The sequence below is a fragment of the Bos mutus genome, chromosome 15 (genome assembly GCF_027580195.1).
Source record: "Bos mutus isolate GX-2022 chromosome 15, NWIPB_WYAK_1.1, whole genome shotgun sequence".
Classification (NCBI taxonomy): Eukaryota; Metazoa; Chordata; class Mammalia; order Artiodactyla; family Bovidae; genus Bos; species Bos mutus.
In genome coordinates this window covers 38,961,432-39,079,456 of record NC_091631.1, presented here as the reverse complement: position 1 = coordinate 39,079,456, position 118,025 = coordinate 38,961,432, and the positions used below count along the sequence as shown (strand labels likewise).

The 118,025-nt window shown below is 36.7% G+C and overlaps 1 protein-coding gene across 3 annotated transcripts; it reads right to left on the bottom strand.

Annotated features, from left to right (window-relative positions):
* Nucleotides 1-4,493: 4,493 nt before the first annotated feature.
* USP47 (ubiquitin specific peptidase 47) lies at nt 4,494-108,371 on the bottom strand. Of its 3 annotated transcripts, none has more exons than XM_005887185.3 (29): nt 108,110-108,371; nt 78,374-78,433; nt 72,639-72,842; nt 68,814-68,927; nt 66,678-66,816; nt 61,832-61,928; nt 59,640-59,785; nt 59,025-59,104; nt 56,493-56,642; nt 34,394-34,489; nt 34,160-34,312; nt 31,563-31,730; nt 29,692-29,823; nt 29,183-29,259; nt 28,582-28,637; nt 26,052-26,164; nt 25,276-25,380; nt 24,252-24,459; nt 22,652-22,767; nt 20,308-20,427; nt 17,836-18,613; nt 12,366-12,541; nt 11,963-12,043; nt 10,314-10,429; nt 9,841-9,959; nt 7,857-7,987; nt 6,098-6,145; nt 5,878-6,008; nt 4,494-5,046 (listed from the first exon to the last, which is right to left on the bottom strand). In XM_005887185.3, exons 1-29 carry the CDS (start codon nt 108,146-108,148, stop codon nt 4,872-4,874), a joined length of 4,128 nt encoding a protein of 1,375 aa, XP_005887247.1. In that variant the 5' UTR covers nt 108,149-108,371; the 3' UTR covers nt 4,494-4,871. The 3 variants fall into 3 exon arrangements, with proteins under 3 accessions (XP_005887247.1, XP_070240030.1, XP_005887248.1); XM_070383929.1 differs by having other exon boundaries at nt 31,563-31,727; XM_005887186.3 differs by lacking the exon at nt 78,374-78,433 and having other exon boundaries at nt 108,110-108,370.
* Between the last annotated feature and the right edge of the window lie 9,654 nt (nt 108,372-118,025).

The following is a 118,025-nucleotide window of genomic DNA, read 5'->3' as shown; positions in this document are numbered from 1 at the left end:
GACTGAGGAGGAGTATAATGGAACAAAAATGATTGCTGCTGATTCTTCCCAGCTTCCTCTTCGTACTGTTTTCCTGCTCCCTCTTTTTACTCCTCCAAGTCATTTCCAGCCTCCCTACCCTGTTTCTTTGGGCTTTTGACACACTCAGGACAAAGGGATGTAAGGCAGAAGGATGAGAGCTGAAGAGAGAAACAAGGTGGTCTGCTGTGGGGGAAGAGTGGGATACAGGGCAGGAAGTACTCCTGGGATCTGTGCATCCCCACCAGAGTCAAGAAAGTTGACTAGATTAGTGATTATGTTTTGATAGCCAGACTGGGTTTCTAAAGGCAGAGAGCCGAGAGCCATGGAGCTAGGCATCTCCTCATAGGGCTTGCTGAGAGGTGTGGCTGCAGCAGCAGCAGCTCAATTGCCCCACCTAAGTTGACAAAAGAGCTGGTAAGAAATCCCCTTTTGGAAGATCACAGTGTTTGGAAAATAGGTTATTTCTCTCTCTGACTTCCTATGAGGCAGAGGCAATAAAACTAACAGGCATGCAACTAGAAATAATCGTAATAAGTCAGAAAGACAAATACCATATCACTTAGATGTGGGATCTAAAATATGACGTAAATGAACCTATCTATGAAACAGAATCATGGACACAGAGAACAGACTGGTGATTGCCAAGGAGGGGAGTAGGGCAGGGATTGGGAATTTGGGATTAGCAGATGCTAAGTGGCATATATAGAATGGATAAACAACAAATCCTACTGTAGAGCACAACGAACGATTCAGTATCCTGTGATAAACCATAGTGGAATGCACGTGTGTGTGACAGTGACCTCACCACCACCAACAGGAGGCTGCTCTTTGCCCTCTTCCTTACCTTTTCCACCATCCACAGAGCTAGTGCAGAGCGAGCCAGTGGGGAGCGGAAGTGCTGACCACTGCCTCCTTCCCTTGCTAAGCAGACAGCATCACATCCAGCAGGCAGTGTGTGTGTGTTGAGGGGTGGAGACTTTTGAATCAAATGACTGAAAAACTTCAACATCAGATTGAATAATGCAAAGTGACTTAAAAGTTAAAGAACTGTGAGAGTCCTCTTCCAGGGTGAAACTGTATTCAATAAAACACAGCTGGCACAGTTACTGGAAAAACAGAACCACTCTACTATTCGTATCTCAACAAGGTGATACTTCAGTTGGTTACTTCAGCATTATAAAAGGCTGAACGTGGAGCATGCCCTCTATACTGGTGGAAGGGATAGGCTGTGAACAGAGGAAGCAGAGACAGAGCATGGTCCTCACCATAAGGCAAGGTTCTGGGGTCCACTAATGATCCCCCGACATGGTAAATTCTCAGGCCCTGACCAGTTAAAGACCAGTGAGGGAAGTAGGTGGTCGTACTATCACGGGGGATGGGCAGAACACCCCTCCCCAGCACTCTTTTGCCCTCCTAACTTGGCCCCTAGTCTTTTCTAAACAGTTAAACCTGATTTAAGGCACTCATGAATTTGTCAAGTATTGTTTCTGAAAGTAAAGTTTCGAAAATTAACACTGTATCTAACCAAATGCCCATTGCACCCCCTTCCCCACAAAGGACGCTGAAGGAGCATCTTCTGATGTCCTGTACCTCAAGCCTATGTGACTACAAACTTTATTTGGCTGGTGAACTCTTTTGGAAACCTGATTTTAAAAAAAGCATTTACTACACCCCTAGAAAACTATACATGCACACAATTTTGCTTTCGATTTAAGGATTTTTGGCCCTAGAAGGCTTTTGACTGCTAGTGACCAAAATATTGTTTTGCAAAAATTAGAAATTGTTTAGATGGAATACATTTAGCAAAAAAAAAAAAAAAATACTAATTCAGATTATCTTCTATTACATACTGTCTAGACTATATTTGCAAGTCACAAGTGCAAGAGTTGGTTATTTTTTATGCTAAACAAAGGGACAAAATTCAGAAGAACAGCAGCCAATTGAAAAGGAAAAACTAGCAGATGAACCAGAATAAAAGATTTTATTGTATTCTATACATTCACAGGTCACTTCCAGATTTAGCAGTAACACTGCAGTGCTGATACTGTGCACTCTTCAGCTCGGACCATGCTGGAAATCTGTAGCTGTCTTTCAGCCTAGATACCATTCCTAACAGTGCAGCCCGGCAACCAACAGCTAATTGTGGCAGAATTCACTCCCATTTTCTCAAAAAGTTAAAGGATCAATCGTTTCCATTCCAAAAGAGATTACCAAACACTGTGTAGTATAGAGTTCCTTCCCTCACTCTTTTTTATCTTGTTATGGACTGCTATCCCTTAGTTTGAGAAGCAGACATTTATCTAGCAAACCTCTGTACAGACCAGCTAAATAACCAAGGCAGAGTCGTGAAAACAGCTCTTGTTTCTCTGGCCAGAATTCACCCCTGACCTTCAGCCCCTGCCACAGATATGAAAGTACCTGGTTCTCACTGAGTGTTCCTGGCTGACACAAACTCATGTGCCCCACAGTAAGACCGCTTCAAAACTTTGGCGTACGCCATGGGGGGCAGGGTCACACTTTATTGTATGTGGCCTGCCACAGCCTCAGAAGATTCAGCAGATGAGTGATCACTAGGTTCCATTGTCCCTTGGCTTAGAGGTGCTTACTTGATTCTCTGAGGCAGGCTGACACATGAATCTCTTCACCGCAAATACTGCTTCCATTGCCACAAATCAGTTTGAAATCACCTTTTCTACTGAGATTTTTAAAGTGCACTGAAGAGCAAAAAGCTTTTTCTCTTCTATAATGAAATACACATTTTCTTTACTCTTGGTGTTTGTAATATGCCTGCAATTAGAAGCAGCAAACACGAAACAAACAAAACACGGGTAGAAGGCACAGGACGAGGAGCAGTATGCAAAGTTTACTATTTACTCTCACAGGAACACCAAACCAAACAAGACCCCAAACCCATTTTGTTAACAAATCGGTCTCCTCTGTTCCACAATCAGTCCTTGAAAGCAGAAACCACATTTACTAACCCCTGTATCCCAGGTAAGCAGGCCTGTACCAGAACCAAGTAGCCATCAGGTTACACCAGAAAATCTAAGTGGTCCGAAAGACAACTTGTTACAAATGCTTAATGTTTTTCCTCTGAAAATACCGTCAAGTCTACTAATGCAAATCCAGAATAGTACTGCCATTCAATTTAGCAGAATGCTACATAGTCTATATAGAATAAAAATTAGCCACAAAAATACCTTAGAAAAGATTTTTTTCTCCCCCTTGTGGAGACTTTTAAGATATTATGGAATTCTCAATCATTATATTCAAACTGCAACCAACCTTTGTTAACACTATTTTTTAATTCTTTCTTAAAAGGGAAAAAAGGGTAAATTTTTGATTTTGAAATATTGACAGGATCCTCCAAAGTTAAATATTAACATCTTTTCATCTCTCTTACGAGAACTTTACTGTAAACATACATTATCACAGAATTAACTATTCAATGTTACAAAATGTTATATTGAAAGAAAACAGATCTCTTCTGAACCCGGATTCTTCATCCACAAAAGTTTAATGACTAAAATAACACCACAGAATGAACAAATGTTTTATTGGCATGTTCATTGTTGTAAACAGCATCTGGCATGAAAAAGTTTTACCAAAACCTTTTTATTGATTTTTATAAATTAGATGGCATTTTCAAAATTGACGTAGAATTGTGTTCACTAAATAGCTGTATTTAGCAAACTTGTGGATTCTAACAGACTCTGCAATGAAATCATGGTGACTGTATTAGCCTGTGCCATGACCTGACTTCCTAGCAAGTTTATTCAACACGATGTTAAGACGTTTCCCCAAAGTTAAACTACATGTAACTACGTGTCAACTCCAAAAATTAAACTGGGACTTACAAGGTTTTAGAAGATTCAAACTTGAAGTAAAACTTCAAAAATAAATGTATAAAAGGAAAAAAACTGAAGCCACTGAACAGAAAAACCTCATTAACAAGGGCAAATACCATCGTATGGGACCCAGTGCTGAGGAAGCTCACTGAGGGCTACGTTTACATAGACTGCTATACCTCTCCATGTACACAAATGTACATCATGAGTGATATGTAAAAGGAATAACCATGGGAAATAGTTGAACTGCAATTATGGTAACTCAACAGGATCGATTTTATTTACATGCTGAATGAACGAGTGAAACGAATTCTCTACATCCATAACTTATGTACAATCAGTTATAATTACAACATTGCAGCAATTTGAGCTGCCACCTGCTGGGAGCGGTCTAGGGAAATGTTTTGATGTTCTAGAATAATGTTCTTAATACTTTGCCAAAAATGAAAAAAATAAAAACACAACTTCACGATTCTTTACTGGGTTATGGCTGGTTCTAAGATTTTCTTTCTTCAGCTCCTGTTTTTGCTGCTTTCCAAGAGTCAACACACGCTGCATTTACTTCTGAATTGTCAATGAGGTAATGTGTGTATCAGTGAAATAAACAGAAAATTCATTCATTCATGGCCTTTGCACAGCTTTTATTATTAAGCTATGAGCATTCTGTTTGAGGCTGGTTTTACTAGCGGCTATGTGCACATCTGTCCGCAAGAAAAGAAGTTTACTCATTCCCCTTCCCACTTTTCTAGTAGCAGGTCTCGCTTTCTGTTTTTGCACATCCCTTTTCACTTTACAGTACATGTGACTATAGTGCACAACATGATTCCAAGTCACACAGCGGCCCACTGGGCACTGAGCTTCTGATTGGTGAAGGGCCGTCCAATCAGTGCTGGTGTCGCTGGGTTACCCCCTAACCATGTCCGGCCATCCCGGCACTACACAGTAGCAGTGAACCGTCTAATTAAAACCAAAATCCCCCAGGGAAATGCTACACTAGCAGAGTCAGTCTTGAGTTAGATCTTTATTTGGTGCTCCATCCAGATAAATTTTTAGTGCTTTCTCTTTCCGAGGTGAGTATGTTACACGATGTCCTGTTTTCTGGAGTCGACTGCTTTCTTTTTTCATCAGTTCATTTCTCTGCTCGTCTGTCAACTCCATTAATTCTTCTCTTCTATCCCTACATTTAAAATATTAATGACACATTAGACCAGTACAGCCATCTGCCTCTTTTAATTTATGTTTAAAAGCTATAATGCTCCTCAATGAGAAAATTAAATCTGATTGTCACCACTTAAGTTATATAACTTATCCTAAGATGTCCTAGATTTCTAATGTGTTTATTATGTTAACACAGCACGCACTTCTAAAAACGGCATAGAATAATTTCCATGTTACTACTAGTATAATAATGGCTATCATTTATTGAACATCTATTTATAATAGCCATTAGGCCAGTTTTTTTAAATGCAGTATTTCAAATTCTCATAAAATCCTGCAAGGCTGACATTACTGATGCCATTTTACAGATGAGGACCTAGGTAAATAAATAACAAAGCTAAATTTGAATACATACCTGCCAGGCTCCAATGACTACTCTTTTTCCTCTCTCTATATAGAATGACAGATCCGGTAGCCACTAGCCATGTGTGTCTATTGAAGTATGTATGATCCAAATTGAGATGGGTGGCATATGTAATAAACACATAATATTTCTAAGACTACAAGGAAAATTATGCAAAATATCTTAGAAGTGATTTTTATATTGTTTACATGTCATAATGATATTTTGGATATAGTGGGTTAGAAATACTTATTAAAATAATGTTACCTTTCTACATTTTAAAATGTGGCTAACTAGAAATTGTAAAATGCAATATACGGCTTGTATTGTATTTCTACTGGTCAGGGCTATTCTATATCGTAACAATCATAAAGCTATTTATGAAAAATAAGATGTACAACAAAAATGTGGTATCTCTAGAAATAACCAAAACATTGTGAATGTTACCTATAAAATATGACTGCACCATCATCACAGATATAAAGAGGCCAGACATTCAGGGTAGAAACTTTGGGATTCCAGTCCAAATCCTGATGAATATCCAGGACAGAAATATCACAGGGAAAAGTTCCTCTACCCTAAGGAAAAAAGAATGAATGAATGAATGTCACCGTTGGCCATGTTTACTTAGCGTTAGTACCAGATTTAAACACTCTCAGGGTCTTACCTTGGCAAACTCAATATCTTCTACAGGAATTCCACTGATTTCATAAAGCTGTAAGAGGAAACATTTCACGTGAGCTCACCTAAAAACTAAGTTTGCTGAAACAATTTTCCTTTCACCTTGTGAACACAGAAATAGTTTTGATTTTTTCCAAAGAAGTAACATGTTTGATTTTCCAAAGAAGTAACATGTAAAATTTTTTGAAAGCAGGAAGCAGAACTGTCTCCCCAGTCCACCTGCAAGTACCATGTCTCAAAATATCTATTTAGTATTAATATATTCCTTCCAGACCTTTTCCTATGCATATATAAACTATATACAAGTTTATAAAATACATAAAGCTGTATCTATGAAATATATCTATATGATAACTTTATATAACCTATAAAAAACAGGATACAGAGTAACCTCATTCTCTTCACTAGTTGAAAAATATACCATTTTATTTCCAATTGATGGACACTGAGCATGTTTTTAGGTTTTCCCAGTTACAATTCTATATAATATGTATACTCTGTATATATTTCCTTGCGTATCTCTACAAATTTCTTTTTACTGAATTCTTAGATGTGCAACTGCATGTGTGAAATGTTTATAAACAATGCCAAGCTGAACCCTGAAAAACTTATGTCAATTTAATCACTTATCGAAGGTCTATGATATTGCCTGGTTTACCCAAACCATGACGACTCTAGGTCCCCAGCCTCCAGGATCTAATGCCTCATGATCTGAGGTAGAGCTGATGTAGTAATACTAAAGTGAATAACAAACGTAATGTGCTTGAATTATTCCCAAGCCACCCTCCTTCCCCACCCTGCCTGGTTCAAAGAAAAATCACCTTTCATGAAAATGGTCCCTGGTGCCAAAAAGGGTGGGGACTGTTGCTTTAGATATTTTTATTTTCTAAATCTTCATCGTTATTTAGGAGGTAAAAAAATGCTATTATTGTCTTCTATTTTTAATTTTTTTTTTTTGCTGCTGTTATTGTTTTAACTTGTATTTCTTGTTCTATGAATTGCCTATTCATGTTCTTTGCTTATTTTAAAATTAGACTGTCCAGTTTATTAATTTGTATCTCCTTTTAAATTTGGATATGTCTCACGTATGTTTCATATGTTTTCCCCTTTCTTTTAGTTTTGTTTATGCGTTGCTTTAAAAAAAATTTTTGAGGGGTGGTGTGCAGAAGATTTAACTTTTATATTGCCTATCTTTCCTTTTCTGGCTTTTGGTATTATACTCACAAATACTTTTCCCTCTATGGGATTATAAACTTATTTTCAATATATTCATCTAGAACATTTATCATTTTACTATATTTTAAAATATAAATACATTTAGAATTTTTTGGTGTGAAATATGGAAATACATTTTTTCCCAAAATGCCAACTGTCCTAGTACCTTTCTCCAGGGATCCTTAGGATTCTCACCTTTGCTAACCCTAACCTTCAGCTGGATTCTCTATTTAATTATACTTCATCTGGTTTTTTAAATATATATAGCAATTTACTCTAGTAATTCTAATCCTAACCACTCAGGGCAAACTTGATCCAAGTTATAGAAAGCGGGGCTCACTTCTGGACGGCCAGAAGTCAACATAATTTTTCAAAGCATCAGCAGCCCTGAGAAACAATGGCCATTTGGCACAGGTGCGACTGAAACAGAAAGGCTGCCTCATCAGTGTCTGGCACTCACTTCGTAGGGTCTCTCTTATGCAACACAGAGAAAAAGGTATGTTAGTTCATTTTGTTTAAAATGAGTTTACCTTATCTCGCAACTCATCAACACTACTGCTTTCCAACACAACCTCCTGGAAGGGATCCAACTTCATCTCTGAAGGCCTCCACCGTCTTGACAAAACTGCAAGTTGTGACATGGATTTCATCTTCTCCACCCCTAAGAATATGCAAGAGTAGGCCATCATTCTATTTACTCTCAAGATTCGTAATATGCCTTATATTGCCTCGAAAACAAAAAGATTTCCTTCAAGCATTGTTCTTAAAAAGTAGGCATAAAGAAACTAGTTATCCCAAGGAGTTTTTCAGAATAAAATACTCTCTCTTTCCCCTTCCAGTCTCAGAAGATAATTCGTAACCCCACAAGCTCTCCTTCCACCAGGACTCCTAATTTCACTCTCTCGTGAGTCTTGTTGGACACTGCTCTCCCAACTACTCTCATCTTTGGACCTCTAATCTTTGCCTTCTGTTGGCTCCCACCATCCCACAATCTAAAATCATCATCAAACAGCCTTCATTTTATCTTCTTTTTTCATTCAATCTATCATTAATCCTTCTCTTTTACTCCCAAACTTGCTGATTCTTCAAAACCCAGCTCAACCGTCACCTTTCTCTTTGATATACAGAAGAGCCAATTGCACTGATGTGTTTCTTAGCACATATCATTTTAGAACGACAGGTGTGTAGTTCTGGTGTTCCCATACACTGTGCATCTCGAGGGCAACCTTTATTCATTGTTGCAGCACCATGCATCAGAATGTCTGGCACTTTACAGGCCAATGTTTCTTAGATTTAATCACATGACTTAAATCTTACTCAAGTACTTTGATGCTAAAATATATACTGAAATGATACTGATGCACGGATCCACCATTCAGTGACATATTCTGGATAATTCATCTCCGCCAATATATATTCTTTCCTAACAAGGGTGACGTCTATGTCCTTCATCTCTTCTTGGCCTACCCAGACACAGGATTACTCTGTAAGGCCCCAGATACTCAGAGAAGGAATAACTGATAACACACATTGCTCTTCTAGGTCACTGTTACTCAGTTATATGGGTTGAACTGTGTCCCCCATCAAAACATGTTGGACTCCTGAACTTCAGTATCTCAGACTGTGACCTTATTTGGAATTTACAATAGTAATCAAGCTAACATGAGGTCAGTTAAGGTAGGTACTAATCCGATATGACTAGTGTCCTTGTGATACAGGAAACTGGGACACGGACAGGAGCACCTGCACGGCGCACACCGTGTGACGTGAAGGCAGAGGCCAGGACAGTGTCGGGCATCTCTCTACAAGCGGGGACATGGGGCTGCCAACAAACTACCCCCGGGAGAGGCGTGCAGCAGACGCCCCCTCAACGCCAGCAGAAGGGACCAGGACATTGTCAGGCATCTCTCTACAAGCCGGGACACGGGGCTGCCAAGAAACCACCCCGGGAGGGAGGCGTGCAGCAGACGCCCCTCACCGCCAGCAGAAGGGACCAGCCCTGACAGCATCCTGATCTCAGGTGGCCAGCCTCCAAAACTGTGAGAAGGTATATTTCTGTTGTTTAAGCCACCCAGTCTGTGGTACATTGTGATAGCCTAGAAAACTAATACTGTTCTCAAAATTTCTGAAAAATTAATAGCACATCCTCAAAGTAAATAAGCCAAAATGAGAAAAGATACTAAAAAACAAACATGGTTAAGAAATTTTTACTTCAGTAAAAAGTACTAAAAATGCAACTCTGAAACTGCAACTTCCCTGAAAAGAGGGACTGAAAAACAAACACAGCTAAGAAATTTTTACTTTCAGTAAAAAGTACTAAAAATACAACTTTGAAATTGCAACTTCCCTGAAAGGAGGAATTCATATTCTTAAAATTAGAGAAAAGAAGAAATATTTAAAAGGCAAATGGGGCCCAGAGAAAAGATAGAAGCAGCTCATTATTTGAGAAAAGCTACAGGCTTCTATTATTTCTAGAGAACTTCTGATATTTCTCCACAAAAATAATGAAAATACCATCAAGAACTTCAAGGAAAACCTCCCAGTTGCTGGAAATATTAATATCTTCTTCATAAATATGATAATCCAAAAAGACAGTGCCAGGATTCTTCCATGTTTTTTTCCTTAGACGAAACCTACAAATGTGATAAGATATTTTAAACTACTATATACTCTGAAATTAACTTAAAAAAAGTAACATGAATCTGACATCAAGGAAAAAATGAAATGTTCAAATACAAAAGTCAAGTGGTTATTCATTAAAATTTTGGGAAAATACAATGAAATGATCTCAAGACATCAAACTGAGTGTCCTGCAAAGGAAGCTCATACTAATTCCTAAATAATTTTGCTTAGTTCTATCATATTAATCTACAGTACAAAATTCTGAACAGTACAGGAATTTAAAATTCTTCATTTTAGAAGATCATGCCAATCCACATCAACTGACCACACTGTCTAACGGCGACGACACTGTAATTTCACTTTACCTGTCAATACTGAGCTCTAAACCACACTGCTCCCTGAGCTGAGGAATTAACTCCTCTTTTGATTGCCGTACAGTCATTCCTTTAGCAAAAACAGCGTCTAGCAGAAACTTGCATGGCTAGGAATGTAAAGATAAACAATTACACCCTGGATTACACATTAAAATGAGGATCAATAAAACATTTTATTTGTACTTTACAGTGTGACAATTACTGGACTGGGTTTAGGAGTCTGTCTTCCTATATTTAAATCTTGGCTCCATTACTTACTAACTCTGTTATCTTGAGCAAGTTTACTGAACATTTCTGTATCTCAGTTGTCTCATCTGTAAATTGGGGACAGTGTCTTCCTCAGAATCATTGTGAAGATTAGATATGATAATACATTCATATTTCTCTTCTTATAATACAATGATCATCACCTTTATAGAGTAAAATGAGGGAAATGAATGCTAATTTTTCAAATACATCTATTAATTGTCTCAAAAGATACAGAATCCACAAACCCCAAACTCAAAGAAAGATAAGTCAAAATGAGTGTAATGAATCACACATAAGAGATATAACTGATGCCTAATAAAATATTTGTTGAACAAATGAAAGCATTTTATGAAAACATTACCCGCTTATTTGCTGTTTTTCACATCTGTCTAGGTCTTCATTGAGATGTTATAAATGTCTTAAAAATAGTGTCTTTGTCTTATTCTTCTGGGTATTTACCACCATTTTAAATATCACAGGAATATTTTATTACTCCCCTAGAACATAGTCTGTTTAGATTCTTAATCCACCGTTTAAAAGCAATATGAACTTGGGCATGTTATTTAATTTCTCTGCGCCTATGTTTCTTAACCTATATAGTGGGAATAACAGTACTTTTATAATAGAGTTAACTGATGAGGATTAAAGGAGTTAATATTTGTAAGTACTCAGAGAACAAAGAGGCACTAAATATAATGCTAGTTAAAAAATACTCTCTGAACTAAAAAAGTATATACTCTACAGGTCAGCTGCCATCCTTCTGTATCATTATACAATCATTCCCAGAAAATAAGCACGAACAAATCCACTTTTAAAAAGCAGAAAATGTATGCCATTCCAGCATTTGTATCAACACTTTAGATCAGAGGGATGACAAAAATGGTCTGAGGGCCACGATCTGGTGCCTGTTTTTCTGAGTGACGTGTTACTGGAAGGAAGTCACTGCTGTTGGCTTATGTATGGCCTCTGTCTGTTTCTGTGCTATAATGGCAGCACAGAGTAGCTGCAACAGAGACAGTATGGCCTGCACAACTGAAACATTCCCTAAGAAGAAATATTCCTTCTGTGTGTTGTGCTGTGCTTAGCTGCTCAGTCATGTCCGACTCTTTGCAACCCCTTAGACTGCAACCTGCCAGGTTCCTCTGTTCATGGGGATTTTCCAGGCAAAAACACTGGAGTGGGTTGCCATGCCCTCCTCCAGGGGATCTTCCCAACCCAGGGATCGAACTCAGGTCTCCTGCATTGCAGGTGGATTCTTTACCGTTTGAGCCACCAGGAAAGCCCTTTCCTTCTTTAGAGAGATAAAAAGAAATGTCTAGTAATAAAATCTGTACACTGCATGTTTTTAATACCCAAAGTGACCTTACATTGCTTGTAAGCATGTTACTTACCTCTTGTTCATTGACTAGAAGCTGGTACACTTTAACTCTGTATTCTCCTTTTTTAAGTGCTCTTCCCAGTCTAATTGTAATCTACAAATTAAACACACTTTTTAAAAGATGTGCTGTCTCAGCAGAATAAACTACCCATTCTCACCCCAACTATTTAGGATTCTCCCCCCATTTCTCTAGATTCTGGGCTGTTTGAGAACAGGTATATCTTTTACTTCTGATTCCCCAATGCCTAGAATAGTAACTGACACACAGTTAACATTTAACAAATGTTTGTTAGATGAATGGAGAAAACAATAACAAAAAAACCCAATAATCACATAATCCTTTTAGGGTCTATCTATTTCATCTTACTTGGAAGTAGTGTAACAGACTCTAATTATGCAGAATTATTTTTATCAACCTTATTGTCATCTGAAAACGATGAAAGTGTCTCATTCAGCCGGACGCTCTCAAACTCTTGATTGCTGGCGTACACGCGAAAGACCTTGAAGTGAGAGGACAGAACTCCAACAAAGGGCTCTAAATGTTGTTTGAAAGTGGCCAGAGTAATTCTTTTGTCAACATGCACCATCAACCCTAAGCACACAAATACACAGACACACGTAAAAAAAGAAACAAAAATGTAAAAGAAACCTCTTAAGAGTGTAAATAGAGCAGATTATAGACTGCTAACTACACTGTGAGCAGGAAAAAGCAGCCCTTTTCAGTCACCTGCCTTTTAGCTGCTGCACTGCACTGAATGCACATGGACACTGAGCACACGCTATGTATAACCTGACGGCTTTAAACATTCTGAGATACTTAAGTGTGAGATATTTGCTTATTCATTGTGGTCACTAATTTAAAAATCAAACTTCCAGGAATGTTTTTCAAATACATATATTTCTAGTTCTGTGCAGGCTCTGGCTGCATCTCACCCCTGCCTCTTCTGCTTCCTTACTAGATGTCAAGACACAGAGCAAGTCACCAGCCTCCGTACCTGCGTTTTGTCATTTGAAAAATGGAGATAATAACAGTACCTATCTCATCGTATCTTACTGTCAATTCAGTGAGGTTAATAAGTTAATCATGCTTTTAGAATCGTTTCATAATAGTAATAACCTCAGAATCTAATTTTTTAGATTTACTAAAAATTTAGTAAATCTAGTTCTGGGATTTCTACTAAAAATGTCAAGACTAGCATACAAAGATGTCTGTCTTATTATGTAGTTGGTTGGACTGTAACAGAAATACCTACATGGATCAGAAGCTCCAACCTCGTCTAAGCTTCAATTTAAGCTCTCTTTGCATTATAATATGGACTTCCCTGGTGACTCAGATGGTAAAGCATCTGCCTAGAATGCGAAGACCCAGGTTCAATCCCTGCGTTGGGAAGATCTCCTGGAGAAGGAAATGGCAACCCACTCCAGTACTCTTGTCTGGAAAATGCCATGGACAGAGGAGCCTGGTAGGCTACAGTCCATGGGGTCGCAGAGAGTCAGACACGACTGAGTAACTTCACTTTCACTTTCTTTTGCATTATAATAGGATTATCTTTGATGTGCTTTATTTTTTTATAATGCTTATTATTTTAATCTGTCCTTTTATTTTATAAGCCATTCATGATGATACTTTTGGAATATACTCATGACTTCTGGAATATATTTCTTACTCTGATCTTTATATTCTATTAGAGAGCAAAAACATCACTAGTTATCTCTTTCTCTTAATAATAAGACAGTGCCGAATGCAGAAGCTGCCACAGAGTCTCAGGCTCATGGTTTCTCTGCAGCCCTAAGGCTCTCTGTAGGGCAGACCACAAGTTTTCTGTGAAATTTACATGAAAGGTGAAGAATGAAACCTTTATATACTCTTGGTTTCCATTTTCAAGTCATCCCAACTAGGATTGATGAATTTTTCTGAATGGATTTTTCAAATAATGTCTATTTACTATTTTCCCGTTATAAAATACTGATTCACTAGAGAAAATGTGACAAGTATGAATTAGCAGAAAACATACAGTGATGAACTTTATTTACTGTATATGCCTTTTGAGGCAGTATAGCTTTTACTTTGTTTAAAACATCTATTTTTAAGCTTTAAGGAATGTCCCTACATATTAACAATCTAGCTTTTGGCAAACAAACCTCTATTTATTAACCAGAGAGGGGTTAAATTTCTTGAGTGAAGGGTGCAATGAAAAAATTTCTTGATTAGAAATGAGCAGCCTATGGCTGCATTTCAGTTTTGCCACTTTGGTCTGATAAATGGCTATAGGTACTTATCCAATCTCTGAGCCTTAGTTTTCTCATGGGATTATTACCCAGTCTCATTGACTGTTGTTCAACAAATGTAGTACATTCTAAGGCACTACTCAAATAAAAGCTATCACTGCCGTTTTGGTTTCTCTTGTAACTCCTAGTAATGCTGTATCACAGGAAGACATGAATGTTCATTGGTTACTGATACAGTCCAATATGGTGATTAGAACCAAGTGTTCTGGAGTTAGATGGCCTGGCTGGAATGAAGTTCTTGTTCCCCTTCACATATTAGATTTGTGACTTCGACTAACTTCTCTGAACTTCAGTGATCTCTATTATAAAACAAAGATAACAATCTTTATATATCATAATGTGTTTTTGGGTCAATACATGCAAAATGCTTAACACAGCACTGACAAAGTGTTAGCTTAATTGACGAGTTATAATTATTTAGTGGTTTTACAGAACACCATCATATCGATTTTCCTATCTATGCCTTCATACAGAAGAGTTCAGTCTCTTCACAGCTGCAAGTTTAAAGTGCCCTCAAAAGCTTTCCTTTTTCATTCTTCTATGTATTTCTTGAAAGAGGTGGTAACCAAAATGGTACAAAGAAGTTTCAGTGCAAATACATGACCATTTTTATTACTCTGGTCTTCCTATTTATAACCTACTGCCTGCAGATTACAACTAGGTCACACTGGGAGAGTATTTTCAAAGAGGTCTATAAGTACTCCCTGAAATGATTTCTGGATTATAACTAATTGCTTCAAGACCATCATTTTAAGTGTTATTTGGTTACCACCTAAATGAACTGCCTATACAGTGCAGGGCACATGACTCTTCAGGTATCAAATTCTCTGTTCACCCATTCTACCTTGCCATTTCATCGTTCTGAAGAACCTGTATTGTTACTTGTCACCCACATTTCCCAAGCACCTACTTTCAGATCCCTGTGGAACTGTGATGAAGCAGTCATAGTACAGATTCCTGAAACACTTCGCTGGCCATCATCCCCATTCCATTTCCCCTAAGCCAGTTTGTTAAACATGAAAAGACACTTTGCAGGGTTTTCACCTTTTCTTCTCAAACAACCTTCTGTATAGCTTCTGAACACTTAAATAATTCATAGAAGATTATTTCTCTTCATCATATGTTTTACTATTTCCATGAATGCTAGTAAATTAGCCCACAATGTATTTCTAAAAAGGTTAAAATGGTTAGCAGGCTCCTTTTGTAAAGATTCCATTAACCGTTTTAAGATGGAAATGAGACCCTTCAAACTATAATTCTAAATATCCCCACTGAATCTTTCCTACAGTTGAATGCAGTCAAATTTCTAGTATATCATTCAAAAACAAACTCCTTGAAAGATATTTCTAACCTTTTTCCAAAGAGATGCTATGCTATGCATGCTAAGTCGCTTCAGTCGTGTCCGACTCTGTGCGACCCTATGGACAGCAGCCCCCAGGCTTCTCTGTCCACAGGGTTCTCTAGGCAAGAATACTGGATTGGGTTGCCATTTCCTTCTCCAAAAGAAAAGGATGAGCAGTATCTTATTAAAGATGGTATTCTTATACAAATCAAGTTCCCAAATGTGTTTCATACCAGTGTCCTGAATATTGGGGGAATAAAAGAAAGACCTCACATCTAGATGAAAACAAATGATCTGGAATTGTTTGCTAATATGTTACCAAACAGAAACTAGTTACCTCATTAGAATGATTCTCTAACAAGAGAACCAAAGGCAGAGAAAATATGCTAACATTGAAAAGAATCCTGAATTTAGGTTATATGTGAGGATGAGTGGCTTGAATGAGGTTGCTTAATTTGGGATTAGATATTGTGAAATTTATCTGACATCTGTAGACATAGGCTGGATTATAAACTGTATATCTTGCTGTGAAGCTATTTTTAATTTCTACAATGCTCTTGAAGGGTTGAGAATGATAAGAAAGCAGTGTAGGTACGAGCTATCTTTCCTTTACTATGATGTGAGAAAACAAACAGCGGTTAGCAGTGAGAAGGTGGAGAAATGAGTACCAGGCTTGCAACTGGAATACTTGAATCTGATCCCAGCAGTGTGACCTACTAACTGTGTGACCTCAGGAAAATTAACTTGTAGGAACCAGTTTCTTCATCTGTGAGATATGTTTAACAATATCAATTTCACACAGCTGCTGAGGACTAAATAACATAATAATGAGAGCTGTAAGAAAAAAAAAAAAGCCCATGAAAATTAAAATTTAAGTATTACTATGATAGAGTTTCTCTGTCTCCATTTTAATCTACCAATACACATTTTCCCACTTGAGTTTCTTTAAGATATAGGTATGGATGTCAAATAATTATGCTGTTTTTGAACCTACTTAAAAACACAAACTTATGTATTTTTACTACTGATTTCATAATTTCTATTACTTCCTTTTAAAAGATCCAATTTTCAGAGTATAAGCATCATAGCATTTAACTAATATAGTGGTTTTTTGTGCACCTTCTCTTCATGAGATGAAGCCTAATGCTGCACTTTAATCATCCCTACTTCTAACAAATACATAGGGCCTGGTTACAGCTTATATTCAGGAAATAATAGTTGTGGAGGCATACAAACGGAGAGATGAAGAGTGGGGCTCGCTTACAAACTAATAGGAGCAAGTACATTCATTCTAGAGCTTTAACCTTTAGTAATGGTCCCACTAGTTACTAGCCATATATGTATTTTTGGGAAAGTCATTCACCCTCTGTGAGTTTCAGCTTTCTCATCAGAGGATATCAATGTCTATTTTATTAATCTCAGAGAAGCTTCAAGTGAGAACAAACAAGGAAAAGTAAAATATAAAAACATAAGGGGTAATACTAATATTTGCCTTTCAGACTAATGCAAAATATTTAGGTTTTCAGCTATTTCCCTTTTATACTTGAAGAAATATTTTGTATCTTGCACCTGTTTGTCCTGCTAATTCTCCGGCTGGTTTTAGTTTGATATTTTATGAATTCTTTTATTAAGTCTCATACAATGTTATGTTTTGTTGTTGTTTGTCCAAGTGCCCAAATCACTTCCATTCTGAGGTTATACAATTCAGAATTTCTAGTTTACAACTTGCCTGAGGTTTCCTTCAAAGAGATGTGGGGGAAAAGGTCCCTTTTCTTTCTCTGACTTTCCCAGTTATGTACTTTTTAGGGGGTGTAGGAATGGTGCACCTTGGAGTAGGTGATGGAAGAAAGGGAAGGAATGCACACATTAAAATTTTTTCTAGGCACTGAATATAAAAGTTTCTAGAGTGCCTGGCCTTTTTTTGTATATTATTTGCTATTTAAACTATTTCTTTTCCTTTTTAAAATTTTGAACTGTTATTATACTTCTTTCCTTTAAAAATATTCTTAGTTTCTTTCTTTTTAACACCAGAGTCTGGACATCATTCCATCACAGGTCTAAGAACACTGCTCACTACAACTGTATCCAAAATGAAAGCAAAGAAGAGAGGATAATCTTATAATCCAGGATGCTACAGGTAATCTTAAGACAAAGCATCTCTCTTAGCTGATTCTTCTCAACTAAAAATTTAAATGAACTGATAAAAAAGACCTGAGGCTGTTTCAAGAAGCAGCCTTTTTCTTTCAAGTACATACATTTATGTCCTTCCCCAGAACCTTCATCTGCAGCATAGGGCTCTGCTTTGAAATACATGTACTGTATTTCTCCCCTACTCTTGCCACTCTCATCATATTCACTGTCCGTTCCAGAGTCTTCTTCTGCTGTATCCCATGTCTCCTTTTTCCCTTCGTTCGCTTTAGTTCTTCTACTACTCGTGATGCTGTGAGAGTCAAGTCCATTAGCCAAAGGGATCTGGGCATTATCTGCATTGCACAAAGTATCACTGCTATGACTCGAGCTAAGAATATCACTGTCCACCGAACTTGTACTCCTATCATTATTCACATCTGAATCTGATCGCTCTTCAGACTGAAAATTTTCAGGATCAGAAGTCTGCATATGCTGTTCAAGTTCTCTATTATCCACTGAGGCTGAGGAGCCCCTCTCATTGAGAGGTGATTCAATGTTTTCAAAGTCACTTGTCTCAGTACTCTTGCTGCTGTCCCCATTATCTCCCTCCTGCTGCTGCTGCAGTGACAAGCTTTTGAGTTTTTCAGTGCTTTCTTCTAGAATAGCTTCCACAGACTTTAGGCTCCCTGCAGGTCCTTTGACTCTTTCACAGTCATCACCCACGTTCCCAGAGTCACCCCCAGCTTTCTGGTATGCTGTCCTTTTGGAAAAAGATCCTGGAGATTGTTCAGGTAGCAAAACAAATAATCTGATTGTATTTGCATGCCGATCCAGGAGTTTCCATAAATGAGAGTCTGTAAAGGCCATCTGGTAATCCAGAGTCTCAGAGCTTTCAACAAACACCTAAACAGTAAGTTAAAGAGTTACATTACACCATTAATTTTGGGGACAATCTCATTCAATGTAAGAATAATACCACATCAGTATAAGACAGTGCACAATAGATTATAAAATGTGAGATGATAATGTTTCTAAAGGACATATATATTGTTTTTGGAGACTAAAATAAACTTTATGTTCATATCTCCTTGTAACTGGCCATAAACTGTGCTAAGACAGATGGGGCACACGTGTGTGTGTGCCTGCCAAATCTCTTGCTTACTGGAATATTCATAAAAACATCTTGGCAATGCAACACCAAAATCCAAGTTCTATAAAAAAATTTATGGACAAATGACTTGATTCTATAGCAAATAAACTGCAAGGAAACAAACATGAAGGGAAAGCTTTAGACTAAAATAAACTTGAGATATTACGGACTTTATTCAGATTCTGATTTGAGCAACTTTCACTGAAAAAAAATTTTTAAGATAATCAGGGAAATTTGAATACTGACTAGATATTGGTTAATATTAAGGCATTTCTGTTAATTTTAGGTGTAATAATGTAATTGTGGTTATGTTTTTAAAAGAGTTCTCATCTTTTAGAAATATACACTCATATTGCTTATAGATGAAATGATATGATGCTGGGGATGTTTCTAAAATAATCTAGGGGAAGTAGTTAGTTACATATAGATGAATCAAGACTTAATAATTATAGAAGCTGGGTGATAAGTACATAAGGGTTCATTACACTATTTTCTGTATTTCTGCATATATTTGAAATTTTCTATAATAAAATTTTAAAAAGTGAAATGCATATATATGTATCTGGCAATTATGAATAGCATTTTGATTTTTGTATAAATGTTATTCAATAAATGTTATAAATGAGGGCTATAAGCTAACCATTTAAGGAAAAAAATTAAGTGAGATCCTTCCCACTCCTTACCCTAAAACAGTATTAGGGTAGATTAGAGATTTTAATGTTATATACAAATACCACACACAAGTACTGCAAGAAACTAGAGGTGAATAAAAATTACTCATCAAAATTAATAAAACAGTATAAAAAAAGGGCTAAATGTATAAAAGATTAATCTTTCCTAAGATGAAAGAGACTGGAAATGGTGATAAATAAAAGATGGTAATCGAGGAAACTTTGCTACAGTTTATCCAGAGTAAACCAATAACATAGGAATAAACACATGAAAAATGATATGATGGAAACATAATGATACCAAGAGATGCAACAAAAAGACCAACATGAACTTTCTTTTTCCTTCTAGAGATAAATGAGTAGGCAAAGGGAATAACATGGAATGAACCCAAGAAAAGAATTTTTTGTATACTAGGCATGCTTCAGACTCACCATGAAGTACCGCTTTAGGGGAGGAGCTCAAGAATGAACAAAATTCAGAGGACATAATCACTGTGACCAGAAGTAGTCATCAAGGTTCCACCAGAGAGGCAGGACTAATCAGGGACTTGAAAAATAAATGTAGGGAGATGGGGGAAAACACTACATGTGGGGGTGGCACATGAACAAGGCAGAAAGGAGAACCACCAAGATTCACTTAGAAGACAAAGAAGTATGATCTGACCTGACTATAAAGATAGGTAGTTACTGGAAGGATGTGAGAATTTAAAAGGTAAATTTCAGACAAATGGTGACTAGCAGTATAGAAAATAGTAATGGAAAAATAAAAGACATACCTTATTACTTCTAAAAAACCCTTCGTTTTTCAGGGTTTTACTGGGCACAGTGAGAAGGCGCAAGTCATTGTAGCAGCGCTCCAGCACTACTCTCATTGTCTCAGCAGGTAAATGGACGGCCTGAAATGAAAGTGATTTAATTAAAAGCACTTTCTCAAAATAATTATGCTTGACTTGGAAATATAGGAAAATAAGACACTGTTGAGTTCTTAAAAACAGCAGAAAGAAAATTAAGAGAAAAATAATCTTACTAGAGATTTACAAATTAAAAAAAAAAAACATTAGTCCTATCCACTAACTAGCCTGTAAATTAGGAGAACAGAGTATCACTTATAAATGTATGCTCTGAAACTATTTTAAAAGTAACAATTACTCACTAAAAGTTCTATTTCTCCCAAACTCATGAAGTAAATGAGGTGATCTGATTCCAAAGAAATTGAGTAACTGACTGTGAGAACTGATGTCAAACCACTTAACTTCCTGACTTTTGATCAGGTCTTCTGTATTGTGTTAATACTTCTACTAAATCAATTTTTTTTCTGTGTAAAATGAGATTAAATTAGTAGGTAAAATTTAAAGTTATTCTAAAATTTCATGTCCTTAATTTTTGGTGTCACTTAAGAGATTTCTCATGAAATGAACAAATAAAAATAATTTACATTTTACAAAACCTCATTTGTATAGTTAACGATGACTAATTCTGAAGCATCCTAGTTATAAACACTAAATTTCTTGGCATCCTGTTTTCTGTCTATACTCTACAGACATATTTTTCCCCAACAAAATTATAAGTTTCAGCGAAGAAAAGACATGTGTTTCTTTTGTATTCTACCTCAATGCTCGTAGACTAAACTATAAAACAGAGCAGTTAATCATAAACTATGACTTCAAAATATGATCTGTTTCCTCTGATTATTACTGTGGCAAAAGTGTTGGAAGTAATTTTTTAACATAGTAATAACAACTAACTTCTATATAATACTTCACATTTATTTTCACAAAAAGAGCATTTATTTATTTTACTCATGTTCACAACAACCCTGTTAAAATAGGCATTAAAAAATTCCAGATGAGGTAAAAGACAATACTACCATAAACTGAATAACTAGAAATGACTGGGAACTGGAAGTTTCTTGACTTGTGATTTCTGAACAATTTCCACCACACCAAAGGACCCTGCTGCTGCTGCTGCTAAGGCGCTTCAGTTGTGTCCGACTCTGTGCGACCCCACAGATGGCAGCCCACCAAAGCTCCCTCATCCCTGGGAGTCTCCAGGCAAGAACACTGGAGTGGGTTGCCATTTCCTTCTCCAGTGCGTGAAAGTGAAAAGTGAAAGTGAAGTCACTCAGTCGTGTCCGACTCTTTGCAACCTCATGGACGGCAGCCCACAAGGCTCCTCCGTCCGTGGGATTTTCCAGGCAAGAGTACTGGAGTGGGGTGCCATTGCCTTCTCCCCAAAGGACCCTAAGTGGGGTTAATTTTGCCTGTATTTGTGTGCTCAATGTTCTACAGAATACAAGACCCCTGAAAGGATTATAATCATTTCTCTGGAGTGAAACAGTTTTCTATCCAAGGAAATCTGAATGTTTCATCATGATGTTTTTCAGTTCAAGAATTCTGAATGAGCCTATGCTCTTTACTATTAACTCACATAATGTGACTGATAGCAGCTTACTCTTCTACTTCTATTCATTTATCACTGTCTTTCTGGTTACCCCAATGTGAAACTCCTCAGGTCTTCTGTGTTCCTGCCTTGCTCTAATATTTAGCAATTGTAAGTGCTGCCAATTTTATTTATAGATTCACTCTTACAAATCTCTACTTTTTTCATTTCTGGTCATATGTGTTCACCTAAATTATTTCAACAACCTCATCTGTTAGTATGTTCCTGGCTCCTCCCTCAGCCCATTGGGAACGCTAGTCTGGAACTGCCAGAATTACCACACTACAGCACAGCTCTCTTATCATAACACTGCTGTGCTTAGAAAAACAACCAACCAACCAACCTACTTCCTACATTAAACAGAGTCCAAACTTTTCTGTTTACATTTAAAAACCTGCCATGAGATAAAGTGAACCTGTGTTTCCAGGCATGTACTTTACAATGATCCAGCCAAACACACAGTCACTGCTACATGCACTTGCTTCACATTCTTATCTTCACATTTAGGCCAGTCTGTTTCTTCCATTATGAAGCATCCTTTTCTCCCAACTAGTCATCTCCAAGCTATAAATACATTGGCTTCTTGAGGTAAGTATCAGTTCCTACATGTAATAACTACCACACAGTGCTTTGTACATAGCAGGCATTTAAAAATATTCATTGACCAATTTTAAAACTTACCTTTGAAATAAGCTGTTTGAATTCTGTAACTGTTTCATTTAAGTAAGCTCGAACAGTGATAGGAGCAGCTACAGATTCTGCCTTTAGATCAACAACATGAACTTTCACCATTACTTCTGTCACATTTGAAAAACAAAGAAACAGAAATGGAGGTTCTTTTTTAAAATGGCATTTCACATTAGCAATGCATTCTAAATGTGTTTCTAACAAACAGCAAAGATAATGTTTTTCTAATTGTCAAGATGGTAGATGTATATGTTAACATGAATAATACAATTAACACTTCTTTCACAATTTATCGCATTACAAATATATATAAAGAACTAAAAAATAAAGCAAATAAAAAGGTTCTTATAGATCTCTTTAAACAAGGCCAAAGTCAAAATGTGATTTTTAAAAATACATGCTTTGTTTCCTTATAAAATATTAATACCACTCCTGTCAAATTTTTTAAGCATACTAAAAATACACATCCAAAGTTCTAAAATACAGAGCAAAACCACAACACTAACATAAAATAACTAGAGCAAACAAATACTAAAGGGGACATAGCAGCCCTACTTGCTTTTTACAACATTCACTGAACAATTCAAGACCTTGTTCATAATCAAAGACTGCTTCTCAAAATAATATTCTCTATATCCTATGGAAAATTCAACAGAAAAGCTTTGGTTTACATGTTTGTTTTCTGACTTAAAAGTTTCATGTTATAACTTAATGCTATCTTCTCTCCTGTTTTTAGGAAATCATATATAACTTAACTTTCAGTCACCAGAAAAATAAATGATCTTCAACCACCAGATTTAGCAGATATTCTCCAGCTTTAACTGTTTTAATCTCTTGTATGTAGTACATGTCAATCTTCCATTTCCCCCCATGTAGCTAATCTAAATTTGAATATTATTCTAAAGTATTGACTATTAAACAATAAAGGAGATTACAAGTGTCATAATACACAACAACGTTTAGAGTTCTCTTTTTAAAAAGTGAGTTATTTTGCTGACCAATGTTATACTTTTATCATAATTTCTACAGTCTAGTTCAAAATAATCTGAAATAAAATACTCCAAAGGGACTCTTTATGGATAGAGTGGAGTATGACTGAAGAAGCTCTTGAAAGAATACCATACTTAATCTACTTTGGAAAGAGGAGGCTTCAAAAAAAGGAGGTGTGGAAGATCCACAGAAGAACAGAATTTGAAAGAGTTATGGAACCATGTCTTCAAGGAGACCCTGAAAGACTCTACTTCTGAGACTTTATGAGAATATACTTTTTTGGGCTGTGGTCTTCTCTATAAAGAGAGAGGCAGGGGAAGAGGCAGAGGCAGAGATAGGAAGGAAGGATGATTTAGTACTGGAGAAGAAAAATCCTACTGAAGACTTTGTTTTTTGCTTTGTTATTTGTTTTTTAAATTTTGTGTATAGTTTTTTGAAAGTAGTCTAGAATTTAATTCCAGGTTTGTGGCTCACTACTTCAAAACCTATCGAAATTATTATACATTCTGAGAACATGTAAAAAATTTAAAAATAATTTCTATAAACAAAGAACTTTATGAAAATGTAAGTCCTTTACAATTCAAAATACCATAAAAATGCTTACCTCCAGGTTTATAAGACTGGAAAACTTGATCAGGTCTTCTTGTCTCCAACAGCAGATCAAACATGTATGTTGACTTGACTCCACCTAGTAAAAGACCCATTGGAGTATCTTCTTCTCCTTCATATGATCGTTCAAGATAATCATGAAACTCATCATATTTAACAAGACGACAGCAATCCATGGGTATTACCTCTTCTAAATCCATCATCTAAAAGAATACAACACCCAAGGAAAAAGGAAAAAAAAATTTTTTAATCTGATATGTAACTATACTAACAAGAGGTCCTAACAAACAATAAAGTCCATATATATATTTATGATTTGCATAAAAGCTCAAAGGCATGACTTAAATGGTATTTTAAAATAACCATATTTCATTATCCCTCAAATTATACAACCTATATACTAACATATTTTAAAGACTTTTAAAAAGTTAACATTCTAAACTTTAGAATGTATCTGCTACAGTGGTACTACTGGTAAAGAACTTCTCTGCCAATGCAGGAGACATAAGAGACACAGGTTCCATCCCTGCACTGGGAAGATCCCCTGGAGGAGGGCATGGCAACTCACTCCAGTATTCTTTCCTGGAGAATCCCATGGACAGAGGAGCCTGGCAGGTTACAGTCCACAGGGTCACAAAGAGAAGGACATGACTGAAGCGACTTAGCAATAAAAAACAAAAACAATCTTAATATAAAGAATAAATAAATATCTTTGTTTCTAATTCTATTTCTGAGTTGTAGAAAGATTAACTGGCTTTCACAGTGAGAAAGTTCTCAAAAGCAATGAACCACATTTCAAAGAAGAGGTATAAACTACGCTCCCTAAGAGATACATTGATAGGATTTAATGGACAAGTGGATTTAATGGGCATGTGATAGGATTTAATGGGCAAGTGAAAAAAAAAAAAAGCTACTGCAAGTGTTTATACTACTACTGACTATAATAAAAACTTGGGAAAATGTTAGTACCATTATGTAAGATATCAATAATTAAATGCCAACAGTACAACTAAACATACCTTATAAGCCATTTCTACTGCTTCCTTTAGTGTCTTATCCTTATGAACCTCCAATTTATTTTCCATCATCACTTGTTTCACAGGATGCAAACAGAATAATTTTATCTAGAAAATGTAAAATATTATCATTAACTCAACAAGTCATACATCAAATTACTTCTTTTGTAGACAGTATTTAAATCAAATTATTATAATTCTTAAAAAATATAATTGAGATCACTCTCCTTCGGGTCTATTTATCTCACTTAATAACTGATACTGTCTTGCTATCAAAAATTCAAAATCATTCATTTTAACAACTATATGTTTCTTTATAAGCATGTATCACAATTTATGAAATCACTCTCCTACTGATATACATTCAAGTTGTTTCCAATTTTTCCCTAATTTGGAAAATACTGTGGAGTATGCCGTGGTAGTCAAAGTTTTTACTGCACTGTAATTATTTCATTAGATGATATTTTTTAAGAGAATCATATGAAAGAATATAAATTCGCTTTAAGGCTCTTGATAAATGTAATGCAAATATCAGACAGAAAGTTTTATAAACTTATTCTTGTAGAAGAATGTTACAAAGTTCATCTCATTGTAACCTTACCAGCACTATTATCACTACATTACTGGTTTTTTATGCATAAAATAAAATCACTTTACCTCAGTAATATAGTTGGTTACATTGCTTAATGATTACACAACTCAATGAGTAAGTTTTGAGAAACGCAGTTAAGCAAAGTTTAATAGCACTTTTTAATTAAAAGTAAATTAGGAAATCCAACCTTGCATGTATTGCGCTCAATTTCTCGTTGCCTCTTTTCTTGTTCTTCCAATTCTCTCTCTCTCTGCACCAAGTTTTTAATATGTTCTGGATACTCATCTACTTCTAGAAATTCTATTAACAGTAAAAACAGGGTAAAACAGTGCCACAGAGACTGAGCTTCCTTTATACAATTTTGTTCTACTATATTTCCAGAGAATATACTTCTACTACAGCTGTTATTAAAATTTACTTCAATTACAGCAGTCTTTCAACGTGGAACACAAACTCCTCCCAGACAACGGTGAAGAGGTAGTTAATGATGACACATGGTTAGGCTTCAAAAAAGCCGATCTTTACCTATATACCTCTTGGCTCCTGACAACTCTAGCAGGTAAATGAAGATTTTGGGAGTGAAAAAGCCTCCCTTAAACTTGAAAATAAAAGCACTTTTGATTTCAAATAGTGCTATCACGAAATTGTGCAACCTTGGGCAGGTTTACTTCTCCAAACCTTGGTTTTTCTCAGCTTATTAATAGCACCTACCACAAAGAGTTATTATCTGGGATAAAATGAAATGTAATAAATACTGTTGATACACTTTACTACAAATGGTATTTATTTTATTATTATTCACTAATATGATCATCTTTCCTTTGTTCTCACAGCAGTCTTTTAGCTGCCTTCTTTAGTAAGGGAGGCACCATTCTTTTTTTTATTGTTATTTATTTATTTTTGGCTGCACTGGGTCTTCACTTTTCGCGTGGGCTTTCTCTAGTTGTGGCGAACAGGGCCTACTCTTTCTCGTGGTGCATGGCCTCCTCGTTGTGGCAGCTTCTCCTGTTGCAAACACAGGCTCTAGGTGCACGGGCTTCAGTAGTGGCAGCACGTGCGCAGGCTGAGTAGTTGCAATATGTGAGTGTAGGCGCAATAGTTGTGGCACACAAGCTTAGTCGCTCTTGACAGGTGCAATCTTCCCAGACCAGGGAGCGAACCCATGACCCCTGCCGTGGCAGGTGGATTCCTACCCACTGTGTCATCAGGGAAGTTCCCAGCTGCCTTCTAATCAAAGAACTTCAAATGTAACTCAAAGTGTTAGAAGTGACAGTATGAGATTATGACACTGTTTAATAAAGCCAATGATTGCTGGGCATTAAAAAGGGAGAACAATTTATGATTAAAAAAAAATCACTCCTCTTTGGAAGGTAAAAATCCACTGTTTTTAGAAATAAGCTCTAATTTAAAAAACATTCTGCATTATACATACAGTGCCCCCTGGTGCTTTATCACAAAACTAGAGTTGGGGGAGCAGATAAAAGAAAGCTGAATTATTGCACTACTGAAAACACATGGGATACTGAGGGCCACAGAAGACACAAACTATAATCCTGGTCCTCCCTCCGGACAGTTACGACCTTGGACAAGTCACTCTCTGGGTATAGTTTCTTTATGTGTAAAGTGAAAATGAACACTTTTACTCTGAAATCTCTATTCTGAAATGAGTTCTCATTGTAATTTCTTTTTTCTCTTTCTTATAATTACATTGTAAATTATTGAACAACCCCTATACAGCAGTCCCTGAATCATATCATTGGTGAAAAGATAAATAAGTCCTAGGCCTTGCAACAACTGAATTCACAATCTCATGAGGGTTCATGAAAATGTAAACAAAAACATTAATTAGACTGCTTAAAAGACTTACTTATAGTATGGCAATTTCTAAACAAAGGAAATATGTTGAAATCAAAGACAATAATTATACTAATTGTGAAAATATGAGCAGACATATCACCTGTCTATATATCTCTATGTACACACACACACACATCATACACCTATCTGCAAATACTGTTTCTGTCAAGATCAGAGTTAGCAAGAAAACATAAGAACTGTAATTTTTTAAAGTAGCAATTACAAAAGGAAAAAAGAAAGGCAAATCCACATGCTTTGTACACAGTATTATTTTTAAGATTCTTAATAAAATTAAAAATATAAAGGATGCGTACTCGACTCTTAAAATTTTACTTGCTTTTTAAGCAAATAAGCAAAGATATTTAACTCTAGTATGAAATTAAATGCTTAAAATTTTATCTCAATTTTCTATAACAATGCTATAAAATACTAAAAAAAAACCCCTATAACATCCCCATTTCACATATGTGGAAAGTAAGACTTAGAAAAGTTAAATAAATAATTTCCTCTGGGACATGCAAATTGTGAGTTATGACGGCTACACAGATCAGGGACCGTCATCACTGCACCAAACTATACAGAATACAATCTTACTGGAAATAAATATATCCAATGTGCATAATGCAGAGTAAGTTAAGTTTTGTCTCTTAGTGGTTACAAAGAAAAGTTCAACTTTTTCCCAAATGCTTTTACCAGTTAATATTACCTCAAAACTATCTTTATAATTAATTCTCTACACATAAAAAATTTAAAGTCCTATCATTTAAAAGTAGTTATCTGGGTATATAAAGCTTGCAAAAAAAAAAAAAAAAACTTGTTTAAAACACAGACAAAAATCAAGTAACTATATGTCAACATACTTGCATTTCTTGCTGGGTCCTTCAATCTATATATCAGCATATATGCATTTGTGGAGCTAGTAAAAACATAAAAATGATTAATGGGGACAAAAAGTTGACTGTAAAGATTCCATTTCCTAGCATCAAATTTTTACTTTAAATAGAAGTTTTTTCATTGTTTCAAACAATTAAAAATAATGTAGTCTTGAACAGGTTCAGATTTAAACATTCTAGGAAAAAAGACTACTTTGACACATTTATGAGAAAATCCTCTGTCTTCTCTTGGTAATACAGTAAAATCTTCAAAAAACCTTTGTCCCTGAATGACTGCTTCAGTTAAGCCAGTAGGCAGCAAATTTTTTTTACGGAAAAGGGCCAGATGGTAAAAGCCATAGGCTTTGTGGGCAACTCTGCTATTGTGGTGGGAAAAGATGAACATACTGTATTTAAACCAACGAGCATGGTGGTGTTTCAATAAAACTATTTTCAAAAACTGTAGGCAGGCTGAATCTGGCCCATAGGTTACAGCTTGTTGACCCCTGGGTTAAATCTTTTTAGTGCATAAAATGTTGAAAAGCTTGTAATTCTAATTTATGAACAGTAAAACCAGGAAGTTATTTACCTTGCAAAAGCACTGGAGTAATATCCTCTGCTTCCTGAAGATCCACCGTGTGTTTTCTTAATGTCCTCTTGTGTTATCTAAAAGTTGTTACAGTACTTACTTTTTTGGTACCATCTAACACCTTTATGTCAATATGAACTCAAGTTTCAACCTCAGAGTTAAATAGACCACACAGATACCATTTCTCAAAATGTAATCATAACCAGTGGCTACTAACGGTCAGTCATTTCTAGTCCTCTTAAATAGGCAGCCCACATGAAGGCTCAAGCCAAGAAGAAAATTGGGAATCTATCTCTACAACACTCAACAAGTTCAAAATAAAACAAAACAAGGAGATAACAATAAACAAAGGAAATTTACTGAAAACAAAAACAAAAGACTGATTAGGTATGTGTCTTAAAATGCTTCACTGGACAGACTGTCTCCCATTTTTAATAAACCCTTCTACTGATGAGAAACATCCCTACTCCTGTCTTTCAGAATAATAATCTTAAAAAATTCCTCCTTACCCTGCTGACATGTTGATCATTGAAGCTGTACCATTGCTCATCACTGAAAGACTTTATGCAAGCATAATAATGGCCACCAGCAGCACTCCCTGAATGAACCATAACGGAGAAGAGCTCATAGATCAAGGAATTCTAAGGAAAAAAAAAAGTAACTCAGAGCAGAGGAGAAACACAAAACCGTAATTTGTATATTTCTTATTCTCTACTAAAACACAGTGAGGTAATATGTTGGTTGTTGCTATTTATTTATGGCAAATCAACTTTTCTCCAAGATCATTAAATGGTAATTCACCACATAATTTTATATACCACCAGTTTCATTTGACATATTCTTTCACATTTTAATTATGCTATAACCTTTAGAACAGTGCATAACTGAGATATAAATTTATATATTTATGTAAAAGAAGAAAATAGTCTGAAATTTTAGAAGCAGATGCTTAACATGAGACTATTCTGATATGCACATCAAAATCAATACATTTCAACTAACATTTTTAAAAATTTAAATAAGTTGATTTTGAACATCTTTTTTTTTTTTTTTTTACCATCTTCTAATGTATTTATGTAGTATCTGTAATACACTAACCTATTGATTTGATGTCTCTCAGGTATGCAAAGCTGGTTCAACATTAGAAAATCAACCAATGTAAACCAGGCTAAAGCAGACAAATTATATGATCATAATCAATTGAATCCAGAACAGCATTTGGCAAAATCCAAACCCATCCATGACAAAGACTCTCAACTAACTAGGAAGAGAGAACATCCTCAAATTGATAAAGAACATCTACAAAAAACCCATAAAACCTATGAAAAAGCCAGTATCATACTTAATGATGAGAGACTGAATACTTTCCTCCTGAGACTGGGAATAATAAGGCAAGAGTGTCTTCTCTCACCATTCCTATTCAACACAGTATGGGAATTCCTATCCAGTGGAACAAGACAAAGGGAAAAAAAAGATAAGACATAATTGTCTATGTAGAAAAACCAGGCAAGGGGTGGATTTAGCTCTTGAGCCACAGTTTTCCAACTCTTGTTTGAAAGCAATGATCTTTATATCAAGTTATGATATATCTGTTACATTATTCATCACAGCAATTCACACTCATCTATCTGCCCTGAAAGAAACAGATAATTTTAAAAGGTAAAGCGTAGTGGTAATGGTGATGAGAATAATGGTCTTGGTCTAAAAACAGATTTATTCAAGTGAAACTCCATTCTTAAACACTGCCTTAAAAAAGCCTGTATTTAATACGACTGTGTAAGACTTGAATTCATGATCAGTCTTCAGACTGGCAATGCATTATTCACACCAGGCTCAAGACATTTGATTTGTAATTCTACCCTCAAAAAAGTAAATTACACAAATGTGAAATGGTTTGAAAAATCTTAAAAATCACTGACCTAGTAACAAAAAAAATTCTATCCTAGATATTATTCAGTCTTGTAGTTTTTAAATTATAATCCATGGAATTATATCATTTTTTGAAGTCCCTTAAGGGCTGTCATAGGGCAGGGGAAGGAAACTGAGGGGTTCCCTATCTAAAAAAGATTAATTCTCTTATTGTTTCAGAAAGGATTCTATAGCCAGAATTTTTTAAATTAACAAATCTAGCCTCATGCTTTCAATTTGCTATATGAGAAAACTCTGATATAAGATTTAGAGCCTTGCTGTTACTTCAAAGGCCAGTGACAGTTCAGTGTCTCAGAAGTCAATGCTCCCACCTGTAAGCAGTTTTTCCTAAAGTTTAATTTTGATTATATATGCCTAAAAACAGTAGCAATTAAATTTTTTTAAGAGAATTATAATAGCAGCTCAGCAATTACTTTATTCTTTCAACTAAAAACCACAAATTATAAAATACCTTCTCAAGTCCAGGTTTTGGAATCTTTTCAGTTCCGCTATTGTTTTCAAGGCAGATTCCTTCATCAACGCCGTCATCATTGGAGAAATCATTGCTCATCTGATCACTGTGACAACTGCCTTCGTTTTCGGCTCCACTGTCAGTGCAACTTTCAGTCTGAGGAGACTTCTTAATAAAACATAATTATCTTACAATTATAAGGCAAATAAAGGGAAAATATAAACCTTTTAATTTATATGCTGTGAACTTTTTTGCAAAATTTAAGACACTATTGCTAATAAAAATACTTATTCTACTTTAAGCAAATTTATTTTCTCTTAAAAAAGTGAGACCTTAAACAAAAAAGTGTATTTTAAAACCATTTCTGTTAACATCCTTATTAACATCCTCTATTAACAAATTATTGATTCAGAATTCTACTAAACCTCATTTATGCTACAGTTGCAAAGTAACAGTATAAAACTACCATTTATTTCATCAAAAACCATAAAAGCAGAGAACCTAAGCTCCAAAGTGAGCTTCTGTTGTTCTCAAATCCCAAAAGAACACCATCTCCTTTCTTGAACAAAAAGTGCCATTCAGTTTATCACTATGCTAGGTATTACAGACAATTAGAAAGAAAAACAAGATACTGTCTCTCTCAAGAATGTTATTCTCCAGTTATAGGAGGCAGAAATGCAACAACAGTAAATAATACTTTTCCATGCTTTTATGATTTTTAAATCTCTTTCAGACAAATTTAACTTAAAGAATTCTTCCTAGAAATCCTCAAACAACTCCTTCCTCCCTTCTCCTTAAATATTTTAAATACAAAGTTTGAAAACTCTTCTCTAAAATGTAGGCCCTTGATATGTTTAAGGCGCTGCATAGAAGTTCTTGAATTAACCAAGCAATATGTAGTAAGTACCAACTTTTTACCAAGAATTTTGTTCTAAGGATTACGTCTAACATATAGTCTTCATTCTTCAATAAAGTCTGGTCCAAGGAAAAATGGAAATGAAAACCAACTTTAGAATTCTACACGAAGTTCAAAGAGATCATTCCCAAAACCTCTTTTAACTAAGCTAGAACACCTACTCTTCTCCCAAGAAATGGACCTATAACTTTCTCAAAGTTCCTGTCAAACCTTCTGACACAGTTTTTTTCTCTTGGAAAAGCCTTCCTTTTACAAGAACTACATTAGGAATATAAGAAGACCAATCTAATACTGATCTCCAAGTAGGAAATCTCCTTTGAAAGTTTGGTATACTATGGATAGATTTCCTAGCTTAAGCACAAGTATTTGAGATATTATTTCAAATTAAACCTTTCAAAATATTACCTGGACATAGGTACCATTCAATGAACATTTACTCTATGTAAGGCAATCTCTTCTTAGAAAAGCTATAAAAATCAATTATCATCCTTACTTTACAGACAGGGAAAGTGAAGCTCAGAAAATAATGTCTTAGTAGTTAAGAGCATAAATAAAATTTGAGCATGTTTGAAATTATTTTTAAGCCTCTGGGAAAAGGCATTTTTTAACTACTGTGATGAATTCCAATCAGAAAAAAATGCTTTATGGCAGTTTTGACAATAAGATTTATCACTCTCTAACAACTATGTTAAATGGCTGTACATATTCCTAATAACTAAATCAGAGGAGTTTCCAAACGAATAGAATGGGACATTATGAATCCTTTACTGGATAAGGACAGAGGAACCAGAGAATTTGGGGAGGTCAATGAGTAGAAGAAATTAATTAGCATTATCTGTGCCTTCAAAGTCTCATTCTCAAACTATATTTAATTTTAAATTCTTTATCTTAAAAGTTTTAATTTAAAAACTAATTAAAAATATCTTTATTATCTAGGTTTATAACCTAGCCAATTTATGAGCTGGTAAACCTTAAGTGGCTTCCCTGTTGGCTCAGCTGTAAAGAATCCGCCTGCCAGTGCAGGAGACATGGCTTCAATCCCTGGGTCGGGAAGATCCCCAGGAGAAGAAATGGCAACCCACTCCAGTATCCTTGCCAGGAAAATCTCATGGACAGAAGGGCCTGGTAGGCTGCAGTCCATGGGGTCACAAAGAGTTGGACATGACTTACTGACTAAACAACAACAACAACAAAACCTTAAATGAGAACCCAGAAAACTTAATGCTTGAAAAAGTCACTAAGACAAAACAAGAAATTTAAGGCCACAGTACCCATTTTGCTTGTTCATTCAATACACTGTATTTGTTCTGTTTATCGTGTACCAGAAACACAAATGCAGCCCATCCCTAGACTGCTATATTTCAATAACTAAGCAAGTTATGAAATATAAGAGACTGGTGGTCCAGTGGCTAAGATTTCAAGCTCCTCCTGCGGGGGCCTGGGTTCGATCCCTGTTGATGGAACTAGAGATCCCTCAGGCTGTAACTAAGATCAAAGATCCCACATGCTGCAACTAAGACCTAGCAGAGTCAAATAAACAAACATGCTTTTCAAAGAGAGAAAGTTATGAAACATAAGATTATCTACTCAAATAAATAATTTCAGAGTTTTAATATCCTGTCTTTTCAAAGAATATCACGTTACTCTGATCAAAACTGAAGTATAATTTTTAAGTATTTACCTCATCCTCAACATCAATAAATGTACTCATATCTAGTTCCTCAGGAAATGTCATCCGATCATTCAATTTAATCCTGTGCATGGTTGTATAGTCAAAATCAAACCTTTTCAATTGTAAGGTCAGAAGATAAGGGAAATGCAAAAACCGAAGACCCTAAAAAAAAAGTGGGGAGAATCTACTGAATACTGAATATTATCTCAGATAATTAAGTATTAATTTCTACATGGCATCTACCTTTCGTGCATCACACTTCTTCTTACAACGTTCACAAAAATATTGATTTGGGCCATCCAGGATCTCTGGCTGAATAAATGCATGCAATGCTTCTTCCTAGTTAGAAAACAAATTGTTGTATAATTATTGTGAAATATTATAACGTTAAAGTCCTGAATATAAAAAAATTTTAATTACCAAAATACTCATAAACAGAATGGCTAGAAAATTAAGAATTCAAATGCAAAAAAGGGAAAAAAGTATCAACAACAAAATGATTTTATCATTATAAAACAGCAAAAAATTACTTTATTTCATTCTGTATGAGTGCTACGTTTCCTGGTCTTGCACATCAGTCATCTCTGCTTAATTGTCATAGACTTTACATTGTGGTTTTTGGCTAAATAATCTAACAGATCCTCACTCTTTAGATTAAAAAGTAATTCCACACTTAAAAAAGCAGCTGCATACGTCACTGCATTCTTCTAATAAAAGGAGACTATTTTAAACTGCACAGTTAAAACACAGTGCTCTGAGTGTACATTATCTGTACACTTAAAAATCTAATCATTTCTTTCATCACTACATTTAGGGTCAGTTAGTAATTCGCCACTGTACTAATTAGAAAGATTGAAAACTATTGTGCAGCCATCTCACTGCTTGTCAGATACTGCTCCACTTGAAAATGTATGAGAGCTCCTGGACTGTTCACCTAGCGGAACCACGTGGTTCTCTTTTTCTCCATACAGCTTTAAGACAGAAGCAAGAAACCTGTATGAATATTGTTGAAGAATCAGTAGGTATAAAATTTTTAATTTTTCAACATTGACTTTTTGCAATTAAAAAAGTTTCAGTTAGTACAACATATATGATTGGTATATATATGGTAGCTTGGCTGGCAATCTGCCTGCAATGCAGAAGATCCCAATTTGATTCCTGGGTCGAGAAGATCCTCTGGAGAAGGGATAAATTAGATAACCACTGCAGGATTCTTGGGCTTCCCTGGTGGTTCAGCTGGTACAGAATCAGACTGCAATGTGGGAGATGTGGGTTCAATCCCTGAGTTGGGAAGATCCCTGGAGAAGGAAACAGCTACCTACTCCAGTATTCTGGCAAGGAGAATTCCATGTACTGTATAGCATATAAGGTTGGATTGCACAATTTCATTTGATATCACCTTTATTCCTCACACATGGTCTAAGGACATGGTTTGACAATATTTATTACATATAAAGAAAAAGAAGTGAATCACTAAGACAAAATATCTTTAAAAATTTTTTTGCTATAGAACAAGTTGTTCCTCAAAAGGTAAGTGAGCCTGATCTGGCAAAATGGAGTTAGTGTAAAAACAGCTACCAAGTATATAAAATTCACATAATCCTCAGTATAGCTCATTTTGGAATAAGATTAAAAAATTACAAAAAAATATACAAAATGCTTCTAACATCAGTTCAGTTCAGTTCAGTTCAGTCGCTCAGTCATGTCTCACGTCAGGCCTCCCTGTCCATCACCAACTCCCGGAGTTCACTCAGACTCACGTCCATCGAGTCACTGATGCCATCCAGCCATCTCATCCTCTGTCGTCCCCTTCTCCTCCTGCCCCCAATCTCTCCCAGCATCAGAGTCTTTTCCAATGAGTCAACTCTTCGCATCAGGTGGCCAAAGTACTGGAGTTTTAGCTTTAGCATCATTCCTTCCAAAGAAATCCCAGGGCTGATCTCCTTCACAATGGACTGGTTGGATTTCCTTGCAGTCCAAGGGACTCTCAAGAGTCTTCTCCAACACCACACTTCAAAAGCATCAATTCTTCGGCACTCAGCTTTCTTCACAGTCCAACTTTCACATCCATACATGACCACAGGAAAAACCATAACCTTGACTAGACGGACCTTTGTTGGCAAAGTAATGTCTCTGCTTTTGAATATGCTATCTAGGTTGGTCATAACTTTCCTTCCAAGGAGTAAGCGTCTTTTAATTTCATGGCTGCAGTCACCATCTGCAGTGATTTTGGAGCCCCAAAAAATAAAGTCTGACACTGTTTCCACTGTTTCCCATGAAGTGATGGGACCAGATGCCATGATCTTTGTTTTCTGAATGTTGAGCTTTAAGCCAACTTTTTCACTCTCCACTTTCATCAAAGGCTTTTTAGTTCCTTTTCACTTTCTGCCATAAGGGTGGTGTCATCTGCATATCTGAGGTTATTGATATTTCTCCCAGCAATCTTGATTCCAGCTTGTGCTTCTTCCAGCACAGCATTCCTCATGATGTACTCTGCATGTAAGTTAAATAAGCAGGGTGACAATATACAGCCTTGACGTACTCCTTTTCCTATTTGGAACCAGTCTGTTGTTCCATGTCCAGTTCTAACTGTTATTTCCTGACCTGCATATAGGTTTCTCAAGAGGCAGGTCAGGTGGTCTGGTATTCCCATCTCTTCAAGAATTTTCCACAGTTTACTGTGATCCACACAGTCAAAAGCTTTGGCATAGTCAATAAAGCAGAAATAGATGTTTTTCTGGAACTCTCTTGCCTTTTCCATGATCCAGCCGATGTTGGCAATTTGATCTCTGGTTCCTCTGCCTTTTCTAAAACCAGCTTGAACATCTGGAAGTTCACGGTTCACATACTGTTGAAGCCTGGCTTGGAGAATTTTCAGCATTACTTTACTAGCGTGTGAGATGAGTACACTTGTGTGGTAGTTTGAACATTCTTTGGCATTGCCTTTCTTTGGGAGCTTCTAACTTCACCCATCTCCAATTTTGTCCTCAGAACACAAAGAAGCATTAATAGGGTTGGGGAGGGAGACCAAAAATAGCCAGCCTTTCTCCATATATTCAAGTAGTTTACAGGAGGTCATAGAAAAGAACACATTTAGAAAATGATTTTTTCCCCTTCTAGAGCATATTTTAAGTATGAAAAAGGCAAATTCTTCAAAAACATAAGAGCAAAAGAAGCTTTAAGAGCAATCACATCTATAGCTTAACACAGACTGATAAAAATCAGTTGAGCTTTCCAAATGGAAACTGAACTAGTACAACACTTGATATATTTTTAAAAAAGGGGGAGAGTGAGAAAATTACATAACTCAAATTCTACTTTATGAAACTATATGTATGTACTGATTTCTGGCTTATAGTTCACAATCAGAGCTATAATTTTTAAAATTTAAAAACCAGAGAAAAATTTGAACAACAGGAAATTCCCTTAAACATTTTACCCAGACTCACCAACTTTTAACCTTTTGCTACCTCTGCTTTATCATTCTCCCACCTACAGTCACATCATGTGTTTTTCCAAAGCACTTGAGAGCAGGTTCATACACGCTTTCCCCGTTAATCTTCAATGGGACTTTTTAAGAAAAAGGATATTCTTATAAAAACAAAGGAGTTAATCAAATTCAGGAAAATCTAATATTGGTAATTTGTCAGTCCATACTCCAATTCTGTCAATTATTCTAATAATGTCCTTTACAGTATTTCTCCCCATCCAGTACAGAATCAAATCCAGGAACAAAGTCTGCATTTGGATGACCGCCTCTTCAGATTCATTTTATCAGAACAGTTCCAAAGCCTTTCTTTCATGATATTAAAAATTTTTGAAGAGGCTAGGTTATCTTATAAAATGTTCCACAATGTGGGTTTGTTTGATGTTCCTCACGGTTAGATTCAGTTTATGCCTTCCTTACTAAACTACTACGTAAGTAATGATATACTCACGTAAGTAATGATGTACTCTTCAAAGGGTATCACAGTCAAAGGGCATGATGTCCTTAACATCCCTATTGGTGATACTAACTTCAATCACCTGGTCAAGGCATTGCCCAGTTTCTTCACTATATATGGTTATTACATTTTCCTCTTTCCAACTAATAAGCAATTTTTTTTAATTTTATTTTTAAACTTTACATAATTGTATTAGTTTTGCCAAATATCAAAATGAATCCGCCACAGGCATACATGTGTTCCCCATCCTGAACCCTCCTCCCTCCTCCCTCCCCACACCATCCCTCTGGGTCGTCCCAGTGCACCAGCCCCAAGCATCCAGTATCGCGCATCGAACCTGGACTGGCAACTCGTTTCTTACATGATATTCTACATGTTTCAATGTCACTCTCCCAAATCTTCCCACCCTCTCCCTCTCCCACAGAGTCCATAAGACTGTTCTATACATCAGTGTCTCTTTTGCTGTCCCGTACACCAGGTTATTGTTACCATCTTTCTAAATTCCATATATATGCGTTAGTATACTGTATTTATGTTTTTCTTTCTGGCTTACTTCACTCTGTATAATAGGCTCCAGTTTCATCCACCTCATTAGAACTGATTCAAATGTATTCTTTTTAATGGCTGAGTAATACTCCATTGTGTATATGTACCACAGCTTTCTTATCCATTCATCTGCTGATGGACATCTAGGTTGCTTCCATGTCCTGGCTATTATAAACAGTGCTGCGATGAACATTGGGGGTACATGTGTCTCTTTCCCTCCAACTAATAAGCAATTTTTAAGGAGACACTTGGGAGACCATACAAAAGTACTGAGCCTCAACAAGTTTTCACCTTGGTTTAGCATCCATTATTGGATTCTTGCTTAACCCAAATTTTAATGTTTTGTAAGTCAATTCGACGATCTTTTACTTTTAACAGGGAATATAAACCCATCTAATAGGACCAATGTTTTACTCCATCTCAGTCACTATTGTGTATTTTAATTATTCTATTAATATTTACTGTTTTTTCCTACATGGTGCTTTTCTTTGCTGTTTTTCTACGTTTTCTTTTGGTATTTAGGAAGGCTAGTAATTTGTTCTAATGTATTTATATACACTTTTGCTAGTATTCTTAACCCTTCCTCCTCCTTTTCCTTAAGTTTTTAGTGTCTAGACTGCCAATTTTAAATGGTATCCTGGTCTCCCCCCATTTAACCGTCTCCTCATTCTACACCCCCTTCTCTTTTTCTTTTCCTTTTTTAAGACAGGCATTCTTTGTACATCAAGATACAGTATTTCATACTTTCTTCTATCATGTCCTCACCCTTGTTTTATTTAGTCCTTACTTCTGTATATTAAATGCTCACAGTCCTTTTGCTGAAGCTTCCCCAGTGGTCTCTTGGGTGGGTGGAGCTCACCCTCTAATAAACTCAAGGCTTACAGATAAAATAATCAATGAGTCCCCCAATATTCAAAGTTTGATTTTCTACTGCCATAATAATTGAAGAAAAATTTGGCTAGATAGCAAATCCTTGGCTTACAATTTTTACTTCCTTGAAACTACTATTCTGTTGCTATGACTTGCATGCTGCTCTTCAAAAATATGATGCCAGTCCAATTTATCCTTCAAGTTTAAAAGTCAATTAAAATATGTCTCAGAGTTGATCATTCCAGATCTGTTTTTCCAGGCATGTTGAGGGCAGGGGGGAAGGAATCTTTCAAAAAGTTGATTAAACTTCCCCAATTCCCAGAAAGTTTTCCTGGATTATAGTTTATAAGTGTTGCTCTACCGTGTTTTTATGCTTCACACAGTCCAATTATGTTGGATTCCTTTGCCAGTCTTCCTTTATAATCATTTGCTTTGAGATCTTAATTTTTACTTTATCTCATTTTCTATATTCTTCCTTAGCTTTCATTCCATCCTATTTTCTCTCTAGTATTTTATAACTAGTTCTTCATTTCTAATGTAGTTCCATCTTTTCTTCAATTTCCTTCCTAAGTTCGATCAGCTCACCCTGCATTTCTTGTTTTGTTTTTCTAATCCATTCCTCTCCTTACATTTTTGAATACCAGGTTCTATTCTGCTTGCTTGGGAATACTTAATTTAGTCCAGAGTACTGTGTTACAGTATCCTATTTTGTGGTTATTTTTTTGAGGTTTCCTTTTTCAGGGCTGTGTTTATTTCCAGACTTATTCATCAGCTGAAATGCTTTAATACGTATATTCTGTTTTCTTTCAACAGCTGTGCTGTTTAATTTTTTTCCCATAGTCATTTTGTGGATGGCATTCTTTAGTTTGTGAGCACGTTCTGTTAACTTCAGTTCAGTTCAGTCGCTCAGTCGTGTCCAACTCTTTGCGACCCCATGAATCACAGCACACCAGGCCTCCCTGTCCATCACCAACTCCCGGAATTCACTCAGACTCACGTCCATCAGTCAGTGATGCCATCCAGCCATCTCATCCTCTGTCGTCCGCTTCTCCTCCTGCCCCCAATCCCTCCCAGCATCAGAGTCTTTTCCAATGAATCAACTCTTCGCATCAGGTGGCCAAAGTACTGGAGTTTCAGCTTTAGCATCATTCCTTCCAAAGAAATCCCAGGGCTGATCTCCTTCACAATGGACTGCTTGGATCTCCTTGCAGTCCAAGGGACTCTCAAGAGTCTTCTCCAACACCACACTTCAAAAGCATCAATTCTTCAACGCTCAGCCTTCTTCACAGTCCAACTCTCACATCCATACACGACCACAGGAAAAACCATAGCCTTGACTAGACGGACCTTTGTTGGCAAAGTAATGTCTCTGCTTTTGAATATGCTGTCTAGGTTGGTCATAACTTTCCTTCCAAGGAGTAAGTGTCTTTTAATTTCATGGCTGCAGTCACCATCTGTAGTGATTTCGGAGCCCAAAAAATAAAGTCTGACACTGTTTCCCCATGTATTTCCCATGAAGTGATGGGACCGGATGCCATGATCTTCATTTTTTGAATGTTGAGCTTTAAGCCAACTTTTTCACTCTCCTCTTTCACTTTCATCAAGAGGCTTTTTACTTAGTAAAGTGCCATTTTGTGAATGGGTAATGGTGAAGAAGAGGCTGGTGTCCCCTTTGATTTTGCAGTATCATTCTCTTCTTCTTTTCTCCTCACTGCTATGACTCAGGGGCATCATCCCTTTTTGGTTTATCTCCTTCTCTAGAAGCAAAATTCCTCCAAGGCTGTCACTTTCTAACCCTTCTCACTCTAAAATTCCTTCTGTGTAGCTGGTGCTATAAACTATCAAGTCCAAGTCTGAGTTCACTATTTTGGCACATACGGCTGTACTTTCTCATTTAAGGGTATTCCATCTTCATTCAAGTCTTCCAATCCCCACTCCTGTTTCATGGAATCTCTAAAGCGTCCTACTCCATACTCTCCACACACACACACTTGCAACAATACTGGAAGGTCTCCTGGAACTTGATAATTTTGCTATTTTCATGTAATTTAAAGTTCATATTATTCTGTCTCCTAGTATTCCAAAAGGTACGGGTCAGTTGGGTTTTGCTAGTGTTCCTTTTTGCCTATGGTTTGGGGAAGGCATGTGGGATTATGTAGATTCAGACAGCTGAAATTATCCTTTAGATTCACAAACCAGTTAAAGCTATACTATTAATTTTCTTTAGTTTCCTATTCACTTTTTAAAAAGTTGCCACTAGACTAATTATAAATAAAGATTAGCCAGCCATAAAAATTAGTTTGATCTGTTGATTCAACAAATAAAGTATGTATGGGCTACTGTGGTTATATACATTTATCTTCACCTAATGTGATGAGACAACAAAATCATGCCAAACTATATTTTAGATGCTAAAAAACAAGTTATGGATCATAAAAATGGAACAAAATATAAACACTGTGCCATTATAAATGCACACTCACACACACACAGCAAGCTCACGCTTACCACGAGCTGTCCTCTGGAGTATGGTAAACTATTCTTGAGTCATTTTTCCAAACTAGCTTTGGGTTGACTGTGATTGTTTTTTATCATTCCAGAGTGAAGATAATAGCTTTATTTTCTAGCACTTACACCTCCTTATATATTACACAAAGTGTAACTGTACACAAGTTTTTAGACCCTATTCTTCAGCATTCAGAACATAATATAGAGAATTCTTATATCCTTAGTTCTTTGATTAAGAAATATAGAAAATCTAGGTATAGTGCAATCAAAAGATAGAACCAAGAAACAGTATTGCCTATAAATCCTCATTTAACTCTTAACTTACAAATAAAATTCTTTCTCCACCATTCACTACTTCATATTTTATTTTTAAAACTGAACCACAGAAGATAAATTAGAACTACCACTGATAACTATTTTCTAACTGATTTTAATATACTCAGCAATTCTGTGCTACTGATATGCAGTTATGTCTTCCTTACAGAGTCAACTATCTTTCTCAGAATACATACTTTGTATTTCTCTTTAAAGTAGGAAAAAGATTGTATTTTTACTTAAGCTATCTACTTTTAATTGCAATTTTTGAGATTACTGAAGGTTCATATACAATTATAAAAAGTAATACAGAGCCCCCTGTACATGCTGCGATTCCTCCAAATGGTAGGTAACTAGTTTGCAAAACTGTAGTATAATATCACAATCAGGATACTGACATTGATATAACCTACCAATATTATTCCAGTTTTTCTCAGTTTCAGTGTTTTCATTTCTCTGTGCATGTGTGTACAGTAAGCTCTATATAATGTTATTACGTGTATAGGCTCATGTATCTACCACCACAGCCAAGAGACTGAACAATTCCTACACCACAAGGATCACTCATATTGCCCTGTTATAGTAACTACCTACCCATCCTTCCCCTGGGTTCAGCTACTCTATAAGCTCCGGCAATGATTAATCTCTCAATTCTAAAACTGTTGTATCCAAAATGTTATATAAATGAAATCATATGTAATCTTTGGAGATTCGCTTTTGTCATGCAGCATAATTCTCTGGAGATTCGTTCAAGTTTCTGTGTGTATTGCAGTTTGTTCTTTTTATTAATAAGTAGTATTCTATGGTTTGTATGCACCCCAGTTAATCCATTTACTTGCTGAAGGACATCTGGGCTGATTTCAGTTTTGGAATATTAAAACTGGAGACATTATGAACATCTAATTAGTTTTCATTTCTTTGGGATAATCAAAAGAGTATAATTACTGGAGGTTATGGAATGAGGTTCGTGACACTGTACAGGAGACAGGGATCAAGACCATCCCCATGGAAAAGAAATGCAAAAAAGCAAAATGACTGTCCGGGGAGGCCTTACAAATAGCTGTGAAAAGAAGAGAAGTGAAAAGCAAAGGAGAAAAGCAAAGATATAAGCATCTGAATGCAGAGTTCCAAAGAATAGCAAGGAGAGACAAGAAAGCCTTCCTCAGTGATCAGTGCAAAGAAATAGAGGGAAACAACAGAATGGGAAAGACTAGAGATCTCTTCAAGAAAATTAGAGATACCAAAGGAACATTTCATGCAAAGATGGGCTCGATAAAGGACAGAAATGGTATGGACCTGACAGAAGCAGAAGATATTAAGAAGAGATGGCAAGAATACACAGAAGAACTATACAAAAAAGATCTTCACGACCCAGATAATCACGACGGTGTGATCACTGACCTAGAGCCAGACATCCTGGAATGTGAAGTCAAGTGGGCCTTAGAAAGCATCACTACGAACAAAGCTAGTGGAGGTGATGGAATTCCAGTTGAGCTATTTCAAATCCTGAAAGATGATGCTGTGAAAGCGCTGCACTCAATATGCCAGCAAATTTGGAAAACTCAGCAGTGGCCACAGGACTGGAAAAGGTCAGTTTTCATTCCAATCCCAAAGAAAGGCAATGCCAAAGAATGCTCAAACTACCGCACAATTGCACTCATCTCACATGCTAGTAAAGTAATGCTGAAAATTCTCCAAGCCAGGCTTCAGCAATATGTGAACCGTGAACTTCCTGATGTTCAAGCTGGTTTTAGAAAAGGCAGAGGAACCAGAGATCAAATTGCCAACATCCGCTGGATCATGGAAAAAGCAAGAGAGTTCCAGAAAAGCATCTATTTCTGCTTTATTGACTATGCCAAAGCCTTTGACTGTGTGGATCACAATATACTGTGGAAAACTGTGAAAGAGATGGGAATACCAGACCACCTGACCTGCCTCTTGAGAAATTTGTATGCAGGTCAGGAAGTAACAGTTAGAACTGGACATGGAACAACAGATTGGTTTCAAATAGGAAAAGGAGGTCGTCAAGGCTGTATATTGTCACCGTGTTTATTTAACTTCTATGCAGAGTACATCATGAGAAACACTGGACTGGAAGAAACACAAGCTGGAATCAAGATTGCTGGGAGAAATATCAATAACCTCAGATATGCAGATGACACCAACCTTATGGCAGAAAGTGAAGAGGAACTAAAAAGCCTCTTGATGAAAGTGAAAGAGGAGAGTGAAAAAGTTGGCTTAAAGCTGAACATTCAGAAAACGAAGATCATGGCATCCGGTCCCATCACTTCATGGGAAACAGGGGGGCAAACAGTGGAAACAGTGTCAGACTTTATTTTTCTGGGCTTCAAAATCACTGCAGATGGTGACTGCAGCCATGAAATGAAAAGACGCTTACTCCTTGGAAGGAAAGTTATGACCAACCTAGATAGCATATTCAAAAGCAGAGACATTATTTTGTCAACAAAGGTCTGTCTAGTCAAGGCTATGTTTTTTCCTGTGATCATGTATGGATGTGAGAGTTGGACTGTGAAGAAGGCTGAGTGCCGAAGAATTGATGCTTTTGAAGTGTGGTGTTGGAGAAGACTCTTGAGAGTCCCTTGGACTGCAAGGAGATCCAACCAGTCCACTCTGAAGGAGATCAGCCCTGGGATTTCTTTGGAAGGAATAATGCTAAAGCTGAAAGTCCAGTACTTTGGCCACCTCATGCGAAGAGTTGACTCATTGGAAAAGACTCTGATGCTGGGAGAGATTGGGGGCAGGAGGAGAAGGGGACGACAGAGGATGAGATGGCTGGATGGCATCACTGACTGATGGACGTGAGTCTGAGTGAATTCCGGGAGTTGGTGATGGACAGGGAGGCCTGGCGTGCTGTGATTCATGGGGTCGCAAAGAGTCGGACACGACTGAGGTCCTGATCTGATCTGATGGTCACTTCATGTTTAGCTTCATAAGAAACTGCCTATAATAACTTCACATTGCCACCAAAAACATGAGTGATCCAGTTTCTCCACACTGTTGCCAGTTTTTTGTGCTGCCATTATTTTTTATTTTAGCCATTCTGTTGGTAGTGTGTTATCTTCATAAGGTTTGAATTTGCACTTGTTTTGTTGCTGTTCAGCTGTCATGTTATGTCCAGCTCTTTGCATTTCCCTAGAGATGCTGAATATCTTTTCCTGTATTTATTTGGTATCTGTATATGCTCTTAGAATGTTTTTGTCTTTTGCCTACTGTCTAAACGGACTGTTTGGGTTTTTTATTACAGTGTTTCGAGATGTCTTTATGTATTCTAAATACTAGTCCTCTGTCAGATATGTGCTTTCCAAATAATTTCTCCCAGTCTGTAGCTTCTCTTTTTATCTTCCTCACTTTGGCTTTCAAAGGGCAAATGTTTTAAAAATTACGTAGAGATACAACTTGTCAATTTTTCCCTTTGTGGACTGTACTTTTTGGTATCAAATCTAAGAATTAATTGCTTAACCCTGTATCTAAAATTTTTTCCTATTTCTCTAAAAGTTTATAACTTTACATTTTATGTTTAAGTCTATGATCCACTTTGAGCTAATCTTTGTACATGCTGTGAGGTTTAAGTAGAGGTTCAGTTTTATAAATAAAAGTACCCAACTGTTTAACATCATTTGTTGAAAAGACCATCCTTCTTGTATTGAATTGCACTGTGCCATTCTAAAAAATCAGCTGGGCTATCTGTGTGGATTTATTTCTGGGTTTTCTATTATGTTCCACTGATCTATTGCTTATTCTTCCAATATCAGAAAGCCTTGATTACTGTAAGTATATAATAAGTCTTGAAATCAACTAGACAGATTTTTGTTACTTTATTCTTTTTCCAAAATTCTTTTAGCTATTCTAGCTATTTTATGTTATTTAGAATGAGGTTGAAAAAGTTTGTCAGATTTTGAAAGGAATTCATTAAAATTACACAATTTGGGAGAGAACTGACATCTTCAACATGTGACTCTTTCAATCAATGAGCAGAGTATGTCTCTCCATTCAAATATTACTTTCAGAATTTATAGTTTCCAGTACATAGGTCCAGATCATATTTTGTTATATTTACACATAAGGGTTTTTTTCCCCCCACAACTGTAAACGATATTGTATTTTTAATTTCACTTTCCACATGTTCTTTGCTAATATTTTGAAACACAACTGATTTGTTTATGTTTATCTTATATCTGGCTACCTTCTAAAATCACTTATTGGTTTTCCAGGGTTTTGCTTTGTTTTGACAAATACCTTGGGGTTTTCTATACCAAAAAAAAAATGTTATTTAAAAAGGGGGAAAATTTTATTTCTTCCTTTAATTGGTATACCTTTTATTTGTTCTTCTTGCCTTATTGTATTGGCTGTGACTTCCAGTACTAAAATGAATAAGAGCAGACATCCTTGCTGAGATAACCTTGATGTTTTAGGCAGAAAACATTCAGTCTTTCACCACAAAGTATGATGTTAGCTGTAGGTTTTTGAATATGTTCTTTATAAGTTTAAGAAAAATTATCCTCCATTATCAGTTTTTAGGGTTTCTATCATGAGTGGATTATTGAACTCTGTCAAGAGCTTTTTCTAAGTCAATTAATGCGATCATGCCAATTTTCCTGTCTCTGTTAATATGGTAGATTACAGTCAATGATTTTAAAATACTGACCGGCTTTGAATCCCTGGAATGAACTCTACTTCGTCATGGTATATAATTCTCCTTATATATTGCTTAGCTCTATTTACTAATATTTTGACAAGAATTTTTCCATCTATATGCATTAAGGAAACTGGCTTGGTCATAATTTTGAGGGTTTTTTTTTGTTGTTGTTTAACTGCCTTTGTCTGGTTTGGTATGACGATGAGAGGAGCTTCATAAAACACATTGGGGAGAGTTCCTTCCTTTTTTTGAAAGGGGTTGTGAAGAACTGGTGCTCACTGTGCTAAAATATGTGGTACAAGTCTCCAGTGAAAACTTTCCAACTTAACAGATTTTCTTAAGAGATTCTAAATTATGAATTTAATATCTTAACAGTTATGGGGCTACTAAAATTATCTAAGCCATATAAGATGAGTACTTTCAAGGCACTGGTTCAACTAAGTCATCAAATTATATGTGCAGAACTGTCCCTTATTATCCTTTTGATATCTACAAGGTTTGTAATAGTAGTAGTTTCAGTCTTAATACTGGAAATGTTTATCTTACCTTTTTCCCCTGTCAGTCCTGCTACAGGTTTATCAGTTGGATTGATCTTTTCTAATAACTGCTTTTATTGATTTTCTGTTTTCAGTTTCACTGATTTCTGCTCTTTTATTATGTTCTTCCTTCTGCTGGCTTTGGGTTTCTTTTGCTCTTTTTTCCAGGTTAGGTGGACGCTTACATTATTAATACATAACATTTTCTATTTTTTCTTATGGAAGAATTTATACTAAAGGCCAGCATTTAAAGCTATAAATTTTCCTCCCTGTGGTGGCTCAAACAGTAAGGAATCTGCCTGCAATGTGGGAGACCAGGATTCTATCCCTGGGTTGGAAAGATTTTCTGGAGTAGGGAATGGCTACCCACTCCAGTATTCTTGCCTGGAGAATTCTATGGACAGAGGAGCCATGGGGTTGAGAGACTAACACTTTCCTCTCTGTAGTATTGCTTCAGCTGTGTCTCAAAATTTCTGTTACACATCTGCATTTCCATTCAAAATATATATATGTATTTAATTTGCCTCAAGATTTCCTCTTTGACTCATGGATTATTTAGAAGTGCATTGTTTATTTTCCCAATGTTTGGTGATTTTCCAATTAACTGTTATTGATTTCCAATTTGATTCCAGTGTGGCAGAAAAACACACTCTCTCTGATTTTAATTCTTTTAAATTGAAGTTTGTATTATGGCCCAGGATATGGTCTATCCTCATTCGTAGTCCATAGGCACTTGAGAAGAATGTGTACTCTGCTGTTTTCGAGTGCACAGTTTCATATCTATTAGAGCTTGTTGGCTGATGATATTGTTAAGTTCCATATCTTTGTTAATTTTTTGTCTAGAGATTCTACCTATCAATTATTGAGGGCACTGAAGTCTCCAACTGTAACTGTAGATTTGTCAATTTCTCCTTTCATTTTGAAAGGCTTTTTCTTCACATATTTTGCAGCTCTGTAACTTAGTTTGTACACATTTAAGATTGCTGTCTTCTTGATGGACTGACCTTTTTAATCATTATACAATGCCCTTCTTTGTCTCTAGTAATTCTGCTTTAAAGTCAGCTTTATCTCCTTTTAATATAGCCATGCCTCATTTCTCTTGATTAATGTTTACATGATATATAATTTTCAACCCTTTTATTATCAACCTGCCATTTCAATATACTAAAAGCTGTTTTTTGTACCTAGCATATTGTTGGGTCACATTTTTTAAATCTAATATGCCGATCTCTTCCTTTTACTTGGTATGTATGTTAGTTGCTCAGTCATGTCCAACTCTTTGTGACCCCATGGACTGTAGCTTGCCAGGCTCCTCTGTCCATGGAATTCTCCAGGCAAGAATACTGGAGTGGGTTGCCATTCCCTTCTCCAGAGGATCTTCCTGACACAGGGACTGAGTCCAGGTCTCCTGCACTGCGGCCTGATTCTTTACTGTCTGAGCCACCAGGGATGCCCTTTACTTGGTATAGTTAGACTACTTACATGCAACTAAGTTTGCTATTTTAATGTTTTAGTTTGTTTTCTTTTCTGTGCCTTCCTATGGATAACCTGAAAAAAAATTTTGAATTAAATTTTACTTCGATTTATTGATAATGCTTCTGAGTGTACCAACTCTGGGAGTTGGCGATGGACAGGGAGGCCTGGCGTGCTGCAGTTCATGGGGTTGCAAACAGTCAGACACAACTGAGCAACTGAACTCAACTGAACTGATTGTATCTCTTTTTCAGTGGTTGCTCTACATGTTATATTACATACACAAAACTTTTAGTCTATTGGTCCCATTCTTTTAACTGTTCAAGTGAAGTACACTCTGTCTTTTTACCTCTTCCAATTTTGTAATATAATTGTCTTAAATAGTTCCTTTACATATATTTAGAATCACACCAGACAGTGTTATAATTTTGGTTCAAGTATCAAAGATAATTTAGAAAACTCAAGAGGAGAAGGAGCCTATTGTATTACCCTAAGTTTTGCAAGACTGCCGGGAGAAATATCAATAACTTCAGATATGCAGATGACACCACCCTTATGGCAGAAAGTGAAGAGGAAATAAAAAGCCTCTTGATGAAAGTGAAAATGGAGAGTGAAAAAGTTGGCTTAAAGCTCAACATTCAGAAAACGAAGATCATGGCATCTGGTCCCATCACTTCATGGGAAATAGATAGAGAAACAGTGGAAACAGTATCAGACTTTATTTTGGGGGGCTCCAAAATCACTGCAGATGGTGACTGTAGCCATGAAATTAAAAGACTCCTTGGAAGCAAAGTTATGACCAACCTAGACAGCATATTCAAAAGCAGAGACGTTACTTTGCCAACAAAGGTACATCTAGTCAAGGCTATGGTTTTTCCTGTGGTCATGTATGGATGTGAGAGTTGGACTGTGAAGAAAGCTGAGTGCCAAAGAATTGATGCTTTTGAACTGTGGTGTTGGAGAAGACTCTTGAGAGTCCCTTGGACTGCAATGAGATCCAACCAGTCCATTCTAAAGGAGATCAGTCCTGGGTGTTCATTGGAAGGACTGATGCTGAAGCTGAAGCTCCAATACTTTGGCCACCTCATGGGAAGAGTTGACTCATTGGAAAAGACTCTGATGCTGGAAGGGATTGGGTGCAGGAGGAGAAGGGGACGACAGAGGATGAGATGGCTGGATGGCATCACCGACTCGATGGACGTTGTTTGAGTGAACTCCAGGAGTTGGTGATGGACAGGGAGGCCTGGCGTGCTGCGATTCACGGAGTCGCAAAGAGTCGGACACGACTGAGCGACTGAACTGAAGTTTTGCTTTCCATGTTCTTTCTTCATTCCTAATGTTCCAATATGCCTTCTGTTTATCATTTCCCATTTAGAGAATTTTCTTTAGCCATTTTTTAAAGGTAGGTCTACTAGTAACAAATTATGTCAGGATTCCCTCATCCAAGAAGGTCTTGATTTCCCTTTCATTCCTGAATAATATTTCTGCTGTGTATAAAACTCTAGTTGACAGCTCTTTTCTTTCAACACTTGAAAAATGTGCTACTTCCTTCTGACCTTCATAGTTTTTGATGACAGATCTGCTTATGAGAAACCAGATTGTTTTTCCCCCATAAAAAAGGTACCTTTTCTCACTCACTGCTTCCAAGATATTTTGTCTTTCCTTTTCAAAAGTCTAATTATAACTGAACTTGATATAAAGTTCTTTTGGCTTATCTTGTTTGCGGTTTGCTCAGCTTCTTGGATCTGCAGCTTTATGCTTTTTGCCAAATTTGGCAAGTCTTCAGGCATTATTTCTTCAAGTGTTTTTTCAGCCCTGTCTTCTTTTTCCTCTCCTTCCAGGACTCCAATGACACCAATGTCAGACCTTCTGTTTTAGTCCCATGGGTCCCTAAGGATTTTCACCCCCCACTGTACTTCTGTTATTTAAACTGGGCAATTTATATTGTTCTATTGTCAGGTTCACTATACACTGTCTCTTCCATTCTGGTGTTGAGCCTATCCATTAACTTTTTAATTGTGGTTACTGCATTTCTCAGTTCTAAATTCCCATTTCATTTTTCTTTATATCTGCTATTTTTTCCTCAGGACTTTCTATTTTCTCATTTGTTCCAAGTGGGCTTAGAAACTTTCACTGATGTATTGGTATTTCTATGATGGTTGCTTTAAAATATTTGTCAGATAATTCTAACATCTGTCACTGCTCCCTCTGTGGCCTCCACTGGTACCACAGATAGGAGGGGTTAGCCTCCCTATCTGGGAGGTGGGAAGTGGTAAAAATCCTGACTCTCATCTAGGCCTCCTCTAACATTACTCCAGTGGGAAGGGGAAGGAACACCTTTTTACTATTAGGTGGGAGTGTAAGGCTAGGCTCCCCACATGGTCTCTAACAACAATTAACCACAGTAAAAGGAGAATGGCAGTGGGGAGGTTCAGTACTGCCCAGGAGAGAAGAAACTTCTGGCTCCTAGTCAGTCTTCTCTGAAATCACCCCAGCAGGGGGTTGGAGCGCCTTGTTACAACTTCGAGGCTCCCTACCCAGCGTTAGCTGACATAGGTTAGGGTTAGGGCCACAATCTTTCTGGTAGTGTCTGGCTACCGCACAGCAGTTACTGGCTAAGTTTTGTGCCTTGCCAGGCTGTCCTTTCCCCAGTCTCTTGGCTAGAGACAGCAGACTTATTAGTCTGTGCTATTTGCTACTTCCAGCCTACCAGCATCTTCAGCTCCAAATTTGGGATATATTAGGCAAAAATAAAACCCAGGGAACTCACCCCATGTCATTCCTTGATCCTGAGGTCCCTAGTCTTTATGCCTTTTCTCCACCTTTCAGAGTCTTCTTATGTTTATTTTATATATAATGTTCAAGATTTTCAGTTGTTTAAGCGGGAGGAATAGGGCAATGTACATCTACTCCATCATCCTGAAAGCAAAAGTCCCCACTTTTTAAACTGGTTCCCACTATGTTCAACCACACAAATTCCTGGAAAAATGAGGATAGAGTCCATGGAAGAGAGTTTTCTTTATGTGATGCTTACATACTTGGACAAATTTGGACTACTCTACCAACCAAATGAGTTATGTGACCAAGCCAGCCATATAAGAATGTCCAAATTACCTGTTAAATCAGGGTAGCACTTATGATATAAATGTGTCTAAACTAAATATCTGGAACACTTATGATTTCACAAATGCGTATGAATTTAACAATTTTCTATTCAAAACTTTAAGATGGTCATTAAATTGTGTTTACTTAGGGAACAAAGGTCTTTCACCTAATCTCATCTTTCCCAAGACACTACAAGGAACCATACAGCCAAATCCAGTTTTAGACTTTTGAACACATTTTGACATAATAAACAGATATTTAAATGTACTTACCCCAAAAGAGAATAAAAACTATACTAATAAAAATGGCCTAGAATAGTAACTACCACTGAATAAGCAACTCAATAAAACTACCTATAAAAAGATAGTGTTTAAAATTTACTATTAAGTAGAATGCTCTCCTCTAGTTAATATCAAACATATGAGGTTATACCATTTAGATCTTCTTAAAATAATACACTCTCAAATATGCTTGCAATAAGCAGATTCAAGGTTTCTTTGATTATAAAGTTCGGAGAGACTGATTTTATGTAGACAGTTCTAATTACCTAATAAATCAGTGAGAATCAAGTTTTTTAAAATATTAATGTAAGTAATCTTTTGGCTGATATTATTTTTTCAGGATTAATAAGAAGACATGTAAAATAACAGGAAATTAGAAACATATTATTTTAGTATTCTCATTCCCTTCAACATTACAAGGACATAAACATTAATGTAACAAAGTAGATATTTCCTTAAATCACCTTAGTCTAATGCAGAGCTCCACAAAATATCTTAGAATATTTTGTGAATATGTTCCTCAGAATCCTAGTATCCTTTGAAATACTAACAGATGTCCCACAGAGAAAAGGTTGGTTGATTTCTCTATTACAGGAACACGGAGGGCACTTAAAATTAAATGCGCATTGTAAACTTCCCAAAGAGTATTACAGTTACACAGCTTCCCAATTTTATTTAATCAGAAGTCTTCTTTCAAACATCTATTAAACCTATTGGAGACTAGTGCTGAACAAAACTCAATTTGAGAGACGGAATAGCAGCAGAACCCTTTACACTACTTGGACAGACAAAATGGAGACCAGAAACTTAAAATAAATATTACAGTTATAACAACTAAGAAATAATTCAATAAAGAAAACATTAGGATGAAAAGCTGTTTTAAAAAACTATATAGGCAATTTTTAGCACTTATTTAAAAATTAGTCTGCTATCAATCATGCTGAAAAATAACCAAAGTTATATATAGATGTTATAATGATACATTAACTAAGTGGCAACTCCATTCTTACTTAATTTTAAATATTACTCTCATGTTAATTTATTTAAATATGGAGATAAAACAATTCAGAAACTGGGTGTTTCAGACGAAGTTAAGAAACAAACAAAAAAACCTCTGATTTTTAACAGAATTTCATACTTACTGATCTGAAATTAAATACCAAGTGTTAACCACAGTGAATACACCTAACTATTGTGGCTCAGTAAACACAATATGTAATAAGCAAAACACATAACCATCAATGCTGTGTATGAAGGTAAGTATATGTGTGTACATATGTGTGCATGTAGTCAAGTATGTTTGTGTATGTATGTATAAATAGCCAATAAGGCAAATATACTAAGACCACTGGTAAGAGTAAAAAAATAAAATTTTACAAGAGTTCAACTTAAATTAAGGCCAAATATTATAATAGTCTGAACAACATTTTATAATGCTTCTTTTAACTAGATATTTATAATCCACATTTATACTGAATTCTTTTTAAAACACATAGCACTAACAAAATACACAATGGCAAGCAGTGATATAACACTAAATTTAGATGTTATATGATGATTTCTGCAGTTCAAGAAGTGTAGGTTGTAAGTTTGAATTCAGAAAATAAAGGGAAATCACTTACCTCTAACTAAAGTTCTCTGAAGGTAGTATCCTCCTTAGAACCCCTATCTTGGGTAGTCTCACCTGCTGTAATTTCCCTCAAGACACTCCAGCAAAATCTAGGAAGTTTTAGGTTCCCTTCTGCAAGCCCTATTAGCGCATGTGTGTATAAACCTGCTTACATCCTGCTTCATAGATGTAATTTTCAATTTCCACTGAATAATCACCACCACCATCATCCATATATCAATGTAGGATAGAACTGGAGAATTCCATTCAGAAATGTGACTTTTTCCACTTCTCCAAAATATCCTCCAATTCACTTCACTGCTGTGTCTGTAACGTACTGAGGAGAGTGGTAACAATTCAGCAGGCAAATAATGAAAAAGGTTCAGCTATTTTTTTATAGCTGAATACTCAAGTATTATATTTGCTGAATACTCAAATATTATATTCCAACTTAACACAAATAAAACTTCCTCAAAATTCAATGAATATGTAAGAAAAAACTAACATATACATGAAAAATCTTACATAAAAATATTTTCATAAATAAAGTAGAAAAAACAGTGTACATCACTTGGGACTACTGAACACTTCCCTAGTACATTTCCTTAAAGAAATGCCAAAGTTTTAAAATGAGTTAGGAAATAATTCACTGAAAGATAAATCTTAACAATTTTTATGTCTCTGACAAAAACTGACAAAATAAAGTAAAAACAAAACAAAAATGAAAAATAAAACTAGCCACTCAAGCCAAGGCCAATCTCATATACCTAGAATGGCAGTTTACAAGGGTATTATTAAGTACTTAACAGAATTTTTCAAATCTGTTCAGGAAGCTGACTGAATCACTGAATCACTGAATCGTACACCTGTAACTTACATAATATTGTGCAGTAACTATACTTCAATAAAAAGAAAAACACTGGAGAAGGCAATGGCACCCCACTCCAGTACTCTTGCCTGGAAAATCCCATGGACGGAGGAGCCTGGTTGGCTACAGTCCATGGGGTCGCTAAGAGTCAGACATGACTGAGCGACTTCACTTTCACTTTTCACTTTCATGCATTGGAGAAGGAAATGGCAACCCACTCCAGTATTCTTGCCTGGAGAATCCCAGGGATGGGGGAGCCTGGTGGGCTGCCATCTATGGGGCCGCATAGAGTCGGACACGACTGAAGCGCCTTAGCAGCAGCAGCAGCAGCAGGATGGCTAGATTAAATACAGGATCACCAGTGTAATTTAAATTTCAAATAAACAAACACATTTCTATCAAAAAATAAATAAATAAATAAATAAAAAGAAAAACGTGCACTTAAAAAAAGCAAAGGAGGCCAAATCGTCCCCTGTCTTGGAAAGTTACTGTGAATTCCCACTGACTGATCCCATAACTTCTTGCTGTTACTGCCTGACAGTCATATAAAAATAGGAGAAAAAAGCAAAGGGTATCAATTGTCCTAGAGACTACTAAATCACAGTTGAAATGCTATTTTAGAGGCTAAAATATGGACTAGTTTTAAGAACATTGATTTTACCTGCAAGCCACCATCAGCCTGACTGCAGCATAAGTAAGATCATCATGATGAAATTTGACTTTTTCAGATATCTTAGCTGTGAAAGTTTTCCCTGACTCATAATAGGTTTGAATGAATGTTTCTAAATTCTAATTTTAAATGTCAATTTAACTCCTTCCATGACTCTCCTTTTGTATAAGCAATTAAATACACAAATGTAAGGATAAAATACAATAATAAAATTACCAAAAAGCAGTTAAAAACAGAGAACAAAAGGAGAAATGAGAAAATCTTAATCATCCAATTTGATGATATATAAATAAGCTAATTATATATAATTCTGATTCTTCAAATTATCTGTGCTTATAAAATGCCTGGGTCATTTTAAAATTAAATTTTAAAAGAGGAATACTTTTTCAAACAATATGGTCTGTGTTTGTCTTAATAACTAGAGGTTATTCTTCTCACAAAAGTATATGGAACAAAACAGCACTCTCAAAACAAAAAAGTACTGCCAAAAAAAAAGTAACAACAGCAGTATTTATAGGAAATTCCCTGGCAGTCCAGCAGTTAGGACTCTGCACTCTCACTGCCAAGGGCCCAGTCAGTCCCTGACTGGTAGAACTAAGACCCCACAAGCCACCTAGCAAGGCCCCCCAAAAATAAATGTTAAAAAGTAGCATTTATAAAATAGACAGTTTATAGAGGTTTAAAAAAAGATAAAGTGAAATAATCTAGTCACTTCTACAAAAGAGTAAAAGATTGAGCCATGAGGCAGTACATTTGTATATACTGCTTCTCTTAAACATGCACTATTAGGACTCACTGAAGGGTCAAAAATCTTCTAGATCTTGCTAGTTTAAATGCAGGAATGACTAACGACCCAAGAAGGTGTGTCTAGGATGATACTTACCTTAGGATATATTATATCACTGTGCTATTATGTATTCTGTGTATGGATACACAAGCAGTCAGCTGAAAGGTACACACCACACTAGCAAACGCCTGGCTGGACCCATAAGGCCGGATGACCAATGGAATATCAAGGTATGTGTCGATTCTCCAACCCTCATAGCCACATTCCAGACATCTCACGTAGTCCTTCAGCTTGCCTTGGTACAGTTCATTTATAAGATCAGCCTAGAAATAAGAACATTTGAATTTTTAAAGGGTTCCTTTAAAATTAGTTAATACTTTATGCCTTTGAGAATGAGTTTCAAAAGGATATTGATTCTTACTGTTGAAGTTTTAGAAAGCTTTAAGATTTATATAATCTAAAATTCTATAGGAAAAAAAAAATCAAAGCTTAACAAAGACAAAATAAGAATGTGCAAAAATGAACTATTTCAATTCTCATATCACTAAAAATCCCACTATTAAAATGTTTTGTTGAAATTAGTTATCAACTAACTTTACTACTAAGCCCCATATTATATTTAATTAGGATGGGAATACATCACAATCCATCATTTTAGGCATATTGACAATCACACAGCTAAATAACTGGCTCTATAGCTTTACATATACACATCACTATTTTCACAATAATATGTTCTGATTTCTAAAATCATATCCTCTATCTCAAGATACAAATAAAACTTTTTTCAGTCATACACATAAAATAATTTGAAGAGAAAATGTACTGTACTTTAAACAAATATAAATTTAAAAAGAAACCTTAAACTCCATCTCCCTCAATATATCCTCACCTAGAAAGAATGAATCTCTCACCTACTCCCCAAACTTAAGTCAACTGGGGGCTACTTTGACCCAAAGGAGATAGGTAACTCTCTAAGTAAGGACCCTCCGTGTGAATGTCTTGCCTCAAGATTCCTGTACCAAAACTTGGGAACTCAGAAAGAATGCCCCAGCTGGTCTTAATAAAATTGTTGACCCACAAACAGACCTACGAAAAGAAACATCCCCTAATACCATCTGCATAAGGTTACAAAAATACAATCCTATAGATTATGTAGAGAATCTAGATCACTAAATAAATGTAAATTTTTTCCAATATTTAAGTAAGAATAGGTTAAGAAGGAAATCATAGTTTGCCTCTTTCATAAATTTATACCTCTTCAAGTATTGAGGATTTATAAGCCTTCAAACTAGGATCCACCATAACTGTCTACGTTAATATTGTTTGTTTAATGAAGCCTTCTTCATTAACCTGCTCCAGCTATATCTGATTGTCTTCTCTGAGAGGGCATTTCTAAGTGTTTCAATCCAGCGTTTTTCAAAGAGTTTTGCTAGCAACCCACAGTAAAAAAATAATTTACATTGCAACCTAGTACATATAACTGTAACAAAAGTGGCATAAAACAATACTTACCCTTACTATGTGGTGCTTCTCTTATATCTATTTTATTCCTTTTTGAAAAAAAAAAAAAGTGCTGTGTAGATTCACTAAATTAATCTCATAAATGAATGGACTGCAGTCTAGTTTGAAAAACTCTAGTCCGAGCCATCAGACAGTACATCCTTTGGGCTACCCTCCAGACTCCTCTTTTGGCCTCCAATGATCTTTTATCACTACACTTAGCATAAACCCGCCTCGGTAATGAGTCCTGAGCCTCATTTAGTTCAGCCTTAGGCCTCATTCCAATGATATATCTAAAGTTCTCCCACTTTTAATCTGTTCCTCCTTCCACTGGATTTAAGAATAGGGTCAGATTAACAAGGATCCTAAGTGTGAAAGGGCTTCCCTGGTGGCTCAACTGGTTAAGAATCCACCTGTAATGTGGGAAACCTGGGTTTGATCCCTGGGTTGGAAAGATCCCCTGGAGAAGGCAATGGGTACCCACTCCAGTATTCTGGCCTGGAGAATTCCAAGAAATGTATATAATCCTTGGGGTTGCAAAGAGTCAGACATGACTGAGCATCTCTCACTAAGTGTGAAAAGCATGAATATACCTCACTGGTCAAAAAGGTAATGCTAGATGAATATACTTTACAATGTACACTTTATGTGTTACAGATTAAGACACTGAATTTACTTAGCATCTATCTGAAAATACTGTTCAAAAATCACCCCTAACACACACACACACACACACACACACACACGAATTACATAGTTTTCAAGGCAATGGCACCCCACTCCAGTACTCTTGCCTTGGAAATCCCATGGATGGAGGAGCCTGGTAGGCTACAGTCCATGGGGGTCACTAAGAGTTGGACACAACTGAGTGACTTCACTTTCACTTTTCTCTTTCATGCACTGGAGAAGGAAATGGGAACCCACTCCAGTGTTCTTGCCTAGAGAACCCCAGGGACAGGGGAGCCTGGTGGGCTGCCGTCTCTAGGGTCGCACAGAGTCGGACACGACTGAAGTGACTTACCAGCAGCAGCTAAAAAGAGACCATCTAGGTCACAGGGCCCAACCTCCTTAAAGATGAGGAAACTCTCAGTACTTTAACAACTGGGCTAATGCCCAAGTTTTAAAACATTCCAATAAAATAAAGTCACTTTAAGGAATTAATAATTTATTAGAATATACTCTCAACTTGAGAGATAAATTACCTGTTCTGTTTGTTTCCATTTCTGTTCCAAAGCATCAAACATGACTCTGCACAGTTCTTGTACATCATGCTGCTGCCAAGCTATTTTAAGATAAAATTTAATTGAAAAGAGCTATTAACTTAGTATAATGAAATATTAGTTTGTTGTTTAAAAGCAAATTGTCAGAAATACGGGAAAATCTACACAAAATAATGCTAGATTTAAAAAGAACACAAAATATATATTAGAATCATAAAAAGGCAATCATGAAAAAGAACCAAGAGAGCTCAACATTTTATAAGCAGCATAGGCTTTATGGTGCTACAATATTTGCCATTTTTATTACTTTTCACTGTAGAGTCGAGAAATATGTTAATAAAAATCTAAGCTAACACATTAAAAAAAATTTAGTTTAAGTACATAAAAATAGAGTATAACCAAACTTATTTTACAAGATAGTTTTAATGGATCAAAAACTTATGCCTCGGAGCTTAAATTTTAAAAACAAGCTATTTTTAAACACCAACCAAAAAGCAATGAAAAGGTAAAGTAAAGATGTTGATATGTTGTTTATAATACAGTCTCTCAAGTTCCTTTGACTATTGCAAATACTTATCATTACAAGAGAATTAGTACCCTCACTACTATCCCATCCAAAGCTCCTTGTAACATCTGTGGTTTCAATTGCTCTCTTTTTGCTGGTTTGTAACAAAACAAAAAGCCTCTGAAGTTGGTATGGGATACTTGTCACTGGATCTTCTTCAGATTCTTCAAATTCCCACCTATTGGAATGAAATGTTTGAGAATTATTCATAACATATTTTTATTCTTTAGAGCATAACTAACATTAAGACCATAACAAACGTAAATTTTTAACTCTGGGGATTTTACAGAGCTTGGGTATTAACTAAAGCAATTAATATCTAAAGAAATATTCTAATTCATAAATTTAGAAAGCAATTTAGGCAACATGAATAAAAGGCAAAGGTTATTTAAGAGTAATCGCTGAACGTGAATCTGGTCAAGATTCTTGTCCCAATTATTAACTCACAGATAATAGAGGTAACAAAATATTAAATGACACTATGGCATTTGACCATCAAAATCCAAACTGTGGAAAACTATAGGACAAATGCCATCCGTTTTTGATACACATATATATTTCCAAGGAATAAATTGCAATGTGGAAAAAGATCAAAGGGAATAAAAAATAGATTAAATAGGTTAAAAGACTTGTCAATTTCAATACACAGATCTTGTTTGGATCCTGCTTTGAATTGTTTAAAAAAGATATTATGAAGCAATCAGGGAAATTTTAGCAGTGACCTAAGATATAATTTACAGGTGATATGGTTAGGTATGTGCTTCCAAATAATCAGAATGGGGGATTATAGACGAAAATGACTGATCCTGAGTTGATAATATCCAAAGTTGGGTGATGGGTACAGAGCAATTCATTATACCATTTCACTGTTTATTTTAGTATGCTGGAAATTTTCCATAATTCATGCTCAAATACCTAAAGTGGTAGGTTCTTTCTGGCTGCTACAGAATAAGTGAAGAGAATAAACAAACGGAACTCTATCTTTCATGCTAGTCCTATCCTGTCTGTAGTCCAACAAAGTCCAGCCTTTTAAGGGAGCCATCCTTTCTTTAGTTCTACATGATGAACTTACTCATTTTTGCTCTTGAAAGTCCTCCTGTCTATAACGTCCTCTTAATCTTCTCTACCTGGCCAAACCATACCTATCTTCATGATGACCTCAAGTTCTACTTGCTCTGCTAAATAAGCCACTTCTCCAAGTTTCGTTAATCTCTCTTCTCTCTAAACTCTCATGGCATTAAGTCATCCTTAAATGTTATTTCAACTACTTTAAAAAATACATATATTACTACTGTGAAGAGATCTGTGAATTACTTAAGAACAAAGACCTTATTTCTAACTTTATCTATCAAGCACCCACATATAAACACTGGGTAACAAATACCTGCTGAATGAAAAACATGTCAATTTTTTCAAGTAAATTCAGATGAGCTTACATATGAATTTAATGGTAATATAATGTTGTTTGTAATATCAAAAGTTCCAAAACTACTTTAGATACTGTATTTATTTAGTACTTTATTACTGTAAATATTTACAGTAATTACAATGGTGTTTCTCAGAAGTAACACAAAAAGGAGGAAAAAAATCAGTTTATCTGTACTTTAAAATGTCAAAAAATAAAAGTTATGGATATTGTAAAGAAATATACAAGAGTGTATTACATGTATTATAATAGGATACTCATAAAAACAAATGTCTGACTTTAGGGTTTATTTAAATATGGATATATACAAACATATATACACATAGTCTTTTAAAATACACACACATATAAAACACAGAACAGTTGCATTATAGTTTAATTAAAAACAAAATTTGCAAGTTTAAAAAGGCAACTTTGTTTCTTAAACTGAGATGTGGAGGAAAAAAAGAATATGGTTTGCTCCATATCTACTCCAAAAGTAGATAACATACTTCTTCATAAAGGCATTCAAGCTAAAAGCAAGGGAAGCTTAAATATAATAATTTATCTTAAACATAAATCTTATCAATTTTATCCTGTTGCTGTCTATACATTTCTGATTCTCTCTCCCCACAAATTTTTCATATGCCTGCCTCTCATAAAATCCTTTTCTTATTTACTATTCAAGGTATGTTTTAAGAAGTGAGAAATGCCCCAAACTTAACAAAGAAATGCAAGAAGGTAAATAGATTTAATTAGTTAAAAGTTGTATTTCATTCTTAAATCAATTTTATTGATAGAATTTTTTTGAATACTCACTTATATAATGCATTCCTAAATTCAGGAGTCATAAAAAGTGTTTGCAAAAGGCTATTCAAATAGCAAGTCATTGCTTGGTTTACTAATCCCACATATCCTTAAAAAAACAAATACATAAATATAAATCAGCATTTATGTAAAAAAATTAACAAAAAGAAAACTTAACAAGAATTTAATACACAGTAAAAATTAAGAGATTAAGGTTATAATTGGAAATTATTTCAATGTTTTTCGATAATACCTAAAAAAGACATTTTGGTCAATATATGCACTATGTAAACTTTATTTCTCAGAGAAAGTCAGGATCTCCGGACATGCTGTTGTATGTCCAGAGATATACATAGACATTACATAGCATTTAATAAAATTTTAAGAGTTACATTTAATACAGTATTTTGTGACAGAAATAAATCTTTGTTCCCCAAATCTAGTGTATTAAAATGGAAAAAGTATATACATATTCACTTTAAATATCATATACACCCAAAATATGAAGACAGTACTGAACCAGTTCACCAGGCCCAGTAAACCAATTTCTACCAATAATCAGTAACATAAGATACAGTCACTGTATACAAACTCAGAGGACTTCCGCTGTTGTACACACCCATGAAGTATGAAACCCTATAGATCAGCACGCCATGCAAAGAGTGGCTATTAAAGTAAGAACAGAACTCAGAGATGGAAGAAGAGAACTGAGAGAAAGGGAAAAGGAAAGGAGTAACTTAGATGCATTCAAAATTCAAATGAACTATTTAAGTACTTAACTTTATATACCTAATTAGAAATGGTTACCACTGTTGAGAATATTTTTGGAACTTCTCCTTTGAAATAGGCTTTAGGCCCAGTTTATGAGGTATGCATACACACACACAAACATATCAGCCTCATCATTTTATTATACCTTATTATTTGAGTAAAATGTGGTAAACACATTGTCTAATAACTAAATTTATTTACTCCCACTTTATACTGAAAGACTTGGTTATCTCAAAAAATCTTAAATCTTTTCTCAATACATGCCAAAGGCATTCACTGACGCTCTCTGAAATACATTTTTCAATTTTCCAAGAATTAACAAAAATATCTTTTGTTAGTAAGATAGTGGCAAACTTTGTAGACAAACGATATTGCTAAGGTGATAGAAAAGATCAACAAATACACAATGACCTTTGATTCAGTTGTGGAAAAGAGGAACAGATTCACACTATCTGCACTTGTACAATTCTAAGAAGAGACCAAGTAGTTGCCTATCTTTTACTCTGGACTAAGGTTCAAGCTTTGATTTCCAATGCCTTCATCTTTAATGAGCACATGTCTATATACTTACTCAACATTGTTATATAATTATAAACTGCTTCAATCCCTAATCAACACGTGCCACCTGAGTTGTTCTTACAGCATACTGTCCTTAATCCTTATTAGAGCTTTTAATTCACTGATCTATAATTGTTTATTTATATATGTTGCCCAACAGTGAGGGGAGTCGTCAAATATAATTTATCTCTCTACCCTACTACTTAGCACAGCAGCAGGTACCCATGAGGGAGAAGGGAATATGACTTACAAGCAACACAAATCTATAAGCTACTTGAACTGATAATGGATTCCTTCCCACAAATAACAGCACTTGAGCAAGGAGGCCCAGTTGTTCTGCACCTGCTCAGCTGCCTGGGATTTCTTCTTTTCCACCTCCTTCCCCAATTCCTCCAGTCAGGGACAACCATTCTACCAGTAGCCTTAAAAGGCAAGTTACTGTCAAGGTACTACTGTCTTTTGTGTACCCTAAGATCAATCATAACCATTTATCTGTGACCTTGTTTCCCTTCCCTGGGCCTAAAAAAGAGTGGCAGGGGGAGGGGTCTAAGGGAAGGAGGGATAATAACAATTTTTCCATTGCTCTTTATTTTACCACTAGCAATAACAATCAAATAGAAATGTATAGTCTTCTGTACTTCATTTAGCACCATATTTAACAGAATGACCAGTGTGTCAAATAAAAGTACTATTATTTTCCAGAAGTATGAAGGCTTTAGTGAGATTAAAAAGATAAAATGCTACAGAACTAATAGGAATCTTCTGTCATTATGGGAACTACTATCAAGTGGGCCCTCTATCTGAAATAGTCATGAGTCAATAAGTATAAGTCAATAAGGGAAGAAAACATAAGAACATATGCCATTCTGTACAGAACAATAACAGAGAGCAAACACAGAAAGAAATCCTGAACAGAACCAATAAGAAATGAGGGAGAACTCTACAAGGCCAAATGAAGTAGAAAGAAACTGGCCAACTCAAAGTAGATATAAAGAAAAGAACTGTTAATGAAACTGGCCAAGGAAAGATATCTCAGATTTAAATGATAGAACACTTCAGTCACCATTAATCACCTGTGAGTCCAATCAGCCTTCAATCCACTCCTTAGTTTTTTAAGTGCCCCCTACTTCCAACCGTCTCCCATTAACAGTAATTGGCCACCAGAAGGAATTAGTAGGCAAGGAGACAAAAAAGAATAAGTCTCCAACCTCACTGAATTATGGAGGGAAGTGTTCCTGCAGTTTTGAGTTGATATCATGAAAGCATTTTTCAATGAAAACATTTTGTGCATTTCAATAAATTCTTAAGCAAAATGCCAAAAGTCACTAACAAACAATTTTTGAACACCAATTCGTTTGGATGTATATAGACTGTTCTAATTCAGAAAGGCAGTACTCCAGAACACTGAAGGAAAATGTACAAGTAGGGAAAAGAGCGGAGTAGAACTGTGTGAGGAACAATAGTTGGAAACGAAGACTATGATTACATGGCAATGTATATCAAAGTCCTATAAAAATATTTTGAGTAAATTTCAACTTAGTGATTCAATTTCTAGAAACTTACCCTAAGGAAATAATCATAGATGAAAATTAAAACTTACAATAATGTTCATTATAACATCAGTAATAATTATAGTTTAAATATTTAAATCATATAATGAAACACTACTTTTTAACCATTTGAAACCCATACTAAAATACTACTTAATAATACTGAAAAATGCTCCTCATACATTACGTGAAAAATATATATTAAAACTCTGCTCATAACAATTTCCTTATTTTCTTGAAAGCATTCAGATGAAGGAAAGAAGACAAAAATAAGCAAAATCATTAAAGCAGTTTCTGTTAATTGTACTGTCAGAAATTTCCACTTTCTTCATTTACAATATGACAATGAATATGTATTACATTCATACAATCAGAGAACATTTTTTTTAAAGTATACTTTAGTCTCTAGGAATTTACAGGCATCAGAGAGCTATACATTATTCAGTACAAAGTAGGAGTTCTGTAAATAACTTCTTGCATAAGGACTGAGCTGATTGTCAGAATACACAGCAAAAATTTCAAGAATCCTGACTTGTTAATTCTGGAACTTTCTCAAAGTATTTCAACTATCTTATAAAAATCTAAGGGTATTTATTTAAAACAAAATGCAATTTATCCAGTCTACTCAAGAGTAACTAAATCAGTATTTTGGGAGTAATGCCTCAGAACCTACATTTTTAACAAGTATCCCAAAATGATTTTTAAAGAAATAAAATTTTGAGAATCACTACTCTTGACAGTGTAATGAGAAGCAGCTTTCTTATTTGCTATTATCTGAAATAAAAGATACTTTTGCATTCTCTTTTATTCTTGGTAGTTTGCTGCAAAAAGTTCTATTTATATAAATTGATCGTAAATACCAAACCTGACTAGTTTTTACTATATCCAGAACAAATATGCCATTAAGCCTATACAAATGCTTAGCTGGGAGTAAATTATTCTATATTTCAATTACAAAATATAGTAAGTGGGAAGACTACAGAACACATTAAAACAAAACCTACATGTAATTATATATTTCTCTTTTTATACTAGATGAAAATGAAAGTGAAAGTCACTCAGTCGTGTCCGACTCTTTGCTATCCCATGGACTATACAGTCCATGGAATTCTCTACGCCAGAATACTGGAGTGGGTAGCCATTCCCTTCCCAACCCAGGGATCGAACCTAGGTCACCTGCAATGCAGGCGGATTCTTTACCAGCTGAGCCACCAGGGAAGCCCTTATACTAGATAATTGTGTTATATTTACAATCATTTCTGTTTTGAAATTCTAAGAGTAAACACTCTGAAGCCATACCTAGCATGAAATAACATTAACTAGCTATACAATCAAAAGCAAAATGATATGTAAAATGATTCAGATTACATTTTCAGGCAAGATTACATTTTCAGTCTTATATATAAATAAAAAATTGCATAAATAAAGCAATTCTACTAGCTCAAAAAATTGAAAAAAATTCAAAAATTTGTTAGTTTTAAACATAACATATTCAGAGATAAGCTAGCAGGAATTTTTTAATTACATGATTAATGTCAAACATATGATTAGATTAAAGCAGAACATAACACAGTAGTTCTAATAAAATAAGCCTGACCCATTTGTTTCCACATCAAAGTTATCTCTGTAAATCTACTGTAATCACACAGACAGATATTATACATTCCTTTCCAGAGGAAGTAAACTTCAAAAACTTAAGATTAAATTCAACATAAAAGATTATCAAAAAGAAATGACTTCTTTCAAAATCCAATTTGTTTTTTTACTAAACGGTAGCAGTAACAATAAAGATAAAATAACAAGGAGATGAGGGAAAGGGAAACCATTCTTGTTCTAACTTTGCTTCTGCTCACTAGTGATCTTGTTTTGGGTCTGAGTTTTCTAATCCATAAAATGAGAAGATTAGGTTTAGATTGCTAAAATTATTCTAGGTTTAATGCTCTATGATTTTATGAAAATACAACAATCATAAATCTTACCAGTTTCTGATTTATTCAAAATAGATGAATAGGAGTAGCTTTGGCTGACATAATCACTGGTAGAGCCCACAGAACCTTCTCTTGGAAGTGGACCAATAAATTTGTCATGAACACTGTCATCCCCAGCACTGGAATCCTCCTAAAATATAGCATAACCAATATTTACTGAGTGGTAAATACTGCTAAAACAATGAAAAAAGGCATACTAACTCCTGAGGCAATGAAAAAAAGACAAGGCATTACCAGCACCATCAAGACATTCCCTGACTATTTCCTACAGGAAGGCCTGAAACGTGTCCAATATAAAACACTTTAGAGAAATGCTTATGTCTCCTTCCAAAGTTCTTACTTTCTCAAATTTCTTTAATTCTTTTTCAATTTTGCTTAAATGAGAGAGATTTCTTACTAATCAATCAAAAGTACAGTTATGAACTCCTTGATGACAGAGTTTATCATTTATTTTTCTATCATCTTTGCTAAGTAGGCCTGGAAGGTAGGGAATACTCAATAAGTACTGAATGAAATGGAAAGGTTCCTATTATCTCCAATAACAAACTTCCTATCAATGAGGAAAATGTGCAAAGGGAATAAAGGATATAAAATCAGCACAAGAAACTAACACAGAGTTGAAGAGTAATTACTAAGAATTTTAAAACAAGAATCCCCAAATTAATAGCTAGTTTCCCCAAATTAACAGCTAGTTTAGTTTCAGTGTTACTCAGACTAACCTAAATCATAAGAAGTGAGATTAAGGTAGGTCAGCTCCCAAATCACTACAGATGGTGACTGCAGCCATGAAATTAAAAGACGCCTACTCCTTGGAAGGAAAGTTATGACCAACCTAGATAGCATATTCAAAAGCAGAGACATTACTTTGCCAACAAAGGTCCGTCTAGTCAAGGCTATGGTTTTTCCTGTGGTCATGTATGGATGTGAGAGTTGGACTGTGAAGAAGGCTGAGCACCGAAGAATTGATGCTTTTGAACTGTGGTGTTGGAGAAGACTCTTGAGAGTCCCTTGGACTGCAAGGAGATCCAAGCAGTCCATTGTGAAGGAGATCAGCCCTGGGATTTCTTTGGAAGGAATGATGCTAAAGCTGAAACTCCAGCACTTTGGCCACCTCATGAGAAGAGTTGACTCATTGGAAAAGACTCTGATGCTGGGAGGGATTGGGGGCAGGAGGAGAAGGGGATGACAGAGGATGAGATGGCTGGATGGCATCACTGACTCGATGGACGTGAGTCTGAGTGAACTCCGGGAGTTGGTGATAGACAGGGAGGCCTGGTGTGCTGCGTTCATGGGGTCGCAAAGAGTTGGACATGACTGAGCGACTGATCTGATCTGATCATTTTCTGGTATTGTTTTGAAATGGATGCCCTATGCTTAACTACTGTCTATTATCCAGAGAGGCACTCTAATTCACAACAGACTCCTAAATGAAAAGCATCAAACAGAAGAACTTTTCCTGAGGAAAGTTCTTTAAAGAGAAGGGTTCTGAGAAAGTCCATAAACTCGGTGAGCCTTAGTTTTACTCAGTCTGTAAAGCAGCAAGTTAAATCAGACAAGGTTTTTTCAGTGAATGCCTCTCAAATTAGGAGTTACTAGATTCAATGATCACTAAAGCCACTCAACTAGACAGGAAATCCTATTGAAATATGAATTGCAGAAAACACTAAGAGAACAGAAATAAATCATATAACTTTACAAACAAGTCATTCTAAAAAGGGGAGGGGCAGGAGTGGGGGCAAAAACAACAGAGTAGCTAATTCTGGAGGGTCTGTTTCTCTACCAAAATACCAGAAAACCTGGCAAAACTGCCAAAGATTTACAGCAGACAAGCAAATGCTTAACCAAAGAAAAGGCCACTGAAACGCAGTAGGAGATCCTAGACCCATCCCCACCCTTGTAGTGGTGATGCCCAGTGTGGCAAGAGACCGCACACAAAGGTGCTATGGATACCCAGTGCAACCATATTAGCATACGTACTTACAACAAACCAACAGAATCCAGAAAAATTATTTATTATACACACGTTGTGTAAAACACATCTCTCCTCTCTCCTTTGGAAAAGTGCTTCACAAACAGTAGGTGACAGTGCGCAACAATTATGAGTATAGGGCTTTCTAAATCGTTTACCAGCAGTATCTGAGGCTGTTCACCATCTTTATCTGTCAAATGCAGAAAGTTCTTCTTTCCTGGCTCAAAATTAGCATCAAGAAGAGACTTATCACTGGTATGATCCAGTGGAGCCTACAGGTATTAAAAAAAATAAAACAAAAAGCAACTCAGATAATGGGAAACATTAATGATAATAATAAGTAATATGTAAACAGACACATATCTACAATTATTGGGCGTAAGTAGTATTTTTTAAAAACGAAGATTCTGATAAATTCTGTCAATCTAGGTTTGAATTCATTCATCTGTTCATGAACTAGGATGGCTAAGCTCAATGACAGCGTACATACCGACAGGTATCCCATTTGTTCACATTTCCCAACATCTAAAAAAACTGAAGTGCTACACACAAAAAAGAATTATAAGCATTTATGTTTCGATGTTCTCTAAAATGTATGCAATACAGTATTCAATGGGTTTTCATGAAAACTAACTAAATAATATTTTATATAACTAAAAACATGTTTTGATATAGGAATATAGTAAGAATTCCCATATAAGGAAACACTATGCACAAGCAACCCAACTTATATAATCATGTAATATTAAAAAAAGGGCACTTTTAGAAATGAAGGAAAAGCCTGTCCTAATAAATGATACCTACTTCAAGTCTACTGGCAGGATTCAGAGGATCCCAGGGAGATAGATAGAAGTGATTAGTCACTAACCCAACACTCTAGTCTACCGCTGAGAAAAATGAAGGATAGGGTGAACGCCCTACTCTTTTGTTTTAAAACTACTTTGTGAAGCTGGTAGAGAACGGACTTGTCGACACAGTGAGGGAAGGTGCGGGTGGACAAACTGAGAAAGCAGCCGTGATATGTATACCCATCGTGTGTTAAACATTAATAGACAGAGAGTAGGAAGTTGCTAAATAACACAAGGAGCCCAGCCTGCTACTCTGGGATGACCCAGAGGGGTGGGATGGGGGAGGAGAGGGCAGCTCAGGAGGGAAAGGATATATATATTAATATAATTATGACTGACTCCTGTTGTTGTATAGCAGAATCCAACACAAAATTGTAAAGCAATTAAAAAAAAACTTTTGTTCATTAAGAGATGTTTTTAATGTTTCAAAGACATGAGGATTCTCTCTTTAGAAGGCCTTGTTTTATGCAGATGCCTTTACTTCTTAGAAAATTAACATTATATAAAAGTATAGGTATTAAGGACAAAAAAATTAACTCTAAGAGATGCTGCCACTTTGGTATTTGTGTGACTTAACACAAGTTACTTCACTTCCCCATGACTCAGTTTCCTCACCCTTAATACAAAGCTGTGATAGCACTTAACTCATAGGGTGGTTAAAAGAATTAAATAAGGTTTTATTTGTATAAAGTCTAGTATCAGAACAAAACTAGGCACATAGTAAGCACAAAGTAAGTGTTAAGTAATAAAATAAATTTATCAAAACTCACTTAACTTTGGCTCACATGTAGAAATCCATGAGAAAAATTGGACACAGAGAACCGGAAGCTAAGAGAAGCCACAAGAAAGAAAGAAAAGAAAAGAAAGAAAAAAGGTATCTTTGGTTCCTTTATATTCTGACGGGAACCAGAACGCTCAGCATCTCTCAGGCATAAAAGATGAGATGATACAGCTAGAATACATGGGGAGGGAAGGTTTACCTTAAGAAATATGAGTCTGTGTGTATAAAAGGGTGAGTAGATAAATGAATTAGGCTTTTAGAGAAGCATACACGTGGCACTGTACAGGAAGGTAAGAGTATACTTGTAGGCAAATTAAAACACAAAAATGAAGTACTTAAAAACAGTCACAGTTGAAGAAAGAAAAACAGTTAATCCTGGCACAGTGCTATTTGAAACTACTGCAGATGTCAATCTAACACACGCTCTGAGTGCCCAGGGAGAGTGTCTTTGGAGGGTACAAACTAATACTGACGTCAGCCATCAAAATGCATTCCATCAAGTGGGAAGACGTAAGTGAATAGCAATCATAATAAAAAGACCATTAAGTGGCATAGCAGAGAAAAAGCACAATAAGAAGCCAAAGACAAAGGTTATTTTTAAAGTAGCATGAGGAAACATCAAGTAAAGTTTCTTAAAAGTAAAAGATAAACAGGACTTAGGCAAACATATATGGTAGTATAGGACTCCTTTAAGTTGAAAAACAAGCAACACTAGAAGTTACATAGTAATGTAAAACAGAATATTCAAAGTTTCAGATTAAATATCATTTCTCATTGTATAACCTGCTGCTGCCAAGTCGCTTCAGTCGTGTCCGACTCTGTGCGACCGCAAAGACGGCAGCCCACCAGGCTCCCCCGTCCCTGGGATTCTCCAGGCAAGAACACTGGAGTGGGTTGCCATTTCCTTCTCCAATGCGTGAAAGTGAAAAGTCAAAGTGAAGTCGTTGGGGACTACCAATTTTACTGACCAATTTCACAGGGGAAAGGTTGGTTAATTTAAAACACTAGGTTTTTTTGTAAGTACACACTGAAAAACAATTTTATTTTATATTAGAGTATAACTGATTTACAATGTGTTAGTTTCAGGCATACAGCAGTGATTCAGTTATACATATATAGCAATTATTTTTTCAGATTCTTTTTCCGTTTAAAAACAGTAGTTCTATATTAAAAAAAACCAAATACATTATGAAATAGAAGGCAAAATATCATCAATTTTAAAGGCAAATCAAGAAATATCCAACACCTCTTATTCTTCTATACAGCCAATTAAGACTATACCCTCCAAATATGATGAAGATACACATTCAACTTCATTTGCTGTTAAAGCTATTTTCCTGGGAAACTGAGGAGCAACAATGGTACAGGACAGGAAGAGGTTAACATAAGCAAAAACATGGAGATGGAGAAGTATAAAATTTTATGTTAAAATAAATTAGTCCTATCTGTGAGTTAACATTAGACTTAAAGGACCAATTGTCTTGAATGCTAACCTAGGGAATATGATTTTTAATCAGTGGGCAGTGAGCAGTCATTAAAGATTTCTAAACTGGAAGATGACAGGAGTACTATGATTTAAGATGACTGAAGATAATTCTAACAATTATTTAGGGTGAATTTGGACTGAAGAGTCAGGGAGCAAAAAGACTATAAGGAATACTATCCTAAAATACAGATGAGATGCAACTCAACAGTCTTCTTGCTACTGTCCCATGCAAAACTCATCAGTGCCTCCCCTTTGCACTTAGAGTAAACTCATAAATAACACTTAAGAGTAAACTCATAAATAACACTTAATAATACTTAAAACATGTTAACGTAATTATTTTTTTATGTACTTGTCTCTACAACTTTACTGTGAGATCTTTGAAGGAGAAGTCATGGTACCACCAACTTTCCTCATCAGGTGTTTCATCACTCTATGTGGTACATAATCTCTGTTAATATTGCAGATCCAAGTCCTTCTATTCCTTTTTCTTTCTATATATTACATTTTTTTCTCCTTTTCAAAACATTAATTATAAAATACATATGATTTTATATCCTGCTTTTCTCACTTAAATATTTAAAATGAGTATTATCCCATTCAGTAAATGTTGGAAATTTTTCCACAGATGACACAGTCTTGTGATAATCAACTCATATGAATAAAAAAACTAATGAAATAACACTGCAGACTTTAAGATAATCAAATGCTGAATTTCAAATGAAGGTAAAGGGATGAGTTGCACATACTCTATAGAGTTTTGCTTATGGTATCAAGAAGGGTTCCAGGATTTAATATACTCATTAATAACAGCAACTATAATATTATTAGCAGCTTAAGAAAAGATGCTTTCAGTTTAGAGTTTTACCATATCAGCAGTATTGATTCCATTCCCCCACACCAAATCAAAGGTTCCATTTATGTAGCCTACTTTGTTGGCCACATCTTCAAAGAGCTTTCTGAGTGGAGTAGAAGCTGGTAAGTTTAAAGTGATCCGTTCATTCACCGTCTTTGAATTAGTAGTATCTTGTATTATACATAAGACTCTTGGTTCTTCAGCAGCATTTTCTATCTGAAATTTTAAAAAATACATTATTTATCTTTAAAGAAAAATATAATTATTGTTTTCTACTATTAAATGCAAAACAACACAAAATACTATTTTCTTTGTGTGAATATTACTGTTTTATGTCTGAAACTCTACTGGGTATGTCAAACATATAAAGCACCATGTATGTTAGTTTTGGGAAAACTGGGTCATATATAAGAATCAGCTGTTGTTCTTACAGATATTTGCTTTCACCTTTTAAGGCTGCAAATCAATGACCAACAAGCCCATAAAGACAGTTTACCTGAGCAATTTTCAGTTGAAAACAACAAAATCTGACCCTTAAAAATGTGTCACTACTATGCCAGCACGGTTATATCTAGCATTTCTGGGTTTCCTGATGAAACAGAAAGGGAAGTGTATAGAAATGCAATGAGGATTATCTCAGACCGCAAAACCCGTAACTAAAGGATATAAGCAATCAGGCACCCTGATCTTTATGTTGTCCTTGTCATACCCGCAGACTCAATGTCCAAAAACCCCATTTACCCCATTTATCAGTGTGTTAGGAGCTAACAAGCTTACCCAAAGAGACTAGCCAGCAGAGGGGTAAAGGTAAGCCAGGAAAAAATACTTTTCTATTATCAATGTACAAGGAATTAGGATCACAAATTTTTTTCATTCTTTTTCATCTAGCCCGTAAATCTGAGAAGAAAAATTTTGAAAAAGATTTTCTCAAGGAAGCTATGCATTCCCTCAAGCTGTTAAAGGAGACTTTTTTCCTATCTTCCAGAGGGATAGTTGGCTGCTTCAGACACTGTAGTGAAATAAGTTCTTTCCCTCCTCCTGTAATGCCCAACTCAATGAATGGTACCATCATCTACAGACTGCTGAAACCAGACAGGTAAGCATATTCTTCATTTCTTCCTTGTTCTTCACCTCGCATAATTACCAAATTCTATCATTTCTACCATCTGAATATCTCTTGAACTATTCCTTTCCTCTTTATTCCTGCCTGCAGTAATCAGAATCTTACATTAAGATATGGCAATAGTTTCTCTCACTCTTATCTTCCTTCAATCTAGAACTGAATTTTAATATGCAAATCTGATTATGTAAATATCTTCCTTTCCCTCAGTGTCTAGTGAGGCAGTTATTTCCTCTCACCATCCCCACAAAAGGCTTTTGCACAAATGTGAACTGTACAAACCGGTACTGCATACAAGAATGTATTTCTTTCCTTCTTAAAAAAAAACAGAAAACAAAAACACAATAATATCATCCTCAGTCTTTTGCTGCTTCTATATTATCCATTTTAAAATAAGAATACTTATTATCACTGATGAGTACTGTAGACAGAACAGCCACAGTTTTTGTTTGGTAAGGTAATATAATCATTAATTAGTTTCTGCCATATATCAATATAATTTGGGATTTGTAAAAGATTACTTAAACTAAGGTTAATCCAGATAGTTTAGAACAGAAGTAAGTTGCCATAAAAGAAGTATATTGTTTAAGACTGGCTAGCACTGTATTTCACACAAATCAAGATATTTAACTACCAATAATACCCCTTTAAAAACAAAGAAAAATACACTTTTAATCAAACAAACAGGATAATAAAAAAGTCTTCAGCTGAAAACTTAGGATGTTATATTAACACTTGCAATAGATGGTTTTACACATTTTAATGTCAAACTGAGAAATATAAAATGGACCCTTTTTAAACTCTGGTTTACAATAAAGGAAGGAGAACTCAAAAACAATTTCAACTACAAAAGATCTGCTTTCACAGTTTCAATAGTATACTTCAGAGGTAGACTCAAGTCTTCCAGGTGAAAAGCACTATTGTGGCCAGATTTTAAAGCTTCAGATAAGTTTGAGTTAAAGGTCGAAGGAAGAGAACTCTACCTAACAATTCAGGAATCACAAACACTGGCATAGCAGTATACTTAATGGTGATATGACACCATCATATGGCCATCAGCAATTCCTGGTTCTTCCCTAAATAAGTGAGTACAAGGTACAGGCACTCCAGCCTCCTCTCCCACATCCAGATGTTGGTAAAATTAGCCCCAGTGGAATCTCATCTGAAGGCTAAGTGTACTGTAGTAAACACAAAAGCTAATTTTATGTATGCCTTTTATTCTTTTTAATAACAACAACTTTCTTTTCTGTGCACTGCATGTTAAGAATTTTTGTTTCTTTAAAAAAAAAAATAGGAAGAGTATGAAGGAAAAAGTGGAAATTAACTCTAATTCATAACACAGGTAACTGTGAACATTTTGGTTTATATTCTTCCAAATATTTTTCCTACACATACACAAACGGATATATACATGCATGCTTTTAAAACACAAATGTTCAGATAGAATATATATGCTGTTTTGAAATGTCTTTCTTCACTTATACACATATAATCTTTCCTTGTCAAGTTTTTTCTAACTCATCGTTTTAACAACTGAATAGTATTTTATTACACGGATTAATAATAATTTGTTCCATCAATTTTATTTTACTGACTCTTAAGCTAGACTTTTTTTACACTTTAGAAATAATTTTATGATGAATATCTATATAAAATTTTGTGCATTTTTCTGTTTCCTTAAGCTTCCTGTAAGAATTTCTAGGTCAATCACATATTGCTCTTAAATTCAATTCTAGGATAATTTAAACAAGCTTTGGTCTTCTTTAAAGTTCTAAGATAGCCACAAGTAAATTCTATGACTTTATACTCAACCTCCTGGCCCATTTTTCAGTCCGAACTTAATCTACTATATGGCTATCATCCATGGATTACATGTGAATTTTTGTTACCATGAATGCCAACACTAATTACACTGAAGCAAAATCTCTTTCCTCCTCTTGCCTCCCAATTTAGCAACTAATAAGAAAAAAAAATCTTTTTCCCAATTTTAAGGTTTCATCAATAAGGTGTACCAATCTTAGCTTTCCAAGAGGGATATAAAAAAAAACAACTCTACAACATTATACTAAACATACAAATTTCCAAAATACTTAAAATGTAAAAAAGTATTTCTTAGAATTAGGAAAATAGGGGTGTCCTCTTTTTTCTTAATTTTTTTGGACCTCTACCCCTGACTGATCCTACTTATGCCCAAAGCAAAAAACACCACCATCTTGAGGTGAATTAAAGATGGCTACACATTCTTTGCCATTCTTTTTCCTCTTCCAATGAATCTGGGCTGGCCTTGTGACCAACTAGGACCAACAGAATGTGACAGAAGTGATTCTGTGTGAGTTAAAGCAGGAAACGTCTGGTTTTGGATCTCTTGGAATGTTCCTCTTATAAGTCAGCCAAGCAAAAAAAATTCATTTACCCTGGGATCACCACACAGAAAATGGCCACTTGGTGGAGCACTGGGGTGGCTGCTAAGTGAGAAAAGCCTTCTTGGACATTCCATCTAAAGCTAGTCACCAACCAAATGCAGCCAAGTAATGATCCCAGATAATGCTATGTGGAGTGGAAAACTGACTGGTTAAGCCTTTGCCCAAATCCCATCTCAAAGAATTGTGAACAAATAAACTAGCTGTTTTAAGCCATAACGTTCTGGAGCAGACTGTTCCACAGTAATAGATAACAGAATACATTCAAGCACATGCATGCGCTGGTAGGGAGAAAGATGTGGCAGCATTAGTGACGGCGGCTGGTAGTGGGAAGGTGTCCATTTAAATACTACACCTAACATTAAGGTACAGCATCTGAACACACACCTTAATTTAGGGAAGGGAGCACAATTTTCAAGTTAGTGAAAGTTCTATAATGAATAAGAGACAACAGTTTAAAAAAAAATGCAAAGTTTTAGAAAAACCTAAAGCATGGACTTGAGAAAATATTTCATCTATATTTGGTGAGCTATTAGAGAGGCATAACATTCTCTACAAAGAAAATCTAGTCAATTACAAAAAAGGTACAAAGCATAAAATTAAGATTACTTTGTGAGCAACTCACAGTAATATTACATTTGTGAGAAAAAGGGGACAGTCAACAGAAGTTATATTAACACTGTAAGCTGAGAGAGTGATCTGTCTTTATGCTCTCTGTAGAAATAGATTTCCTAGCAAAGCCTGAAAAAAAGAATCCTTGAAAAAACAAATAAAAATGATAGCCTTATTTACAAAAGGTAAAATATACTGGGATAAAAACACTGCAAATATATGGTCCGTCCAAAGATTCGGATCACTGTCAGAACATCTAGAAGTGGTCAACACAGATAGTCCTTCTGCCCAAGAAGTCTCTGAGTCTGCTAAAGGGGTGTGTGCCTCTCAAGTCATCTTATCTCCTATTCTGGGCATTTTGAACAGTTCTAAGTTCAAATCTGTGTTCTATGAAGTTAATATCATAACATTTGTTTCACAAAAAAAAAAATTCCTACATATTTCTTACTAAAAAACACAAAACAAGGTGCACAATTAATGCGTATATTTAAAATGGTGTTCACACGCAGAAAAATTAATATCAAACAAAATTCAAAGCTATCAAGATTAAGATTTTTCTAAGAAAAAAAGTAATTTATGAAGAATTTTAAAACATTAAGAACCTCTTCACCTCTAAGTCTGTCAACCCATTTTCTCTCAGGACTTTCTTCTTTTCAATGTTATATACTATGGTTATAAACTTAAAAATACGTCTCCTCACACACACACACACACAGAGTCCACTTTATCTACTTCTTGATAAAGAAACTGCTATGGACTAAGAAATGAGGTCTTAGAAAATTACCCTTCTGGGTATCCACAGTTCATGGTTAATACACTGCCACAAACTGGAAAAAACAACTCACGGTGTAAATATTTTTGCTGACTGAAATTTATTAAATTTATCAGCCTCATTCAGATTGTCCGTTTCTACTTTAGTAAGTAACAAACAATTCCTGGGGTAGTGCTGGGAGTCTTACACAAGAAAAAGATTATTTTTAAGATCCTCCCTCCATTTTATTTCAACTCCCCACGAAACTCTAATGTATTTTCTTTTTTTTTTTTTTTCTAATGTATTTTCTAAGTGGTCTCTTGCCACAGATCACCTGGAGAGAATAGAAGAAATTAAATTAAGAACCTTGAGTCTAGAGATAAAGGGGTCTGAGTGAAATGAGGTATTAATAAAGGTTAGAATGGGATGCTACATCAGAGGAATGTGTAAGTTTCTAGTGCATACAGGTTGTTTTTAATTTCTATTTAAGTTTTCAAGTTAAGATTTCTGGGTCTTGACTCTGTAAATGATTAAATTAATCTCAGCACTATTAATATTTCAGAAAATAAATATATCTGTATAAAATAGACAACCACTATACCCAAAAGTCAAAACAAAGGGTTCTATAGTTTTTTACGTCATTTTCCCACCTCATTCATTTGTTAAAGACAAGGTGCTATCAGACATATATTCATTTAAGGTGACTTATTATTAAAATTAGGTAGAAATAAATAGGCAAACAACCATAAAACTTAAGACATGCCTTGTTATTAAACAAAAACATTAACATGCTGTCACTTGCTCTGCTGATTATCACACTAAAGCAATCACATCAGCAGTCTACCTGTAAAAATTTCTTCTTCATTTCATCAAAGATATTTTGTCTGCATCTCCAAAACACATCCTATGGTATATAAGAACAAAATAAATTACAAATCATTTCTTTAAAATAAAGAGATAAGACAGTGAAATGAGAACAATTAACCTAAAGGCATTTTTGCAACAAAATATGTGTGAATTAAAGTATTATTATAACATCTAAGATTTTATATATAAATTATACTTGTAATTTTAATCTTAAGCCTCAATTATTCTTGAAAGTTACTGAAAGCCTATGTTATGGTGATAAATATAATAGTAACATGGAAAACAACCACATTTTAACAGAGTGGTAGCTTCAGAACTGTGTATAAATCAAATGTTCTAAGTCACATACTTTCCTAGTTTTATTGAGATATAATTAATGCATAACTCTGTAATAGTTTGAAGGTGTACAACATAATGATTTGATAAAAGTATATATTCCAAAATGATTAATTACTACAATAAGTTAACACCTATCATCTGACAATAGTTACAATTTTGTGTTGAGAACTTTTAAGTCCTGTTATCTTAACAATTTTCCACTATACAATACAGTATTGTTAACTACAGTCATCACACTGTATATTACATTCAGAACTTAGAAGTCTATACCAGTTATCTATAGGATAACCTATAATCAAGACATAATCTCTTGAAAAATCTTGGTTTAACATTCTACACTTTTTCTGTATAAATTTTGTTTTTCTCCACCTTCTTTAATTAATAAAAGGAAACCAACATATTGTTTTAAAAGGTGCTTTTTATCATGCAGAGGCTTCCCTGGTAGCTCAATCGGTAAAGAGTCTGCCTGAAGTGCAGGAGACCTGGGTTCGATCCCTGGGTTGGGAAGATCCCCCTGGAGAAAGAAATGGCAAACCACTCCAGCATCCTTGCTTGGAAAATCCCATGGACAGAGGAGCATGGTAGGCTGCAGTCCATGGGATCACAAAGAGTCGGGCATTCACAATAGCTTAGATACTATTCTACATCAATTAAAAATCTTTACAGTTTTCTTTTACAATAGAAATATGTTTCTACTATAATGGTAGTACATATTTTTTGACAAGCAAGTCTAAAATAACTCTTATAGCACTTATTAACAATTTGATATATATCCTATTAGATCCTCTCCATTCTATGAATATTAAAAACTATTAACCAAAAGAATCATTCTGAACACCACCATTTAAATTCTGTTCCTTTCCCCTCAACACTCACTTATCTTTCTGGGCCAAAACACTGAGTTTGAAAACTGCAGTGTTCCATTATACAGTCCAATCAAAATTTATTTAACTATTCTGTTAATGGACATTCAGACACTTTCAAATTTCCACTATAGCTTTGCTTATTTGTACAGTTTTCCCTGAAGAATACTGCCTAAAGAAAGAATTGGTATATCAAAGTTTACATATTCATTTTTATGATTTTTATGAATTTTTATGATTTTTTGATACCTGGCACCAATAGGTTGACTATTTCTTCCACAAATAAGAATTAAACTACAACTATCTGTCAAACACTGTTTTAGGCGCTGAGAAAATAGCGGTGAATAAAAGCCCTTGCCTTCAAGGAGTGGAGTGGACACTGCACAAGGGAATTCAGCAATAAACAAGTCTAAGGCATCAGGTCGGAGAAGGCAATGGCACCCCACTCCAGTACTCTTGCCTGGAAAATCCCATGGACGGAGGAGCCTGGTAGGCTGCGGTCCATGGGGTTGCTAAGAGTCAGACACGACCGAGTGACTTCACTTTCATGCATTGGAGAAGGAAACGGCAACCCACTCCAGTATTCTTGCTTGGAGAATCCCAGGGAAGGTGGAGCCTGATGGGCTGCTGTCTATGGGGTCGCACAGAGTCGGACACGACTAAAGCGACTTAGCAGCATCAGCACAGCATCAGGTAACCACTAGCCTCAGACTCTTTCCATTTCTGTACACTGTACTGTATGTTATCATGCTCTTCCTTTAGATATCCTTACCTCCTTTTCACAAATTATCATTGCAGTGGCTTTACACTTGATCTTAGCCAAAAGGCCAGGAAGTGATGTGTGGTGGTTTAAACAAGTGTCCACAAATTCTCTGACATGCCTCCCAGCAAGATTAGGAGTCTAATTCCAGTTCCTTTTAATATGGGCTAGCTGGTGTGACTTTCTATGATACATAACATTACTTTCAAGATTGGGTTAGAAAAGGCAATAAAGCTTCTTCCTGGCTTTCCCTCAGATGCTCATCCTTGGAATTTGGCCACTATGCTGTGTAGGAGCCAAGCAGCCATATGAGAAGGTCATGTGTAGAAGTTCTAACCACAATCCAACTGAGATGCCATCTGGCAACTAGCATCAAGCACCATACATGTGAGGAAGCATTCAGATGATTCCAACCCCCAGACTTTCAGATGCCCCTACTGACGCCAAGCAGAGCAGAACAAGCTGTCCCTGTCCAGGTTTGCCCAAGTTGCACATTCATGAGCAAAAGTCATTGAGTGTGTGGATATGCAAAAGATAATCAAAAGAGCCAATTTCTCAAACTCTCTTCTCACCATTCAATTTAAAATTGCAATCCTCTTCACCTCCCTTTCTCGCTTCAGGTTTCTCCACAGCACTTTAGCCACCTGATATATCTGTTTATGTTATTATTTATTGTTAACTCCAAAAAACTTCCACTATGAGCCGAAATAAAATAGCAGATTGGATTTACCTATGAGCCGAAATAAAATAGCAGATTGGATTTACCTTCTCCACTTTAAACAACTAAAAAGAAGAGATGAAATATATAAAACAATAGTTTAAAAATATTAAGTAACAGATAACACAGGATAGTGATCCCTGTGGAAAGAGAAACAAACACTGTAAGCTACCTTGGCAGAAGAACCCAGCTAGAGTTCAGCAATCTCCCTGAGCTGAAAAGAAGAGGCTAGAAATTCAAGTGGGTCAATTCAGCTAGAATTGACACAGCAGAATATTGAAGAGAGGAAAGATGTGCAAATAGCATGCTCCAGAGGTATGTAATGGCCCTCCCTGAGTATTCAGTTGAGTACTCATCAACATATACATGTGAAGAAACTACCTAGGCAAGGGAAAGAACCAAGAAAAGAATCCCTGAGCTCACTTCAGTTCCCACCAGCCAGAGTGAAAAGAAAATCATAATACATAGGCATCAGATAAGAGCAGACAGAAGAGTATTGTCTCAGCAGTAGAACCAAATTAGGCCTTATCTAAAGGTTATTCTGGGGTGCTTCCTTCGTGGCTCAGGGGTAAAGAATCCGCCTGCCAATGCAGGAGACACAGGTTCAATCCCTAGTCCAGGAAGATCCCACATGCTGCAGAGCAACTAAGGCTGTGTGCCACAACTACGGAGCTTGTGTTCTAGATCCTGGGAACCGCAACTACTGAGCCCACGTGTCCTAGAGTCTGTGCTCCACAACAAGAATGGGAAGCCCACAAACTGTGATGAAGAGTAGCCCCTGCTTGCCACAACTAGAGAAAAGCCAGAGCAGCAACAAAGTACCAGCACAGCCAAAAGTAAATACAAAAATAAAAATAAAATAAAGGCTATTCTGGGTCAATCTTAAAATACTAAAAGCAAGCCTCAAAAGGCTCAAAACGTTTACAAGTAAATTCACATTGTCAGAGAACAAAGCTCAAGAATATCTATGGAAATAATATACCCAGTACTCATCAACATAAAAATCACAGTGTTTGGCATCCAATTTAAAATTAACAGGCATGCATCAAAGTAGGAAAGGATGACCCATCCCTAATGAAGTAGAAAAATCAACCCAGATATAATACAGATGATATAATTAGTAGGCAAGAATATAAAAAGTTTTAAACTATACTCTGTATTTTAAGAAGGTACAGGGAAGTATGTAAAAGGAAACAAAAGATATATTAAAGATTCAACTCAGGAGGAGACAAGATGGCAGAGAAGAAGGAATTGCACTCTCGTCCTCTCATGGAAACACCAAAACCACAACTAACTGCTGAATGACCATCGACAAAAAAGACTGGAACCTACAAAAAAAAATGATATTCTACACCCAAAGACAAACAAGAAGCCACAGTGAGATGGTAAGAGGGGTGCTTTCACAATATAATTAAATCCCACACCGACCGTGTGATGACCCACAGACTGAAGGATAACTGTATTTCAGAGGTTCTCCTACAGGAGTGAGTTCTGAGCCTCCTGTCAAGCTCCTCGGCCTGGGGGTCTGGCACTGGGCACATTCCCCAGGGCATCTGGCTTTGAAGGCCAGCAGCGCCTGAGTGCAGGAGCTGCGCCGGTCTGGGGGAAACAGAGACGCCACTCTAGGACGGTGCACCCAAGATTTCACGTGCACTAGAATGGGGCAGGGGAGTGACTCCCTGGGAGCCTGCGCCACATGCGCCTGCAGATGTTAAAGGCTCTCTTGGGGAGGCGCGGGTTGACTGTGGCTCACTGCGGGAACAGAGACACTGGTGGCAGAGGCCCCAGGGAATACACATCAGTGTGAACTCTCGTGTAGGTCACCATTTTGGCACCAAGACCTGACCCCGTCCTACAGCCTGCAGTCTATGTGCTGAGACCCCTCAAGCCAAACAACCAACAAGGTGGGAACATGGCACCACTCATCAGCAACAGCTTGCCTAAAGTCTGTCCTGAATGCACAGACACCTCTAAACACACCCCCTAACACACCATGCCCACCAGAGGGACAAGAACAAGCTCCAGGAAGCTGGAGTAGCAATACTCAAATCAGACAAAATGGACCTTAAAATAAAGACTATCATGAGAGAAAAAGAAGGACACTACATAATGATCAAGGGATCAGTCTGAGAAGATGTAACAATCATAAATATCTATGCAACCAGCATAGGAACACCTCAATATATCAGGCAAGCCATAAAAGGAAAAATTGACAGTAACACAATAATAGTGGGGGGCTTTTTATATCAGTGGACAGATCATACAAACAGAAAATCAATATGGAAAAACAGGCTTTAAATGATGAATTAGATCAGATGGACTAATTGATAATTACAGAACATTCCATCCGAAAGCAGCAGAATACACATTCTTCTTAAGTGCACAAGGTACATTCTCCAGGATAGATCATATGCTGGGCCACAAAGCAAATCTTGGTACATTTAAGAAGACTGACATCATATGAAGCATCTTCTCAGACCACAACACTAATGATTAGAAATCAACTAAAAGAAAAAACCGCAGAAAAAACAGACACATGGAGGCTAAACAACATGTTACTAAGCAACTAATGGGTCACTGAAGAAATCAAAAAGGAAATAAAAAATACTTAGAGACAAATGAAAATGAAAACACAATGATCCAAAAACTCTGGAACACAGCAAATGCAGTTTTAAGAGGGATATTCATAGCAATACAATCCTACAGCAGGAAACAAGAAAAATCTCAAATCAACAACCTAATCTTATCCAAAGCAACTAGAGAAAGAACAAAATCAAACACTAGTAGAAGGAAAGAAATCATAAAGATGAGAGCAAAAATAAAAGAATTAGAGACAAAGAAAACAACAGAAAAGAGTAATGAAATCAAAACTTGGTTCTCTGAAAAGAGAAATGAAACTGATAAACCTTTAGCCAGATTCATTAAGAAAAAAATGGAGAGGGGTCAAATCAATAAAGTTAGAAATGAAAAAGGAGAAGTTACAGCTTACACCACAGAAATACAAAGGACAAGCAACTGTAAGCCTATACAACATTTTTGAAATGATCAAATATAGAAATGGAAAACAGATCAGTGATTGCCAGGAATTAAAGGGGCTGGGACTGGGAGAGGAGTGAGTGTAGTTGTAAAAGGGCATCGTGAGAGACCCTTGTGGAGATGAAAATGTGCTGCATCTTGACTGTATCAATGCCAATATCTTGAGTGTTATATTGTACTAGAGTTTACTTGGTATTACCATTAGAGGGAACTGGGTAAAGAGTACACCATGTCTCCTTTTTATTTCTCAGAACTACAGGTGAATCTACAATTAACTCTAAATTGAAAGCTTAATTTAAAGATAATGCACCTGCCTATTCTACTACTCTTCTACCTCTCTTTTCCTAGATACTAAAAGAGGATGGCCTGTTTGATACCTTGGAGTGTAACAGGGGTGTTACTCCTGAGAACGTGTAGCCACAGACTGGCCCTCAGGCTGGTTACAATCCCAATTCACACTATCTGGGCAGTAAAAAAAAAAAACAAAACTTTGAAAATGGTTCTAGAATAGTAGTACTCCGAGGTAAATGGCAGAAACAGTAACAGTTTTCTTCTGGAAGAAGCTATCTGTATTCCAGAGCTCAAACAATTTCCATAAAAATTATTCCTGGGACTTCCCTATTGACCCAGTGGCTAAGACTCTGTGCTCACAATGCAGCGGGACTAGGTTCGATTCGTGGTCAGAGAACTAGATCCCACATGCCACAACCAAAGACCCCACTTGATGCAACAAGGACCAAAGATCCTGTGTGCCACGCTTAACACCCAGCACAGCCAAATAAATTAAAGAAAGAAATTTCTTAAATATTCTCATAATCACAAGACAAATGAACAGCTCCAAAAAAATTTTAAACCGCTAAATATATAATGAAAAAGGAATCATGAGGGTCAGCAAGGAATAAAACACAGCAATAACGTATGAAAAAATGTTCAATATTGAAACTATCAGCAACAGGGGCTTCCCTGGTGGCTCAGTGGTAAAGAATCCACCTGCCAATGCAGGAGACAGGGGTTCTATCCCTGGTCTGGGAGGATCCCACATGCCACAGAGCGACTAAGCCCGAGTGCCACAACTACTGAGCCTGTGCTCTAGAGTCCAGGAGTCACAACCACTGAGCCCACATGACGCCACTACTGAAGCCCGTGCACCCTAGAGCCCAAGAGAAACTACTGCAATGAGAAGCCCACACACCGCAACCAGAGAGTAACCCTTGCTCACCACAACCAGAGAAAAGCCCGTGTGGCAACGAAGACCCGGCATAGCCAAAAAATAAAATAAAAAGAAAGTTCGAAACTTCATAATTTCAACATTATAAAACATTATAAAAAGAAACACATATAACATGTTTCAAGAAATAACAAAGACCTTTGAGTTCATGAGTAGACGTTGGCAATTAGCAGACTTTTCTTAAAATTTATTTTTAACTGGAGGATAATTATTTTATAATGTTGTGTTCATTTCTGCCATACAACAAAGTAAATCAGTCATAAGTATACATATGTCCCCTCCCTCTGGAACCTCCCTCCCATGCCCCACCCCATCCCACCCCTCTAGATGTCACAGAGTACTGGGTTGAGCTCCCTGCGTTACATAGCTAACTTCCCATTCGCTCTCTGTTTTACATGTGGTAATGTGTATGTTTCAATGCTACTCTCTCAATCTGTCCTGCCTTCTCCTTTCCCTGCTATGTCCTAAGTCTGTTCTCTATGTCTGCATCTCTATTCCTGACCTGCAAATAGGTTCACCATTTTTCTAGACTCCATAGATACGTGTTAATATATGATATTTGCTTTTCTCTTTCTGATTTACTTCACTCTGTATAAAAAGACTCCAGATTTATCCACCTCATGAGAACGGACTCAAATTTGTTCCTCTTTACAGCTCTTTATAAATGGAGCAATACTCCATCTTTATACATATACCACAACTTCCTTTATTCCACTACTGGGCATATACCCAGAGAAAACCATAATTGAAAAAGACACATGTACCCTGAGGTTCACTGCAGCACTATTTACAATAGCCAGGACATGGAAGCAATGTAGATCTCCACCAACAGACGAATGGATAATTAGCAGACTTATAAAAGCACCAAACAGAATTTCTAGAAAAAAGATCTGTCACAGCAAGACTGCAAACAAAAGATCTAATATTTGTATAATCCAAGTCCTGTAAGCAAAGAAGAAAGAGGGTGAGCCTAAAAAAGCATTCGAGAAGTAATGGCTGAAATCATCCCAAATTTGCAAAAGACAGGGAGTTCCCTGTGGTCCAACAGTTAGGATTCTGGATCTTTCATTTTCTGAGCCTGGATTCAGTCCCTGGTTGGGAGAAGGAACTCATCCCATGGATTGCACAGTATGGCCAAAAAAAAAAAAAAATGCAAAATGCAAAAGACATAAAACTACACAATCAAGAAGCTGAGTGAATCCCAAAGAGGATAAACCCAAAGAAAATGACAGAAAGACACATCTTAATCAAGCTCCTTGAAAACTAAAGACAAAGAGGAAGATTTTGAAAGTAGTGAGAGAGAAACACCATCTATGAGGCCAAAACAATCAAATGTAGCATGTTTCTCACCAGAAATTACAGAGACACAATATTTTCTAAGTGCTGAAAGAAAAGGACTGCCAGTTTAGAATTCTGTTTCCAGCAAAAATACCCTTCAGGAATGACAGGAAAACCAAAACATTTCAGATGAAGGAAAACTAAGGGATATGTTGTTGAGAGATCTACCCTAGAAGAACTGCTAAAGGAAGTTCTCTGAACAGAAATGATTAGAATATTAAGAAGTCATTTTGTATTTAAAATAAAATATGAATACCATATTCTATGATAACATATGTGCTACTTTATATAAGTAATTAGAGTATTACCTTGATTACATGCTTACATGCTCAGTCGCTTCAGTCATGTCTGACTCTGTGCAACCCTAAGGAGCCTGCCAGGCTCCTCTGTCTGTGGGATTCTCCAGGCAAGATACTGGAGTAGGTTGCCATGCCCATGCCCGCCTCCAAGGGCTGTTCCTGACCCAGGGATCAAACCTGAGTCTCTATGTCTCCTGCACTGGCAGGTGATTTCTTTACCACTAGTGCCGCCAACACACAGGCGAAACTCTAAACTACACTAATGATTTAAAACTGACTCAATGTGGTGGTTCGGAGAAGGCAATGGCACCCCACTCCAGTACTCTCGCCTGGAAAATCCCATGGACGGAGGAGCCTGGTGGGCTGCCGTCTATGGGGTTGCACAGAGTCAGACACGACTGACGCGACTCAGCAGCAGCAGCAGCAATGTGGTGGTTGGCTTGTTTCCATAAAAAGCTAGACATCATGAATGTCAAGTCTCCTGTCATCCCACTATCTGTGCTGCAAAATCAAATTTAACTTACATCATTTCGGTTCACAAGAAGTTTTTCAAAAATGTGACCTTCTATGAGTGCTAAAACTGCCTACTGATCTGGTAATTTCACTTCTGCATATATAACCAAAAGAACTGAAAGCAAGGACTCAGATATCTGCACACCCATGTTCATAGCAGCATTATTCACTAAGGCCAAAAGGTAGAAGCAACCCAAGAGCCCCGTCGGTGGATGAGTGGAAACAAATCCAATATATACAAACAGAGGAATAATATTAAGCTTTAAAAAATGTATGACATATCCTACAAAATGGACAAACCACGAGGAAATTATGCTAACAGGAATAACTCTGTCATAAAAGGACAAATATAGTATGTTTCCACTTACATGAAATACCTAGAATGGTCAAATTCATTGAGAGAGAAAGCAGAAAGGTGGTTGGCAGAGACTGAGAAGGGGAAGCAGGTAGGGGAATGGAAGTTATTGTTAAATGAGCACAGTTTTGCAAGATGACAAGATTTCTGTGGATGGATGATGGTAAGTAGCAAATGACGTTAATGTACTTAATATCCCTGAATTGTACACTTAAAAATGTGATGGGAAATTTTATGTTATATATATTTTACCACAACTTTTTAAAATATAAAAATTAAAAGAGAACTTATGACTAAAATTTGTGGAAGCAGCAAAAACTGTCTGCAAATTGGGTTTCCAATGATTCTGTATTACAGACACATAATATGCATGAAATATATTATGGATATATGTAAATATATATATGAACACAAAATTAATTCCTATTTTTTTCTTTTAAACAAAAAAAATTATTTTTGCCTATTGATTAAGGATTTACAAATAATTTGAGTGTATATATACATACATGTAGGGCTTCCCTGGTGGCTCAGTGGTAAATCCTCCTGCAATGCAGGAGACGTGGGTTTGATCCCTAGATGGGAGATCTTCTAGAGAATGAAATGACAACTAATTCCAGACAGAGGAGCCTGGCAGGCTACACTCCATAGGATCACAAAAGAGATGGACATGACTTGGTGACTAACAAAGATATTTAGGTTGGTGAAAAAGTAACTGTGGTTTTGGACCGTCAATTTAAATTATAACTAGGTTCAAACACATCTTCATTAATCGAAATAGGAATCATTACAATCAACAAATTTTGCTATCGAGAAATAAGTTTGTTTATTCCTGTAGCATTAAAAACCTGTGCTTTGGGATTTGACAAACTCTTGGAAAGCATTTTCTGCCTCTTGCTGGTTGTGGAAGCATTTTCCCTGCAAAAAGTTGTCAAGATACTTGAAAAAAACGGCAGTTGGTTGGTGAGAGGTCAGGTGAATCCAGCAGATGAGGCAAAACCTCACAGCCCAGTCCGCTCAACGCTTGAAGCACTGGTTGTGTGGCACGCAGTCAGGATTGGGCCCATCCTGTTGGCAAATGCCAGCTGCAGGCGCTGGCAGCTTTTGGTGCATCTCAGAGATTTGCTGACCATACTTCTTGGACGTAATGGTTTCACCAGGATTCAGAAAACTGTCATAGATCAGATGGGCAGCAGACCACCAAACAGGGACCATGACCCTTTTTTTGGTGCAAGTTTGGCTTTGGGAAGTGCTCTGGAGCTTCTCAGTCCAAACACTGAGCTGGTCACCACTGGCTGTTGTATAAAATCCACTTTTTGTTGCACTTCACAATCCAATCAAGAAAATGTTCATTGCTGTTGCACAGAATAAGGTGACAACTTAAACAGCGATTTTTAAAATTTTCTGTCAGCTCATGAGGTCAGCTCACTTATCAAGTTTTTTCACCTTTCCAATTTGCTTCAAATGCCTAACGAACATGCTGAGTTCTTCAGCAACTTCTCATGTATATACAGGTATTCTGAAATTTTTAATAGCTATCATTTAAATATACCACATTTCCTATTCTAAGTCCTTCAGGGAATTCTCTAAACAAAATATATTCATTCAGGAAAATAACTTCATAATACATTATAGCTGATGCTTTTGGAAGCACAGCGTGCTCTTAAAACTTCTAAGTAAATTTTTAAAAGTTTAATTGATTTTATAAACTCCGAAAAGTTTCCGAACTGATTAAAAAAAATTTCTTTACTGCAAAGACTTTTGACTATTTAAAAGGAAGTTTGATAATATATTTAATTTGACAGTTAAGAAGCAATCAATCAGATGATTCATCACACACAACATGGAACTATAATACATATTTAAAGATGGATGGACCTTTGGACATCAGATCAAGCTCTTTACTTTATAGATGTACAAGAAATTCAGAAACCTTAAGTGACATGCCTAAGGTCCCATACGAACACAGATCTCTTAAGAAATACAAATTTTCTGATGACTTCATAATGTTGAAATATTTGTGTCATTAAAATTATAATAATAGTATTTTTCCTCTCACTTTTATCCTAAACTATTCCCACTTTTGCCATACTCATTTAATTGCTGTTATACTACTGTTAACTGGTAACCCACTAATGTTTAGGTGTCTAAACTTGGAAACTAAACAAACTACTCTCTGGAGGATGCACAGTGTGTCCTTTACTATTCCTGTTATCTTTATTTTTGATTACAGCTACGTTTTCTTCTGTGAGTAGGCTGTTTTGATAAGCAGTGACTCAGCTTGTGATACAACTGACTTGTTTACAAGTCTTGAAATGTTCCACTGCATTATTACTAAATCAAAGCAGCTTGTTTATATTATCTGTAATCATGCCTTTTATTTAGAAGCATGGATAATAAATTTTATAATACTCTGAACATGAAATTGTCAACCAAAAAAAAAAGTTATTTAATACTATTTAAAGACTTTATTTCCTATTGGACTAGTCTACAGTGCAGAGTAATGTGGTGCAGATGCTAGTCTAGAACCCTTAAGTCAAGGTGGCTACTTTCCTTTCACTGTGTAATCCTATGCAAGTCACTTATTCTGACTTGCAGGGTCCACAAAGAGTTTTACCAAAAATCAAAAGACAGAATATGTTGAAAATGCTCTATAATTATAATAATAAAATATATCATACAATCATACAAAATATATTATCCTAGAACTATCAGTTACCATCCTTATAACAGACTTACTATATAATTCTCAACAACAAAAATACTTATGATTTATATTATTTACAATTTCAGAAGATCTTTTTTGAGTAATAGAAATTTCATCAGACAGGGAAAATCTCCAAAGATCTTTTGTTTTCTGATCGCACAGCCTTCTTATAAAGTTTAAAAACCTACTACTGAAAAAGCAGCAAAAAAACCCTACTACTGAAAAGTTTATGTTGATTTATAATTTAGAGACAAATCCCTCATTCCCTTCTCCAGTGGATCTTCCCAACCCAGGGATTGAACCTGGGTCTCCTGCATTGCAAGTAGATTTCTCTGTTTGTGCCAGCAGGGAAGTCCATAATTTAGAGACAAATCCCTCGTTTCAGAGATGAAGAAAAAAGAAGAAAAAAAGACCCAGAAAGGATAAGCAATTAATAAGGCAAAGTCAAACCAATGAATTCTCTGATTTCCAAACTGTTATCCTCTCTACCAATCAGCTAACATATGAACCTCTTTAAGGAGTCTATCAAAATTACAGTCATACTTTTAATACAATGACTAGTTTTCTCTATGTAAATTACCAACTCTCTTAAGAATAAGTACTCTAAAAAGAGTAAAAACTCCTCTCTCTCCTAGCAGTACTAGCAAAACTTTAAATATGTAATATTGAATTAAAACATGAATTTTTTAAAAAATCAGAATTAGTAAAAAACCTCAAGCACAAGAAAAGATACTCTACATCATTAGTCATTATAGAAATGCAAATTCCAACCAGAGAGATATCACTACACACTAACTAGAATGGTTAAAAAATTAAACTGAAAAATACTGACACTGCCAAGTACCAACCTGGAGGCAGAGCAATTAGAACGTGCATACATTGCTGAATGGAATGCAAAATGGCACAGCCATTTCAGAAAAGAATCTGGGAGTTTCTTATGAAGTTAAACATACACTTACCATAGAAGACATTTGTCTACCAAAAGAAAAGCTGTACACAAATATTTGTAGCAGCTTATTCAGAATCACCCCAAACTGGAAATAACCCAAATGTCCATCAGTTAATAAATGGATAAACAATTGTGGCACTGGACAATGAAAAGGAAGCCTGCTGACACAAGCGATTAACATAGATAAACCTCATAGCTTTATGCTAGGAAGAAGTCAGACCCCAAATGCTACATACTACTTGAATTCCAGTCACATAAGGAAAGGTAAAACACGAGGGCACGAGACACATCAGCGGCTGCAAGGCCTGGAGGTGGCAGGCACATGGGCTGATTGCAAGAGGCACGAGAAAACTTTTTTTAAGGTGATGGAGATGTTTCATATCTTGATTGTAATGGTGATTATACAACTGTGTAAGCTTGTCAAAATTCATAAAACTGTATATCCTTTTAAAGGGGCAAATTTTACTGTACATAAATTATACATCAATAAACCTGACTTTTTAAAAAATGTCTCATTCTAGCTCTTCCACTACCTGAGACATTAAGTTATGGACCTTTTATAACCTTCATGCTTCCTTCCCTAAAAATGAAGGATCTGTAATACCTAACTACTACCTCCCTTCCAGTGTTAAATCCTATTCTGAGTTGTAGAAGAATTTTCTGCATCAATGTCTATTTTTCTTAGAATTCTTATCACATTTGGGTTATGCTAATGGTAAATAATGTAATAGTAAACAAATATTTCAAGATGTGAATTTAGAATGTCAAAATTAAAGCAAAGCTATTTCTTAAGAGATTTCACTGTTATGTATCTAATTTTTCACCTATTTCCTTTCATTACCACAAAGTGCTATGAACAAAGTAATAAATTACACAACTTTGTGTAAACTTAAAGGCACAAAATTAAAATACCTAAACATCTAAAAGGGCAGACATTTTTAGCTATAAAATAGAAGAAATGTACATGAATTCATAGAGTTTTTGTATATTTACAAAAGCCATACATATCTTTTATCAGATAAGTTATACAAAAATTCTACTTTCTAATGCAACCTAGAATTGGGTTGTAATCAAGAGCTCCTTCTGGTAAAATTTTATTTGGAGGATTGGAGAAACCCTTCGGAAGATTTAATTAATTCCCTAATTAAAAACATTTCTTGTTAGTGTTTTTAGTTGCTGCTGCGGCAGCTGCTACCAGTCAACAGTCTAGTATCAGTACCACTTCTAGCCTTCTAAAGCTGCTGAAAAAAAACTAGGTAAATAGGCAGTTCTCTATACTATGGCTCCTAGAGCTTCCCTGGTGGCTCAGACAGTAAAGAGTGTGCCTGCAATGCAGGAAACCCGAGTTCGATCCCTGGACAGGGAAGATCCCCTGGAGAAGGAAATGGCAACCACTCCAGTATTCTTGCCTGGAAAATCCCATGGATGGAGTTACCTGTTGGGCTACAGTCTTTGGGGTCACAAGGAGCTGGACACGAATGAGCGACTTTCACATACATATATACCAAGACAAATGCCTGTAAAGCATTCAAGAAAGCAACCGGCTACAAACATAGCTCACAACAACATGCCTTATACTGAAAAGGTGAAGAAACCACATTTTCATAAGCATCATACAGTGGCTGTCGCTGAAAATCGGAAGGACACATAACTTCACTTGCAAACTTCCCTTCCAGCATCAAGTGTGAGAAAATGTTCAGGACTTCAAACCAGATCTACACTACCAAAGTGCAGATACCTTCACATTTCTGGAGGCAAATGAGACCTATCTAGTTAGCCTATTTGAAAATGCCTACCTGTGTGTTATCCGTATCGAATATATAACTACTATGCCAAAGGATATGCTGCCAGCATGACTCATGTGTGGAGAATGCACTTACGATGCATTACAAAGGCAAACACTTTATTCTTAAAAAACAACCAACCAAAAAAAAGTACCTAGTTATATGACTGCAAATGAGGGGAAAAAAAACCACCAGGTGAGAGAATAGATATTAGAGCAAATTCCACTTTGCCCTGTTTTCATTTGTGTGTAAATGTTTAATATTAATGCAGGGACAAAGAACATTCATGCAAGTAAACAATGTTCCAACGAACCAGTTTCAATGAATTTGCTTATAACAATCATAAACAAATCTGTTAACTTTTTCTGCCAAAAAAAAAAAATTCCTGCCCACTCATGTCTACACAATAAAAACCTAAATTCCTTTATGCACACAAAGCCTTTAGAATTTTAAGACACAATCTGCCAGAACTATCTTCTCTCATTCACCCCAGGCACGCCATGCATTTACCCCAAACTTTCTGTCACTTTTAAAATGCATTATAGACTTTTGTGTTGGAAATGTTATTTTTCCTAACTAAAAGCTCTTATCTTCTCCTTACTTGGCAGTCATCTTTTGCAACCCAATTTAAGTGTTCTCACAGAACCCTCTAAGTAAAGCTGGGCTCCCTCCCTTAGGGTCCCACTTTATTTCCCCATTCTGCATTTGTCTCTTTACAAATTTTTGTTTCCCAAACTAGACTAAACTAGACTAGCATCTAGAACTAGGTCAGATTTCTTATTCATCTTTGATTCTCTGATGCATGGCAGCTACTAACTCGGTGCTTAACTGAATGAATTCAACAGTATTAGGAGCTACAGAAATCTACAGTAAGAAAAATTAAAGTATATTTATGATGAAATAAAAACAGGTAATATCCTTTGAAACAAGAAAGATACTTATAGTCAAACTACAATGCTTTGGTTGCACTAGAAAATTTCACTTAGGTAATAAACGAAGGGCATGGTTTTCCCAAAGTTAAACCAAAGCTGCTAGACTCGCTGCACACCAGTGTCCCCAACCTGTGGCGCCAGGAATTGGCTTCATGGTAGACAATTTCTCCACAGAGGGAGGGAGGGGTGCATGGGGGAGACTTCGTGTTTCACCTGGCACTCCCTGCCTGCTATGTGGCCCAGCTCCTAACAGGCCGCAGACTGGTGTCTGTTCCTGGCCTGGGGTTTGTAGGGACCCCTGCTGTATAGAAAGATTTAAGTCCAGATCTTTTTTCTTAACTATGTCACTTACCCATGAATTTTTCTCTACTGGAAAGCCACTGTATTTCTGCTAATAGGTGAACAACTCTGCAAGTCTTACAGCAATTACACAGCATCAAATCTAAAGCACAGTCATGCTGTCGTGTAGCTAACAAAGGTTTGGTTTTGTTATGGTTTGTTATGTAGTCAAAGGTATGGTTTTCTCATGGATGTGAGAGTTGGACTATAAAGAAAGCTGAGCGCCAAAGACCTGATGCTTTTGAACTGTGGTGTTGGAGAAGACTCTTGAGAGTCCCTTGGACTGCAAGGAGATCCAACCAGTCCAACCTAAAGGAAATCAGTCCTGAATATTCACTGGAAGGACTGATGCTGATGCTGAAACTCCCAATACTTTGGCCACCGGATGCAAAGAACTGACTCATCTGAAAACACTCTGATGCTGGGAAAGATTGAAGGTGGGAAGAGGAGGGGACAACAGAGGATGAGATGGTTGGATGGCATCACCGACTCAATGGACATGAGTTTGAGTAAACTCCAGTAGTTGGTGACGGACAGAGAGGCCTGGAGTGCTGCAGTCCATGGGGTCTCAAAGAGTCAGACACAACTGAGTAACTGAACTGAACTAAGTCACTAAGTTGTGTCTCAGACTTCTGCGACCTCATAGACTGTGGCCCCGCCAGGCTCCTCTGGCTACGGGAATTCTCAGGCAAGAATAGTGGAAAGTGAAAGTGAACTTGCTCAGTCGTGTCCAACTCTTTGCAAACCCCTGGACTGTAGCCTACCAGGCTTCTCCGTCCATGGGATTCTACAGGCGAGAATACTGGAGTGGGTTACTATTTCCTTCTCCAGCGGATCTTCCCGACTCAGGGATCAAACCTGGGTCTCCCACATTATAGGCAGATGCTTTAACCTCTGAGCCACCAGGGAAGCCCTGGAGTGGTAGCCATTTCCTTCTCCAGGAGATCTTTCTGACTCAGGGACACAAGCTATGTGTCCTGCTTGGTAGGCAAAATCTTTACTACTGAGCCACCTGGGAAGCCCACAATCAGTAATACAACTAACCAAAAAGACAAGTTAATTGGTTCTTCTATTCATGTCAACTGGTTATACTCCAGAGTTTTCGAAAGTCAGAGTTATCAAACACATTAAGTTCTCCCAGAAACAAACATTCTTAACATGGATCCTGCTTTAAAACAACATTTCACACTGAATCTTATAAACAAATAACCTGTTAATCTAGTAAGTTATTTCAACAAATATCTATATATTCTAAATCAATTTTTCTTAGGATCTTATTAGACTAAAAAGTTTCATTTAAAAGCTGTATTTTGTTACATGTTTCAATTATTAAAAAGCAGTAAAAACAGGTCTTACTTGATAACATAAAAAAACCTATCAAATCTAACAATCATTTAGGATTTATGCTGACAGGTCATATCAGATCCATGACTTCAAACAACTAAGCATATTTAATAACTAAGACATGACTTAATTTTTATTTAATCGATACATATTCATGTATAGCATATTATGCTGGCCCCTAAACCAATACAGGATGAAGGTAATAACAATAATGAAGGTAGTAACATTTATGGTAACAGATAACACTTATAAGAATGCTTATTAAGTAAAAGACACTCTATATGTATTAACTCATTCAATTTTCCCAAAAGCCCAAGGAGGCAGTTACTAGTATCCGCATTTAACTTAGGTACTGGGAAGTTAAATAACTTGCCCAAGGTCACAAAACTGGTACTTGAACCCAGGCACTCTTTCTGTTGTGTCTTGACTTTGAATTAACTTATAATAAAGAGGTGTAATTTTTTAAATGTCAAAAGCTACAGCATTATGGCATTTCAGGGTTAGAAAAATGGTATTAGATTGGAAGAGGAAAATCAGGAAAGGTTTCTTATACTAGTAAGAAAGGCTAGATTTTGCTGTTTAGGTAGCATTTTAACAGCTTGCTTTTAAAAAGCATAAAAAATTCGAGACAGTTGCATGGCATGGCCAAAAAACATTTTTTTTTTTAATTTTAAAAATAAAATTTAAACATATTGGGAATTAGCTGGCAGCCAGTGGTTAGGACTCAGCACTTTCACTGACAAGGCCTAGTTTTGATCCCTGGTAGGAGAAGGCAATGGCACCCCACTCCAGCACTCTTGCCTGGAAAATCTCATGGACGGAGGAGCCTGGTAGGCTACAGTCCATGGGGTCGCTAAGAGTTGGACACGACTGAGCGATTTCACTTTCACTTTTCACTTTCATGCACTGGAGAAGGAAATGGCAACCCACTCCAGTGTTCTTGCCTGGAGAATCTCAGGGACAGCGGAGCCTGGTGGGGTGCTGTCTATGGGATCGCACAGAGTCGGACACTACTGAAGCGACTTAGCAGTAGCAGCAGCAGGGGAACTAAGATTCTGCAAGCAGCATGATATAGCCAAAACAACGACAAACAAACAAGAAACACGACAAATTCAAGACACAGATCTCAGTAAGTTTCATACAAAGAGTAATCTCCATACAAAGAGTAATCTCTCAACACTCTCAACAGTAGGTTTCAGTGGCAATCTTATATCAATGAAAATGTTCATATCCATGGCTACTTTTTTTTAAGTCTTCATTGAATCTATTACTATATTGCTTCTGTTTTACGTTTTGTTTTTTTGGCCATGAGGCATCTGGGATCTCACCTCCCCAACTGGGGATCGAACCAGCATTCCCTACGTTAATGGGAAGGCAAAGTATTTACCACTGGGCCACAAAGGAATTCCCTCTATGTCTACTTTATGTATGCTTGGTTCAGTTTAGTTTCATTAAACCAAAGAGCAGTGCAATCACTATTGTTCCCAAACCTGAGACAAAGTAAACAGAAGTACGCAGTAGAGAGGAGACATCTGTTTACTTACACCACAACTATATCCACCCCTTCTTCCATGATACTAACAGAAAACCAGGCTCAGGAAAAATACACATGAAGAATCTTGATCTAAAAGACCACATCGTTTTTGCCAATCATCTGCCATCACTGCTAGTCACAATCATTTTGCCAAAGACTTTAAAAAAATTTTTGTCAATGTTGATTTTTATTTATTTGGCTGTGCCGGGTCTTACTTGCTGCATGTAGAGATCTAGCTCCCTGACCAGGGATTGAACCTGGGTCTCCTGTATTGGGAACTCGGAGTCTTAGCCACTGGACCACCAAGAGAAGTCCTGCTAAGATTTTTTTTTTTTTAAACAACAGAGAAGGTTCGTAGAAAATTAGATTGTAAGCAGCAATACCTGGATAGAACACTTTAAATCTGTGCAATAAGCCTCATAAAAGAACATGCCTCTGCATATCATGACACCTATTACACTATCATAACTAAGTAAGATCCTCAATACCAATGAATTGGTTTTTAAAGTAGATGTCTTCTGGAACCTTAATTTACAATAGGTATTTGAAAATAAATTTAATGCTATGTTTTTCACAACTTCCTATTTTCAACCCCATCTTTTTTTTCAATTTGGGCTAGTGGTGATGGTACACAAGTCACCTGGAAACACATTGTGCTTCTCCCCTTTGTTTTGGCAAAAAATTACAATACCTGGTACTAAGAAACAAAACATTTATGTGACTAATTCAGAGAAAGGAAAATTAAAGAGAGGCAACAATCCTAACAATGTACTCAAGAAAGTACTTAAATAGTAGTTTTCATGTAAAAATCAAAGTTCACCCATTTAAAACTCCCTAAAAACCAGATGTTAAAAAAATACTTCGTGTTATTCACTCAGGGCAAGTGACACATGACAGCACATAGCACATCAGAGAACAGTCACTAATGTAGCTGAAATGAGGCTAAAACAAAATTGGCTTGGGGTAGGAGACAACAAAAACATTAAGAATTTCTGGTTAAAGAGGACAGATTGAATGAAAGCATTTAGCTCTAAAGCTTCCCAAAATATCTCTGAAACAAGAATAAAGAAAATTTTTAAAGAGCATAAATCCATAGGAAACCAAAAACACGATTTTAGAAGCTGGAAAGCAGAACAGGTGGTAATGACTCTTACACCAGAGAAGGTTGAAACCTGTATTAGTCTAGACGAAAAACAAAGACACCTGGTTTACAGCACATACCACATTTACATTTACAGCAAAAGACCTCTCAACTCTTTGGAGAAGTGCTTCATCCTAGTGTTGAGGCAGCGCAAATAGAAGATGGGCCGAAGCATTACGTGGTGCCACAAAGTGAAGATGTGCTCAAAAAGCAAGGATGAGCACAGATGCCAACCAGAAAGAGCTTCCCTGGCCAAGACTGCAACAGCCTGAGCAACAAGATTAGTAACAATAATTTGGGGTTATAATACAAAGAATAAAATAAAATCTGTACGTCTATACTGATATAAATAAATAAGTAAATAAATGGAGGAGAAGGGACAGCTTCTGTTCACAAAAGAATTCCAATTAATAAATGTAGAAATGAGGGAAAGAGAAAATCTTAACAATAGCAAGATCTACACATGGATGCTAAAACTAGAGGGCAAAAGTTTAAGCAGAAACAGGATATCTGCATGGTCTCAAAGTAGTAATTATTAAAGAGGAAAATAGTAGCTTTACAGTGGAGAAACCTAGCAGAATCCCCTGAACCCAGTGATCACAGGTTAATATTACCAGGAGGACACGTCACCACCCTGTCACCTCCACCCCCTCCAAACGATGCACTGGGAAGGACATAACACTTCTGTGATATCCTTCTCTTTAACAACCTCTGTCTGATCTTGAGAAAATATCAGACAAACCCAAATTGAGAGCCATTTTGCAAAAATGACTAGTACTGTTCAAAATGTCAACGTCATGAAAAAGAAAAGTATGAGAAAGTGCCACAAATAAAGGAAACTAAGGAGACATGACAACAAAATTGAATGAGGTATTCTGAATTTGGATCTTGGAATAAAAACAAACATTAGTGGAAAACTAGTTAAATCTAAATAAATTCTATAGTATAGTTAATAGTATTGTACTAAGGTTAGTTTCTTACTTTTAATAAGTGTTCTATGATTTATATGAAGAGATTATCATAAGGAAAAGCTTGGTGATGGGTATACGGGAACTCTGTGTATTCCTTTTTCAAGACTTCTATTAAAAAAAAAAATTAAAAAGAAAAACCTAAAAGGCTCAGATACTCTGGGAGCAAGAGTGAGGTCCAAGCTAGAATAGGAGATCAAAGTCTGCTTAAGAAACAGTCAAAACTTCCAGATCCTCTCTCCTACTCTTTGACCCCTTCTTGGCAAGAGACTAAACAACCTCAGGAGAGTATAACACAAGGCGTCTTTGGACAAGAGGACGCCAGGTGCAACTGAACTGGAAGGCTGCCACACTGGGAAGTGGCTTTCCATGTGGTGCTAGTGGTATAAAACCCGCTTGCCAATGCAGAAGCCTTAAGAGACCTGGGTTCGATCCCTGAGTCGGGAAGATCCCCTGGAAGAGGGCATGGCAATCCATTCCAGTATTCTTGCCTGGAGAATTCCATGGACAGGAAGATCCTTGCGGGCTACAGTCTAGGGTCACAGAGTCAGACTCAACTCAGCAGGCATGCATACTGAAAACTGCAGAATTAAATGAAAGTGCACTTGTGTATGTCATGATAAAACCCACATTCCCTTTTCCTACTCAACTCCAAAGCCTGTTCTCTTCAAGGAACAGACCAGAAATCTTTTCTGGGAAATCAATTCAGCACAAGAGAAAAATCTGTCACTGGGAGTCCAAGGAAATTATCCAGACATATCCAATGAACAGGGAAAACCATAATCACTCACTGGCAGAGCTTCCATTCAGCTTTTTAAGGGCCCTCAGAATTCTAAATAAACACTGACTTCCAAGGAATACCAGACATCTAAAACAAAAATCTAATATAAAAGACAAAGCCCAAAGCCAACAAACAGAAAAAGGAAATCTGGAGAAAAGAGAATATTCAGAGAAGAAACGTATCAATAATTCCCTAAGAGAGAAAAGATATTATATCCACGAAAAGAATATTATCATTTAAACTTTTTTAGGAAAAAAAAGTACTTGGAAATTATACACATTAATAGCAGAAATAAAACCTTAGTAGAAGAATTAGAAGATAAAGTTGAGAAAAATCTCCCAGAAAGCAGAGGAAAAAGAAAGAAATGGAAAATAGATGTAAACACAGAAGAAAATTAGAGAAGCCAGTCAGTAGGCCTAATACCTAAACAACAGGAATTCAAGAGAAACAGAGAAAACGAAGGGGAAGAAACCAAAGAAATGACAAAAAATATTTCTGATCGAGAATTCCCTGCCCACCAAACTATCTACAAAGAGAACAGAAACAACATTTTAAGGACGTGAAGTCTCAAAAAAATTACAGCCCATCCTGAAAGCTATTGAAAATGGTCCCCCAAAATGAGAACACAAAGAAAGATGAAGGCATCAAATACGGAACCAGGAACTCCTAGAGAGACCTGCGGGAAACTAAGATGATTATAAGCGTAAATCTAAGACAACAGCTGCAATTCGAGAAAATTCATCCAAAGAAACTGGTAGGTTTGAACATAATGAGGAGAAGATTTATACACTTGAGAGTTTGGACTAACTCAGGGTTTCTCAACAGCAGCACTACTGACATTGTGGACAACAGAATTCTTTGCTGTAGGAGGCTGTCTGGTGCAGTTAGGACGATGCTCGGCAGCATAGCTTGCTTCTGCTCACTAGACATCAGAAGCACACTACTGCCCTTGCTCACCTACCCAACATCGCCAATATCCTTAGGTGAGAAGCACCTGGTGAAATTCATGATAAGTACACAAAAAACTAAGCAAAAGTAAATTTTTAGAAAGTATTAATTCATGGAAAACACAAAATGCTACACAGGAAGGGAAAATAATCACTATAAACTACAAAGTTCAACTATGTATACAGTCACATTGACATAAACTTTGAACTTTTACGTATCTGAACAACCTGCAATCTGACAACATTGGGATGACTGGGCAGAAATGAGAAGTGTGTCTCTGTGTTTGGGGATAGTAGTAAGCCTAAACTTCCATCGTGGGAAGTCAGTACACAATTTCTTCAATTGAAAAATCACGAAGGAAAATGACAGGAACACTACTCTGAGATGTGGAGATAAATATCTGAAGAATGAGTTGAAAGTGGTTGCCTCTGGAGAGCCTAAAATGGAAGGGGAGGGGAATCTGTACAGCAGAGCTATTCAACTCTTTTAAATATGTGCATGTGTAACTTTGATAAAAATTAACTGTAAAAAAACCAATCAATTGAGACTATATTATGAAGGACTTTCCTACTACTTAAGGCCAAAGTGACCCAGAAACAAACAGCTATACAACTTTGAGGAAGTTACTTACTCTTTAAGCATACTTCCTATCTATCTACAAATACACAGTGAAAGAGCCGGCTTAAAGAGCTTTACATGAATTAAATGAGAACGAGTGTAAACTGTTTAGTGGTGTCTGGCACAAAGTGTTTATACATCGTATCTAGTATTTGATTTGCAGTCAGAGAGTAATAATTATAAATTTTAAGACAGGTAAGTCATAATCTCATGTGTTTTAGAAAGTAATGGCTATTGTGGAGAAGACAGTTATTAAACAGAAGAGCCTAGAAGCACAGAGACCATTTAAAAGGCCTATATTGAAATGAGACAACAGACAGAGGCAGAGCCATGAAGAGAAAGATAAGGATACAAGATATCTTGCAAGTGATGGTCTAACTATATACGCAAAAAGGAGGAGTTAAAAAAATGTTCTAACTTAGGTAAACAGAAGATGATGACACTAACTGAATAAGAGAATACAAAGAATTATGCTGGGAGGAGGACTAAGAAGAGAGGAAAGAAAAATGAGGTTGATACTACACGTATTTAATCTGTAGGTCCTAGAGTACAACCAACTACAGATATCCAGTATGCAGGTGGAAATCTGAAACTGGAAGAGAGGTCAGGGCTTGAGATATTAAAAACATGTAAATTACAATCAAAGGTTGAAGCCATACAAATTAAAAGAATATTCATTTGACATGCTCCACAATAGATACTGATGGAATTGATTTGAAAAAAAAAAAAAGACAATAGAGATGAAAAACAAGCTGTTTTAATGTTTTGGGGGCTCTCAATATCAATGGTCCTGAAACATGAGGTCATTGTGAAGTTCAAATGAGTTAATATACACAAAGCACATATAACAGTATGTGACATTTAATAAAAGCTCAATAAATTTTGGATTATTAGTATCATCATTAGTTCCAGATAGAAGTAGTGTTTATTGACTTCCCTGGTTAAGAACCCACCTGCCAATGCAGAAGACACGGGTTAATCCCTGGTCTGGGAAGATTTCACCTGCTGTGGGGCAATTAAGCCTGTGCTCCACAATAAGAGAAGTAGTGATTATTACATGGAAAAGAGAAGCAGAAAAAAATTCACTGAGATATGGAATCACATATTCTTTTCTTTCACTTTTCCATCCTTTCTACATTTATATTTTCCTTGGACACCACTTTTCACTTATAGTGAAAGTATTATTTTAAAACCACTAGGTACATTGTAATATCCTTAATTATACCATAAGATACTTGAGGAAAAAATAATTTTTTTCTACTTTTTCTAAATAATCCCTGTATGGCAGCATACAGCAATGTACAGTGAGTACTCAACAAATATTAATGTCACAAATTCTTTATAAGGAAACAAAATAAAAGCAACAAAGCAATAAATAAAAATTGGAATGATATTAAAAGCCAAAGATCTCAAAGTCAACATCAACATACAACAATTCAAAGACAAACAGAAGAGTGAAAAGGTGAGGGGAAAAGCTTTATTGTTAACCACACAGAACAGACCACACTCTCTTTGCTCTCCTCTGGATACAATAAAATTAGAAGAAATACTAAAAACACTGGATTATGTCTAAAACAGAGCAAGCTGAGAAACACTTAGAGAACTGAGGATGCTCAGACTTTAAAACAGAGCTTGGTCCTCCTACTCCCTTCCCCCATGTTCAACAATGGAAAAAAGCTATCCTTTGGAAAATGATTGAAAATTTCTCTGCTGTCCGGAGCCAACAATCAACAGATGGCAGTTATAGAGATCTAGACTTCTCTCAGCTCAAAAACTTAAAACAGATTTCTCAAAAGACAAAGATATTACCCGAGATGTCATGAAGGTATTCAAGCTGAGGTTGGAAAACAGCTTGCCAAGGATGTTATGAAAAACATCCAAGCAGGGGAAATTGGTTAGAAACTGGTTTCCTTGCAACCCTGTAACCAGATCAATGAATATTACTGAAGATCTGCTTCAGAAAGGACACTATCCTAGACCTATAGTTTGTCGTTGTTCAGTCATTCAGTTGTGTCCGACACTTTGGGACCCCACGGACTGCAGCACACCAGGCTTCCCTGTCCTTCACAATCTTCTGGAGTTTGCACAAACTCATGTTCACTGAATCAGTGATGCCATCCAACCATCTCATCCTCAGTCGTCCCTTTTTCCTCCTGCCCTTGATCTTTCCCAGCATCAGGGTTTTTTCCAATGAGCTGGCTCTTCTCATCAGGTGGCCAAAGTATTAGAGCTTCAGCATCAGTCCTTTCAATAAATATTCAGGTCTGATTTCCTTTAGGATTGACTGGTTTGATCTCCCTGCTGTACAAGGGACTCTCAAGAGTCTTCTCCAGCATCACAATTCAAAAGCATTAATTCTTCAGTGCTCAGCCTTCTTTATGGTCCAACTCTCACATCCATACATGACTACTGGAAAAACCACTGCTTTGACTATATGGACCTTTGTCAGCAACTGATGTCTCTGCTTTTTAATACACTGTCTAGGTCTGTCAAACCTAGACAAACCAGACCTACACAAACCTAAACAAGGTACTAACCTATATCTTCACAAACCTAGGCAAACCTAAACCTATAGTACATATTAAAAAAAAAAAAAAAAGCGCGGGTGAGAGACACATAAGATCTCTGCTGTCAAGACATCCATAATGAATACTAATAAAATACAGTTGAGACTATAATAGATGATCAGTGAACCAGTGACGCTGCTCAGTCATGTCTGATTCTTTTCGATCCCATGGACTGTAGCCTATCAGGCTCCTCCATCCATGGAATTTTCCAGGCAAGAGTACTGGAGTGGGTTGCCATTTCCTTCTCCAGGGGATCTTCCCAACCCACGGATCAAACCCAGGTCTCCCGCATTGTAGGCAGATGCTTTACCGTCTGAGCCACCAGGGAAGCCCATAATAGATGACACAAAGCACTATTTACTAACTGGCAAATGAATTCTGTTCGTATATAAGTCTTCTAAGAAGGAGAAATCCTTAAGGTTAAATGGTCACAAAAGTTTTTTAAGAATAAATGAGATATGAGATACTTAAGGAAAGAGGTGTATGAATGTTCTGAATTGGTGGGCAGAAGTAGGAAAGAGGAGGCAGCACAAATAGAAGTGAAAAGCAAGTTAAAGAAAAACCTGTTTGGCTACATTAAAAACTTGCTTTGAAGGAGAAGAGATAAGCTTTCTCAAAGGGCAGATTGTGGCCAGAATCAAACTGTATCAATACTAAGTCTTGAACACCAAGCTAAGTAACTTCAAATGTATCCTGTATACAGCATTTGTACCAACTACTTAACTCTACTATAGCCATAGACAATAGTAAAAAAATGGGCATGTCTGTGTTCCAATAAAACTTTATTTATGAATACTGAAATCTAAACTTCCATGTATCACAGATTATTATTATCTTGATATTTTTCAACAATTTGACAATGTAAAAATAATTCTTAACTCTTGAGCCAAACAAAACAGGCTACAGTTTGAATCTGGACCAGGGACTGTAGTTTGCCAAGCCCTGCATGACACTTAGCTGCCGCCTTCAGCAGTCTAAGGTACAGTTTTGTCCTTGAGCTTCTAGGACCAGAATAATATATTATTCGTTCAACAACTGCACACACATGAATGCATATACTTTATCAATATATCTAAATCTAATAAGGGTCAGAGGTTCCCTTAAAAAAAAAAAAAAAAAGACAAAGCTGTCCATATAGTTGGTAGTAAGCCATTAGAACAGAACCAAGACATTTTAAAATTCTGTAATTTATTTTCACATAATAAATATAGTTAGAGAGTTACAAACCATTCTCACAGAGCCTCTAGGTTACATGGAGGGATGTGTAGAATAAGAGTATAATCAAGGGGATGTGAGTTCTAGTCCTAGCTCTGTCCTTTATTTACTCATTATGTGACCCTGAACAAGTCCTTTTCAATCCTCTGGCCCTAATTTCCTCATCTGTAAAAGTGAAGGCGCATAAGTTATAATATTAGATGATCACATCACTATGTGCTCTCTCAGCTTTAACACTATATAATTCTACTTCTATCAGACAAGGATGACAAAGATCAGACAAAAGTGATAATTAAAGACACAGAAAAAGAGAAAGACATTGACCAAATGAGTGACCAAATAGGACAAACAGGTACGAGAAAAAGGCCCCAAAATACAGTATTACTAAAATCAAGGGTTTTTTTTAAGTATCAAATGCAAAAGAAAACTCAAGGAAGAGAAGCAGGAAAGAAGAGAAGTATGGCCATCAAAAAAGAATGAACCACTTAACTAGTGAACAAAATGACAGACCTGAGATTTGAGAGTAGTGTGCATGCTTCCAGGAATCATGAAAGGAGTCAGGGAAAAAGAAAAGACTGAAGATGAGTCTGGGGAATAGAAAATAAAGGCACGTGATCGAGAAGGAGTAAGAAACAAAAAAGTCAGAAGTCAGGACGAGTTTGAAGCTTCAAGTAAAGTAATTAGTCTTAAAGGAGAGGCATTTAATCTTTAAAAAACAAAATTTATTAGGGTATAGTTGTTTTACAATATTGTGTTAATTTCTGCTGTACAAGGAAGTAAACCAGTTGTATGTGTACATATATCTCTCCCCTCTTGGATCTCCCTCCCCCCACCCACCAAATCCCTTCCCACCCATCAGTGAGGCATTTAACCTCTAAAATCCAAAAGGTAAAAGCAGCACTTGCAGGTATGTTCCTGTTGAAGTATATCTATATCATGTTTTCTATAAACCAAATTATTAGGGAAATAAACCTAATATTGAGCTTTTCATAAAGCAAAGTTCCACCAATATTTTCTAATGGTCAAAAAATTAAGAAAGGACTAACTTTGCTTTTCACAGAAATGAAAACCAGCACTGTGTAGCTCTAAAAGAAAATTCATTTTTAATATCTCATAGTATCTATCACTTTCATCCTTGCATAAAAGTTTACTTTTGTAGAAAATTGCTTAGCCCCTACTTTGAGCTCAATGAATACTAATGTTACCTTTCTTAGTAGCCTTAGAAGTTCCCAAGGTAAGAATTCTGATTAATTCATCTGTTTATTATTTTCTGTGCAGATGGTGCTTGATGAATAAATACTGACACATACGAACTGAGTTTTAAAAAACTGTCCTTGCAAAACAATCATCTGATAAAGTTGGGAAAATATTCCTATCACTTATACACAACTCCAATAATACTTTTGCAGTGTCAGAGCTTGCTCAAGTACCAACAAATAGCTACAAAGCAACCAAAAAAGGTAAAAAAAAAAAAAAAGAATTAAAAAATTTTAAGATCATCCCAAACTATCAAGATCCGATATAGCTAATTTCAATCGACACTTGCATCTATTTGAGGTATATGAGAAATAAAAATCCAAAGCATTCGCCTGATGATCAGCCAGTTAAAAATACACATTTGGACACCCTGAAGATATTTATAAAGCCAACAGAGATACTATTAATATATTGAAATTCACTGGCCAGTGCTGGATTCTATCATTAATCTTCTCCTGCTATTCAAGAGAAGCCAAGAAGTCAAGCCTTCTCATATCACTTGCTTTTAAGAATGTAAGAAGTCACCCAAACTGGCATACACAACCCAACTACAAAAAGTAGTTCAACTCTCCATATGGTAATGCTTCGCTACCTCTTACCTTTACTTGAAAGTCACATTTACTACTTTTCAACGATCTTCGGTAGGCCTCATTTAGGCAGGCCCCTAGTACCACCAAGTAAGAAACAGGAGTTCAAAAAAGTCCTAACAGTTAACTGCCCTCGCACAAAGCTCAAGTTGGGCGTAGATTTCACAAGCCCTGAGAGCTATGCCACTGTCAAAACCAGAAGCAGCACCGTCACCCCGTCGTGCACATCGGCCACTGTTGCAGAATTTTTTCTTTGAAATTACCTCTCCACCTTGGCTCAATATGTTAAATACTTAAGCTACCCTCTCCCCCTAGAGCAGGACCAGATTCCTTCCAGTCCACTCCGTTTATTGTCCAGCACCACAAATCCAAGGGGAGAGGTCTCCACTCCCCCGACCCCCGAGATCCAGCCCGGTTTCCTAGCTGCTCGCGGCACCCACCATGCACCACCCCCCAACCCCGCACCACACACCTCCTCCTTCCCCCACGGCCGGGCCAGCCCACGAGCTGGGCCCGCAGCCTGCCCCTCGCCCCCGGCCTGCGCTGCTGGCAGCGGCCGCAGGCCTTGGGCCTAGCCTCCTCCGCCGGCCCCTCACCTCCTTCGGGACCAGTTGGTTCTCCTCGCCGGGCACCATCGCTCAGTCTCCCGGCCGCTCCTCTCCGCCCTGCCGGAGGAGGGGGAGGGTGGCGGCGCCTCTCTAGCTCAGGAGAAAAACGGCAGCGGAAGTCATCCTCTCCACCGCCGGCGCTCGGGCTATCGCGGAGGCCTCAACCTGGGCCTCAGACACCAACGCGCAGACACCGACCCAAGGCTCCGCCGCCGCAGCCGCCGTCGCCTTCGTCGTCGGCCCCTCCCCCCGCTCGCTGCAATCAATGGAAAAATGGCGGCGGCCGCTCTCGCGAGAATTCGGGCCGTCGGGCTCCGATCCCGGCGCCTGGCGCCCAAGGTACCCAGACAGCTGTCGTTCGCAACTAATTACCTCGGCTCTCACTCGGCTTCGAGATGTATAAAATTGGTTGAGCGGCCAAGGAAACGCTTTTCGGAGACGATTCCAGACTGTCCATCTCGGGACTCCCTCTGCCGGCAGGGAAAGGACCAGGCCTCAGGTCCTCCATGCCTTTCAGGGCTCCTCGGACTCTCCGTCCACCGGGGAGAGACTCGACCCTAAAGCCTCACCTCTGGCCCTACTGCCAACACTGCTCGCCCTCCCTGTTAGAAGAGCTCCTGAACTCTTCCCTCTTTACAGACCTCCGGTCTCTGCCTGGAAGAGAAAGCATCACGGACTGCCTCCCGGCCTCCGCCCTCAGACACGGTCCCAGCCAGAAAGGACTGCGTTTTCTTTCCCCTTTCCCCACCCTCCCGAAGGCCCGGCTCGAGGGACCTCAAGTCTAGTCTCCTGCTTGGGGAGGGGACAAGTCCATAGTTCGCGAAAGAGGTATCACTTTCCCTCCAGCCCCCCTCCATCAGAGCGGCACTCTGCTGGGCCATTTCGGGGAACTTCCTTCTCGGACAGGTTCAGGTCTGGGGCTGAGATAGCTTCAGAGAGTGGGGCTGCAGTTTGGACCTAGGATCCTCTTTTAAAAATGTTTTTAAAGTACGTTGAAACCACTGCCAGTTGTCCTTTGGCAGTAAGCATTGTATTGTTTTATAGGCAGCAAAGTTTGCGATGGTTATTTTTCTAAATCCTGCTCGTTCCTCAAACTTCCCTTATGAAAACCTGGTGGGATGTCCTTCTTGAAGACTTCTGTGGTACAGCGATGTTTTCGCACTCAGATAATATAATTCTGCTACGTTCCTAACACCCACAGTATCAACTACCTGTCTAAACTGTGTGTTCTCTCCAAACGTTTTTTTTTTATTGCGCTTCCGAATTACAAAAAGTCTCTATACTTATGTAAGTTTAGACACGTCCTGTTGTGTATGATGTAAGGCCTTTTTAAAGTGTAAAAAGGATAAAGATGAAATAAACATTTAAAGTAGCTAAGAGTTATTTTCTATATTAATTATCTTTTAAAAATCCGTGTTATCTTCACTAAAAATATTTAGCGAAAGCAATATGATAGTCTAAGTTTCAGTGATTTAAAAAATCTGTAATACTTTATGAAACAGTTATTAAAATATGTGATTCAACGTTCAGGTTATTTCTGTACTTCACAATTTAACGGCTGTCATAAGCTGAAAGAGATAACTCACAAAGATATGTAGATCCTAATGGAAGAAATACATCTTTGGCTGCTCTTCCTAATGCAAGTATCCATTTTTGTCACTTCCATCCACCAACCATGAAAAGTTTTTGTTTGAAATTCAACTAGTAACTTTCTGTCTTCCCTTATGTCAGTCAGAAGATGTTGCATTTTTATATATTTTCAAAACTCTTCGGAATGCATTGCTTGGAAGATTTCTTCTAACAGGTTGGAAAATTCTGCCTTCAAGTTTTAGTATACATGTGTAAGGTGATTTTTTTTTTTTTTTTTGAATTTTGATCTTGTGAGTATTTAAATTTTTGATATTTTGTGTATCATGGATTTTTGCATCAATTTTGACTTTTTAAAATATTGCATGTAGATGTTCATCTTGATTGCTGAGTTTGGGGCATCCTCTTAAATTTTGGGCCCGAAGTGAATGCCTCACTTGCCTCACTATAGCCCCAGCCTTGGATAGCACACAATATGTCATTTTACATCAAAATCATAATGGAAATATTCTCAAATCTCTGATTTCAAAATGTCATGCCCACTACTTAATAAGATGGCTTCTGTAGAGCTCATGCTAGAATCAGATACGTCATCTCTATCATCTTCCCCTTTGCACCTGCTTTATTATTTCCAACTCATATTTTCTTTCCAGAAATCTTTTTTAGCTACTTTCATTTTTGTGGGGGTTAATGAAATAACAATATAATTGGTAAATCTACTTAACCCAGCACACCTAAACTAGAGGAAATCACAATATATTAAGACAAAAGAAAATGAAGAAATCTCCAAATTATTTTCCATGTTGTCTCACACTTTTCACTCAGTAGTGAGATGCCAGTGTCAATCTATATATTATATATTTGAAAGACTTAACTTTTTTGTTTTTAGATAAAAAATAAATATTTTTAAAAGTTTTAGTATTTTCTTTCCACCATCCACCATCTCTGGTTGCACACTCTTCTTTTTAAATGCCATTGGCATGAATGTACTAGAGCCTGATGCCTTGGTATGTATACAATAAACATTTGTGGATAAGTATATGAATGCAGAATTGATTAATAAATGAACAAATAGAGAGGTATGGCTACCTTCCTAGTAAATAAAATTATTGCTATTACATGTATATGTGTTTATTTTACATATAGATTTTATGTCTCCAGCTTTGACTTCTCTCAGGGGCTCCAAATGAATGCATCCATCTACCTTTTTGATGACTCAAAATGTCTCACATTTAGCTTGAATGAAGTAAAACATTTGATCTCCAAGTCTCCCACCTACCTCCTGCAATATTTACTCCGTCAATTCTTCCCATCTCAATAGCCTATACCATCCTCAGTTCAGTCTGTCAAACCAAAATCTTGAGGATCTTCATCTTACATTCAATTCATTACTAAGTCCTGTTGCTTCCAACTCTGAAATAAAATATATCCCAATCCAACCTTTTTTTTTTTTTAATTGGCTGTGTGTGTCTTCATTGCAGCGTGTAAGATCTAGTTCCCCAACCAAGGATTGAATCCAGGCCCCCTACTTTGGGAGCATGGAGTCTCAGCCACTGGAACACCAGGGAAGTCTCTGACGACTTCTCTTTGTATCTGCTGCTGCCCATCTCACTCTAATCACCATCTTTTCTTGCCTAAACTAATGCATTTGTCTCCTAACTCCTCGCTCCTGGTTTCTACTCTGCCCTCACTCCCTCAAGAGTTTATACTCCACGCAGCACTCCAGAGTGGTGATCTTTTAAAAATTTATTAGATGGTATCTCTCTCTTCCCATCTTGCTCAGCATAAAACCTATATTCCTTGCTATGGTCATTGGTAAAACCCAGTGTTATCTATATCTAGCCCTGTCTGCCTTGTTCATCTCATCTACCACTCTTTGGCTTTCACCAATGACCCAGCCGCTCTGCCTTTACTGAAACTTTTAAAATACATTGCTTATCTCTGCTATAAATCCTTTGCCTTGTTATTTCCTTTCTCTAAGATGTTCTTCCCCCAAGTCTTTGCTCTTATCTAGTTCTGCTTTGCTATTTGGGGCTCTCTCAGTTTCTCAACGGAGAAGGCAATGGCAACTCACTCCAGTACTCTTGCCTGGAAAATCCCATGGACAGAGGAGACTGGTAGGCTGTAGTTCATGGGGTCACTAAGAGTCGGACACGACTGAGTGACTTCACTTTGACTTTTCACTTTTATGCACTGGAGAAGGAAATGGCAACCCACTCCAGTGTTCTTGCCTGGAGAATCCCAGGGACTGGGGAGCTTGGTGGGCTGCCATCTATGGAGTCGCACAGAGTCGGACACGACTGAAGCGACTTAGCAGCAGCAGCAGCAGTTTCTCAAAGAGGCCTTTAATGACCACTCTTCTTCAGTGCCTGGCCTGTAATAGGTGCTTCATAAATTTCTGTTGAATTAACATTTTTTACACGAGATTCATGTTTTTAAAAACGTACTGTTTTCTTTATAACATTTTTTGGATTATTTTTCTTTTTCCATTCACTTGAAAATGTTCATAATATAACCCCAGTCAAAACATGACAAAAACATCAGAAAAATCCAGATGGGAGGACACTCTACAGGATATCTGGCTAGCATTCTTCAAGACAGTTAAGCTCTAGAAAAACAATGAAAGACTGAGAAACTGTCATAGACCAGAGGAGACTGGGGAGACATTACAACTAAATGCAATGTGGTACCCTGGATAGGTTTCTGGAAACGAAGGCACATTGATGGAAAACCTGGTGAAGTCCAAATAAAATCTGTAGTTTTGTTATTAATGTTCCAGTATCAGTTTCTTAGTTTTGACAAATATACAATGGTAACATAAGATGTTAACCATGGGGGAAGCTGGAAGGGGTATATGTATTTTCTGTTCTGTCTAAGCAACTTTTCGGCAATTCTAAAATTATTCCAAGTTAAAAAGTGTATTTAAAAATGTTCATGGTAATACTTAAGGTATTTCTGTCCTCTTTCATATTTCAACACCATTTGTGAGCATTTCTATGTTTTAAATGACTTTTAAAAAGCCCTAAGGTCAAAATCATATGATACAATTTAAGAGCTAGTGATAATGTTCCCTATAACTAGAACTATTAGTAATACTGTTAAATGTATTTTGTAAATGTGAATGGAGGTTTTTGCCTTGATTCTGTTTTAATGGAGTAAAAAGATCTTTAGTCAGTGTGATGTGACTTTGGAGCCACACTGATCTGTTTTGAGATTCAAGCTCTGTCACTTTCTCCATATAAGACCTCCCTGAACCTCTCTGTTCTCAATTAGAAAATGAGAGAACAAAGAAGACTCTTGGCATTTACCAATTTAACATTTGCAGTTTTGACCAGAAAAGTTCATGACATGTAGCACTCTATAATTGAGCCAAAAAGGAAATTTGGATTTTATACATTAGCCAAGGAGAGGAGACAGTATAGCTGTATGATGGAACGAATGGAGTTGAAAATTGTTTACCTAAATTTGAATCCTACTTCTGTTAATATTAACTGATGGCCTTCCTTGGCTAAATCTCTTAAATTCATAAGCTTCAGTTTTCTTATCTGTAAAATAAAGATAATAATAGCTCCACCTTGGGAATTCCTGGGCACTCCAGTGGTTAGAACATGACCCTTTTACTGCCATGGCCCAGGTTCAATCCCTGGTAGGGAAACTAAGATCCTGCAAGCTGCATGGTGTAGGAACAAAAAAAAAAGACTCTGAAAAGAAATTCAACTTTTAGCAATGAGATTGAAGAAACTAATAAAGTAATGGATCTTAGCCATGAACTAGGTTCTCTGGCTAAGTTAGAGAGTGAAATGTAAAACTAGTCAGTTCAATTCAGTTCAGTTGTTCAGTCATGTCCAACTGTTTGCAACCCCATGGACTGCAGCACACCAGGCCTCCATGTCCATCACCAACTCCCAGGACTTGCTCAAACTCATGTCCATTGAGTTGATGATGCCATCCAACTATCTCATCCTCTGTCATCCTCTTCTCGTCCTGCCTTCAATCTTTCCCAGCATCAGGGTCTTTTCAAATGAGTCAGTTCTTTGCATCAGGTGGCCAAAGTATTAGAGTTTCAGCATCAACATCAGTCCTTCGAATGAGTATTCAGGACTGATTTCCTTTAGGATGGACTGGTCAGATCTCCTTGCTGTCCAAGGGACTCTAAAGAGTCTTCTCCAACACCACAGTTCACAAGCATCAGTTCTTCAGCACTCAGCTTTCTTTATAGTCCAACTCTCACATCCATATATGACTACTAGAAAAATAATAGCTTTGACTTGACGGACCTTTGTTGGCAAAGTAATGTCTCTGCTTTTTAAGATGCTGTCCAGGTTGGTCATAACTTCTCTTCCAAGGAGCAAGTGTCTTTTAATTTCATAGCTGCAGTCACCATCTGCAGTGATTTTTTGTTTGTTTGTTTTTTGTTTTTTTTAAGAGACGGGGTCTCGCTATGTTGCCCAGGCTGGAGTACAGTGGCTATTCACAGGCGCGATCCCACTACTGATCAGCACGGGAGTTTTGACCTGCTGCGTTTCCGACCTGGGCCGGTTCACCCCTCCTTAGGCAACCTGGTGGTCCCCCGCTCCCGGGAGGTCACCATATTGATGCCGAACTTAGTGCGGACACCCGATCGGCATAGCGCACTGCAGCCCAGAACTCCTGAGCTCAAGCGATCCTCCAGCCTCAGCCTCCCGAGTAGCTGGGACTACAGGCGCCCGCCACCGCGCCCGGCCTGCAGTGATTTTGGAGTCCAAAAAAAGAGAGTCTGTCACTGTTTCCCCATCTATTTGCCATGAAGTGAAGGGACTGGATGTCATGATCTTAGTTTTCTGAATGTTGAGTTTTAAGCCAACTTTTTCACTCTCCTCTTTCACTCTCATCAAGAGGCTCTTTAGTTCTTCTTCACTTTCTGCCATAAGGGTGGTGTCATCTGCATATCTGAGGTTATTGATATTTCTCCCAGCAATCTTGATTCCAGCCTGTGCTTCATCCAGCCCAGCGTTTCTCAAGATATACTCTGCATGCAAGTTAAATAAGCAGGGTAACAATATACAGCCTTGACGGACTCCTTTCCCTATTTGAAACCAGTCTGTTGTTCCATGTCCAGGGCTTGTATTTGTAATGGAAATGACAATATCATTAAAGAAACATGAAAAAGCAATTTGGAACTTATTTCAGTGACTGTTTTCACCACTCTAGGGGAAAAGTCATCAACTGAGTAAGAAATGTAGTAAACACTGAAAAAATAACTTTCAGTGTAAAGATAAGAGCAGGTGGGCTTCCCTGGGGGCTCAGGGAAGTGGTGAGGAATGCCAGGGTGGGGGATGTAGGTTTGATCCCTGATCCAAGAGGATCGCACATGCCACAGAGCAGCGAGGCCTGTGTGCCACAATTACTGAGCCTGTGAATCTGTGCTCCAGAGCCCTGGAGTCAGAACTACTGAAGCCTGTGCACCCTGGAGCCTGTGCTTGGCAACAGGAGAAGCCACCACAATGAGAAGCCTGTGCACCTCAACCAGAGAGCAGCCCCTGCTTTCCGTAACTAGAGAAAAACCTGTGCAGCAACAAAGACCCAGCACAAGCCATAAATAAATACATGAAATAAACTTATTAAAAAAGAGCAGGAAACATGATGCTAGAAAATGTAACCCAGAAAAAAACCTAGGAAGGTGTACAAATATTTCTATTAAGCAATAGTGTAAAGACGTTAGAGGAGCTCTCAACCTACCTCGACCTCAAAGAAAGATTTGTTCAAGGGCTTGAAGTAGCATTTTCCATTGACACAAACTAAAAAAGAATTACTGCCACAGAAGTGCTTGCTTCTTTCTCAGCTGAAGAAGTTCATGAAAGAAAATGTTTATAGGTCAATGCGTTCAACAGCATAAAAAGAGACTCACATCAACAGAAAACACCCTGACAAACACGTAGAAGGTGGAGACATGAATATCAGAGCTTACAACAAGCAAAAACAAATTGCCCATGATACATCCAAGCTTTCTCTAGGGCTCTGCAAATGCTCAGATTTCAAGGTGGAAGAAAAAGGAGGATTCTAATGAAGCTGAAGCCATGGTGTTCATCTTTTGAAGTGATTCTGGAGGTGTGCAGGGCATTATGGGGCTCCCTGGGCACACAGCCTTTGTGTCCCCCATTTCTTTGATTATAGGAAACAGCCTTCACTCAGACTCCATGACCTTCCCTGAGTTCCAATGGGCAGATTCAAACAGTTGTTAATTAGAGAAGGAAGGGATTGGGAGACCAAGGAGAAAAAGCCTTGGGGCAGGGTCCTGTTTTCCCATCAAAGGATTCATACAAAAATATCTTTGAGCCATTTAGCAGATACAGAAACCCCCTCCAGGTGGGAGAAGTTAGCAGTTAATGATGGTATGCTGCCCACAAACATGTAGACCCCAGATCAGTTGGACCTGAAGTTTGATGATACTGACTCCTACTTACCGACCACCAACCCATCTGAAGAATGTCCATGAACTGATCATGCCCTCTTTGGACAATTAGTATAAAACTTCTCACCATCTTCTCCAAGTTGGGACACATGGTTTTGAGAGCATGAGCCCACAGTGTCCCCCTTTGCCTGACAAAGGAATAAAGCTATCCTTTTCCACTTCACTGAGATTTGATTTGGCACTGATGAACACAGACGCTGAGCTTTAGGCATCAGTTTCATCAGATCTTTGCAACAGAGTAGTATTTATAAATTTGGTGTTTGAATAGATCTCAATATTCCTTGAGAATCTCAGGGGCTCATTGTTGTAATTTACAGAATTGTGAGGATTAAGAATAATGGATACAGAGGTGAATATTTTATGATATTGTCACGAAACAAAAACAAAACTCAGAGGTACAAAGACGGTCATTAAACATTTAAACCTGTGAATAACAAAATACTAACATAAAGTCAAAAGACAAAATATAAGCTGGAAGAATATTTGCAACAAATATGACAAAAGGCTAATTTCTCTAATATAAAAGATTTCTTATAAATCAATAAGGAAAAGGTAAACAATCCAACAGAAGGATGCATCAAGAAGATAAATTGGTAATAAAAAATGAAATACAAATTGCCAATAAATGTCCATGAAGATATTCTACTTTACTCATCATTAAAGAATAGCAAATGTAACAAACTGTCATCTTTACTCTCAGATTAGCAAGATTTATAGGGAAATAAGAATTCTCTTAAATTTGTATAATATCAATTAACGTAAACTTCTTTGAAGGAAATACGGCTTTATAAGTACATACATACTATACACAAAATGTATACATCTTTTGATTCAGCAATTCTATTTGTAAGATTTTCCTACAGCACAAATTATTAAAGCTATACACATAATAATGTTCATTATGGTGTTGTTTGTAATAACTCAAAATGAGAAGCAATATGAAAATCTGCCTATAGGATATGTAAATTATGGTACACCCATACTGTAAAATATTATGTAGTTGTTAAAATAGAGTAGGGTGGAAAATTTAAACTGATTTGGAAAATGCAGCATGGTGTACTGGCCTAGATCCTAAACAGAAAAAGGACATCAGCAAAAATTTAGTGAAAATCTAAATGAAGTCTAGTGTTTAGTTAATATTAATGTACCAATGTTAATTTCTTATTTTTGACAAATGTACCTGGGTTATATAGTATTCTCACACTTCATGTTTAACACCACATGCTTCATGTAAGCTCATATTATAACTTTCTACAAATCTAAAATGAAAAGTTCATGTTTTTAAAAAAGTGGTATAGAATGAAAATCAAGATAAAATAAAGAAAAAAAAAGTTGCAGATAATACATACAGCATTTGTTTACTAAAAGATGGGGACTACATATGTACTAAATATATACTATTTAGACATTGAAATCTCTAGTAGCGTATGATCCTAACCCACCAAAAAGGAAGTTTATTCTAGTTATCTCTGAGTGCCTAGAGTAAAGGCTGTCAATGGCAATGCCAGGTTTCGCTGGGATCTTTTATTTTTCACCTTCATATTAAATCACACTGTGTTCTTTTAATTCTTTTACCAGGGTGGGGCATGTTTGCCTTATATAATTTTAAAACAACTAAATTAAAAATAAGGTATGGAATTGATAAACATTGTGACTAAAACACTGTAGATGCTCAATGCTTGAAAACTTTTATGATCTTTTATTGTCTGCTTTGGTTCATGAATCCTTTATTATAGCTCTATAACAATCACAAATTGTTATTGATTATTTATCATGGTCCAGGCTTTGTGTTAAATACTTTACACATAGTATTAATATCGCATTACTCCCTACAAGAACATTCTGAGTTGGGTCCAACTGCCATCC

Excerpts from the sequence above, each read along its gene's own strand:
- USP47 (XM_005887185.3), bottom strand. The coding sequence starts at position 108,148 with ATGGTGCCCGGCGAGGAGAACCAACTGGTCCCGAAGGAG. Across the intron at positions 61,929-66,677 it reads TTTGAATAAATCAGAAACTG|GATATGTGGGATTAGTAAAC; the intron begins GTAAGATTTATG and ends TGTTTTTTTAAG. Across the intron at positions 12,044-12,365 it reads CGTTTTCAGATGACAATAAG|ATTACAATTAGACTGGGAAG; the intron begins GTTGATAAAAAT and ends TTTAATTTGTAG.